This window comes from Dioscorea cayenensis, chromosome 21 (genome assembly GCF_009730915.1).
Source record: "Dioscorea cayenensis subsp. rotundata cultivar TDr96_F1 chromosome 21, TDr96_F1_v2_PseudoChromosome.rev07_lg8_w22 25.fasta, whole genome shotgun sequence".
In the NCBI taxonomy this organism is placed as follows: Eukaryota; Viridiplantae; Streptophyta; class Magnoliopsida; order Dioscoreales; family Dioscoreaceae; genus Dioscorea; species Dioscorea cayenensis.
In genome coordinates this window covers 3,261,620-3,405,798 of record NC_052491.1, presented here as the reverse complement: position 1 = coordinate 3,405,798, position 144,179 = coordinate 3,261,620, and the positions used below count along the sequence as shown (strand labels likewise).

At 35.9% G+C, this 144,179-nt stretch overlaps 3 protein-coding genes across 6 annotated transcripts; 2 read left to right on the top strand and 1 right to left on the bottom strand.

Moving 5' to 3' along the window:
- The first annotated feature begins 40,959 nt into the window (after nt 1-40,959).
- On the top strand, nt 40,960-44,217 carry LOC120252532 (fatty acyl-CoA reductase 2, chloroplastic-like). The gene is made up of 9 exons (XM_039260703.1): nt 40,960-41,699; nt 41,797-41,900; nt 41,987-42,186; nt 42,264-42,364; nt 42,460-42,670; nt 42,771-42,932; nt 43,010-43,091; nt 43,175-43,566; nt 43,675-44,217. Exons 1-9 carry the CDS (start codon nt 41,363-41,365, stop codon nt 43,865-43,867), a joined length of 1,782 nt encoding a protein of 593 aa, XP_039116637.1. The 5' UTR covers nt 40,960-41,362; the 3' UTR covers nt 43,868-44,217.
- A 1,985-nt stretch (nt 44,218-46,202) lies between these two features.
- On the bottom strand, nt 46,203-85,514 carry LOC120252533 (histone-lysine N-methyltransferase ATXR4). 4 transcript variants are annotated; one of them, XR_005534023.1, is made up of 9 exons: nt 85,153-85,514; nt 84,958-85,071; nt 64,599-64,654; nt 60,081-60,207; nt 59,850-59,919; nt 59,599-59,778; nt 56,626-56,744; nt 56,165-56,436; nt 46,687-46,758 (listed from the first exon to the last, which is right to left on the bottom strand). XR_005534023.1 is itself a non-coding variant. In XM_039260704.1 (8 exons), exons 1-8 carry the CDS (start codon nt 85,429-85,431, stop codon nt 46,430-46,432), a joined length of 1,017 nt encoding a protein of 338 aa, XP_039116638.1. In that variant the 5' UTR covers nt 85,432-85,514; the 3' UTR covers nt 46,203-46,429. The 4 variants fall into 4 exon arrangements, 3 of the variants coding, with proteins under 3 accessions (XP_039116638.1, XP_039116641.1, XP_039116640.1); XM_039260704.1 differs by lacking the exons at nt 56,165-56,436; nt 56,626-56,744 and adding an exon at nt 46,203-46,548; XM_039260707.1 differs by lacking the exons at nt 46,687-46,758; nt 56,165-56,436; nt 56,626-56,744 and adding an exon at nt 51,121-51,171.
- Nucleotides 85,515-116,488: 30,974 nt separating this feature from the next.
- LOC120252500 (zinc finger MYM-type protein 1-like) lies at nt 116,489-117,963 on the top strand. Its single transcript, XM_039260671.1, has 2 exons — nt 116,489-117,224; nt 117,437-117,963. Exons 1-2 carry the CDS (start codon nt 116,489-116,491, stop codon nt 117,961-117,963), a joined length of 1,263 nt encoding a protein of 420 aa, XP_039116605.1.
- Nucleotides 117,964-144,179: the final 26,216 nt, after the last annotated feature.

Below are 144,179 nucleotides of genomic sequence, written 5' to 3'. Positions count from 1 at the left end.
GAAACATCAATCCTAGGGGGAGCATTGCCTGAGTACCCCACTTAAATCGATTGCCTTACCTCTCACTTACTTTTGCCTTTCTCATTCTTGTTTCTTTTTATCTTTGTTTTCATTTCATTTTATCAACACTATCATTGTTCACTTTCACGTGGTTAAGTAGCAATTTAAGTATTTTTACTCCCTACTCCCTGTGGATATGATACCCCACTCACCTGGGATTTATTACTCGACAAACCCGTGCACTTGAGGGTCACACGGAAGAGGCGTTGTCAAGGACAACAAAACATTGACATGACATAGCCTCTTTCACTCAACAAGATGGTGAGACACTAAACAAAGCTTGGGAGACGTACAAAGACCTTTTGAGGTGATACCCACAATATGGTCTTTGATAGTGATCTCCTATAAGTTTGAGTACCAGTGTCCTAACTACTAAGAAAGGGTTTAAAAAATCTAAAGTAAGAATCTACACAGTAGGGCGAATGAGTGGGAAATCTAGAGAAAAGAGTAGTCATGGATGAGGATCCCCTCGGGGCTACTAATGCTAGAAGAATGCCAGGTTTGCAAAGCAATGGTGATTTTGGACCAAGAGATTCCTAAATTTTGGAATCCCGAATCTCTCGGTGATTACCCCTAATTCCATACGAGTATTGGCTCAGAATCTCTTCCGACCAAATTCTCTTATTATTGCATTAGGGATAGAGAATTCTCTACTTATGGTCAAACACCCATCAAGGTTCATCCCTAATGGTTAGAGGGGTACAAAATTCCCGAATCCCTCAGTGTATTCATACATGAATTCCTTCCAACCTAAGTGAGTCTAATACGAGGGTGCATCCAATTATAACCTAGTAATTGAACTATAGAGTTCTCATGCAATTCAATACATCAAAGAACACAAAGCTTGAACCACAAAATCAAACAACATGCATTTAAAGCAAACTAAGCATTCATACGAGCAAATTCACCTCGAGGTTCACCTGCATCCGGTGACCAGCAGGTTTAGCCATCCATACAGACAAATACAAGGCTCAACATGATGAAAACAACTTAAACAATCATAAATAAGACCTTGAATCTCATGGAGAGCTTCCACAAACACAGCAATGGGGAGCTTCTCTCATTGTCTCCAAGCCTCTACAAGTAGGGTGAAGGGTAGATCTTGTCAGATTATGCTTCTCTCATCGATATCCTCTTCAACGATGTCTTCTAGCATCTTCCTTCACCCCAAATCTAAAGTGTGGAGTTGAGAGCTCAAGGAAAGGGATGATGAATAGCATAGAATGCCCTAAAAGTTTCTTTTAAACTCCTCTCAGGATGGCTTGATGATCTGGTTCATTGGTGTGAGGATGCCCGTGAGAGCCTTAGGATTTCTGCCGAAGTTTCCATAAAGTACTATAGTGAAATGCTATAGTACTATTATATTAACCCTGCAAATTCTTTTACTGTCTTACGGGCATCTTCACGTCCATCAGGTTGCCCGTTAGCAAAACTTGAGACTTTGTCGTTTCTCTAATTCTTCATGCTATAGTACTTGCTACAGTATCATGCTCTAAAACATCGTTTTCGGTTTCGATTTCTTCCTTAATTGTGCCGTTGAGCTAACCTAGGCTTCTTTAAGGCCTGTAACATGAATGACACCAATTAAACCACACAAAGGCCATCGATTCATCCAAATACGCTTGAATAGTCTGAACATATGCGTATAAAATATATACATTTAGCCGTTTATCAGTCTTTCGGGTTGGATGGAGGTAGAAACATCTTACCAAGGATTGAATCAAAGTGTGAAGCAAACCATTGGTGCCGCAGGTGGTGGGGCCGTTAGGAACAAGATACCAGAGGAGGCTAGGGGAACTATTTGTTGACATGGAAATGAATATTTATCAATGAGATTCTAGAGCAAAGCAAGGGAAGGCAACCAGGGTGTTTAAGATAGATGTGGTAATGGCTTTAGCGGCTCAAGTAGAGTCATTAAGCAAGAAGATTGATGGAATCATGACCCCAAGTGTGGCTTTGGTCTTGGCTTGTGAGACTTGTAATAATGGGCACCTTACTACCAAATTTCCTATTGTGAGTGCTTCCTCGGGACAAGTAGAGCAAGTGGAGTATGTTGGTTGCCACAAGGAAACCCTTATAGTGCCATATACAACCCAGGATGGCAAAACCATCCTAATTTTGCTTGGAGTTTTCAAGGAAAAAAAAGCCAAGTCAACCTCCAGGATTTCAAAAAAAGAGCCTGAGTTTGGATAAACTAGTGATTAAGTTTGTGCAATCCACAGAATTGGAGTTCCAAACCTAAGTTAGCCGCCTTACATCCATCGAAACTGCTTTAAGGAATCAACTAGCTTCTATATAAAACTTGGAAAGCCAAGTTGGGTAAATTGTAAGAATGTTATTGGAGAGACCTCAAGGAAGCCTCCCAACAAATACGGAGATTGATGCGTTAGCCGCAAGTGCAGGGGTCATCAAGTAGTACCATGTGTGTGAACAGGGGGTCATCGTCCTCAGGCTAAGGAGCTACCCTTACTTCCTCTTTACTTGTTATCTAGTCTACAAATTTGAATGCGAGTGTTCTAAATTACTAAAAGGATAAAAATGACTAAAATAAAATGTCTACATGCTGGGGTGAATGAATGAAATTCCTATGTGAGAAGATAGTCACAGATGCAGATTCCCTCAGTGATACTAAGCTAGAAGGATGCTAGGATTACAATGCAATGGTGGTTTTGTGCCAAGAGACAACCTAAATTTGGTTAACCTTGAAGGTCTCAACAATTAACCCTTAATCCCGTACAAGTATTGTCACATAATCACTTTTGACCAAATCCTCCTACAATTGCATTATGCTTAGTGAAGTCTCTAACTAGTATCAAACACAATACCTAGGTTCACCATAATGGTTGGAGGAGTACGAAATATCTAATAGTCACGGTATACATGAATCCCATTCGACCTAAGTGAGTCTAGTACAAGAGTTTAGGCCATGTGACCAAATACCACTAAGAAATGGAAACACAAATGTATCAAAGCTTAAAGCACAAACTAATCAAATGCAATAATGTAATCAAAACATCCAAATAAGAAAGTTCACCCCAAGTTTCACCCCAAGTTTCACCCCAAAGTTCACCCCATAGAAAGCTTCTTCAGACGCTGCAATGAGGATGGCTTCCCTTGTTGTCTTCAAGTCCCCAAAAGTGAGATCAGAGAAGTATCTTGCACAAATGATGCTCTCCCCTCATTTTCCACCTCAAAACACCTTCAATTGGCATTGTCCACCTCGGATTTAGCTTGGGAGAAGTAGAGAGCCAAAGGTAGGATATGACCCCCCGCCCAAGGAAAAATGCCCTATCCCTCTTTTAAAGGTCCTCTCAGGATGTCTCCACATCCTGCCTTGCGGGCGCAAGGATGCCCTCAAGCCCCTCGGGATTTATGCTGAAATTTCAGTAAAGTGCTATTACCTACTACAGTAACTTTGCTATAGTAATCTGAATTGTCAATTTCTTCATAAATTGTGTTGTTGAGCTCACCTAGGCTTCTTTAAGACCTATAATATAGATGAAACCAATTATACCACAATAGGATAGCAATTCATCAAAATACACATGAATAGTACAAAAAATATACATATAAAATACATTTATTTAAGCATTTATCAATAGTCGGATCTTGAGCATCTTCATTGTTCACTTGATAACCTACAAGGAGAAAGGGCTACCTCTAAGGTGTATGAAGCTACTACCTAGTGCGGTTTTAGGTAATAAGGTTGTTTAAGCTTAATGTTTCCGAATGGTACATAGGCCACATATTAGGGTAGAACTTACACACACATGGGGAATTCGGGGTATGAGTGACTACTACTACTTCTGGATCAGCTAAACAAGCACTAATCTCTAGGGTTTCCTTTGTTTAATCAGTGAAATCCCTATCTTCTATGAGATCAGATGTCATGAACTCATCTTCTTTTCTTATGAGCTGAGTGTTTTTCTTGAGGAAAAGCAAATGTTTAAGCGTCGAGGTATTTGATGAGTGCATGTTATATAGACATTTTATATAGCCTATTTAATGAATTGCTTGTCTTTTTGCATTCATTTATTATAAATCGATGATACTTGTGATATGTTTGTTAAATGATGCAGATAATCAGGTCTTGGGTTGAAAAGAATGAATCGAGATGAATTTTAGTGTGAAACAAAGTTGGAATTCACCTTTCATGGCAAGCACAGTTCGGAAGCGTGCCCATGATTCAGACCGTGCACTTTTTAGGAATTAGAGAATTTCATTACAACTAAGGAAGCACACCCTTGCTTGGAACCATGGGAATAATTACGCCTATGCTTTTTACTGGAATCTACACAAATTGAAGAGCACAATTTCAATGCCCCTAACACCAATGTGCTCTTGAAGCACGGGTAGGAAGCACGGGCGTGCTTACGCAAGTGCACTTTACTGAGATTTTCATAGATAAAAGAGCATGACTTCCTTGCTCCTAGCACCAGCGTGCTCCTGAAGCACAGTTAGCAAGCACGGGAGTGCTTAGGCACGTGCACTTTACTGGATGGGCTACAATTATGCCAAGAATAAGTTCCAAGACACCCCAAGGAAAGCATGGTCGAGAGCACAGGCAAGAGCACGACCGTTCTTGCATCGGGAATGGTGTTTTTAAGCCCCAAAGTTAAGTTATGAATGGAGGATCTTTGATAAGTGCTTGAGTAGACATATTTTTCTATATATTTTACATGCATTGAGCATCAGTTTTTACCATGGTTTATGTCTCATAAAGTGTATTTGGTGATCCTTTGTGCAAATAGGTTGTGAATGCCTTGAAGGAAGAAAAGGAAGCAAAGATTGGTTATGATAGCACATTTTGGCAGTTTTTATACAACATAAGGATTAAGACACAAGAGGAGCTCATGTGCATAGGGTGTGTGCCAACTTCCAAGAGAATTCAAGCTAAATTGTGAGTTAGAAGGGCACAAAGGTAGTCAAACTCCCATGTACCTATTTGTTTGAAGAATGTAAGAGCTTCCCAATTATGATTCGATGATGAGAAGCCTCATAACCTACCACGTGGATGTGTGCCCGACCATTTGTTTATGAAGAGTATTGTAGCAAAGCACTGTTCATTCATCTCCTAAAAATTCCACACTGTCACGTGGGAATTTCTGTAGCTCACACAGGCAAGTGAAAACTCACATGATCGCGTGGAAGCATGTGACAGGCACAGTTTTTTTTATTATAAATATCCCTATTTCTTTGGAGACTTTTTGCTAGCGTTTGAAGGGTGAAGCGGCTAGGGTTTGAAGAGGAGGTCTTTGGCGAATTTGGCGGCGTTCTTCACCAACCTTGATAGATCTTTTCCCCGTCATAGCATTAAGAAAGCCTTCGGCAACCTAGCTTCAGAGAGGAATCTTTCAAGACGTTAAGTGACCCACCAAGGCCATCATCACGAATTTAAGAGGGTTTTATTCCATGGTTTTTAGTGCTATTCATTGCATTATTCTTTGCTTTGTAATTTGCCAAATGGAACACCGGCAAGATCATCATAAGTCACTCTCCAACGAGGATTATGAAGAAAGAAGGGAGTTTTATGGATTGTTTTCATTCTCTTGTTGTTTTCCTTGGATGCATTATAGAAACATGAGGGGCTAACCATCGTTTGGTGCCCTAGATTATGATCTTTGACGTGTAATGTATTCCACTTAGTTGCTTTGATTATTGAGTTTCCTAGTGATCTCCCTCTTATTTATCTTGGTTGCTTATCTTTGTTTTAATTGCCTTGATGTTGTATGTTGCAAAACTTGACGTGAGAATTGTTGTTAGTTGTGTAGTAAACCCGGCGTGCATGTATAACATAGATGCAATTGCAGTCAAGAAGCATGTTCACCTTAGTTACACATCCGCTATCTAGATGATAATCAAGAGATCCATCTAGCCAGGGCACACATTCAGGAAGGGGTAAGTCCTCTTCGAGCTTTGAGTGAGGTTATACATTATCAAATCCTTCGTAGATGTTCACCATGGTCCCAGGAGATGTACATGTAATCATTACCTAGTCAATACATTTGGTTAAAGGATTAATCCGGGGCAATATCCTTTCCACTGTTGTCTTTCCAAACCAAACCTTGTCTCTCTTCTCTTTCTTTTTTTTGCATCTCTTTATTTCATTAGGATTAGAATTCACCCAAATCATTTGAATCAGCTAGATATGAGAAATTTTACTAGTATCAAGAACTACACCAGTCCTTGTAGATTTGACTATCTTACCCACTTGGGTACATTATACTACTTGTATGACTTGTGCATTCATAAATACGCAAGGGGTATATCAACCCTCAAGATGAGGAGATATCTCCCTTTGCTAAGAACAAACTCTGTTGAGGAACACACATGCAAGAAGCATTGGAAGAAAGTCACCTCTCCAAGAAAGGTAAGAGAATACTTTACCCAAGGTGCTAATGACAACGCCCCTTGCGTGTGACCCGCAAGAGCAAGGGTTTGTCGAAGTAATAAATCTCAGGTGAGTGAATTATCGTATCCACAACGAATAGTGAATAGAAACACAACGATTGCTACTTAACTAAGTGAAAATAAAACAATAATAGTGTTGATAAAATCAATGTGAACAAGACTAAAGACAATAAGAAAGAGAGGCACGATAAAATGAGAGGAAGGTAATTGATAGAAAGTGGGGGCACACGGACATTGCTCCCCCTAGGGTTATTGATTCAAGTGCAAGACCAACTATTATGTTTTCTAACTGATGCTTAATAAGTCGTGGAAATCCTAAAATACACGGTCCTAAACCTAGGGTCAACCGTGACTAGCTGCACACTATACCCCGCGGAGAAATCGCTCAGTCTCAACACCTCACACTGTGTACGATTGCAAGAAGCTCTAGGGATTCCAAGTGATAAACCATATTCCTATATTTAGATCTAACCCTTTGGTCCAGGCGAAAGACCCCTACTCACAATTAAAACCCAGATACTTAGGATTACTTCAACACTTCACTCTATTACTAGCGCAACTAAGCCTCAACGGAGTTCCTTTCTTAGCACTTTACTCTATTGTGACCGCAAAGAACTCTAGGAATATGGAGGTAATATAAATCACACCGGAGGGGAAAGGGGACACTCCGCTGCCTCTCGACTCACCCTCTCAACCCTCTCCAATCTAGCTGATAGCAATGTCTAACCCTCATGGTGTGTCACTCATCCACAAAGGCTACCAAGATGGACTCTCAACCCTAGTGTCACTCTAAAGGAGAAATCATTCAACAAGCATTCAAGATTGGAACTCAATTAAAGACATTAATTAAGGAAAACATAAGAAAAGGTCAATGAAACAATAACATCGTAGGGTTTACAAGTCCAAGTACCCACTAAGGGGTTTAGCTCTCCATGGAGCAAGATACAAGCAATGACGAAATCGAACGTAAAAACATGTAATCCATAAGAAAACACTCTTGGTATTCCTGTCAATGGTCTTGTGGAGTAGCCTCGTCCTCTCCAAAGGTCCCCTTATCAAGCCTAGGGTACACCTTGCCGGATTAGTGCCAACGAAAGCTCCCCGAATAACTATCTTCCAAGAGAAACGCGGTGTCGATGACATAGAACCACTCCAAAACCCTTGCCAAAGACCCTCTAAACCCTAGCCGCCGGCCTCCCAAAAGTTGGACAAAAGATGGAGAGAAGGATGAAATATGGATCCCCAAGTCGGTACAAGTTGCGGCTTTAAATAGGGCTGGAATCGGGAATTCACATGGGCGGGTGGAATTTCCACACGCCCATGTGAATCTGTAGGAATCTGAATTTCGGCGGTCTGTAAACAGTACTACTTCATTAAATTACTACAGTGATTTGGTATAGTAACCTGGTACAGTACATCACCAAAAACACTCCCGAATCCACACTTTTCATCGAGGCAACCTAAACGGGCACACGTCTATGCCATAGATCGCATCGCTTCTTCAAGTAAAAGCACATTTGACGGGAATCTTGCCAACTTTGCACAAGTCGGAACACATGAGTGTGACTGCCTTTATTCCCCTCCAATTTACATAATCCATTGATCACAATGAAGGTTGGCACACAGTCATATATGTCTTCGAGCACAACTTGCATCTTCTCGTATGTTCACTTCAAGATTCCATCAACATAATACATTCGCAATCTACTTTGGCTCCTTTCTTCTCTATTTGGCTTCACAACCCTATATACATAAAAGAACACAAAAACACATGCATTAGCAATAAAATCTGATAAAAGTAATGCTCATCTTAAGAAAAGAATACTTCGTATTCTTAATTCTTAGTACACAAGCACTTATCAGGTAACATCCGAGTCGGTCAAGCTAATAGGTAAGCTTCCTATTTTCTCCGCTTTCACACTTGGGAATTATTTCGGAGACACACATGTTGAGTTCGAAGAGTATTCCTATTGTGAACCTCCTTGACATATGCATATTAAGCACATCAAGCTTGTGACGTAACATAAGCGCTTCTTGGGAGGCAACCCATGCATATTTTGTATTTTTGATTAGTTTGAATTTTAGTTCTAGTTGTTTGCTTTTATTTCAGTTAACAATAAAATGCTTTGCATGTTTTTATTTTTCATGGTTTGTGACATGACCGATTTCCGTATGTATATTGCAAGTGCATGGTTGTCGAAAAAATAAAATATATGGTGAGATGGGTAGTCGAATCTACAGGCAACAGAAGTATTAGTAGTAACCACATCTCAGTTATCTAGTCGGAATCAAGATTGTGATGAAATAAACTTAATTGCATGAATAAGAATATCACAAGCAAGCAAAGGGAAGTAGAAAATAAGAGAGATCTCAATCAATAAAGATGAGGTGCCCGGACAACACTCCCCTAGGATTTAACATGAAGCGCAAGGCTTACTAAATGTTCCTAAACCGTGTTAGATGAGTCGAGGTAAGCCAAGAATAATCGGTCCCTGCCTTCGGGCCACTGATACTAGTCCCCTATGAGTTTCTGGTGGAGAAATCAGTCAATCTCAACACCTCACACCACATATGACCGCAATAAACTCTAGGGATACCTAGGAGTGCAACCAATTCCTAAAGATAGACCTAACCCTACTTCTTGGAGAAAGATCCCTAACCCCCTATAAGGTACCGGTGGAGAAATCTCTCAATCTCATGACTCACACCAAATATGGTTGCATAACGGTTATGGATTGTGGTGATAGGAAGCACTCATCAGAGGGAAAAGGGGACACTCCACTATCTCATGACTCACCCTCTCAACCCTCTTTAATCTTGAAGTTTTAACCCTAATAGAGACCTATCTCTCACCAAGGCAACAAATAATGCATTACCAATCAATCACAAAGATCAATACAACATGCAAGCAATGAGAAAACGAGATTAAAACTCAAATAAACTCGGAATTAATAGAAAGCATAAAGTAAGTCAATACAAAAGATAAGATCGTAGGATTCACATGCCTAAATACCTACCAGTTTTTAGCCTTCCAAGGGGTGAGTTACAAAGCAAAAAATAATGCAATAACAAACAATGAAACCATAGAGTAAACCCCCCATTGAATTCATGATGATGGTCTTGATGGGTCGCTCAACGTCTTGAAAGATCCCTCTCCAAAGTGAGGTTGCCGAAGGCCCCTTCGATGCTATCACAGAGATAAGATCTATCAAAGCTGGTGAAGAACGCCCCCCAAATTCAGTAAAGACCTCATCCTGAAACCCTAGCCACTTTGCCCTTCAAACGCTATAAAAAAGTCAACAAATATTAGGGTAAAAGGGCTATTTATAGGCCTAAACCACGACTGTCATGTGCCTCCATGTGATCGCATGAGATTTTACTCACCCGCGTGAGTTTCTAAAATTCCCACGTGACCGAGATGAATTCGCGTGAGTTGCTAAAATTCCCACGTGACCGAGATGAATTTTCACGTGGTTCCGTGAACAGTTTTTGCTACAATACTGCTACAGTAAATGCTGCATTGCTCTTCATAAACGGGGCTCACATACTCTTCTCTTGATGCCACATGGTCAGGCACGCATCCACGTGGTAGGTTATGTTACTTTTCCTCGTCGAATCATCATTTAGTAGCTCTTGCATTCTTCACATAATTAAGGACATGGTTATGTGACTACCTTTGTACCCTTCTTCTTTCAAGGCATTCACAACCTAATTGCACAAAAGAGCCCCAAATCCACTTTATGAAACATAAACCATGGTAAAAATGATGCACAAAGCATGTAAAACATATAGAGAAATATGTCTACTCAACCACTTATCAGTTTGGTTGGTTGGATGTCATCTTAGACACTCATTTCTATACTTACCAAGTCATATTTGTATTTGAGATTAACTATAGAACAGGGGAAACTCTGCTCAAATTTTAGGGCTACTTACAGGCTACTTACGCCCGTCAGCTCGGCCATAATACCTCAACAGAGAGCTTTATGAGTGCATTTACACCAGTAAGCCACGCCACAAAGGGTTTCTAGAAAGTCTTACGAGTGCATTTACAGCCCATAAGTTTTGAGGAGCACAATTCAGAGGTACCTTACGAGTGGCTTACGTCTATAAGGGGAGTCGTAAGGGTTCTTTAGAGCACTTTATGGATATGCCGAGAAATCCTTTAGGCCTATAACATCCATGGGATATAACCTTGGTTCCTTATGAGCAATTTACACCCATAAGATAGAACGTAAGGGTAATTCAAAGAACATTATGACTACAGCATAAAGGTACTTACAACTATAGCCTTGGTTGTAAAGGAGATGTACCCTAACAGGGCAGGATTTATGGCCGCAAGCACCCCGTACCTATTCATATTGAGATGCTTACGGTCACGGCTTACGCCTGTTAGTCGCTCGTAAGTACCTAAGATTTAAGCATCACTAGCGACCTTTGATCTTCATTTCAATTTTTCTCTAACTAGATCTTGGTCATTAGCATCTATCTCTCTCTCTCTCTCTCATCCCATTCGACTCCCCTTGTTTTTTTGTTTTTTTTGTTTTTTTTAATCAATTTTTAGTGTTTTAGACTGGTTTGTACACAATTTCCTCACTTTTCACTGGCCGAATTTTGGTTTTCTTCTTCTTGCAAAAAGGTATAATCTTTGTTATGATTTTTTTGGTTTTTAGTCATTTAAATGCATGGTAATGATTTCTTAAATGTTTGTGAATGTTTGTAAGTCAAATTTAGTTTGAAATTTGTAAATTTTTTTGCTCCATTGTACATGAGGGGTCCTCAAGGCCGTGGGACTCTTCGAATAGGTGAGTTTCCATGAGGCTTACGACCGTAAAGCTGCCCATAAGGACGCTATAACCCCATCAAATTCAAGTAAAATTCCATATTTTGAAGCCAAACATTGTATTTTTCTTATGCAGGATGACCCGAGCTAAGAAGACCCCTACTGGACCTGCGAAGCGGAAATGACCCGAGCTACTTGCGTTAGGTCCAACGCCTGAGGAAGAGACGCCGACACCTCCAGTCCCCACAGCCTCGACATTCTCACATGCTTAATTCTGAGAGTGGTTCACCCACTTGAGGACGAAGCGGCTCTTCCAATAATGCACAGTGGACTAGCCGGACCTCACTTATTCGGGGGATGTTCCATACCTGTAGATGGAGCCACCCCTTTTCTCTCGAGGAGTTATTATTGAAGGACACAACCCTCAAGATTCTGAGCAAATTTGAGCTGAAATTAGGGTTGGTTGGCTTTGACTGGGAGGGCTCAAACGGATTCCAGTTATTCGAGGAGCAGCAAACAATAACGTACACGGAGTTCACTCTATTATCGGGGTTTTATGACGCAGACTTCACTAGAACCCCACAGTAAGAGCAGCTCTAGATAGATTTTCCTCCAAGCATCTCCACCAAGAGAGTTTGGCTCCATCTTAGTTGTGGTTAGAGCTACGAGCTAGGAATCACAAAGCTCACATTTCTTTTTTGACCAGCATTAAGGTATGCGCATGCTGTCATGGCTCGTTCATTCACAGGTCAAGTAGACAGCACTTGAATGGTGGCATGACATGAGCTTCTATTTCTATGAAAACCACTAACCTTAAAAGTCGGATACCTTGTTTGCCCTAACGAGAGAAACAACTACCTCATTAGGAGAGTGAAAGCTACAATGTTCTAGTAAAAGGTGTGGGAAGAGCTACCTTTCTTAAGAATGAAAGCCATATTATGAGGCCTTATGAGAAAAGGCTACCTTAGGAGTTATTTGAAGCTACCACCTTGTAAAGAAGAAGTTGTTTGTGAAACTTTTGCTATTGAAGTTATATACATCAAAAGAAGTGAAGTAGAGAGTTATACCACACACACATTCAATAAACTTGAATAGAATGTTAAATATTTTTGGAATTTGAGAATTTTAGCATTCTTTTATTATGTACGCTAGACTACTTTTGAAACTCCCCAATTCTCGAGCAACAGAGGTCTTGCACTTTCCCTTGTTGGTTTGTAATGTTTTATTTTGCTTAAGGACAAGAAAAAGCTTAAGTGTGGGGGAATTTGATGAGTGTACAATGTTTTCTTATTTCATATCATTTTGTAGACCCATTAGGCATATATTAGAAACATATCGTGGAATTCAATGTTAAGTTTTGCATTCTCAGGTATCAGGCATCACTTAAAGATGAGAGAGAACCACAAGAAGCACTCCAAACCTAAAACAAAGAAGATGGAGCTCTCTTAGCATCAATTGAATAAGGACAAAGTAAACAGGATGGCTTACGAGCAGTTTACGGCATGCATGGCTTACTGCCATAAGCCTCTTTTAGAGAACCTAATAGGCATGCTCTGCCCATAAGAGAGAGTTCAAAGTCAAACCAGAGGACCTTACGGGTATCAAAGTAATAAAATACTCGGTGAGATGATCCACAGAGAACGGAAGTATTAATAGTAGCCACATCTTCGTTATCCAGTCGGAATCAAAATTGTGATAAAATGAACTTAATTGCAAGAATAAGAATATTGCAAGAAAGCAATGGGAAAGTAGAAAATAAGGGAGATCTCAATCAATAAAGATGAGGTACTCGAGCAAGGCTCCCCTAGGATCTAACATGAAGCGCAAGACTTACTAAATGTTCCTAAACCAAGTTGGATGAGTCGAGGTAATCGAAGAACAATCAATCCCTGCCTCTAGGCCACCGATACTAGTCCTCTACAAGGTCCCGGTGGAGAAATCGCTCAATCTCAACACCTCGCACCACATATGACTGAAATAAACTCTAGGGATACCTAGGAGTGCAACTGATTCCTAAAGATAGACCTAACCCTACTTCTAGATGAAAGATCACTAATCCCTTACAAGGTCCAGGTGGAGAAATCTATTAATCTCACACCTCACACCAAATATGGTTGAATAACACTTACAGAATGCGGAGATAAGAAGCACTCATAGGAGGGGAAAGGGGACACTCCACTCTCTCATCACTCACCCTCTAAACACTCTTTAATCTCAAAGTTCTAACCCTAATGGAGACCTCTCTCTCACTGACACACCCCTTGCGAGTGCGTACCGCAAGTGCACGGGTTGTGGAAGTAATAAAGTACGCTGGTGAGTGAGTAGTCGTATCCACAGGGAATAGTGCTTGGAAACACAAGAAGGCAATCAACGCAAAGATGAATAAACAATATGAACTGAAGGGAACCACAATGAAACTCAAGAATCAATATCACTAAAATTAAAATATTAAGAGTCAAGGTTCATAATCCAGGGCACCAAAAAACGGTTAGCCCCTTATAGTTTTACAATCAATCATAGGTTAGCAATAAGAGAAGTAGAGGTTGTCCATTAAACTCCCTTTTTTGCTTCGCAATCACATCAAAGAAGGCTTAACAATGGTTGTCGGTAACAATTCTCCTTTTCCAAGCTTTTCTCTACTCTAGATCTGGCTCTGAACGATGCTGACAGCTACCCTAACAGACAATCGCCCTTTTGCATGTGTACCGCAAGTGCACGGGTTTGTCGAACTAATAATACCCTGGTGAGTGGTTAGTCGAATCCACAGAGAATAGTGATTATAAACACAAAGATTGCTATTTAACTAGAACGAAAAATGAATTAATAGTATGTGAATAAAAATCAATGCAAATAAAAACAAGAAAAGAAGGAGGAGGCGCAAATAAAAGATAGGAGTGGCAATCGATGATAAATGGGGCACCCGGACATTGCTCACCCTAGGACTATTGTTTCAAGTGCAGGACCAATCATTATGTTTCCTAATTAATGAGTCGTGGAGATCATTAAACACACGGTCCCAAAACTAAAGGTCAACCGTGACTAACCATATACTATGCCCCGGTGGAGAAATCTCTCAGTCTCGACACCTCACACTGTGCTAGGTTGCTTTAGGCTCTAGGGATTCCAAGTGATAAACCCTATTCCTTAAAATAGATCTAACCCTTTGGTCCAAGTGAAAGACCCTTAGTCATAATTAAGCCCCAGATAATAAGAATTACTTCAACTCTTCACTCTATTGTTTGCGCAACTAAGCCCCAGCGGAGTTCGTCTCTTAGCACTTTACTCTATTGTGACCGCAAAAAACTCTTGGAATGTGGAGGTAGGATAAATCACACCGGAGGGGAAAGGGACATTCCGCTACCTCTCAACTCACCCTCTCAACCCTCTCCAATCTAGCATTGTCTAACCCTCATGAATTCAAAATTGTCTATTTTATTATGGCAATATCATTGAAACTGAAATATATACAATAGTAATGAATAACCCGTCATAATAGTGCATTTTATAGTAGCAACATTGTTCTCATAGAAAGATACACATTAGTGATGAAAATGCTCTCACAATAGTCAATTTTATTGTGACAATATTGTTGTCACAAAAATACACAATAGTGACAAATAATCTATTACAATAGTTTATTAATATAATAGTTTATTAATTAAATTTTCACTAGTGACCATATTGTGTAATAGATTTCATCAAAAATATTAAACTCATAGGTTAACACAACAAATTCATATAAAATGCATATTTTAAGTTGCAAAATATTGTCACACAAACAAACAAAATCTTTAGTATAAAATAAAAATAAAAATCATCCAAATGTACAAAATTTTGAATATATGAAATTATCTAACATACCCAAAAATTATTATAAAATTATAATAATTCTAAACTACATTCTAAGTTAAATTTGAAAATGAAATACTCCACTTTATAGGATTTTAATTTAGGGCTAACATCCATAATAATTGATGAGTGTGCATGTATATACATGTTTTCATACCCTAAATCTTTCAATATACTTGTTCTCAAGTTACTTTTGTGCACGTGAGGTGCTATTCTGGGTATTACTATTATGTGTGTAGGAATAGGGGGTTCGACACAATTTGGAGTGAAACCGGGAAGAAAACGACAGAATACTTAAAACGGGCTCAAGTACTCAAGCTGGACACGGGTGAGACACGTTCGTGTCATGCCCACTAAATATCTCGGCCCGATGTTGATCCAGCAAAAAAAATCTTTATAGAAGGGTGTTCTCAAGCTTGACACGGTTAGGACACGTTGTGTCTAAGCCATTGAAAATCCCATGCTGAAGGCAATTTTATTTAAGAAGAGATGACACACTCTGGGTGCTCCTAACATGGTTGTGTCACATCATTGCACGGTCAAAACACAACCGTGCCCCTTCTGCTGAATCTTCCAAGTGGGGGCCTGGCATTTCACTCAGATTTCCCCCGATACAACACGGTCTGGACATGCTCATGCGCCGACCGTGTCAAGCCCGATATCTCCCTTTCTAACTCCGATTTCTAGGATTTCGGAGGCATCTTTGTTCGGGGGTTTTCTTCTCCACCGGGAGAACACTGATGCGAGCGGAGATCAAGCTTATCCACACCTTCTAAGGTAACAAGAAGCGAGTTGGAGGCACAAGGGAAGTGGTACTAGCACACGGAGCTCAACATTGGAGACAAATCTTGAAGAAGAGGGAGTCATGTCTTCTTTCTTTAGATTTATTGTCATCTCCTCCATGTTGTTGTACCCACCCATGAGGGGCTAGCCGGGCACGGTGCCCCGGGGTGGGAACTATATCGGTTTGTATGCTTTAACACTTGTATTCTTCTTGATTTACGGAGTTCTTTTGATTCTTGTGTTAAATATTGTGTTTGCAAAACTTGATGTGCTTGATCTACATAGTTGCTTAGGTAAAACTCAATGATGGATTGTCAAAGTTGTTGTTGCCCTAGGCAATGACAAAACTTGGTGAGCTTGAACGCATAGTTATCTCTGTAAAACTTGATGTAGTTGAGAGCCATAGTTGCAACATTACTCTTGAGCACACACTAAAACCCAAGAATGTACCTGGTAAGCCAAAAGAGCGAGTGACATCACTTAGTGCATAGGAAACATCCCGGGCATTATTTTTTATTGTTGACACTTAATCCAGTTGTCTATTATCTTCACATGTTCCTTATTCCTTTACTTTTCATTTTCCTTGATCTTTGAATTAATCCAATCACCAATTCATTTCTCACAAGAGATCAGTGTTGAGCTAGTACTTTTAGTCCATCCCCTGAGGTTCCTGATACACCCCTTGCATTTGAGTATCACAAGTGCACAGTAATAAAGTACCCCGGTGAGTGGTTAGTCGTATCAACAAGGAATAGTTGTTAGGAAACAAGTAGTAATGCCATTTAGCTATCACGTGAATCATTTCGTGATTTGAGTGAATAATATCAACGCAAATAAAAATAAAGAAAAGAGAAAAGAGAGCAATAGGAATAAGGACAGGTAATCGATGGGAAGATAGGGGTACCCGGACATTGCTCACAGTAGGACTATTATTTCAAGTGCAAGACTAATTATTATGCCCCTAATTGATGTTTAATGAGTTGGGGAAATCCAAAGACACAAGGTCTCAAACCTAAGGTCAACCGTGACTAACCCTGCACTATGCCCCGGTGGAAAGGGATACTCTCGACACCTCACACTATGCAAGGTTGCTTGAAGTTCTAAGGATTCCAAGTGATAAAACCTATTCAATAAAATAGATCTAACCATTTAGTCCAGGTGAAAGACCCTTAGTCATAATTAAGCCCTGCACCAAGGATTACTTCAACACTTCACTCTGTTGCTTGCGCAACTAAGCCCTAGTGGAGTTTGTCTCTTAGCACTTCACTCTATCATGGTCACAAAGAACATTTGGAACATGGAGGTAGGATAAATCTCAACGGAAGGGAAAGGGGAAGTTCCGCTATCTCTTGAGTCATCCTCTTGACCCTCTCCAACCTTGTTATGTCTAACCCTAATGGAGTACTCATCCACAAGGATTACTAAGATAGATTCTTAACCTTAGTGTCACTCTAATGGAAAATCACTTCAACAAGCATTCAAGGTTGAAACTCAATTAAAACATCAATTAAAGAAACATAATAGGAGTCAATGAAACAAAATCATCATAGGGTTTACAAGTTCAAGCACCCACTATGGGTCTAGCGCTCCATGGTGCAATACAAAAGCAAATATGAAATCAAAGAGAAGTGCAAGCATTCCATAGAGAAAACCCTTTAGTAGCCCGTATCGATGGTCTTGTGGAGCCGCCTCGTCTTCTCCAAAGGTTCCCTTGTCAACCTAGGGCACACTGCACCGAATCGATACCGACGAAAGCTCCCCCAATGGTTCTTCTCCAAAGGAACTCGATGTCAAAGGCTGTAGAACCGCTCAAAAACCTAGCCAAAAGCCTCTACAAACCCTAGCCGCCTCTGCCCAGAAGATAGGGAAAAGATAGGAAGAAGCTCCCCAAATAATACTCTCAAAGCGGTATTTATAGTGCTGGAATCGGGCATCCACATGGGCATGTGAAATTTTCACACGAATGTGTGGATTTCCAGATCTCCATTTCCTACGCGCTATGAACAGTAACTATTACAGTGTTTTCCTATAGTAAACTGCTACAGTACTTCACATGAATGCTCCCGGATCCACTCTTTTCATCGAGGTCACATAAATGGGCACACATCCATGTGGTAGATCAAGTCATGTCTTCAATGAAACCACATTGATGAAGCTATTGATAATATTGCACATGTCGGAACATGTGAGTGTAACTGCCTTTGTGCCCCTCCACTTTGTGTATTCACTTGAGCACAATGAAGGTTGGCACACACCCACATGTCTTTGATCACAACTTATGTCTTCACATTTGTTCAATCCAAGAACTTCATCAACAATTGCGTCCACGATCTACTTTTGCTAACTTTCTTACGAACTTGTCTCCCCAACCCTAAATGTACAAAAGAACACAAATACTCATGAATGAGCCCTAAAATTTGATAAAAGCAATGCTCAATGTAAGAAAAGTTTACTTCGTATTACTTATACACAAGCACTTATCAGTTCGACAACCCTACCCCTCACGAGGTACTACTTTACTACTTGTGTGCGACCCATACACTTGCGGAGAACACATCAAGTTTTTGCCGTCATTGCCGGGGACTAGCAACTATAAAGAGAGCTTATAATCTGGTGTTCTAGTTTGTTTTTATTGTGCATACTTGTGATTATCTCTCATTTCATTTTTACTCTGTGGTGTCAATTATAATCCTTCTGGTTGATTTGTACTTTAAATTTCCCCTGTACATACTAATCTCTTGTATATATTTTGATTAGCGCAGCTAGCTGTGATGGAAGGCCTTTTGAATGCCCTGAGGGACTATCAAGATGCTAGTGATTCGGTTGAATGCAATGATCCTCCTATTGAGCAGCAAGAGTGGTCTGAAATACTTTTAAAATTTTGTGAGCAGATAGCACAATGGAGCAAGTTTATGCATACTGAGATCAACAGCGTGAGGGAAGTTGATCAGCGTTTGTCTATATTAGTTAAACTTGAGAATGACCCACAACTTCCAGAGTTCATGGTTGACAAGGCTAGTATGGAAGACAGCTCTTTGGCAAATTCTTGCAATCAGGATGTGTGTGCAATTATCACAAATTTAGTAATGGTGGATTCGGAAGATACAGTCACCGAACCAGTAGTACAAACAATTATAGGGATGGAGTTCAAGGAGCTTCCTGCTCACCTAGAATACGTATTTTTGAACGGGAATCATATTCACCCATTATCATTTCTTCTACACATGATGCATCTCAGAAGGTGAAGTTAGTGGAAACTCTACAAGAGCACAGAGTGGCTATTGCTTGGAGCATTTCCGATATAAAGGGGATCAATCCCTCTTTTTTTACACATAAAATCCTGATGGAAGACAATATCAAACCCAAGATTCAAACCTCAACAAAGACTGAACCCAAAAATGATGGAGGTAGTAAAAAAGAGGTGAAAAAACTCTTAGACGCTGGAATAATTTACCCAATCTCAGACAGTCCTTGGGTGAGCTCCACTCAAGTTGTCCCAAAGAAAGGAGGAATGACGATAATTTCGAATGATCACAGTGAATTGATACCCACTCGTACAGTTATGGGATGCCCTATTTGCATAGATTATAAGAAGTTAAATGACACCACCCGCAAGGATCATTTTCCTTTTCCTTTCATTAATTAGATGTTAAAATGGCTAGCTGGTCACCAATACTATTGTTTTCTTGATGGGATGTCCAGTTACCTTCAGATTCCAGTTGCTCCTAAAGATCAACAAAAAACTACATTCACTTGTCCCTTTGGTACTTTTGTTTACAGAAGGATGTCGTTCGGCCTATGAAATGCCCATGCAACGTTCCAAAGGTGTATGATGTCAATTTTTGATAAATTCATTGAAGATTTTATGGAGTTATTTATGGATGACTTTTCTGATTACGGGGAGTCTTTGAATGGGTGTTTGGAGAGGTATGCCCTTGCCAGGTGCGAGGAAACAAATTTGGTATTGAACTAGGAGAAATGCCACTTCATGGTAAGAGAAAGAATTGTCTTGGGTCACAAAATCTCTCATGAGGGGATTGAGGTAGATAAGGCCAAACTCGATGCTATCAGAAAACTTCTTCCACGTAAATCCACCAAAGACGTCCGGAGTTTCCTCAACCATGTGGAATTTTATAGGAGACTCATTAAGGATTTCTCAAGAATATCAAAACCCTTGACAAAGCTTTTGGAGAAGGACACACTGTTCAACTTAGATCAAGATTGTTTGCTGGTCTACCAAACCCTGAAAGAAAAGTTGGTCAATGCCGCTTATAAAGACCCCTGATTGGGAATGCCCTTTTGAACTAATGTGTGATGTTAGTGACTGGGTAGTGGGAGGAGTGCTGGGATAGTGATACGGCAAGCAATTCACCCAATTTTTTATGTGAGTAAGACACTAACACCTACTCAAGGAAATTATACCACCACAAAAAAAGAATTAGTTGCTATTGTCTACGCCTTTGATAAATTCAAATCATACCTGGTCCTGTCTAAGGTCACTGTGTATACCGATCATTCTGCAATCTGGTATCTTCTCACCAAAACTGATGCAAAACCTAGACTAATCAGATGGATTCTCCAGCTGCAAGAGTTTGATATAGAAATTAGGGACAAGAAAAGATCAGAAAATGTAGTGGCAGATCACTTGTTGCGTCTTTCATATACAGAGGATAATGTTGATCAGCGTAGAAATATCAAGGATGTCTTTCCAGATGAGCATCTACTTGCGATCCACTCGGAAGTTACTCAAGACTCTGATCACCCTTGGTATGCCGATCTTGCAAACTACCTGGCTGGACACTTCATCCCTTCAAATTTTCTTATCAACAAAAAAAGAAATTGCTATCAGACGCTAAACATTATTTATGGGATGACCCTTTCCTATGCAAGTTCTGTGCTGACCTTGTGATGCGGCGTTGTGTTTCACATGCCAAGGGATGAGAAATTCTGAGGCATTGCCATGATGGACCTGTGAGAGGCCACTTTAATGCAAATCGCACGGCTGGGAAAATCTTGGAAGCCGGGTTTTTCTGGCTAACTCTTTTTACGGATGCTCAAAATTTTGTCAGAACCTGTGACCAATGTCAAAGGAACGGGAATTTATCTAAGTTCAATGTGATGAGACAAACTCCTATGCAGCAGTATGAGGTATTTGAGATGTTTGGGGTATTGATTTTATGGGACCCTTTCCTAACTCAAATGGGAACTGATTGGTATTGGTGGCAGTTGATTGTGTTTCCAAGTGGGCAGAAGCACAAGCACAACTCCCTTCAAATGATGCTCGTGTGATTGTGAAATTTCTAAAGAAATTGTTTTCCCAATTTGGCGCACCCATTACAAGTGATAGGGAGACTCATTTCTGCAACACCCAATTTGAAAAAGTGATGAAGAAATTCGGCGTGTATCATTGTGTTGCTGCTGCATATCATCCTCTAACAAGTGGTCAGGTTGAAGTCATAAATCGTGAATTAAAAAGGATCCTGGAGAAGGCCGCGTACTACAACAGGCGTGATTGGTCAAAACGACAAGATGATGCACTTTGGGCCTACCGAACAGCATATAAAACCTCTACAGGACACATACCGTATCGGCTAGTTTATGGAAAGGCATGCCATCTACCAATTGAACTGGAGCACAAATCATATTGGGTAATCAAGTTCTTAAATTTGAACCTGGATGACGCGCTGAGGAAACGGAAGTATCAGCTGACCGAGTTAGAAGAACACTAATTCAATGTCTATGAGAATTCAAGACTCTATAAAGCGAAAATCAAATGAATTCATGTTCAACGGATCAGAGAAGATAAGCAGTTTCATGTAGGAGATTCTGTTCTTCTTTTCAACTCAAGATTGAAACTTTTCCCCGAAAAACTTAAATCCCGTTGGTTTGGACCTTACATGGGTACACAAATATTCCCTCACGGTGCTGTAGAGATCTTACATCCAAAGAAGGGAACTTTCAAGGTTAATGGGCATCGATTGAGGCATTATGCCATACGAGATGTGGGCACCCTATCTGAGCTTGGTGCCGCATATTCATTGCTCGAACCACCCTGAGCACATGGCAGGTACGTCAAGCTTGTGACGTTAAACAAGCAGTTCTTGGGAGGCAACCCAAGTTAATTGTTTTGTTAGTTGTTTGTTCATTTTAGTTTTTCATTTTGTTCTTGGATCGTTGGTTTCCCAGCTATATTTCATCCGCACTCTCTTATAATTTTCTCTTTTGCGTTATTTCTTGGATTCAACATTTATACCGATGTTATTTTATCTCTGGCCTAGTACTTTGATGTTCATTGGAGGAGGGAGAGCTTCTGTTCTGGAAAATTTCAGACACGACACGGGCGGGATGCGCCCGAGCGCGTGCCACTGATTTTCACTAGCTACGAATTTTGAAATTTTCCAGGATGGAAACGAGCTTGACACGATCGTGTCAGGGAGAGACACGTTTTCTATGTTCCTTGAATGATAGTGACATAGCTGATTTGAATTTGCATCAATCTTCTAAGAATTTCAACGGGGTTAGCACACCCAGTGACACGATCGTGTCACCTCTGGTTTCCCTTGCCCTAGCCCCATGATCTGACATGCACGTGTCGCGTGCGTGTGCGAGTGCAACCATTCAAGTCCGACGTTTTGTTTTAAAACCCTAATACCGGTGGTCGCGACCCTTCACTGCACCTTTTCTCTCCCGCAACATTCGACTCTTTCTCTCCCCATTCGGCCTATATAGGATGGTGCGTTCATTTGTAGTTTCCATCGAAGTTTTCCCTTGGCAATTTCTTCTTTTCCCTTCATCTTCCTTTCGAGTCCGGTATGTGCCCGTCATTTTCTTTTGCATATTTCATGATGGCAATGTTTGGATGTGTGGTTTGTGGCCCATGGAGTTCATTTACGAGTTATATTTCACTTTCAGTATCTTGAATGTTTGAATCTTCGGTGGTTGAGCATTGTAGTCCTTTTTGGGGACGATGATGGATGTTGACATGATCGTGCTACTCCGTATGACATGATCGTGTCGCCAATGAGTTCTTTCTTCTACCCGATTCGGCTCTCATTTGGACACGGTCATTCTGCTCTTATCACGATCGTGTCTAGTGTGATTTTTCCTTCTTTGATCTGAATTGTTACACTTGTTCTGCGCAAACAATGTCGAGAAAGAACACAACTGCCGGGCCTTCGACAAGGCCCCACACTGACAACTTATCTACTGGCATCATCTGCAAACCCACATTTTCCTTTCCGCTCCACTAGGAACGTTACGCTCGGCTTTCCACTTTCACATTTGGCACCTTACGCACTATCGACCGGGAAGGATTGGAGGTTGCAGGGTTAGAGGCAGAGGTCGAGCTGTTGTTGGACGTCGGCACCTGGCACAAGTTGTTGTCCATCGAGGAGCCAGCTTATCGTGATCTCACAATTGAGTTCCTTGCTTCTTTTGAACGCTGCATAGGTTACAATGTTTGGGATGACCCTTTGACCATTTATTACCAACTCCGAGGACAAGAGCACCACCTCAGCTATACAGATATGGCGTTGCTGATGGGCCTTTATACACCTAAGTACACTATCACTGAAGAATATCGTAACCTAATTTCTTCACCACCCTTAGGTGAAAGTCAGCATCCCAGATGGAGAAGATTAAGCGATTGTGGGCTCCTGTTTAAGCCGAGCCTCACTGCCTCTACAACCCTTAAGTCGCATGAACTACGAGTTATTCACACGTTAGACAGTGGCACTATTACTGGGTGAATTCTTGGCACAAATTTCATCACCTCCTCTGACTTTAAGTACTTACTAAGCATGGTCAATTGGACTCCGTACCATTTAGGATTTGTTATTACCAATTCCTTCCATCATTAGGTTACTGACACCAGGGGACACACAATCTTCGTGGGACCATACATTACCCGACTTATTCGGGGGATGGGACTTCTGGAAGACATGGACCATATGCCTACTGTAGAGGGTTACAACCCTATTTCCATCCGTAGTTTACACTCTTTGGGATTGATTTCTCCGCAGCACTCCGGTGACGCTGCTACCCCCTCTACAGTAGTCCCTTCCTTGGTTCTAGTTTCTTCCACCGTTCCCCCTCCCATGACTGGACATTCTCATTTTTTGTGGCTTGGATGGAGCTTACAGCGTATTGCGGACCATTGTGAATCTCCTTACGCCCCACCGTCTAATGACCAATTCTCGGACGACTCATTCTGATCCAGGATCCTTGTTTTTCTTTATTTTCTTTTTGTATTCTGTGTTGTTTGTTTTTCCTTTCTTTGTTTGCTTTGTAGTTCAGTCAGCAAGGTGGCTACTACACTAACATTTTTGGTTTGTTTGCTTTTTATTTATTACATTCTCGTTTTACTACTTATGTCTACTTTCCTTGTGTCCCACTTTGTATCTCAGGAATTGTGTGGTTGCTTGGAGTTGGCAACACGTGAGAGTGGCACTATCACTCTCCGTGTTTGAATTTGAGGGGATAGCACATGTTCGCGACACCACTCGTCTCTCCATTCAGGGCAATAGCTTAACCCTTTCCCCTTACCGTTTTCCTCATTTCATTGCATCATTTGTTTACATTGAGGACAATGTAATTTTCAAGTGTGGGGGAGGGTTGCATGCTTGTGGTTGATGAGTGATTTGTTTATGACGATCTATGATTGGTTATTGGGTGATTTTTAGACTTAGGGGGACAAGTGTGCGTTAGTAACCATTGTAGTGAAATCACGACTTGCTTTTACTTCCTTAACATAAAACCCTTGTTACCTAACCCTAATTATGGTTCAACATGTTGTGTTAAAAAAAAATAAATTGGAATGTCGAATTCCTCTTTAGGAATACCCTACCAATCATCTTATAAAGTTTTATTTTGTGAAAAAAAGATGGTAGAAAGAGCTATCACCTTAGATGAGTGAAAGCCACTATTGAGTAGTCGAATTTTGGGAATCACAAATGTACATTTGATGATCTACCAGGGGAAAAGGCTACCTCTAGGGTGTATGAAGCTACTACCCATTGAATTTGGTCTCACTTTTAATCTCTTGTGACTGTGGGGAACATAAGTTAGGGTTTTTAAACACACGTGCACTAGGTTTTAGAAGTGATAGTATAGTCGTTCTTGTGCATTCATGTTTTTACTAACTCTCATGTTTCCCCTTTGTTTAAAACCTTCACCACCTTTTTTCCTGAGATTGGAAGCATCACACTCATCTCTTTTGTTATTGAGTATCTAGTGGTTGCTTGAGGACAAGCAACAACTCAAGTGTAGGGGTATTTGATGAGCGCACTGTGTATACATGTTTTCATACCATAAATCTTTCAATATACTTGTTCTCAAGTTACTTTTGTGTACGTGCGGTGCTATTCTGGGTATTATTGTTATATGTACATGAATAAGGGGCTCGATGCAATTTGGAATGAAATCAAGAAGAAAACTAGAGAATACTTAAAAATGGCTCAAGTACACAAGCTGGACATGGCCGAGACACGCTCGTGTCATGCTCACTGAATATATAGGCATGATGTTGATCCGACAAGAAACCTTTGTAGAAGGGTGTTCTCAAGCTTGACACGGTTGTGTCTAAACCACTAAAAAACCCAGGCCGAAGGCAATTTTATTCAAGAAGAGATGACACACTCTCGTTGCTCCTGACATGATCGTGTCACATCATTGCACGGTCAAGACACGACCGTGCCCCTTCTACTGAATCTTCCAAGCGGGGGCCTACCATTTCACTCAGATTTTCCCCGATACAACACGGTCCAGACACGCTCATGCGCCAACCGTGTCGAGCCCAAAATCTCCCTTTTTAACTCCAGTTTCTAGGTTTTCAGAGGCATCTTTGTTTGGGGATTTTCTTCTCCACTGGGAGGACACTGATGCAAGCAGGGATCAAGCTTATCCACACCTTCTAAGGTAACAAGGAGAGAGTTGGAGGCACTAGGGAAGTGGTGCTAGCACACAATGCTCAACATTGGAGCTAAATCTTGAAGAAAAGGGAGTCATGTCTTCTTTCTTTAGATTTATTGTCATCTCCTCCATGTTGTACCCACCCATGAGGGGCTAGCCCGCCACGGTGCCCGGCGTGGGAACTATGTCACTTTGTATGCTTTAACACTTGTATTCTTCTTGATTTATGGAGTTCTTTTGGTTCTTGTTTTAAATATTGTGTTTGCAAAACTTGATGTGCTTGATCTACATAGTTTCTTAGGTAAAACTCAATTGTGGATTGTCAAAGTTGTTGTTGCCCTAAGCAATGACAAAACTTGGTAAGCTTGAACTCATAGTTATCTCTACAAAACTCAATGTAGTTGAGAGCCATAGTTGCAACATTGCTCTTGAGCACACACTAGAACTCAAGAATGTACCTGGTAAGTCAAGAGAGCGAGTGAGCATCACTTGGTGCATAGGAAACATCCTGGGCATTGTTCTCTTGTTGTTGACACTTTATCCAGTTGCCTATTATCTTCAACTGTTCCTTCTTCCTTTACTTCTTCATTTTCCTTCCTCTTTGAATTAATCCAATCACCAATTCATTTCTCACTAGAGATCAATGTTGAGCTAGTAGTACTTTTAGTCCAGTCCCTGAGGTTCGATAACCCTACCCCAAATGGGGTACCACTTTACTACTTGTGTGCGACCCTTGCACTTGCAAAACTCAATGTAGTTGAGAGCCATAGTTGCAACATTGCTCTTGAGCACACACTAGAACTCAAGAATGTACCTGGTAAGTCAAGAGAGCTAGTGAGCATCACTTAGTGCATAGGAAACATCCTGCGCATTGATCTCTTGCTGTTGACACTTTATCCAGTTGCCTATTATCTTCAACTGTTCCTTCTTCCTTTACTTCTTCATTTTCCTTCCTCTTTGAATTAATCCAATCACCAATTCATTTCTCACTAGAGATCAGTGTTGAGCTAGTACTTTTAGTCGAGTCCCTGAGGTTCGACAACCTTACCCCTCATGGGGTACCACTTTACTACTTGTGTGCGACCTTTGCACTTGCAGAGAACACATCAATAATATAATGATAATTGTAAGAAGTGCTAACAACTATTCAAAATTTTATAACTTTGTATACTCACATGACTAGTCGGGGCACTTGATGTTGTAGCATTTGATAGATTGTCAATAGTGGCAGATTCATTTGGCAATAGTTTGGCAATTAATCCAATATTTTCCAAATGTGCAAAAATAGATGAGACATGTTTAATTTCTATGGCTTGCTTCTCCTCAATAGCCACACGTTAAGCTTGAATCTCCTCTTCTTGTTTTTTTGTAACTTCAATTAGTCTTGCGATTACTTCATCATTTAAATCACTTGCATGTTTTTTTATAGCCTCGGCTTCTGCTAGAATTTGACTCTTTATTTGGGATGTAAATGTTATTCCTTTAAGACCTAAACCATGTGAGTAACTTGACTTTCTTTTTAGAACAAGACCAAAATGCTCAACAAGTGGTAAAGATACAGATGAAATCTTTTCTTTATTCTTCTCTTCCTCTTCTTGAAGCTTAGTCTACATGCATTAATCAATAGATTGTCTCTATGCATGCAATAATCAATATACTTGAAAATTTTAAAGAAAAATCGTATTCAATAAATGCATAAAAATTGTTAAATTCAAGATTCTTTCCATTTTCACAAAACATAAGGCATGTTGTTAAAAATATATGTAACATTCTAGATAGATATAGGGTTTGAAAAATAATGAAAATTACCAACTACCAATTATTCATCAATTGTTAGCTATAATCATAAATTCAAATTTAATTAAATATATCACTATTGAAAAAACCAATCTAATAGAAGACCGCATAATGTTCAGTTTTGATAATAAAAACTAAAATATATGATTTGATTTTGAGGCATTAATAATCCAATGTTTCATGAATATTAAAACCACATATATAATGGCAATAAAAATAATAATCATAATAATAATAATAATAATAATAATAATAATAATAATAATAATAATAATAATAATAATAATTTTGAATTATCGTGTCGGTTTCTGGTATTAATTAAGAAACTCAAAACTTTTTCAAAATTTTCAAGTAATTATAGTATTTTATAGAGAAAAAAATTATAAAAAAATTGTCAACTATTTTAATGCTATTTAAATTTACTTCATCATTAGGGTATTATAGCAATGATAATAAAATAGAAAAATAACAAATTAAAAAAATATAAGAATCAAGTAGATCAAATACCTAAAGGTGGGGAGTTCCTTGAGCGCAGAGCTCTATGCTACATGAGAAAGCACCCTTGTGGAGCCATGAATAGGCGTCAAGAGCGACAGTCTGATCTCACAGCTTCTCGATGGTAATCGAAGGTTGACAAGGTCCCTTGCGTATATCCCGCAAGTGCACGGGTTTGTCGAAGTAATAATCCCGGATGAGCGGGTATCGTATCCACAGGGAGTAGGGAATAAAACACTTAATTCGCTTCTTAGTTATGTGAAAGATGAATAGTGATAAATGTGACAATGATTAAATTCTCAAAAGTAAAAACAACAAGTAAGAGAGCACAAGTAAAGGAGAAGGTAAGGGAATCGATAAAGATGGTGTACCCGGATATTGCTCAGCCTAGGACAATCGTTTCAAGTGCAAGAACCCTCTATTATGCTTCCTAATTAATGCAACCATGCCTAACTCTATACATGTCCCGGAGGAGAGATTGGATAACCTCTCAACCTCGCACTCGCATAGAATTGCAATGAGCTCTAGGGATTCCAAGTGATAAATCACTTCCTAATTATAGACCTAACCCTTTGGTCAAAGTGGAAGGTCCCTAACCACAATTAAGCCCTAGATACTAAGATCACTTCTACGCTTCACTCTATTGCACCCGCAACTAAGCCCCAGTGGAAGGTCATCCCTTAGACCGTTCGCTCTATTATGGCCGCAAAGAACTCGAGGAACGGAGGTAGAATCTAACACATCGGAGGGGAAAGGGGACGCTCTTGTACCTCTCGACTCATCCTCTCAACCCTCTCCAACCTAGCTTTGTCTAACACTCGTGGTGTGTCACTCACTCACAAGGTTACCAACAAGAACTCTCAACCCTAGTGTCACTCTAGGGGAGTATTCATACAATCAAGCATTCAAGGTTGGAACTCATAATAAACATCAATTAATTGAAAGCATAATAAAGAAATTCAATGAAACGAATACATCCTAGGTTTCACAAATACCCAAATACCCAAATACCCACTAGGGGTTTAGCTCTCCATGGAGCTAATTACAATCAAAGAAATAGAATGTAAAAACAATGAATCCATAGAAAACCCCCTCGATAGTCATGTTGATGGTCTTGTGGAGAGTCCTCTACTCGTCGCAAAGGGTCCTTCGTTTAGCCAAGGATACACCTCGCCGGATCGGTGCCGACGAAAGCTCTCCCAATAACCTTCTTCCAAACGACGCGCGATGTCAGAGCCGTAGAACCTCTCCAAAACCCTAGCCAATACTTCTCAAAACCCTAGCCGAAGCCCTCTCTCAAGTTGAGGAAAAGATCGAGAAAAAAATGCTGAAATCGGGGCTGAATCGGCTTTAAATAGGGCTGGAATCGGAGATCCACACGCCCCTGTGGACGCCCCTGTGGATTTTTCACACGGGTGTGTGGAAATTCCACACGCCCGTGTGGATTCTCTGCTCGCAGCTTTTCTCGGCACTGTGAACAATACTTCTATAGTACTTTTGCTACGAGTGTTCAGCTGCGAGATCCGGCCCCGAAATACTTCCCGAATCCATACTTTCATCGAGGTAACGCAAACGAGCACACGTTCACGTCGTGGATCGCTTTGCTTCTTCAATGACGGATAAGTTGATGGAGATCTTGTTTTATGTGCATATAAGTCGGAATGTTTGAGTGTGACTGCCCTTGTGCCCTCCAAATGGTTGTGCTAAGTCAAATACGAGTAGGTTGGCACACACTCTAGCATCTCACACCCGACCTATGTCTTCGCGTTTGAACCTTAGCAAGATTTCCTCCAAAATCGGTGCATTATGATCCACATTGGCTTCTTTCCTTCATAATCGGCCTCACAACCCTACCCGCATAAAAGTAACATTAAAACACACATATTAGTGTAAAAACCCGAGAAAGGTAATGCTTAACATAAGGAAAGAATGCTTAACATTTATATCACACAAGCACTTATCAGAGGCATAATTAACTTCAGCAATGGAATCAACCCTTGGAAACTCATCAGCTCATAAATTTATTTTTTAAAAGAGAAGATTTATCCGTAAAGCTTCTTTTATATTCATGGAAAAAACAAAAAAATAATACTATCATCATCAAAATTATTTAACTTTTCTTTTTATATTTTTAATAAATTAATTTAATCAATTATTTTTCTAAATTAGATAAACCTTCAATGCCGATCAAACCTCTCACCTCCCATAAAAGATGACCCGTGGAGTGGTAGACGAACAGTGAATAGGGGCACCCGGGCAAGGGACGAACAGGGGTGGAAGCCAAAGAGGAATGCGGGGGAAGATGAGGGAAGGTGCCGTACAAGGGAGGACGACATAGGGGAGTGAGGGATGGGGGACACAAAGCTAGTCCATTAACACAGCCGGTGATGAGGGGGTTGTCGTCCCCTTTCCCCCTCGGTCCCTGCTATAGTCATCTTCAAATCCTCAAATCCCCATTTATTTAGTAGGATGTATTCAAACAATTTATTGTTTTATTTTATTTTATTTTTCAATTATGTCAACCAAAGTCATAAAAATTTTGTTTCATAAGTCTCAACTAATCTATAATGATAATAAGCTTATTTTTATTTTTGACATCAATCTAAAAAAAAATGAAGGAAGGGAACATGTGTTTATAGTTTTTTTTTCTATTGGACCTAAAGATAGTTTAAATTATTGGCAAGAAATATTTTTTATTTTTATAATCCAAAATTATTGACATGACAGATAAGAGCATAATTGTGATAGATATTACAAAGACAAAAATATAGTTAAAAATTTTAATTTTTGTCAAAATATTAGTTGGAACATTTTTGCCACAACAAATGAATATTTATAGTGACAATAATATGTTGGCCCACAATTACATATGATTTTCATCAAGAATTTTTTACATCAAATCTCATATGCATTTAGTGACAAACAATGAACACAAAAGAAAATTTTTGCCACTATTAATAATGATGATTCAATTGTGACCTATACTAATTGTAACATTTTTTAGTGTAATGGTGATGGAAACATAAATTATCACAATTAATATAAATAATAATATCAAGCAATTTTTTTAACACAAAAAACCTAATATTTGTGGCAAAATAACATACACATAAAAAAATTATCACTAAAAGTTTTGACTATTATGTTGACAACAATATGAGCTCACAATTATACATCATTATCATCAAAAAATATTTGACATCAAATCTCATTTGAATTTAGTGAGAAACAAGGGACACAAAAGAAATTTTGACACTATTAATGATTTAATTGTGACACGTACTAAATTATCACAATTATTGGTGTAATAGTGACGAAAACCTAAGTTATAACAATTAGTATAAACAATAGTGTCACTTAAATTTTTAATGCATAAAACCTAATATTTTAGCAAAATAATAGAGTGACACAAAAAAATGTCATTTAAAGTATTGACTTTTGCAATAACAACAATATGTTTGGTTACAATTACGTATCATTCTCATCAAAATACATCAAATCTTATATGCATTGAGTGACAAACAATGGAGAGGTAATTTTTTTAACACAAAAAAAAAAAACCTTAATTTTTGTGGCAAAACAAACAAAGGGATAAAAAAGTTGTCAATAAAATCTTGACTCTTGTGTTAACAATAATATGTTTCGTCACAATTACACATTATACTCATTAAAAATATTTTTGACATCAAATCTCATTTGAATTTAGTGACAAACAATGGGGACAAAAGATTTTTAACACAATTAATACTTAATAGTGATGATTTAATTGTGACACTTACTAAATTGTCACATTAATTAGTGTAATAGTGATGAAAGCATAAGTTATCATAATTAATATAAATAGTAGTGTTAGTTAACTTTGTTAAATACAAAAACCTAGTATTTGTGAAGAAAAAATACCACTAAATAGTTGACTTTTGTAGTGACAACAATATGTTTTGGTCACAATAAAAGTCATTCTCATCTAGAAATTTTCAATATCAAATCTCATATGCATTTAGTGACAACCAATGGACACAAAAAAATTCTTGACACTATTAATATGTTAATTGTGACGACTTAATTGTGACACGTACTAAATTGTCACAATAATTGGTGTAATAGTTATAAAAACATAAGTTATCACAACTAACAAAAATAATAGTGTCACTTAACTTTTTTTGGCACAAAAAACCTAATATTTTTTGTGGCAAAATAATAGAAAGATACCAAAAAAAAAAAAAATTGTCACTAAAAGTGTTGCCTTTTGTAGTGACAACAATATATTTGGTCACAATTATAAGTCATTGTCATCTAGAAATTTTCAATATCAAATCTTATATGCATTTAGTGACAAAAAATGGATATAAAAATAATTTTAGATACTATTAATACATTGATTGTGACGACTTAATTATGACAAGTACTAAATTGTCACAGTTATTAGTGTAATAGTGATGAAAACATAAATTATCACAATTAATATAAATAATAGTTTCACTTAACATTTTTTTAACACAAAACCCTATTGTTTGTGGCAAAATAATATAGAGACAAAAAAAAAAATTATCACTAAAAGTCTTGACTCCTATAGTGTACAGTCGGAATCAGAAAACGATCCTTAATGGTTGCGACATTGAGTGCTCTGTAGTCCATGTGCCGTCTTTTTTTTTCACTAGTAGCACCAGCAATGAAAATGGGCTAATGCTTGGACGAATGACTTCCCCCAATTAGCATTTATGACGAGTTTTTTTGATCCCCGTGATGCGTTGTCCGCAAGTGTACAGGTTGCAAGCAAGTAATACAGTGGTACCCTGTGAGGGGTAGGGTTGTCGAACCACAGAGACTGGACTTAAAGTACTCACTCTTCTTCTGATATCTAGCTGAGCAAGAATTGGGTTGGTTTTAAGAATAAAAACAGACAGGCAAAGGAAAAAACAAGTGGAGATAAAAGATGGATTAGGAACGAGGTTTTCAACAACAAGAGAGCAATGCCACTTGATGATTTCTATGAGCTATAGCATGCTAACTTGCTTCTAAAGTCTACCAGGTACATTCAAAAGTTCAAGTGTGTACTCACAAGCAATGTTGCATCTATGGTTCTTAAGTACACCAAGTTTTGCCAAGATAATTGTGCATTTCAAACACATCAAGTTTTGCAATCACATAAGCAATCACAACTATGGTAATCCATACACCGAGTTTTACCAAAGCAACTGTGCAAATCCAACACATCAAGTTATGCAACACAAGATTAAACACATGAATCTAAAAGAACTCTATAGATATTAAGAGCAAGTAGTCAAAGCATACAAAGTAGTATAGTTCAAGTCCCGGGCACCATGGATGGTTAGCCCCTTATAGACGGGTACAATAAGGAAGAGAAAGAGAAAGAGAAAGAGACAGAGTTAAAGGAAGAAGGCATGATTCCCTCCTTCTCAAGATGATCTTCCTAGTCGAGCTCCGATATGCTAACCCCACTTCACTGGTGCCTCCAACTCGTCCTTGATCCCCTTAGAAGGTCTGGTGAAGCATGATCTTCGCTCTCCTCAAAGTTCTCCCGGTGGAGAGAAGAATCCCCGAACAAAGATGAGAGTGAAACCTTAGAATATGGAGTTAAAAGGAGTGATTTCGGGCTCAACACGGGTTAAGCATGGTCATGTTTAGACCGTGTTTTCTTGGTTAGGGTTTTGAGTGAATCGGCTAAGTGCTCGCCTGGATTTTCTAGTGGGAGGGAGCATGGTCGTGTTCTGCCCGTGCTTCACTTGAGACCGACCATGCCAGGAGCAAGCAAAGGGTGCTTCTCCCGTTGAGCACAAAATATCTCAAGCCTGAAATAATCAGGGGGAGGAGCACGCTCGTGCTCCGACCGTGTTCAGCCTGAAAGCACCCCCTGTTTGAATTTTCACTTGCCAATCCTTCAGGCAAAGATAATTAGTGGGACAGAGCACGATCATGCTCTTCCCGTGTTCAGTTCAGCACTTAGTAAAAATCTTCATTCTCCGTTCGTTACATCCCTGATTTCACTCCAAATTGTTTCGAACCCCAAAATCCTGCACAAAGAGTAACTATACCCAGAATAGCACTGAATATACACAAAATTATGCTAAAGGATGAGTAAAATAATGAATTGAGGGTAAATAAATATGATATGAAATGCACTCATGAAATACCCCCACACTTGAATCGTTGCTTGTTCTCAAGCAATCTCACATCGCTTGATAAAAGAACAGATGAGTGCATCACTTCTGATCTCAGGGAAATGACAAATTCTTAAGCATAAAGGGAACAACATGAGTTAGTAAAAACACGAATACTCAATAGAAGACTACACATTTACTTCAAAGACCTTGTGTGTGTGTGTGTGTGCACAGCCTTAAATTGAGTGCCCCATAGTCTCGAGGAGCCAACCTAACACCCATTGACCTGAATTACACTAAAAATGGTGGGTAGTAGCTTCATACACCCTAGAGGTAGCCTTTTCTCCTGGTAGGTCATCAAATGTACACTTGTAATGCCCAAAATTCGACTACTCAAAAGTGGCTTTCACTCTATTAGGGCGATAGCTTTTTCTACCATATTTTTACACAAACAAAAATGCAAAACTAGATTGGTAGGGCATTCCAATTAAGGAATCTGACTTCCCAATTAATTCAAAATTTTTTGAATGCTTAATTGGAACCTGTTTTCCAATTAAGTGTCATCTCAATCATCATTGCCTGCTGTGAAGCCAATGATTTTTATAGGGTTTCGAAATTTTCTTAATGTTGTTGTACAGAGGAAAACAGGTTCTTCATCTTAGGGGTAAAAATCCTAAGAGGGTACCCAACTATAGCTAAATATCAAAATGGATACCACACTTCAATTCATATCTTTTTGGATACCACACTTTAATTTCTATTCGATGGGAGGGTACCCACCCATTTCTGATGAGGAATTAACGTGGCCGCTGGAATGGCCATGTGCCATGAATTTTGACAACTCATTTGATGGTGTGGAAGAGCTGGTGAGGATGTTGTAATCCTCATTAACCGTTTTGTGCCACGCTAGCCTAATTTTGCCAACTCAGCATCCCACCCTCTCATCTCCCTTTTCTTCTTTGCCTGCCCTCTCTTCTCACTTTCCATTTCCTGGTTTTCTCCTCCTTCTTCTTCTCCTTCTTCTTCTTCTTCTTCTTGGAAAAGACAGAAAATGGAAGGCATGAGAGCCTTAAAAACCCTAAAACTTGCAACTCTTCTCTACTCTGATCTAATCTCTCTTCTAATGAAAAGAGACACAAAATGAAAGCCATGAGAACACTAAAAAAACCTAAAAATTGTGCTTTGATCCAATCTATATATCTTCTTCTCAAAAGTGGCATAGAATTAAAGGAAAGAGAACCTTGGAAAACCCTAAACTTCCAAATCTTCTATTGTCACGCCCCGAACCCGACTCAATGGATCTGGGACGGCGACAAACGGCTGTGCACCTACAAAATGGAAGGCATGAGAGCCTTAAAAACCCTAAAACTTGCAACTCTTCTCTACTCTGATCTAATCTCTCTTCTAATGAAAAGAGACACAAAATGAAAGGCATGAGAACACTAAAAAAACCTAAAAACTGTGCTTTGATCCAATCTATATATCTTCTTCTCAAAAGTGGCATAGAATTAAAGGAAAGAGAACCTTGGAAAACCCTAAACTTCCAAATCTTCTATTGTCACGCCCCGAACCCGACTCAATGGATCTTGGACGCCGACAAACGGCTGTGCACCTACAAGGCCAAAGCCAAGTAGACATACAAGGCCTCAAAACCTGATCCAAAATAGAACAAAGAAATAGACTAAGTGGTTTACAAAAATAATACAAATTTATTCAAATGCCCACAAAAACGGGACCTATTACAAACTAATTAATCGGGGGTTGCCCAACGATTCTCGCTAAGTTATCTGCCACTCAACTCCTCTCTTGATCTGAAAAGAGATATCAACAACATATATGAGCTCAAAAGCCCAGTAAGTACCCACTAAAAATATAGGGATCATTAACAAAAGTCATAATTTATCAAAATAAAAAAATCGGAAATCAAACTTAGTTCAAATAAATACAGATGTCAAATACTGAGCATATAGGTCCCCAAAATAACTATTGGTAAAACAAAATAACAAAACTCATATATTTACCCTCGGTGACCCGAGACAAAATTATCGTAGGTCATATTTTTACCCTCGGTGACCCGAGCCAAAATTATCAAAGACCGTTATTCTTCACCGACGGAAAGCTGTGGGAAACTATAGTTCTATATCAGAGTACATGTCGACACGGTCAGTGTATAACCACAGTGACAGCGTTAGTGCATAGTTAATTGGGGACTAGTTTCTATATCAAAATACTTCATGTTCACAAAGTAATAAACTATCAAAATTCAGATTGGGCAAAATACGAGTAATTTGTCTGGCAAAATTTTTAGCAGTCGCGTGATCCCATTTATCATATCAAAATAAACCAATTATTTAAATCCAAACATGATCAGATAATAATAAAAAACAATATAATAATTAATCAGAAAGTAAACAAAATATCTTAAATTCAGAAATTAAGTAATCTGAATTTAAATAAATTATCTAAAAATTTAGAAATTAAATAATACAAATTTAAATAATATTTAAATTTTCAGATAATTCTAATCCAAAATAAAATATCATTAACTCAAAATTTCAAATAATTTAAAATAATTCTGAAAATAATAATGAATAAATTATTCAAAATATAAATCAAAATAATCAGTATCTTTCTCAAAAATTTCAGAAGTTCAGAAAACTAGAATTTTCAAGTATATACATATAATAGTATTTATATGTGAGATACTTACCTGATTAACATCCAAAAACTCTGAATCCAAAATTGAACAAGTTTCCTTCAAATACCCTATATTTGAGAGTAAATTCCAAATATATTAAAAGATCTTATTAACAAAAGCAAGAAAATTGAAAGAAGTGCTAAGCTAACCTAACTTCTAAAGCTTGCAACAATTTCGAAGATCGGACATAGCACTAGATTCTTAACCACCTAACTAGAGTGATCAATTCTCCCTGCTTGAGCTATTATAGATTCTGAACATTAACAAAGGAACTCACTAGAATAGAAATATATATATATATATATATATATAAAGATTAACAAAAGCATGATTCAAGTAGGACTCGTACCAATGAGAACTGAATCTAGCATAACATTCTCTATACTTTTCTAAATCACAAAATTCAAGATATTGAGAAAATTAGACACCTACACCTATGACATATCCAAAATTCACATGGTTTAGAGCACTACTCAAAGAAAGACATTTATTTGAAATGTCTAGTTGTTCCTGCAGACTTATAATTCTTACATATCTCTTTAAAATATGCATATCTCTCAATATATAACTCCAAAATCAATGATATTTTATTCGCCATCAGAAAACTTAATAATAAACAACTTTTCTACTTTCCACCTTAGCCAATTCAATATCTATGGGTATCAAAAATACCACCAATCTTGATGTTCTGCACAGACATCACATCCAAGAGAGTTTACTAATAAAATCATATTTCATAAAATGCAGTCATATAAATTCTGATAATTTTCAAGTATCTAGAAGACATCAGCCTATATAACTTTTATATTTCACTCTTCTCCAAATTCCACCTATAAGACCATGAAATTGTCTAACAAAACTTCATGCTTTCTGCAGAAAAATCATTTGGGTACAAGTATAGTAATATGGCTATAACTAAACCATTACAGTGGAAAAAATTATGAAATTTCTCAAATCCATAGATCATGCTGATTTCTACGACTTTACTATATAATTCTATATCTAATTCAAATTCTAAAGTCATGAAAAAAAATCAAAAATGCTTCAAGGTCTGCATAGAAGTCTTATCTGAGACCACTCAATTTAAGGGTTCTAACCTACAGTATACACATCCAAAAAATCTGAAATTTTGCAGTAAGCTAGCTAAGATTATGCTCTACAAATTCCGTATTTTTAACTCCTCTAAATTCGATCTCTAGATCTCCCAAAACTAAAGAGCAATCTCTGCTATGCTAACAACAAAATTTCTGAATCTTATCCTCAAATAAACCCAATTCCCCATAACTTATAGGCAAGATTTGAATTTCAGAATAGATAACTCATTAGGTTTACATACAGTGGTAATTTAATATGATTACCAAAATGAAGCCCGAGCAAAAAACTACTCCTATAGCAACAGACTCATTAAGACAATAAAACAACACAAAGTATTAACAAAGAGTGCAACAACCTACTTGAACAATTGGTGACTAGAAGATCTCCTTGACTTCACCACCACATACAAAGCAGAAGAAGGCATGGTTTGGTCTTAATTTTTTTTTAAACAAAGAGAATATAATAAAGTTAATAAATAATATAACAATATTATTATTAGGTATAAAGGGGTAGGGTCCACATCTATACTTTGTTCTAATCTATCTTCTTAAAAGAGTCATGAAATGAAAGGCATGAGAACCCTAGAAAACCCTAAAACCAGCAATTTTTCTCTAGTTTGTTCTAATCTTTCTCCTTCTTAGAAAAGTCACACCATGAAAACAATGAAAACCTAGGTGTTCTGATCTATTTTATTCTTAAAAGAAGACCTAAATTAGAGGTATGAGAAACCTAAAAAACCTTTAAACCTTCAAATCTTCTATATGTGTGTTTGTGTGTGTATATGTTCTTTTACAGTTTTCTTAATTACTCTCTTCTTCTCCAAATAGACATAACATGACAGGCATGAGAACACACAGCTCTAAACAGATAATGAAAAGCTCTGGGCTAAGAACTTGAAGTACAAGGAAGCTCTTAGCAATGCCTCCTGCCCAATTGTGGTGGTCCTGCTACTTTCTGAGAGATCTCATTTGATGACGACCACCTCAGAATTGAGAATGCAAGGCTTAGAGAAGAGGTGATATATGTATACTTGCATTCTTAATGTACACCAAGAGCAATTGATTTTATGTAACTCAATGTTTTCTTTTCATTTCCGGTTTGCTTCATATATAGATTAATAGGATGTCAGGAATAGCTGTGAAGAAGAAGAAGGAGAAAACCAGGAGGAGATGGAGAGTGAGAAGAGAGGGGAGGTGAAGAAGAAGAGGAAGACGAGAGGGCGGGATGCTGAGTTGGCAAAAATTGGGTTGGTGTGGCACGAAACGGCTAATGAGGATTACAACATCCTGATTGGTGCTTTCACACCAGCAAATGAGATGTCAAAACACATGCCACGTGGCCAATCCGGGGGCCACTTTAACAATTCCTCATCGGAAATGGGTAGGTACCCTCCCATTAAAACAAAATTAAAGTGTGATATCCAAAAAGATACAAATTGAAGCGTGGTATCCATTTTGATATTTGGCCATAGTTTGGTACCCTCTTAGGATTTTGACCCCCATCTTGGCATCATGATGTGTGAGCTGGTCGGTGATTGTAGAAAGTTGCTCATCCATAGCCCGAGAACGTGTTGCCATCCCCTACGTCATCTAAAGGTTCAACGAAAGCACCAATGTTGTGGTATCACACAGTGAAGGATTAAAAATGAGTTAAAGGAGGGAAGAAGGTGGGAGAGGAGGAAGAAGACCAAGTGAAAGGAAATTAGAGACCAGAATAATTCCATGTCTCCTTCTCTCATCATGTTCATTATATATGATATTCCATGTAACAACTGAGACAATGACTTAGGACAAACCCTTCAAGGCATAATAACAAATTCCTCATGTGCATGTAAGCCACATGGCTATCAGCCTTCTTTCTAACAAACCATACCCTTAATTACATATTAGCTTCTAATACACCATACTAATAAACACGACTGACTTATTTCATCATAATTAAGTCATCAAACTTGACAGCTGAGACCATCCCTTTGTTCATTCAGTTGCTTCTATGGTTTCCCATACCCGCACAAACACCTTAGCATGTATCAGTCAGACTCCTAACGATGTATATATATATATCTAGAAATTGAGATTTAGATAGTTATTCAATTAAATTATTAAATTACTCCACAAAATAGATTTTCTCTCTCTTAATTAAATATTCATGAAAATTTTTCTTAAATATCTTTGCCAACTAAATAGATGTTAATACAAAAATCAACGTCTCCCTTGGAATTATAGCAAATGTAAACCAAAATTCTAATTCCATCTCACAAAAATATTAAAATAACTGGAAAAAAACACCAAGAATTTTTCTATATATACATCCTTTCAGGTGGTTTTTGTTTGGCATGATTCATAACTCCATGTCACTCCAAATTCCATGAATACATCCTTTCTTATTTTGATGCATAACTCTTGTAAAACCAATATTTGAGAGCATATAATATATTTACTAAATATTAATAACTATATAATATATTTAATGCACCAAAAACATAATCATATCATAAATTAGTTAAATCTATATTTAATAAAAAGTAATGGTCATTCCATGTGGGCATAACTTGACTATGTGTTCTATCGTTTAAATACGTTAAACTATATACATGTTTTCAAAATTCCAAATTTACATATCCCTTCAACCAAATACTAGATTTGACTCTCTTGTTTTTCCAAATACAAAAATTTATAAATACGTTATAACTAAAAATCCACTACATTTTCAATTACATATAACTTCAGTAAATGATGGAAGTATCTTGGCACTCATAATTTGTTGATATTTTAAAAAAAAAAATTTAGTTAAACCCACCTTGCTGCCTCCACATATTCCATTTATAAGAACTCCAATATGAGAATTCAAATCAGTCACAAACTTACAATACTATTATACGAATATATGTTCATTTGATTTGAATAAATATAAGTTTGATGCATAACAATCATAATTGACCACAAAAAAAAACAAGATGATCCCAAGACAGTCATAACCTTGGCATGGAACCCACCCAAATAAGCATGACCTTTACATTCTTGTAAAGAATAATAGGTCACACATAACATTTAATTTTGTGACACTAAACTCAAAGACAATCTCAACTCCAAATCAAAAAGCATGTCAGTGGCACAAAGGGAGCCTCCTCTTATACAATCTCACAGTTTCACCAACCACCACCGTTCAATTATCTTATAAAACTCAAACTCACCACTCATATAATCTCAAGCCTTTGTTGGTTTACCTGTTTTCTTCTTTAGCTATTAGTAGGTGATGTCTAGCTAAGAAGCATCATCTGATCAGTCCTCTCTCCTTGCACATTTGCACACAATTAGTTTTTTTATTTTTGATTCAACCTTCCAAGTTTCTCCATTGTGAATAATGGGTTTTGCATGCCAAAGCTCCGGTCAGGTTACACTTGAGAAGACGGTGGCCCAGGCGAGCTTTTTGGTCCCAGATAAGCGTGAACGATGGCGTCCAACAAGGCTGATGTTCATGCCAGTGACCAAGCGAAATTGTAATGCTGTTTTCTGCAATGCAAATGGGAATTTGAGCAATATCACCATCCAAGATACTGTAGATATGATTAACTTGATGCCATGCAATGGAACAAAAAGTAATGGTGCTATGGTTGGCAGTGAGGAAGGACTTGGTATTGCTTCATATCTCAAAGGGAAACAATTTTTCATCACTGGTGCTACTGGTTTCCTCGGAAAAGGTGACAAATTCCTCATCTTTGTCAGTTGCTTCCCCCTCTTTTTTAATTTTAAAAAAAGACCTTGTATTCAACTTAAATGTTTTCTTTTTTTTTTTAGTTCTTATTGAGAAAATTTTGAGGACAGCACCAGATGTGGGAAAGATATATGTTCTTATCAAGGCCAAAAGCAAGGAGAGTGCAATTAAGAGATTGAAGTGTGAAGTATGAGTGCTTGATATTAACAGCTGAATACAATATCTTCTTTTCTTTGATTTCAATCATAACTCTCTTTTTACTCCACTTCTCAGATAATAAATACAGAACTCTTCAGATGCTTGAGAGAAATGCATGGGAAGAATTACCAGGCTTTCATGCTAAGAAAACTAGTTCCAGTCGTCGGGAATGTCAGGCAGGCTGAACTAGGACTTGAACCTGAGCTAGCCAATGAGATCTCAAGGGATGTGGATGTCATTGTGAACTCAGCTGCAAATACTACTTTTGATGAGAGGTTTCTACTCTCTTTCTCTGCTTATTTTTTATTTTCCTAATGCTTCACATCGATGAAAACACCGATTTTGCAAACAGGTACGATGTTGCGTTAGATATAAACACTTTAGGACCTTCTAGACTCATGAGTTTCACAAAGGGCTTTCATAAGCTTAAGCTTTTCTTGCAAATATCAACAGGTTTGCTAACTTAACTGTCTCCAAATCCATACACATCTATCTGTTTCGTTTGAAACAATGTTTCATTTCTCATAAGTGATCTTTGCCTGATGCAGCTTATGTGAATGGTCAAAGACAAGGAAACATACTCGAAAAGCCCTTTTGCATAGGCGACACTATATTATCTGAGACACTTCCTCCATCTCCAGAAAATCCAACTAGAGTGCTGGATGTTGATGGTGAGATTAAGTTAGCTAATCAATGTCTAAGCACAGAATCATGTGATGCTTCCCTCATGCAGAAGATGAAAAGCTTGGGTTTAGAGAGGTGATCTATTACACTTTATACCTAATACTAGCTGAAAACATCATCTTGCTATCCACTGCTAACAAATTCATAGGAATTCTGAAAATTTACTCTGTAACAGAGCAAAAATGCATGGATGGCAAGATACTTATGTGTTCACAAAAGCCATGGGAGAAATGGTGATAAATGAAAAGAGGGGGAGCATACCAGTTGTTGTTATTAGGCCTAGTGTCATTGAGAGTACATACCAAGAGCCGTTCCCTGGTTGGATGGAAGGGAACAGGCAAGTAGAGTTCTACTCCTTGTTCATATACACTGCTAAACAATTGTCTTCTTATTCGTTTGTGTTGGTAAACTCAGGATGATGGATCCAATTATTCTGCACTATGGCAAAGGGCAGCTCACTGGTTTCCTTGTTGATCCCAATGGAGTCCTTGATGTTGTGAGTATATTCTGCTCAAGTTATCAGAGTAGCCAAAATGCTCAAGTCTCAAGTTCATTTAAATCAAGTTATTTGCGATATAGGTACCTGCTGACATGGTTGTGAATTCAATGCTGGCTGCAATGGCGAAGCATGGATCCATTGCTGAACAAGGAATGCATGTATACCACATTGCATCATCTGTCACAAATCCTTTGATATTCCAAGACTTGGCTCATCTTATCTACGAGCATTTCAATGCTTCTCCTTGTGTGGATTCAAAGGGGAGGCCAATCCTTGTTCCGAGAATGAGACTTTTTGGCGACATGAATGATTTCTCCTCATACATTTTGGAAGATGCTATGTGGAGGAGCAGGCGCGCTTCAGTCCCGTACGAGAAGCTATCGCAGAAACTCCAGAACTTATGCATGAAATCTGTAGATCAAGCCAAATATTTGGCTAGCATATACAAACCCTATACCTTCTATGGTGGAAGGTAAAATATTTCTCGTCATCTGAATCTCAGTACCTAAAAGATGATATTGTTCAGTTTGTTATTGAGATTTGCTACATCACTTAAATTTAAACAAAAAAAAAATGACAGGTTTGACAACACAAACACCCAAGAATTGATGCAAGAGATGTCTGAAGAAGAAAGGCGGAAATTTGGGTTTGATGTGGGAGCCATTGATTGGAAGGACTACATATCTAATGTTCATATTCCTGGTCTGAGGAGACATGTTATGAAGGGAAGAGGCGTGCCTACTGGTTCACAACTTGTAGCTACTGCACTCTGATGTACAAGTCTGTGACTTGCTTTCTTGTCCTAAACAACACTTTGATGTGGCAAGTTAGTGATAGCTTGAAGCAATGTTTAATTGCACATTCTACTTTAAGGTATTGTTTTATCAACATTCATTAACTCAAATCTTTGTTTAGTATGCTGAACAAGATTGGGATGCTTCATTTTTATGATTTTATCATTAATAAAGACTATCAAATGGCATTTGAATTGCTCGTATAGTTCTAAACTGCAATTGTCCGAAGTGAGCATTCAACATTTTACTCAAATTAATATATTGTAAACCTGAAAATTTAATGTTGGCTCCAAAAAGGGAAGTTGCAAATTTCCATGACTGCAGTTTGCATACTAGCCAACGAGAGGGCCTTAAGTATAAATTTCAGACAGCACATATAAGTTCGAGAAATTGGACCAGTCTGCAAATGTGTAAAATTAATTTCAAAATTTACAAAAATAAAAGTACTCACTTGACATAGATTCAATCTGTGCTGGTCTGCAAAATAGAATAGGCGAAACAATTTAATTAAAAATAAAATTAATATTAAAAATTCACAATTTGAACCATGTAATATCTGTTCTAAAGCAGATTTGATCAATTGAAGTCTCTATTAAAAGCATGCCCTTGAGACAGATATGATAAAATACCAAACCAGATAAAAACTAAAGCCAGCCCCTTTTGCCATGTGCCATTTACAGATGTCTCAGCACAACATTAAAAAGGGGGGAAAATGTGAACAGAATAAGGTGACATAATCAATAATCCTATCATTCAAGATATTCTTATTTTCCTCCCTCTGGACCAGCCCTTTATAGTAAATAGGAAGGGTAAGAGTTACTGAAATGAAAGATCACCTAATAAAATAACAGCAGTTACTACCAAGTAAGTGCTTATTTTAAAGAATGGTTGATGTGTTTACATGTACTTAACCTGATTATCAATAATTCCAAGCAAAAACAGAAGATAAGCATGAATCAGGTCAACCAAGTCTTGACAATGTTCTCAACCAATCTTCAACAGTTACACACTCATTGTCAATCTGTCAACACAATGTTCCACATTAATATCACTGCGCATTAACTTCTAATATTCCATCAGAGTTTATGCAAGATGTTGAATCCTATAATTACACGAACTTCATCATCAAATCTAAAGTTCATATCATTGAGCTATGCCCTTATACAAATACACAAGACTACAAATCAAATAAGTATTTCACAATGTACTTCAAATTTAACATTCATGGGAAAACCTGCAAGGATATGATGATAACTCTTGGATGTTTTTCAAGTAATGATGATGATAATTAAGTTCAATAACAATAAAAGCATTGAAGTGGCAATCATTGATGAAAGCAGATGGTGCTTTTAAAAGTAAGCAACAAAGATGTGAAAAAACACAGCACAACAAAGACAAGAAACAACAGCAGCAGCAGCAACAACAACAACAGGGCAAAGCAAAATTCAAAAGCAACTCCTACAAACTAGGCAACACATGGGTGTGCATTTGAAAAAGCCTTCTCCAACATCCACCATGGCTATTTCTTGACTTGCAATCGCTTGTGGCCATGTCATCATGCCACCTCAGCTCCCTACATCAACACTAATGTTCACAGCTCACTGAGCCACAATGTAACAAATGCATATGCATACTCAATAAACTTGACCTTTTATATCACAATTTGAACATGGAGTACTTCCTGTGAGTAAATAGGGCTCAAAGGAAAATGAGCTCACTTGTTTCCTTGTATATTGGTCAACAAAATCACTCAAGACCAGGGAGCACATGAGAAGCTCGTGACGAGATCAGGTGATGACACTTGTAGGTGAGGCAGGCGCGAGAGGAGGATAAGCCAAAGACTCCAAGGGTACATTTTAACTAATGGCAGGGTGGACAAAAGGGGAGAAAAAGAAGGAGAAAGGTAGCTGATGGTAAAAAAGGTACTGGCCTGGATCTCTCGGGGTGGAGAGGCTGGGATTTATCAGAGTTACTCGAAATTTCTATAGGGGTGTTCTTCCTTTCAATAAGCTGAATATTGGTAGGGTGAGGATTACATAGGTGATTCTCCTTGAAAACCTTGAGCTAATAGTAATCTACTTGTATGTCTGAATTTCTGTGAACTTGTATTGAAGACTTGGTAGCTGTATTTCCTTGAGATCTATAGCTTGAATGCTCAAATCAACAACTATTGAGTTGTTATTAAGGCAGAATGTCTTTTTTAGAATGGAATGAAGGAGCATTTCACTGAATTGGTTAGATCTAACAAACAATTCTTGTAAATTGAAAGGATGTGCACATTACGTTCTTTTATCTTTTTGATGTGGATAATTGATGAAAAAACAGAATAACCAATCACCACCAAAATTTTGATAGTAAAGTTAAAATAAAACAATAAGTACAAAGCGTTTGCAACATCTGACAAAATGTAACAAATCAAACATACCAAAATAGAGGGTATTTGATTGAAGTTCAAAAAGGATTCAGCAAGAAGATGGCTATGTACTTTAGCCTTCAGCGTAATTCCATCCATAACTTCCTTTCAATTGTAACTATTACTTATTAGTCACCTGATTTGCACCGAAGACAATGACATTGAAAACCAAATCCATCGGCAAGAAGGACTTGGCGAGCCTTGCAGTCCATGCTGGCATCAATGTAGCAGATACAGAGTTCCTCCCCTATACAGAACAAAATAAACAAAATAAACAATATAAACAAGCAATTACCATTCACAATAATGTCGCAGGCAAGAAGAATGCTTGGGCTAACAAGATATATATCTAAAGAACAGTGTATCAAAATTGATCAGAATAGACCTGCTTCAATATCACGAAGGGCTCTTATCTTAGCATCTGCATTCTCTATCCATAATATGTTCACATTTGGATCTGAAAGCAGAGATATATCTCAGTTCAACAAATTATCATACCGAAAGTGAGCCATACAAAAAGATGAGAGAACTGAGAAAAGGGAATGCATTGGTTATCTAATACTAGGCTTTTTTTCCTTTAGTATATGATTGAAGAAACATATGATAATAATAAGATCCCATGGTGGTGGTCTCTCTGTAAGTTTTTTAGCCATAGATTTTAGAAGTTTTCACCTTTAATCCTTTCTCACAGTTCCTTATATTTTCCTGCTGGATAGAAATAATAGCCAACTAGCCAAAACAAGCATGAAATGGTTGAGATAATCAGGCTTTAATTGTATCAAAACTGCTTGAGCAAAAAATACGCTAGTAAAATGAATTACGCTTGCATAGTAGCCATATATTTTAAGCACCTCAAACTTCCAATGGTAGTAAATTTTCTCCAACTTAGAAATGATGTAAAAAAATAAACAAATTATGTTTTAGTTTGTTTATTAACTGGTTGATTTTGAACTAAATGATCAAAATAAGTTCCGATTTTGTTAACTTTGTCCAAAGAAACTTTCTGAAACTGATTACATTGGTGCAATCTCAGTTTTATGTGATTCACAAGTTTCCATAAACATTCTGCATGTCCGGGTTACAAAATAAACTCTTTCAACAATGCTTTAAAGCATTCTGCATTTTGGAAGTGAATCTCTAAGCTCATCCATTGAATAACAAAACAAATATAGCATCTTTTTACCTAAACCAAATTGGCAACAACAATTTCATCCTAAACTGAGGATAGGATAACATCTTTACAAATTAAATTTAAATGAAAACTCCAAAAACACTATCACCCCACATTTTAAAATCTAATTCTTTTCCTAGCATTATAGCCCAGGACACAATACTTGCTAACCAATTTTGACAATTTTACTGCAGAGAGTGACAACCAAATCTTATTGCTTCTGATGAATGCATTTTCCATTATAATTTTGGTTCCATGATTTATAGATGCTTTCTATCGTCTTTTCACATGTTGTCTTTTTTTTTTTTCCTTTTTTTGTTAGCTAGTATAAGTGTTGCAGTGAATTATAGTTTTATCATCCTGTTATATGGTCATCAGAGACACACTAGTAAGCGCATAATCCTAGGTTTAAGGGTCAAAGGTTTTAAAATAAATGCAGTTTTTCATCTCATAATATAGATGATTGACACTATATGCAAGGTAAAGATCATGTATGGGGAAGCTTTTGAAATTGTTAAGAAAAGTACGACATTTAAGTATTATTCTGAAAAGCAAAAGCCACTGTTATTGGGACAAAAACACATAGTATGACTTGCCTTTCATGAAGATATAGTCTTTCCTCAGATAAAGTAATAATTCATAACTCTAGATATGGTGATGGAAAGAGAATAATAAACCAAGTCTTCTGTTGTCATGGAGACATATTGATAAAGCCCTCAATGAGGAAGTACAATTAAGTTGAGAGAAAGGAAGAAAATGGGTCTGTTCAGGTAAAGTACAAGAATCTCACAACTTTACCTAAAACTGAATTGTCATATGGATTGAACCAATCTCCCAAACAAACTCAGAAAATCATTGAGAGAATGATGCCCAATTACCTTATATATCTGCCCCACTTACTCGACAACTGGGATATAGAAAACATAATAACTATAGGGGGTGTTTGATAATGCTTTCAGCTTTTGGTTTTTTTATTTCTTAAAACCATAAACTAATTTTACATTTTGGATTTAGTTTTTTAGAAACAAATTATATGTGTATTCATAGAATCACAAAACACAGTATATTTTTAAAATATATAAAATTATAAAAATATAAATCACACGTTAAAAAATATATGATATAAATATTGTATTACATATTAAAATACACCACTTAAAAAATGCTTATCAAAGTTCAAAGTATCTAAAGCATAAGCATAACATCAATGATGATTGTATCTATCCATTGTTAATCTGCTATGCAATTTTGAAGATTAGCCATTGGACAAAGTCAGCTTGGATTAACATCTATGATTAGTCATTCCTATGTGAGAGATAAGATAACACTACTACTTTTATCTTCTCTCATGAGGTCACAATGCAGTACACATTTATTTTTAGAACTTGTGCACATGTATTCAGTTCTATATAATAAATTATAATCTCCTCAATAATAAGATTTAGTGAACTTTTTAGTTGATCAGTAACATAGATTTCATACGTTTATATTAAATAAAAGATGACATGTTATTGAAAGATAATGCTTTTTAGTTAAATTAATTTATTATGAACTTAAATATTGTATATAAAAATAAAAAATAATGTTTTATAAAGAAAAATAAAAAATCATGATAAAGCATCCTGTTTGATATAAAAGAGTTTTAATTTTACAATGATTTCAAATTTCCCAAAATTAAATAATATGCAATCAAGGGTAAAACTCCAATCTAATTGATTATAAATGCAAGATTTGTAAGAATGTATATGTAAATATTCTTTAGATCCAAGTCCGCGTCATCGGCAAGGATGCCATTGTCCAAGATTTGAAGCATCAGTGGAATATATCCATGCTTACAGTTTTTGTGTTCTTTTTCTTTGATTGTATGATGACCCTTCTTGCAATGAGGAATTAAACATCCAATGAGATGATATTAAAGACCAGGACAGTATTATAGTCGGAGAGCCAAATCCAATGGATAAAAAGCTATATACTAGACTAAGATCCAATGGGTATTGCTGGAATGAAATGCAAAAAAAGCCAAAAATAAATTTAAAAATAATAGAAAAGAAAATAGGGTTTGACCAGAGATAGGGAAACAAATGCACATGCCATTGCATCTAGCCATCCAACTAGCTTCGCTACCTCCCATACAAGCCCAGTACATAACTCTATGGATTAGAGGATTGAAGATATATAAGTTGATGAGGGTTCCCTTCACTAGCCAATTAGAGACTGTTTCTTAAAACAAGCTTTGCTTGTTGGGTTTGGGTGTATAATTTAAGCTGGATATTGACTTGCCTCAGTTATGGCAATGGACCTAAGCTTAGCTCAGTTCCAACAACCATGACACACTCTGGTTACCACATAGTGACATCCTGCTTTCAATTACTGTGAGTTAGCCGTGAACACTCTATAAGTGAGGGACCATTACCGCCTTAGTAAGTTTTTACCTTTAACTGTTGTTGGTACAAAGTATTACTGATGAGCTTTGTAGAAGAGTGGGATCATTGCACTGCATTGACCTTACAGTGTGTCTATTAACCAACGTAGATGTCAAAATGGCAGTGGTGACTCTTAGGGTGTGTTTGTTTGGCCGGATGTAAAACTACATGTAATTGGAATTACAAAATTTTTCAAAATCTAGTGTTTGTTTGGCTGAACTTTAGAATTTCAAAGTAGTTACAAATGTAGTGTAAATGAATTTTGTTAGATTTGTAACTACGCCCAAATCGGGCGTAGTTCAATCTCCTGCATTTGTAATTTAATAGAGTCTCACACGTGGTATCACGTGAGATGAACGATTAAAAGATGTGTACAACGGTTGTAATTTCTAATGTATTATCATTCGGGTATTATATATATTTAAAAATATATTTTAAAATCGTATGAATTGATATATGAAGGAATTATAAAGAGATAAGATTTACATCATCATCATCATAATAATAATAATAATAGTAAAAGTAAATAAAAATATTTGTGAAAATATTAAGAAGATAAAGCAATCAAATGACAATTTAAGAATGGAAAGATCTTTAAAAAGATAAAATTATATTTGAAATATAAAATATATTTAAAAGGTATACCGTGTAATTTTATTTATTTATTTATTTATTTATTTTGAAGATATATACTTGTAATTAAATGTTTAAACTTATCTTAATATTTATTTTAATATGGTCCCTGATATATATATATAAATTTAATAATGGCCTAAGGTGGGGCAACCTCACCAAGGGTGTTTATATCTTGAAATACATTCAACCAAACACATGTTTTCAAAATCTAGATTTACAAATCCTTCCAAACAAACATAAAATTTTTAAATCCAGGATTTTCAATTACAGTCAACCAGACACTAGATTTGACTCTCTTGCATTTTCAACTCCAGCATTTACAACTACACTGTAATTTTAAATCTACTGCATTTTCAACTACATCTAACCAAACACTACCTTAGAGAAAAAGAGGATCATTACACTGTGTTAACCTAGTGAAGTTTTCAAGGAGAAAGATTTCTTCAACACTATTCCTTGCCACTACAGATTGTTTCATGCTTCTCCATGTTACAAGATTTCCCCAAACATAGAAACAATATCCTGATGTTGATCTCCTGTTTGAAATATCTCCTGCCCAATCTACACCTGAGAAAATTTCCACATTTCTTGCATTATTCTTCTTGTAGAGTAGGCCTTTCCTGGAGTCATCTTGAGGTACCTTAATGTAGAAAAGTCAAAGATATGTAAATAATTAGTCACAATTGTATAGCTGTAATTAGGAATTAGTTTCCTTTATTTTTTTAGCAATCGATCCTATTTTCTAGGATCTAATTTTTAGTAATCGATCCTATTTTCTAGGATCTGATGTATGTAATCTTTTTTTCTCCTATATAAGACCTATTTGGTCTATCAATGAAATCAAAGAAGGGTATAATCCTTTTTCTCAAAAAAACTATATGGTATCGAGATAGGTTCTTTTGCAGTAACCTTTTTTTCCTCTTTTTAAATGGCCTCCTCTACCACCGACTCCGCAACACCGATTCGACCACTACTTTTTGTTCCTTTAGTTTCCTCTAATATGGATTCTTCTCACTCGTCCCATGCAAGTTACTCGCTCATCGCTTGAATGGACGAAATTATCTTGAGTGGTCTCAATCGTTGTCGGCCATTGATGGTCGTGGAAAAACTTGGCTATTTGACAGAGAAATTGCTGAACCCTGATTCCAATGATCCTCTTATCGGGCTTATGCGTTCAGAGAACTCCTTTAGTTATCGCGTGGCTTCTTAATTCAATGGAGATTTCCATTGCTAAGCCGCATCTTTTTATGAAATCTGCCAAGGAGGTCCGGGAGTCGCTAAAGCCACCTATTCCGATCTTGAGAACTCTTCTCGGATCTTTGAATTGAAGACTCGCTTTATGGCAATCCAAACAAGGGTCTCGAGAAGTTACGACCTATTACAACGAGATGGTTTCATTATGGCAAGAGCTTGATCGCTGTTATGATGACCAGTAGGAGAGCCCTTCCGATTGCGTGCGCTAGAAGAATAAAGAGGAGAATGATCGTGTGTTTATGTTCTTGCCTGGTGTTCATCGCAACCTTGATGAGGTCAAAGGGAGGATCCTTGGCCGTAAACCTCTTCCCTCGATCCGAGAAGTCTTCTCGGAAATTCGATTTGAAGAACTTCGCAAGAAAACAATGTATGTTGACATTGATTCCACTACAACCGGTCCTGATTCTTCTGCCCTCATTAGTCGAAGTGCTAACAATGATCAAAAGAAGAGACTATATTGTGATTATTGCAAGCGGATGTGGAACACTCGTGAGACATGTTGGAAACTCCATGGCAAGCCGACTGCTAGAAAACATCGCCCTGAAAGGGCTCTTCACACTATGACTGACGATTCTCGTGACCATCCTTCTCCAATCGAACAGCCCTCCTTCACTTGGGAACAAGTTGAGCAATTGCTGAAATTAATTCCTTCCCAGTCTCAAGATCCTTCCTGTTCCATTGCAAAATCAGCCGGTAATAATTCTTTAATCTCTTCCTTTCATTGTTCCACACAAAACTGCACTTGGATTATTGATTCAGGTGCCTCTAATCACATGACTGGTTGTTCGCGTCAGTTTTCCTCTTATAAACCGTGTGCAGGAAATAAACGAGTTCGTATTGCTGATGGTTCTTTCACTATTATTGCTGGTATTGGGGATATTAAAATTTTTCCCATCCTAACCCTTTTTAATGTCCTTCATGTTCCGAGTTTATCGTGTCACTTAATATCCATTAGCAAACTCACAACTGATCTTGGTTGTAAGGCTGTTTTTTCACCTTCTACCTGTGTCTTTCAGGAGTCGGCCTCGGGGAAGATGATTGGACAAGCTTGGGGGTCTGAAGGATTGTATTTCTTGGCTGATGGATTCACCAAAAATAAAGTAACTCAATCGATTTCCTGTTTAAATACTGTTTCTAGTTTGAATATTTATGATATTTATTTGTGGCACTATAGATTGGGTCATCCAAGTTTCTTCTACTTAAAAACATTTGTTCCCCTCGGGTTTGTTTGGCAATAAAAAAATCCCTCATCCTTTAATTGTGATATTTGTGTGTTGGCAAAAATGAGTAAAAGTTCTTATCATCCACTCTCGTATAAAACCTTCAAACCTTTTGCTTTAATTCATAGTGATATTTGGGGTCCATCCCGTGTCACTACTTGTAAAGGATATCGATGGTTTATAACTTTTATTGATGATCATACACGTGTGTGTTGGACCTTTCTTCTTAAAGAAAAAAGTGAGGTACCCTCTATTTTCAAGAACTTTTATAACATGATTTTTACTCAATTTGGTGCTAAAATTCAAATTTTTCGAAGTGACAATGGTCGGGAGTATTTTGCACAATGTTTGGGAAAGTTTTTTTCGGAAAAGGAAATTGTACAACAGAGTTCATGCAATGACACACCTGCTCAAAATGGTGTTTCTGAGAGAAAAAATCGACATCTCCTTGAAGTTGGTAGGGCTTTAATGTTTTCTGCAAATGTTCCTAAATACTTATGGGGAGATGCCATTTTGCATGCTACTTCTTTGATAAATAGAATGCCATCTAGGATTCTCAAATTAAAGAAGCCAATTGATATGCTACAATCTTTATTTCCCTCAATCACGCCTATTCCATTCCATGCCTTTAAAAATGTTTGGCTGCACTGTTTTTTAAAAAAATCCAAATAAAAAGAGTAGCAAACTTGATCCGAAGGCTATAAAATGTGTGTTTGTTGGTCTTGCCTCTCATCAAAAAGGTTTTAAATGTTATCACCCGAATTCAAAGAAATTATTTATTTCAATGGATGTCAATTTCTTTGAAAACATTCCTTTTTTCCATTCTCATCTTCAGGGGGAGAATAAAATAGAAGACTCGAATTCTAATCAAATATTGATTCACGAGAAATTAAACTGGTTATCTAATCAAACTTTAATTCCTGAAAATTTAATCCCTCAAAGTAATGGACAACCTAACTTGAACTCTGATCTTGTGTTGCCACAAGCATCTCATCAATCTTTTTCAAAAATAAAAAAACAATGTTCAAATGGAAAAATAGATTTGGGAAAGTTTATTCTCGGAGAATCCACCATTCAAGCGATCAACCGGACAAACTCACAAACTATCCGACATCCGAACCGAACCGGCGCCACCTTCTAGTAAGTCATGTGATCCAACTCTAGATCTTCCAATTGCTCTTAGGAAAGAAAAAACGCTCATGTGTCAAATACCCCTTATCTAATTATGTGTCTAATAAACATCTCTCATCCCAATATTCCGCCTTTTACCACTAATGTATCTCGTTGTTCAAGTTCCTAATAATATACAGGAAGCTCTTAAAAGTCCTGAGTGGAGAATGGCTGTTTTAGAGGAGATGGATGCTCTTGAGAAAAATCAGACATGGAAAGTTGAGGAGCCTCCAAAGGGAATTCCTACAGTTGGGTATAAATGGGTGTTTACTCCAAAGTTCAACAGTGATGGATCTCTGGAACGATACAAAGCTATTCTAGTGGCCAAGGGGTTTACCCAAACCTACGGTATAGATTATACAGAAACATTTGCTCCTGTTGCTAAATTAAACACAGTTCGAATTCTACTCTCTGTGGCAGCAAATCTAGATTGGCCTCTACGCCAGTTTGATATAAAAAGTGCCTTTCTAAATGGCAAGTTGGAAGAGGAAGTCTACATGCTACCTCCACCTGGATTTGAACACAAGTTTGGTTCCAAGGTCTGTCGCCTAGAGAAAGCTTTGTATGGGCTGAAGCAATCTCCTAGGGCGTGGTTTGAGAAATTTACTGTAGTTGTAAAGAATCAAGGCTACAATCAAGCACAATCAGATCATACCTTGTTTACTCGCTTCTCCAAGTATGGTAAGATCACAGCTTTGATAGTTTACGTGGATGATATTCTTATCACAGGTGATGATTATGAGGAGATTGAGAAGATGAAGGTTCGACTTTCTAAAGAATTTGAAGTCAAAGATCTTGGAGAGATGAAATACTTCTTGGCTATGGAAATAGCTAGATCTAAGAGTGGGATTGTTGTGTCACAGAGGAAATACATTCTAGATTTGTTACAAGATACTGGAATGAGTGCGTGCAAGCCTTCTGAGACACCGATTGATCCAAATAAAAAGCTTGGAGATATTAAAGAAGGTAAAGAAGTAGATGTTCAACAATATCAGCGACTCGTTGGGAGATTGATTTATTTATCTCATACTAGACCTGACATAGCATTTGTTGTGAGTTTAGTAAGTCAGTTCATGCACTGTCCATATGAAGCACATCTTGACGTTGTCTACAGAATCCTCAGATACTTGAAAGGTTGTCCTGGCAAAGGATTAATCTTCAAAAAAGAGGGAAAACGAACAATTGAAGCTTTCACGGATGCGGATTGGGCAGGATCAGTCACTGATAGGAAATCTACTTCTGGTTATTGTACCTTTGTGTGGGGGAATCTCGTGACATGGAGAAGCAAGAAACAAACTGTCGTAGCTCGTAGTAGTGTTGAAGCCGAGTACCGAGCTATGGCAAACGGCATATGCGAACTTCTGTGGATTAAGAGGATTTTTGAAGATCTTAGACTTCAATTGGAACTACCTATGAAGTTATACTGTGACAACAAAGCAGCAATAAGCATTGCGCAGAATCCAGTTCAGCATGATCGAACAAAACACATTGAAATAGATTGGCATTTCGTGAAAGAAAACTTGGAAGCAGGAGTTATTTGTATTCCCTTTGTTGCATCTGAAGACCAAACTACAGACATTCTAACCAAGGGGTTGTTCAAGTCTTCATTTGACTCGCTTGTAAGCAAGTTGGGCATGTATGATATATATGCACCAACTTGAGGGAGAGTGTAGAAAAGTCAAAGATATGTAAATAATTAGTCACGGTTGTATAGCTGTAATTAGGAATTAGTTTCCTTATTTTTAGCAATCGGATCCTATTTTCTAGGATCTGATTTTTTGTATCATGTGTAATCTTTTTCTCCTATATAAGACCTATTCGGTCTATCAATGAAATCAAGAAGTGTATAATCCTTTTCTCAAAAAACTACACTTAAATTTCCATTCACAACTTACATGTGTTCCTCTAATGGATTGTTCATGTATTGACTTATAACACTAACTACAAAACCAATATCAGATCGAGTGTGTGAGGGGTAGATAACTCTACCTACAAGTCTCTGATATCTTCCCTTGTCCACTGAGACATTTTCTTTTCCAGATCTTATCTTCTTAGTTGAATCCATTGGAGTATTTGTTGGCTTACATCCAAACATGCCTGTCTCTTTCAATAAACGTAAGACATATTTACATTGAGAACATACCTTCCTTTAATCTAGCTACCTTCATGCCAAGGAAATATTTGAGACATCCAAGGTCCTTGATTTCAAACTCTTTGGCTAAGAGTTATTTTAATCTCAGTAGCTCTTCCTCATTATCCACCTGTTAGAATGATATCGTCAACACATACAATTAAAAGAGTTGTCTTCCTATTAGTTAAGAATTTCACAAACAATATATGATCTGCCTAACATTGTGATATCCCTATCTGATTACTGCCTTAGCGAACCCATCAAATCATGCATGAGGAAATTGTTTAAGCCCATAAAGGGATCTTCTTAGCTTGTATACCTTTTTGCTTCCGAAAAAAGTTTCCATTCCTGGTGGAATATTCATGTAAACTTCTTCTATATCACCATTGAGAAATGCATTCTTCACATCCATTTGATGCAATGGGCAATCTTGATTTGCTGGCAAAGAAAATAAAATTCTAATAATGTTAAGTCTAGTTACTGAAGCAAATGTTTCTTAATAATCTACTCCATAAGACTGAGTAAAATCCTTTCCAACAAAGCAAGCTTTCAATCTTTCAACACTTCCATCAGCTTTATGTTTAGTGGTACACAACCATTTCCAACAAACTAATTTCTTCGTTAGAGGTAGATTTGAAATCACCCAAGTTCCATTCTTCTCTAGAGCTTTGATTTCTTCAATTACAGCCTTTTTCAAACCTAGACATTGGAGAGCCTCCTAAATACTATTGGCACTTGTATACTATCAAGAACAAAGACAAAGGCCAGATATTGTGGTGATAATCTTTCATATGAAACAAATTTACCAATAGGATGATTAGTGCAAGTTCTGACACCCTTTCTTAGAGCAATTGGAATATTCAAATCATCAATAATTAGAGTCATCTTCTCAATGTCATACGTTTCCTCACCTGAATGAATCTGAGCAGGTATAGATCTCAGTTTATATTCATGATCGTCTGGTGAATATGTTAAAGACACTACTTCCCTTTCTGGTCTTTTCTTCCTGGTATAGACACGAAGCTCAGGGCTTGCAATTTGTGGTAATTTGGACAGATCATGAAAGGAATTTTCTGCAGTTTGATGAGTTAGAGGTGGATTTTGACAGGACAGGTGAATTTTGATGAGATTAAGATAATTCAGATAGAAGTAAATTCCTAGATGGATGAAAAGATGACTAAATAGAGGATGGAGAAAAAATGACTAAATAGAGGATGGAGATATCTCAGGTGATTCAAGATCACTGAAAAATCCTAAAACCAATATTCCCTCATGTTATTTCTTTGAATACCAGGTTTGGGGTAATAAGGCTGGTGTTAAAAAAATGTCACATTCATGGAGGTATGGTATACATCTTTTTGGTGAGAGGAGAGTAACATTTATAACCCTTTTGGTTAAGAGAGAAACTAAGAAAGTTACATTTAATAGATTTAGGATCTAATTTACTGCAATGTTGTCGATGAATGTGAACAAATGCAGTGCATCCAAGAATTTTAGGCACTAGTGAGGAGAGAATTTGTGTGAGGAAAGCTTTGGAGAGGACCTTGACAAAGAGTCTGAAGCTTGAGAACTCTTAAAGGGGTTCTGTGAGAACTGCTTCTCCCCAAAATTGTTTTGGAACATGAGAGGTAAACATGAGGGATCTAGCAACCTCTAACAAATGTCAATTCTTTCTTTCTGCAATTCCATTTTGATGAGAGGTGACAACACAAGAACTTAAATGGACAGTGCCTTGACTTAAGAGGTAACTACCCAGAAAGTTTTTGTGTTCCATGGCATTGTTAGTTTTAACTTGAAACATAATTTAACTTCATGCTTCAATAGTTGGCATAATATTTCATGCCCTTTCTTTGACACATAATGTCCTTTGCTGGTTATTTATATCCTGCTTTCATCTTGATGTCGTAATGGTTGCCAATTTGCTTTTGGGGTAATTATAAGGCCTGATTGTAGTAGATGTAGCCATGTGTTTCTTTCTTCTACCATGCCTTTGAGTTTCTTTAATATGGCAATGAGTCCATAACTCTGTCTTGTTAACATTTTTTCCAGTAAATTATTCCTCATTAAAACTTTTGATTTTACTAGTGTCAACAAACCCTTTATAATTTTCTCCCATCACTCCTAATTGAATAAGATGATACGGAACGAGTATTTTTACTTTGTTCTCGTACCAATGCCATTGACATAAATTTAGCATCTAAAATATGCTCTTTTTCATTGTTAGATCAAAATTTTTGAACTCTTTAACAATTCAGATTTTCTGACTAAGTAGTTTGGGGAGTTCTTTCATATTTGAACTTAGAATTGATTGTGGCCATTTCATAACTGAGTTGAATAATTTGCTTTTGCATTGCAAGTGAGTAATTATGGAATATGACCCCATATGATCGGTAATACTAAGGGATCTACTATATTAACTTTTATAAGCTTATGAAACGGCCACAATCAATTCAATCTAAGTCCAAATATGGAGAAAAAAAAACTCACGAAACTACCTGTTTGAAAATCTGAATTGTGAAGGAGTTCAAAAATTATAATCTAACAATGAAAAATAAGCATATTTTTTATGTTAAATTTACGTCAGCAGAACCAGAATGAGGATAAAGTAAAAACGTATTCCATATCATCTTATTTGATTAGGAGTGATGGGAGAAAATTATAAAAGGTTTGCTGGCACTAGTAAATCAGAAGCTTCAACAAAAAAGAATTTATAGAAAAAAATGTTAACAAGATCGAGTTGTGGACACATTGCTATATTAAAGAAACTCGAAGACACAGCAGGAGGAAACACGTGGCTACATAATAATTGAAGCTTAATGACAACCCCTAGCAAAGAATCTCAATTATTAAAACATGATGGAAACATAAAGCTTCAAAGAGATTCACCATGAAGACATAAAGCGCGAGTGCGACAAACATTTACTCTAAATCATTAGACAACTTCAAATGCTTAAATCATCATATCAATAATTGTATCTCTTCTCTTTGCCCACAAATGGGAAATCAAGTCTGTAAGATAGGTATCGGTTGCTAGTATTGTTATTGCATCGGGTAATAGAATTCTTGCGAAAGGTGTGCAAGTGTGCTCTCTCTGTTGTAAGTTTTAACATTTATGCAATAAAGAATTAAGTCTTATAACTTCTAAAACAAGACCAATTAGTTCAATAGCTCAACCTACAAATAAATCAATTTTCAATTTTAAATCACAACTTGATACTACAAACAACATTAACCAACAATATTAACAAAAAGATACAAAAGGACTGATGGAAGAGAAAGCAAGCAGACATACCACAGTCATGATTGTAGAACGATGGAAGCATATAAACCGCATTTCCAACAGCTGCTTCACCTTCAACAATAGCAGCTGCAGATGCCAACAGACTCTCATATGATCCTCCAATCAGTTCTATTCGGAAAGAATTTATATGCAATCGTGCTAATGCACCAGTATACCACCTCTTTGTGAGGACTTAGAAAGTCAAGGAAACTGTATAGTTAGTAAAAATCATCATAGTACTCGCATTTGATATTGAAGGATACATGCAATCAGTTCATCATCAATCTGAGCCTTCAGAAAAGTAGCTTTAAGCAACTCAAATTCCTTTTCCATCTAAATGTTGTGTGAATGGAGAGAATGAGTTCCATCAAATGAACCATAAATATGGAAAAACCTTCATACTTTGCGGAAGTTGTTTGCTATCACTGTGCTATGATAGATAGGTAAAATAGTCTTAGGATTCAAATTGCAAGGTGCATCAAGGCCAAGCTCACCTCTAAAATAGTCTGAGGATGTAAATAGGCTGGTTGGAGTATGTCAAGACAGTCTACTGATGCTCCTCCTGAGATCACCATACAAGCTAATCTCTTTACCATAAAAGGGTACTTTAATTGCCGCATACTGCATACAAAGAAAATTTGTGAATTGTGGATTTTCAAACAGATCCAGGAAATGTTCAAAAAATCTTCTTCAAAGAATGCACATGCACATCTTAAGGAAATAAACTAGGAGCCTCAAACAAACTTCTCAGTCAAGGACAGATCAGTTCAGAACGGCAAACAAACTTCCCAATCCAGGCTCAGCTTGGAAAGGCATACAAACAACTTGTAATATGGTTAATTCACTACTAAACTAATTCTCGAAATCACAAGATAAAACAAACGCAAGTTTAAATGTATATGTCACACGTGGTAGCACAAGCAAGAGGAAAATAGTTCAACATAAGAAAGCAACTGAGCTAGATATTGTCTAGATACCTAATGATGGTGGTAGAAATTTTTTTTTTTTTTTTTAATCTGAAAGAACCAAAACTATCCAAATATGCACCATAAAAAGTACTACTTTCGGAATTACATATATGACTGTATAAGAAGAATATACAACAAAAAATAGTCAAACAAACATAATAAAGCACAGAAATTGATCTCCATAAAATTTTAATCTAAAAGACAAACACCTACGCAGTAATGGTATATTTAGGAACCCTTACTCAAGTGAAATTTTGAAAGAGACTAAATGACCAGATAACTTTCAGCATATACTGGTTGAAAGAGAGAACATAAAAGCTAAGTCACATCATTACTCATAGTAAAATCATATCAGGTACATGATTTTGATAGGAAATAATTAGTGACAACATGCATGATATAAATGTTACCCCTTATGAAATTATGAGATATGATTTATAAATAAATTGCATGCCAATTTTTAACAACTAATTTTCACTGTTCCTCATTTTACTGATTTATTGAACTGGCCAAAGAGCAGCTAACTAAAAATTTCCAAATAAATAAAAAAAAAACTTAGCACATAAACAAATGGTCATTTTGATTCCTGCATTCCCATTCTTTCCTCAATCATGCTATAAATAGGGATGCCCACTGTTACTAATTTTAGACATGTTTGCTTCAACTAGGATATCTTGTACTTTATTCAGTGTCTTGACTCTGATGTAATCCATCATCTAACCTTTTACAGCCTATTGGATTTAACTTTATTGAAAAGGATAGTCATCTTCAATTAGTAATTTAGGCAAACTTTAAAAAAAAAAAAAACTTGGTTTTGACAGTCAAAAACCTTGGCCACCCAATATCAAAACCTACAAATCAGTACCTTAAAAGTTCACCTTTATGAACATTTCAAAAGATAGATCCACTCTTAACTTTTTTGTCATGGCTTTTGGCCAGATAAATGCTGAAGCAACATTCCAAGCTGCCATGAATGACTTGTCACGATCTCACTTACAGAAGTTTGTCCTCATCTTTTTTGACAACATACTAGTTTAAAGCCGAGATTTATTGTCAAGGCAAACACATATGGTGGGTTTTGAGAGTTGTGTGGAACAACCAGTTCTGTAACTGAAGAAATGTAGTTGGGCTACATCATTTATGCAGTGAGGATTCTCATGGATCAAACCAAGGTCAAGGGAGTGGTTGATTAGCTAGTGCTCCGCAAAATTCGAGCAATAAGGGGTTTTCTAGTATGACAAGCTATTACTGCAAGTTCATCTGGGATAAGAAAAATAGAATAACCATCAACAGACCTCAGAAAAGGGACTTTTAGATGGAGTGAAGAAGCACAGTCCATTTTTGATCGGCTTAAGGGCATGCTTACTACAGGCCTTGTGCTGCCTTACCCGATTTTTCTGTCAGTCCTCACTGAGTGTGACACTTCAGGTCAGGGAATTGGGACAGTATTGATGCAGGATAACAGCCTTCTTTTGCAATGCTATTCAGATAATGCATTGAGCAAATCCACTTGTTAGAAAAAGCTGTTAGCCTTGGTTCTTGCTATACAACATTGGCAACCTTGCTTGGAAGGAAGTTCCTAGTTCACAGCTGCCAAAAAAGCCATTGACATCTATTAAATTAGTGCATTTCCACTTCAGATCAGGAGAAATGTTTAGCAAGACTCTTGGGCTATACTTTGGAGATCATCTACAAGACTGATTCAAATAATAAGGTTGTAGATGTGTTTTCTCCCAGAAGGATTATCAAGAGCCAAGAGAGGAAAAACTGAACTCAAGTGACCACACAGAGCTTGCTGCCATATCCGACATCAAATGATTAGATATCATGACCATATCATAGCAATACAGACTGCTCCCCAATTGTCGTTCATCATCATAGCACTGGAAAACAGTCTGGCTAGTAAGACCGGCTATTTCCTCATCCACGGCCAGCATTTGTATACAAGACTATCAGTGATCTCGCCATATCCTCCATGGGCACACCAGTTTATCACCAAGTTTCATTGAAAGAGGATATTCTCATTTTCTTCGTACTTGCAAAAGCTTGCAAGCAACCTTTACTGGGCAGGAATTAAGCCTCACATTGTAAAATTTGTCATTGCATGTCCAATTTGTCAACAACAAAATATCTGGGCTTCATACCTACACTTCGATTGGTGGACCACTCAATTCAATAAATATATCTCTATTCTTCTATTATGTTGTAATATTCCAGTCAATATCCTAGCAAGAAGCATAAAAAAACTAAGAAAAATGATGTTAGGAGAATGAACTCAGTGAAAGAAGCTATTTTTAAGGCAAGACATCTTGCTAAGAATTCTAATCTCATACAAATAGAACTGGGGAGATAGGATGCAATTAGCTCTGAAAAGAATAAGAAAAATAGCTCAAGAACATTGTTGTTAAGGCCTGCACTTAGGTGCGCCAAGGCGCTAAGGTGTGGCACAAAATGGGTATATTGCCTCTATACCCTCCAAGCGAGGTGCTTTTGATAAAGTGCACGACTTAAGCGCTTTTTTGCGCCTTTGCAAGGCACAAAAAGGCGCAAAAAAAGCGTACCTTGCAAAGGCTCAAAAAAGCGTGGCTCATTGAAAAATCTATTTAGGTTTTTCTTTTTTTCAAAAAAAAAAACTTAGTATGCTCTAAAAGTCAAAACCATTAATGATTTGCTATCCCTCACCGATCTACTATCCAAATCCTCGTATCCAATTGTTACCCACTCATAGATTGTTTTGTTCCAAATTGATTGGGTACACAATCTCAGTCAACAAATATGGTGGCTGCAATAATGTTAAAATCAAACCCATCCAAATTTAAACTGTCTGCAATATTAAATTTTTCTAAAAACTTAACCCGTATGATGTAATAACTTAAATAGTTATCCAAACTCAAGCCATATATTCATTAAATTAAATTAGGATTCTAATATTATAATACAAACAATTAAAATAGTAGTTATTGTGACTCATGTTAGCATTGAGATTTGGGGAAATAAATTTATAAGACTTGGTAAAAAATTTTACTCTGTCAATTGCATTGACAAGCTATTTAAAGTCAAATTTCTAATTATCCTACCGTAACAGTAATTACTTTACTAAGAACATCTTTTTTTAACCTCACATTGAAATTTTATAATTTTGTAATCTTCTTGGATGTAATTTTCAATCATATCTCAACTTGAAATAAGCATACAAAGCCTATCTTCTCCTGTATCGGATACAGTCAAAGCATTGTTTCACGTATCCACATCCAGCTTACAACTCGGATTGTACCACATCCTAGGTAATTTTGGTCAAAATTTTATTTAAAACATAGATCAAGAGTTTTTGTTGTTGAAGTGAAAGTTGTCAATGACGAAGAGTAGGGTCTAGATGGCTATAATTATGATGAAAATGGAAACAGAGATGAAAAGATAGATTTATAATTTTAATCTGATGATAACTTTCAATTAGTCATAATTGGAATAGATCCTAGGAAGGATGAGTCAAAGTTTGTCCTCAATCTTTTGAGGTAAATACTATCACTATTATCTTATATCAATATTATCATATATTAAAATTAACTCTTATAATATGTGTGTGTGTGTGTGTGAGCATGCACCTTTCTTTGCTCGGGCGAGTGCTTTTTTTGCGCCTTACACCTCAGGCAATACAAGGAATCTAGCGCCTATAGTGTGCCTTGCACCTTTGACAACATTGCTCAAGAAAATAATCCAATGAACACACCTTAACACTAGCATAAATAATGACCTAACTTAGTATATGCTCGAGTTTGAAAAAGTTGCAATAAGTTGAAAACTAGAGAAATAATTTTAAGAAAAAATAAATAAATTACTAATGGCATGGGACTTGCAGAAAACTAAGATAAATGAAAGTCCATTAAAATAAATTCCATGTAAGCAATTACAGCCAAACATTATCAGTTGCACCGGATTATCAAGGTATAGTGGATAACAATCGGACAAAATTTAATGCCTACCCAAGATATTTGTGGGAAAAGGATGTGAAAATTAGAACTTATATTTTTCAGGATGTTCTCATACCTACAGTGTTCATCATAGAATGACCAATCTGCTCTCCTTTCCACTTCCACGAAAACCTAGCCAATATTTAATGAAAAGGTTATATAAATCATTTATTTGAAGGAAAGGAATAAATACATCATGACAAAATCCCCATTAGTCAAATAAAACAAAACGATGTTTATGAATCGGGTAGAAAATGACAGTGTTAATAAATGCAAGAGAAAATGATAGAGCCTTCTTTCAACTCATATAACTATCAAAGTTACCATGTAAAAGAGACACCATTTGCACTAATATGGAGAGAGAGACACATTCTTGGTATATAATACTGATTCTAAATATAGATTGTTAGAGCTTAGATTGGTTAATGGGCCATATTGGGCCCATACACAAACCCTAATATTTCTCTATATATACTCTTGTACTCTTTTCTTAATTGATATCCAAAAATTATTTCTCTTATTCTCACATGGTACCAGAGCACTGGGTTAGACCCTAGTTTCCACCTAAAACCCTAGCCGCCGCCGTCGCCGCCGCCACTCTAAACCCTAGCCTTCAACTCTCCGCCGCCACCTCTTATCTCTAGTTGTTCCCGTTGTTCTACGGGAACTTGGTGATGTTCTTTAGCCCTCACCAGTGATGCCCTTGTCTTGTTGCTGAAGGATGTCTCTTTGTCGTCATGTCTTCGTCTCGTGGGCATGGTAACAGCTCCTCTCGTGGTGGTCGAGGAGCCAGTTGTGGTGATTCTCGGGGTAGGTTTGTGTGCACCTTTTGTCGACGGACGGGCCACACTGAGAATCGTTGTTGGGATAAGCATGGTTGTCCGGTAATGGTCAATACTAGTACAGAGTTGGCGAATCCGTCACCTACTTCTGGTGCTGAACAGCTCATCACTATCTCTTGGGGCTGACTTTGCACGGTTCCAGCAGCTACAGGGCACAGTTTCTCATGCCATAGTCTTTTCTCCTATTTTCTTAGGTAATGCCTTTCTTGCTTCTAGGGACAGTTCCTGGATTATTGACTCCGGGGCCTCCTCTCACATGACAGGTACAAAATCTTTCTCCATCTGTTTTTTGTTCTGTGGCAATTGCCGATGGACGATCTTGCTTAGTGTCCGGAGAAGGAGTTGTGCAGGCTTCCTCTCAACTTAAACTAACTGATATTCTTTTTGTACCTGATTTTCCTATCAACTTGCTATCTGTTTCTGCGATCACTAAACAGTTGAATTGCAGTGTTACTTTTTTCCCTTTTTACTGCATTTTTCAGGATCTGCGGACGGGGAAGAGGATTGGTTTAGGGTGTAATCGTGGTGACGGCATGTATACGTTGGTGCGTGATGATTTTCCTTGTGGTTTGGCAGCTTCTATTTCAGACACCGAGTCATCACTCATATGGCACTGTAGATTGGGTCATCCTTCTCTTAGTCGTCTTCAGCAGGCTTTGCCTTGGATTCGGGTCGAGTCATTTCAATGTGAGTCGTGTTAGTTGGGTAAGCATCATCGCGCTACCTTTAAACGTTCTACTCTAGTGTCTAGTCAGTCGTCATTTGATCTAGTTCATTGTGATGTTTGGGGACCTTCTAGAGTCGCATCTATTTCCGGTCATCATTACTATGTTGTGTTTGTTGATGATTTTTCCCGAGTGTTATGGGTATATTTGTTAAAAGACCGTCGATCTATTGTTGATGTCCTTAAAACATTTATTTTGGAAGTACAAAATCAGTTTTCCACTGTTATCAAATGTCTTCGTACTGATAATGCTTTAGAATTTGAATCTTCTGTTGTAAATTCTTTATGTGTGTCCTTTGGGATTATTCATCAAACCACCTGTCCACACACCTCTCAGCAGAATGGGGTTGCTGAACGAAAGCATCATCACATCTTAAATGTTGCACGCACTCTCTTAGTGGAGCGTAATGTCCCTAGGTATTTGTGGTCTGATGCTATCTTAACTGCAGTATATCTTATTAATCGTATGCCTTCTGCACCCCTAGGGGGAGAGGTCCCTCTACGTTGTCTTCTACCTGATACTGAGTTGTTTCGCTTGTCTCCTTGTGTTTTTGGTTGTGTTGGTTTTGTTCATAATTCAACTCCTAGTTTGGATAAGTTGTGCCCTTGTGCGCTTAAATGTGTCTTTGTCGGATATTCCCGCACCCAACGTGGATAACGTTTGTACCACCCGACTAGTCGGAAGTACTATGTGTCTATGGATGTCATGTTTTTTAAGTCTCAATCTTTTTTTGCTAACTCGGGTTCTCACGATTTGTTAACTACGTCATCTGATATTGTTCTCCCTATTCCTGTTTCGGTTACTCCACCTGTGCCTGTGCCTAGTGTGACGCCTCCTCTAGTAGATCCAAATGATGGCCGTTTTGGACAAATTTATCATTGCCGCCAACATGTACCACCGCCAGATTCACCTCCTCCGATTGTCTCCCTGGATGATGCAGACCCGTCTCTTGAACTTCCCATTGCCTTTCGCAAAGGTATTCGTTCTTGTACCAAACATTCCATCTCACTTTTTGTTTTTTTTGATAATCTTCACCCGTCCTTCCGCACATTTGCTCTTTCCTTGTCTGCTGAGTCAATCCCCAGGAACTACCAGGATGCACGTCTGCTTCCACAATGGCAGAAGGCAATGGATGAGGAAATGGAAGCCTTGAGATCTCGTGGTACATGGGAGCTCGTGCCTCGCCCTGCTGATACCAGCGTCGTCACTTGCCGATAGGTCTTCTCTATCAAGCACAAAGCTGATGGTAGAGTTGATCCCTACAAAGCCCGGTTGGTGGCCCGTGGTTTTACTCAGACTTATGGTGTTGATTATTCTGAGACTTTTTCACCGGTTGCTCGTCTGAATTCCATTCGCATTCTACTGTCGGTAGCTATGAATCAATCATGGGCACTCTGTCAACTCGATGTAAAGAATGCCTCTCTACGGAGACTTAGTTGAGACAGTGTTTATGGAGCAACCTCCAGGGTATGTTGCTCAGGGGGAGAATGTAGTTTGCCAGCTCAAGAAAGCGATCTATGGTCTGAAACAGAGTCCTCGTGCATGGTTTGAAAAGTTTAGTGTAATTGCAGTTGCAGATGGTTTTTGTAGGTGCAATGTAGATCACTACGTGTTCTGTAAGAACACTTCATCTGGATGTGTTGTACTTGCGGTATATGTTGATGACATCTTGTTGACGAGTAGCAATTATCAGGGCATTCAGAGAACTATGGAGCATTTAATGAAGCATTTCGTTACACGAGACATGGGACGACCCAGATACTTCCTTGGTATTGAGTTTACATATGCCAAAGGAAAGATGATGCTTTTACAGCGGAAGTATGTATTGGACTTACTTGAGGAGACTGATTTATTGGGTTGTAAACCAGAGAGTACACCTATTGAGCAGTCACCACCCTTCTGGGAGGCATCATCCCCAACTCTCAAAGATCCAGGTCAATACAGATGTTTGATTGGCAAGCTCATTTATCTAACAATTACTCGTCCTGATATATCTTACGCAGTTGAACTCTTGAGTCAGTTTATGCATGAGCCACGAGAAGTTCACTGGCAGGGTGCTCTGAGGGTGCTTGCATATATTAAAGGAGCTCCCGGCAAAGGTCTTCTCTACAAGAACCATGGTCACCTAGACATTACAGCCTATTCTGACTCAGGTTATGCTGGCGACAGAGGTGACAATAAGTCTACGTCAGGTTTTTGTACGTATGTTGGTGGAAACTTGGTTACTTGGCGAAGTAAGAAACAGAATGTGGTTCAAGATCGAGTGCCGAAGCAGAGTACAGATCAATGGCACAGACAGCTTGTGAGATGGTTTGGGTGCAGCCTCTTCTATCTGAGTTAGGATTCCCCATCATGATACCTATGCAGATGTTATGTGATAATCAGGCCGCCATCTTCATTGCAAACAATCCAACATTCCATGAGCGTACCAAGCATGTGGACGTTGATTGTTACTACGTTCGTGATATGGTATTAAAGGGAGTCATCTCTACGTCATATACCCAGTCATCTGAGCAACTGGCGGATATCTTCACCAAGGGTTTAAGTGTTAAAATTTTTAGTAATCTATATAACAAGCTGGGCATGTTTGATATATATGCTCCAGCTTGAGGGGGAGTGTTAGAGCTTAGATTGGTTAATGGACCATATTGGGCCCATACACAAACCCTAATATTTCTCTATATATACTCTTGTACTCTTTTCTTAATTGATATCCAAAAATTATTTCTCCTATTCTCACATAGATAATTGAACTCTCCAAGCTTGCGTGTTTATAATATAATGTGGAATCACATTATTAAATTCAAATACTTCTTGATCAAGTTGAAAAGAAGAATATGCGAAGACAAAGATCAAAGAAGCTATAATAGCTCATTGAACAGAGACTAAAGCAGAATCCTTCATCAATTGATGTGCTATATTATGATGAAAATGCTATATTAGGATGAAAAAGACTTAGATGTATCTAGCAATGCATTTGTATGCTGGAAAATGGAAAGCATTTAATCTACCAAAACTGTAATGTTTGTGTTCCATCATGTTATCTATCTACAAAGATTTTTAGTTACCAAAAGCCGCTAAGTCTTGAGATGAGGCATGTCCTTATGCTTTTTAGTGGGACAATTCCTTATACTTTTGCATGCTTAAGAAAAAAGGTTATCAATTGGGAAATGGCGCTTCACGCTTGGTCAACATGTGTCTTTTGACTTATGCCAAAGTAGACTATCACTTGTGCAACTCTATTTGACCCAATTAGAGCTACCAATCGGTTGTGCTAGATCAACCCATTACACTTTCTACTTAGGAACATATACTTACATTTCCATGGCATGATTCCTTACACTTTTGCATGTTTGGTCGAAAGTGGTTTTCAAAATGTGTTCACTTATGTATTTTGACTTCTACCAAAAGTAGCCAAAGTCAGTAATGTGACTCTCATTTACCCAATTAAGGCTATTGTTGGGTTGAGTTAAATGCAACACAAGCATATTAACCCAAAAGCTCTGAATGACCTTAGATTATGTGCTCATTTTGCATCTAACCTGTTCAACTAGCTTAGCAAGGCAGAGAAAATCCCAAGTGAAATGATACATGCCAACTCAATAATCACTTGGATCAATGAATCAGATTGGGGAAAACACCTAATTGAACAAAACTAAAGTAATCCTAATATGAAGTCAAGAAGATTTTCGCAATAGATCCAAAGGTGTTTGCTTGGGGGATACGAGTGCAGCGTTAAAGGAATTTTTTCAAATATTAGGTTGGAGGAAGGTCGAACATAAGATATTGAAAATCAAATCTGAGCAATCTCCAGAGAAAACTTGTAGCAACAGCAAAGGATATTATTCTATCCAAAATAAATAAATAAGCCTAGAATAACTCAGCCAACAAGATCAAGCATTTGGTTGAACAACCGAGTCTGTCAAGAAATTAATGATACATAAATCTTGCTAAGTAAACACTATGTATGTGGGCCCCACAGGTTTTTTTTTTAAAATTTAATTCATTTATTTTGCATGCATGGCGGTTACGGAAAAGGAAAAGAAAAACCCTTTTATTTTGTTTTTCCTAATCTTTATATTTTATTAGGTTTTCAAAACCCTAGCCGCCGTCTCTTTGTTTCTTCCGATATAGAATCTCGTTTGGACCAAGAAAGAGTGAGAGATCTTGCCTTTTTACTACTCTTTTTCTTTTTGGTGTGTGGTGCCAGTGGCGAGGACGGAGATAGGCCTCTTCGTCAAGGGTTGTGTCGTTATCGTTGTAAGATAAGTGTTCTCTTCCTAGATCTAGGGTTAAGTGGTGGAGTTTTTTACCTCCTAGATCTTGTCGTGGCATTGTTTTATTGATCTTGATTAGGCTTATGTTGTATGTCTAGTGGATTGATTATCTCATGTTTATACTGGCTATTGCACAATGAATTTTTCAACATTGATTTGCAAGTTTGTTAATGTCTCCGTTCATGCTTAGATTCTCTATGTTTGAAAAAAAAAAAAATTATTCTTGATTTGATAAGAATCATATATATATATATATATATATATATATATTTCTTTTAAATTCAGTTTTATTTTATTTTATTTTATTTATTATTATTATTATTATTTGATTTAGTGTGCTGGCTGTGTGGTGTCCACTCTTTTAGCAAATATATTCATATATATATATATATATCTTTATTTCTTTCAAATTCAATTTTATTGTGTGTCATAGATTCGGAATTATTGTTGCAGCCTGTGTCCACTATTTTAGCACATATAGTATATGAATATATATATATATATATATTAAGTTATGGGTTCTGATGTTGTGTTCAGTGTAAAGTAGTGTTGCTTATATTTTGATGATATATGATGCTTTTACTTCAAGGATGTATAGTTGTGTAGATAGAAATCCCACTGAATTTATGAAACCAAATTAGTTGAGGTTCTGTAGTCCGTTTATATTAATATATATATAAATATATATTATAATTGATCAATTGTTTTAGATACTGTATTTGTTTTTATTTCCTAGGAATTAGTGGAGAAGTTTTATGTATGAATAGTTAACACACACAGATTTATATATATAAATATATACATGTATATGTTTATATAAATTGGATTGTTGGATGTTTTAAGTATTATGATAGTTAAGGTAGGAATTTGATCCACTGTATATTCCTGTGTATTTGTAGCATGTTTAGCGTTTTAATACATTGGAATGCACTCTCAAATATAGGGTGTTCTGTGGAAGCCTAATTTCGTGGTGCTTGTAGTTTTGGTGTTAGCTAGTCAGATAAGTAAACCACATATAAATCTATACATATATGTATATGCAAATTTCTGATTTTCAATAATGGTTTATATAATTATTTGTTAATTTAGATTTTATTGTTTAGAAAATAAAAACCATTTGTATACTGTTCACAGGTTTATGTTTTGATTTTTGTGGTTATGTTGGCCATTATTTTCAGAATTTAGCAATATTTATTAATTGTTTATTTGATTATTGATATTTTGCCCATTGATAATTACTTTCAAATATATTAATGTTATTTAATTGATTTATGATATTTTTGCATGGTACGATTTATATAAATGTTAACGTGACATTAGCTTTTCATTTGGTTATTTATTGTTTATTTTGTTTTATTTTATTATTTGTTTTACTTATCAAATTATTAAAGGAAAAGAAAGAAACCGGTTGTTGAGTGTTGAATTATTTCATAGATTCTATATATCTATATAATCTTATTTATGTAGGCAATATTGATTATTTATGTTAACAGAGGTTGTCACATATTGGCATTATCTTATTTGATATAATTGGAATTATTTTTGTTAAAAAACGGGATCACTGAATTTCAGTATTGTTGTGTTGACAATAATTTTGGACATACTGATATATTTTTGTATAGAAACTCGTAGTCCCCAATTAACTATTCAATAACCCTGTCACTGAGGGTTAAACACTGACCGTGTCGACACGTACTTCTGATATAGAAACTATAGTTTCGCACCATTCCGACGGTGAAGAATAACAGCTTCTGATATTTTGGCTCGGGTCACCGAGGGTAAACCTATGAGTTCTGAAATCCGACTCGGGTCACCGAGTTTAAATAAATGAGTTATGATATTTTGTTTTGGCATTAGTTGTTTGGGGGACATATATGCTTGTTATTTTGGTAAACCAAATCTGTTATGATTAATTTCTGATTTCTGGATTTCACTTTGATATTTATTCCGCCTTGTTACATTTTGTATGTTTTTAGAAATTATTGAATTTTTGTGATCCCGATATTTTTTAGTGGTTGCTTACTGGGCTACCAAGCTCATTACGTTGTTCTCTCTCTCTCTTTCAGATCAGGAGTACGGTTAGGTGGTGGACAGCTTAGTGGGGTCGTTGAGCAAGTCACCGCCTAGTTATATTTCAAGTTAGTAATCTTCCCTTGTTGTGGACTTAGAACTTTTTGTCTTATGTTTAATGTCATATGAGACACTTGTTCGTTTTTGTTGTGTTTCGAGCATTGTGCCTGTCTATTGGTTTTGAAAGTTAATGTCTTTGTTAAAGATTGTTTTTATCTAGTGTGAGACAGGTTTTGAGGCCTTGCGTGCCTACTTGGTCACGACCTTGTAGGTATGCAGCCGTTTGTCAATGTTCAGGGTTCGGGGCGTGACAATGTACATGTATTATTGATCAGCTCCCTATTATATTATTGTTATGTTTTGAACATGTGCTGACAAAGGAGTTGTCTCCTTTATTGTGGTCGCTGGCAGTCCAAAATAAGTAAATGTACAAGAGATAAAAACAAAATTAGATGTTCCATCTGTTGATAGTTGCAATCTGGTATGAAAGTTAATAAAATTCACCACAAATGCTACTAAAAATACATTTCTAAACTAGAAAATCATAATAATTCATCACAAATTCAATTGTAGATAATTGACATAATAATTTGCTATTTGCATGACATTAGGGTCTGATGAAAGCAAAATATTAATTAAAAAATAACCTAAATTTGTTTGATATTAGGGCCCGATGAAAGCTTGAGGACACCATTTAGACTTCATTTAGGTAGTCCTATCATTTGAAGATATTTATTTGATGTTTATTTTGATTGTTACATTAGATGGTGGTAATTGACACATAGAGATAGCAATAACTTAATGTTTTGCACTTCAGTTTTCTTGGAAAATTTTGAAGGACCAAAAAAAAAAAGAAGACATGTGGCTGTACATAGAGAAATGTGACATATGGTTTTTGTTTTTTCATTGATTGTTGCTTTAGATAGTTGATTTTGATGACATGTGGCTTTTTTTTTACCCTACTCCATGTTTTATTTTTTATTGAGTTTGACTGTTACTGGAGGTGGATGTAGTTCACATATATCAAGACCTACCAATGGCAGAGATTATGGCAAGCAAAGATTATGGCACAAATCATGTCATAGATCTTTATATATTCTTACCTAGAATAGAATATATGTAATCAGTGCATTAGCTGTGAATTAAGATAATTAGCTGTATATAGATTATTACCAAAAATAGTTGTACAGAAATTCAGATTTAAGAAAACGAGTCAATGGGAGAAAGGGAGGATTTTTCAGTCAATCTATTCAAAGTTTGTCATGGTACCAGAGCCAGTCTATTGAATCCATAGATGAATATTTGAATTATTAGGTGTTTTCTGTTGCACTTTTCTAGGTTGATTTCTAATCAACATCTTGGCTTTAAGATTTCTTGGTTGATTCATTCTGCGGTTTTAGATTCACATTTGAATTTGTTTGAGAATTTCTATTGAGCACTCTTTTGGGAGATCAGGTGTAGAGACTTTGGCTATCATATTCACAGGAAAGAATTATGCGGCATGGGAATTTCAGTTCAGAATGTTTCTGAAAGGGAAAAAGCTTTGGGGTCATATTGATGGGTCTTCTTCTAATCCTGAAAATGAGAAAGTACGTAGTAAATGGGAGGCAAATGACGCTCGCATCATCTCTTGGATTTTGGCATCTATTGAAGTCCATATGATGAACAATCTGCGTTCAATTAGTACAGCTAAAGAGATGTGGAATTATTTGAAGCGTATATATCATCAAGATAATACTGCACGACGATGTCAACTTGAACTTGAGATCAGTAATTTCAATCAAGGAAATCTCTCAATTGAGCAATATTATTCTAGTATTTGTTAATCTATGGAGTGAATATTGTGGTATCATCTACTCTGAGGTACCTAAGGAGGCTTTGGCAAGCTTTCAAAAAGTTCATGAAGTTAGTATGCGTGATCAGTTTTTGATGAAGCTGAGACCATAATTTGAAGTTGCTCGTGGTGGACTGCTTAATAGAAATCCAGTTCCTTATTTGGATACATGTCTTGGTGAATTATTACGGGAAGAGCAAAGATTGGCAACGCAATCTGTTATAAGTGCATCTGCAGAAAATATCAATATCGCTTATGCTGCACAAGGTAGGAATGGAGGCAAAGGACAAACACAGTGCTATAGCTGCAAGGAGTTTAGACATATTGCTCACAATTGTGGTAAGAAATTTTGCAATTACTGTAAGCAAAATAGGCATATTATCAAGGAATGTCCTACACGTCCAGAAAATAAGCGAGCCCAAGCTTTTCACGCTACTGTTCCAAATTCTACAACCACAAACACTAATCAAGTTGTGATGACTCCATAAATGGTCCAACAAATGATTCTGACGGCATTCTCTGCACTTGGACTTCAGGGCCAAGGTATGACAGCCTCTTCTATATGGTTTATTGATTTAGGAGCATCCAATCATATGACTGGTTAATCTGATTTCTTACAAAATTGGCGGCAATATAATGGTAGACAAAATATTCAGATAGCTAATGGTAGTAACATTCCAATTATAGCCATTGGTGATATTGGACATTCATTTCTTCATGTTTTTGTTGCTCCTAAATTGTCTACCAACTTAATTTTTGTTGGTCAACTAGTGGAGAACAATTGTGATGTACATTTCTCTCGTGGTGGCTGTCTTGTGCAGGATAAGGCGTCGGGGAAAATGATCGCTCGGGGGCCTAAGGTGGGAAGATTATTTCCATTGAAATTTACTATTCCTAGAACTTTATCTTTAGCTTCTATGATTGTTGAAAATAAGGCTGAAGTTTGGCATAAACGATTAGGTCATCCAAATGACGTGATTTTATCTAATTTAATGAAGCGTTGTTTTCTTGGTAATAGAGCTCAATGTTCTACTCATGCATTATCTCTTGATTGTTCTACTTGTAAATTAGGAAAAAGTAAAACATTGCCTTTTCCTACCTATGGTGGTCGTGTTAATGCATGTTTTGAGATTATACATAGTGATGTTTGGGGCATTACTCCTGTTATTTCACATGCAGAATAAAAATATTTTGTGACGATCATTAACAACTATAGTCGATTCACAAGGATATATTTTTTGCGCACAAAAGCTGAGGTGTTTACTGTTTTTCAAACCTTTGTGGCTTACATTGAGACAATTTTCCACTTGTAAAAAAATTTTACGGTCTGATAATGGTGGCGAATATGTGTCACATGAGTTTCAAGCATTCTTGTAACATAAAGGTATCCTATCTCAACGATCTTGTCCTTATACCCCACAACAAAATGGGATGGCTGAACGTAAAAACCGTCACTTGTTGGATATGGTTCGAACATTACTCATACAGTCTTCAATGTCGTCTAAATTTTGGGTTGAAGCTTTGTCAACTGCCGTGTATCTGATTAATCTCTTGCCTTCTCAACAATTGGGTTTTGATTCTCTTTATTATCGTCTTTTTGGTGAGCATCCTGATTATCACATGCTACACACATTTGGTTGCGTTTGTTTCATGCACTTGCCACCTCATGAACGTCACAAGCTCACAGCACAAGCAGTTCAATGTGCTTTTATGGGTTATAACACCACTCAAAAGGGATTTTTATGTTATGATAATGTTGCTAATCGTTTGCATATCTCTAGAAATATCATTTTCTTTGAGCATGAATACTATTTTCAGCAGCATGTTTTTCCTTCCAACAGTGTTCTCCTAACTGGCTTTGATGATATTGATGCAGTGACCATGGAGCCATTATCACAAATTGTATGCTTTAAACCTAACATTGTCTACAAATGACGAAGGCCTCCATCATCACAGATCTGTCCTGATCCTAATCCAGAGCATGCATCTTTAGTTGATACACTACCACTTCAACCAATCTAGTGGGTCTTCGAAGATCTTCTCGTAAACCTCCTGATAAGTATGGATTCTTAGCGACTTTAGTTGATAATGCAGTTCCTACTTCTTATTCTCAAGCAAGTAAACATGCATGTTGGGTAAAAGCTATGTAGGAAGAACTTCAAGCTCTCCAAGAGAATCATACTTGGGACATTGCTCCTTGTCCTAGTGGCGTTAAACCCATTGGTTGTAAATGGGTCTATTCCCTTACAATGTTGAAAGGTGATAATGGAGGAGCACTTCCCTTAAAAGTGTTTGGATGTGTGCTTTGTGAGAGACAACAAACCAACAGTGGGGAAGCTAGATCCTAGAGTAATCAAATGTGTTTTCGTAGGCTACTCTGCCACTCAGAAAAGGTATATGTATTGGAGCCCAGGAGAAAGGCGATTGTTTGTAGGTATAGATGTGACTCTTCGCGAGTCTGATACATACTACCTCTTGAGAGTAACCGTACCCTTTGGTGACTCGCCAGATAGTGGAGAAATAAGGCAAGAGGGGGAGAAAAGTGAGGGAGAAAGGCTGATTCAATTAGAGATGGGATCGGGTCCTGTTTTGAAGGAAGAATCAAGTGAAGATGAGCTGGAAAAACAGGCTAAAATAGAGGTAACAGGAGGAGAAAATGGCTCATGGAAAATTGAGTGTGTACCAAAGAAGAAGAAATGTGAATGTACCTATGCATACAGTACCACTCGTGCTAAGTTCCTTGTCTCAACCTTCTCCAACTCCTGAGACACCTACATCATCCACCACAAATCTAGGTGATATGATTACTTTCTCTTCTTCTCCCGTGACATTAAGAAGGACTTCTCGTAGCAATGCGGGAAATTCTCTTGATCGTTTTGGGTTTCTACATAATATTGACCAGTTTGTTCAATACTCTAATCTATCATTCACATATGGAGCATTCATTGCATCTTTGGACATTGTCTCTGTACCCAAATGTTGGCAAGTAGCAAAGGAGGACCCAAAGTGGAACGCAGCCATGCAGGAAGAACTAAGGGCTCTTGACAAAAATTTCACATAGGAGTTAGTGTCACTACCATCCGAAAAAAGGACAGTTGGATGCAAGTGAGTCTTCACTGTAAAGAAGAATCCAGACGGGCATGTTGAGCTACAAGTCACGCTTGGTGGCAAAAGGGTACAGCCAGACCTATAGCATCGACTATGATGAAACCTTTGCACCTGTAGTGAAGATGAGCACCGTCCGGACGTTAGTCTCGCTAGCAGGAATGGTGGGTGAAAGCTACACCAGCTAGATGTGAAGAATGCATTTCATCATGGGGATTTAGTGGAGGAGGTGTACATGGATATACCACCAAGATTTGGCACAAACCAGACAGTGGGTAAGGTCTGAAGGTTGAAGAAATCTCTTTATGGGCTAAAGCAGTCCCCTCAAACTTGGTTCGACAGGTTCAGGAGAGCTATGATAGGTATGAGATACCAGCAGATCAACGCTGACCACATTGTGTTCTTTCGATGAAATGGTGGTTGCACTATACTTGTAGTATATGTGAATGGCATGATCATCACAGGGGACGATGAGAAGGAGATTGCCCAACTAAAGGTGAGACTAGGCAAAGAATTTAAGGTGAAAGATCTTGGTTTGCTTCAATATTTCCTTGGGATTGAGATAGCTCTAGGAGCGGAGGGAATGGTTCTCTCTCAAAGGAAGTATGCAATTGATTTTCTCACGGAGATGGGTATGTTGGGGTGTAAACCTGCGGTTACACCGATCAACCAAGGGTTCAAGCTGAGCGCAAATTGGTAGGAGAACTAGTTGATCGCAAGAGATACCAGAGACTGGTAGGCAAATTGATCTATCTGAGTCACACACGTCCTAATATCTCTTTTGCGGTAAGCGTGTTGAGTCGCTACATACATGACCCGAGGAAAGGTCATATGGAGGCAGTGTACCAGATCGTAAGGTATTTGAAAAGTGCCCCTGGAATAGGGCTGGTATTCAGGAAGAATGGTCATGTGAGCATTAAGGGCTATTGTGACTCTGATTGGGCTAGCTGTTCCGATGATTAGGAGATCCACCTCGGGTTATTGCATCTTTGTAGGAGGCAGCTTAGTCTGTTGGAAAAGTAAGAAGCGGTCTTTGGTAGCAAGATCGACAGCGGAAGCTAAGTACAGAGCTATAGCTTTGGGAGTTACAGAGTTAATATGGCTAAAAGGTATGTTAGTGGAGTTGAAGCTGGATCAAGGAGTCAGAATGAAGTTGTGGTGTGACAACAAGTCAGCCATAAGCATTGCCAACAACCCAGTGCATCATGATAGAACCAAGCATATCGAGATCAATAGGTTCTTCATCAAAGAGAAGTTGAATAGTTGACTACTGGAGCTAGGCCATGTTTCAACAAAAAACCAGGCAACAAATTGTCTAACGAAAGGGCTCAATTCGTTAGACTTAGCTAGAGGATGTGACAAGATGGGCTTAGTGGATACCTTTCGCCCGTCTTGAGGGAGTGTTGAGATTTATTGTATGTTTATATATTTTCAGGTTTTTCAGGAGCCTATGGGCAAATAGGTAACTATGAAATAGTCCGGGGTTGTTTTTATAAGAGTGAGGTGTTAAGGCTTTATATAAGCCCAAAAAATTTATCAATGAGAAGAAACCAAAATTAAAAACAATAATTTGTGAACTTCTTAAATTGTTTTGGACCCTGTTGTATCCAAAATGAGGGCAAGCTATCTTTAAGGATATGAAGGCTCTTGACAAAAATGAGACATTGAACGTAGTAAATCTACTTGAAGGGAAGAAGCCTGCAGCATGCAAATGGTTGTTTACCATCAATTTATGGCATAGACTTGTCAAAAATACTTGTACTTGTACCCAAACTTAATAGAATTATTATACTTCAATCAATTGCAAAAACCTAGACTAGCCAAAACAACAATTAGATGCCAAGAATGCATTCCTAAAACAAGAAACTTGAGGAGGAAGTATACAAGAAGTCTCTGCATAACTTTGATAAAAGGTATGGCTCCAAGGCATGCAAACTAAAAAAAACTATGTATTGTCTCAAGCAATCACCTAATGTGTGGTTTCTTAATTTACTTAGCCTGTAAAAAAGCAAGGATACTCTTAGGGGCAGACAGATCATACTCGGTAAAATTTCTTCAACCTAGTAAATTATTGTTTTATTGTTTACCTGGATTATATTATACTACTAGAAATGAATTGCTAAGATGGAAATTTTGAGGAAATGCTTATTTTCAGAATTTGCAATCAAAGACTTGCCATCACTAATGCATTTTCTTGGGATGGAGATTACTCGAACAAAGAAAAGAATCAGAGTTTCACAAGGAAGTACATATTTGACCTCTTAAAAGAAGCAGGTATGAGTGGCTATGAACCTGTTGAGACCCCTTAAACCTTAATCATAAGATGGGAGATGGGAGATGATTAAAAAAAAAATACTCATTGATACTACAAGGTACCAGATGCTAGTCGAGAGACTTATTTATCTGTCACACATTGGACCAGACATGGCCCCCACATTAGCATAGTAAACCAATTCATGCATTCTCCTTATGAAGGAAAATATAGAAGCAATGTAACGAATTCAAAGGTATTTAAAAAGCAATCCAAGAAAAAAATTGTTCTTCAAGAAGAATAAGCAACAAGGGATTGAAGTCTACATCAATGCTGACTGGGCGGGATCTGGCATTGATAAAAGAGTCCACCTCTAGCCATTTCACTTATGTGTGGAGTAATCTAGTCACTTGGTAAAATAAAAAGTACAATGCAATAGCCAGAAAGTGCTAACACAAAACTCTTAGTAATAATAGCACATAGAATATATGAAGGACTATGACTAAAAAGAGTCATAAAACGGCTAAAGATACCAATTTAAGGACATGAAATTATATACTGAAACAAGGCAGCAACCAACATTACACATAATGTTGTACAACATAACAAAACCAACCATAGGGAGATTAACAGACATTTTACAAAAGAAAATTCAAAAAGATGAGTGATTGGCATGCCATTTGTTCCAATTGCACAAGAAACCATCGACATCCTAATTAAGGGGATCGGAAGGACACACTTTGAATTCCTAATAAGCAAGATAAGCATAATAGATATCTATGCACCATGTTGATAAGAGTAATGAAAACTAGAGATTCGTTAGAAAGTGACTGAGGTAGGATTGGTTTCAATTGTTTTTTCTGTTGAGATTTTTGTGGAAAAATCCTAGCCCGCTCGTCCATTGTTGACCTATATCTTGTAATTTTGCATTATACATGATAAGAAAAACAAAGGCTTTCTCCACTTCATTCAATTTTTGGCACAAAATATGCATTCAATGTAGGCCCAAAAAAAAAAGAAATTTTGAAAAATTAAATGCAGTTAACCACTATTCTGATCTAGATGTAGCCAGGCACAAAAGATCTATTGATTAAGCAACTCAAACTTAAGAAATGGGGACGTAACATGCAAACATCATTTCCTTTTTTTTTTTTTGAACTTTGCTTTTGTCTCTTGGAAGCAAGAAAATTACGTTTTCTTTCCTTTTTAATGATGGTGGGTTCATCGTCTAGTTCTTCGTAATAACCGAAAAAAACATACAAAATACATATTCGATCCATGTGTTAACAGTGCACCCTATGCCAATGAAATAAATATTGTTATTATTGCACTTTATATTAATAAATAAGGTTTTCTCATTATTTAACATTTTGATGCTTAACTTGATAAAGAGTTCCATGAATAGTTGATTCTGCCTAATGGTCATCAAGTACGTGACTTGATAGTACAACCCTATGGCAAAAGGAATACTATCCTAAGTAGTCCCTAGACACTCATTATCGGCGGAATGATAATGAATTAAAACTAGTACGTTAATTGACTAATGATCACGTTTTACTGGTTATGAATATAAGATTATAAGTTAAAGTTCGGATACATGTTGGATAACATTGTATTGGACTCACCGTGAGATTACTACATGGATTAATGTCATAAGTATCTCCCATAGCAGTACACTAGTGGTGATATAACAATTCTTCAACCTGAAGTCACCATGGATTCCTACATAAAGAGTACTATGTTTTCATGTAGTCTAACACCACCTTTAACCGGATGATAAAAAAAATAACTGGATATAAAATAAATTATGCAGTGGAATGTAAGTGATAGTGAAAGGATTTGTCCCTCTCAAATTTGAGAGAGATTTTTGGGCCTTCGATAAATGAGACTCAAGATAATACACGACCGTGGTCGAATGAGTTGAGAAGTGTATTAATATCATTCATTACACAAATCTACTTAGGAATCAAGAAACTTGATTAAGCAATATAAGAGTGATATAATCCATGCCTTATGCTTAATAGAGATATCATGTGACAAAAGGAGCAAGTATCATTCTGTGAGTTAAGTATATTCAAATCACTGAAATTCATTTAACTTGGGTAGTTATAATGTCTTGCTAGAGGCTGCATATGACTTCTGGGCCAAATATGTCATTTGAACCTACTGCCAATGTTAAGTGAACCTACAGGGTCAGACACTTAGAACAGACTAAAATAGGCTTCAAGTTATGTTGCTTAAGTTCATCTGAACTGACAAATAACCTAATCAAAACTATCTCCTTGTTTACCATTATTTTAATGGTAGTTTTGTTTTAAAATGGGATTTTAATAACAAAATTATTTATTCTAGATTTTAAATGAGATTTTAAGATCTGATTTATATTCCCGAATTAAAGGGTGTTTTAAATCAACTATTGCTCTTGGTAATTATCTTTAAAAAATTGTTTTAAAGATAAATAAATATATAAGTTTGAATTTAAAAGGGATTTTATTGTGACTCATGAACTTCCAAACGCTTTTGACTTTTGAACTCCCAAACGTTCATGACTCTTGCACTTCCCAACATTCAGAGTGAGAGTTATGAACTAAAATATATACATATATATATAATGTCTTACACAGAGCCAAATATGTGAGAGAGAGAGATAAATTAAAAATAGAAGGAAGTTGTTCCTAATCATGTGCTAGCACATAACCACCACCCCTTTTGAAGGAGTTTGTTCATGTGCATTCCGGTACAGGGTGCACGTCCTCGGCAACACCTATGATCGAAAAAAGAATTGAGGTTGAAGTACAAGAAGCTTTCGTTCACACAAAAGGTATCATCACTAAACCACTGAAACGCATGAATCAGGCTAGGAATTTGACCCAATATATTAATTTTCTGCCACTTTATCGTTGTTTGATCATCCTCAAACTCCAACAAATGGCATATGATATGTCCTTCTATGGACAAGTTATCTTCTATTCAACCTGATTTTCTTTTCAGGGCTAGAATGGCATATGATATGGAATTCAGTACACAGCAAAAGACAAGTTCTTCTATGCCAAAGGACATATCATACATCACATAGGCCCAAACATAGAATAGATGATATCATCTACAAATGTCACTAATCATGCTAAACTATTGACCATGGAAAATGATGATATCCATGTTGGCAAAACAGATTAAGCTAGTGAGTCATCTCACACAATTCCAACTAACAGATAAAATGGGAAGATACAACCAATTATCTAAATAAAATTTTTATTTGTTGCTATATAAAGTATTGATATCATTAAGTATATGTTAAGTACAAGTCACTTGTCTCTTATCAAGTTAATTTATGTAACATTATCTGTCATTTTAGCTCTTGTTATATATGATGAAAGGTGTTTAAACATTAAAGTAAAATTTGCCAACTTAGCCCAAGACAAAAGTATACAACAATTCAAAAAGCCAAAAAGCCTATCATAGACCTAGACAAAGAAGCTCCCAATCCTAACTAACAGGTTTTACCCAAATAAAGGTGCATTCCCGCACTTTTGGTCCAAACGAAATAATATAAGTTGTTTCATACAAAAAAATTTCTTTCTCTACTTTGGACTTAAATAGCATACCTAAATAGAGGAGCTGCAATGAAAGCAACCCAGAGGAAGGATGGAGAAAACACTGTTTGCTTCAAGTTCAAAAAATTAAAACTTGGGAAACATGGTTTCCAAAATTGTTTTCCACACCCAAGATGCCCAATCTTTTAGCCTGGAGGTCTAAGAAAATAGTCTTTATTTAATATGGAAAAACCCAAGGTATCATGAACTAACTTAATTTTACTGTGGAAAGTATGACAACTTAATTCACTAAATACCAGTATACCACAATTTGTTTATCATAAATTTTTCATCATACAATTGAACTGATTTTCTCCAAAGTTAATTAGTCATGTTCCTACACCCTAAGGGCTACAATAACTTGCATGCAACACATACACTTTTACAGCGTATGCAGATATTCACTGGTCATGAGACATAATACACAATTGCTTACATATAGATATTGACATATGCTATTTCAGTGACAAATAATAGATAATACATACATTAGTATGCAATTAGGCTTTCCACTATTACTCTAGATGTCATTACAAAAGTAGAAATAATAACATGCAATTTAAAATGCATAAGCACCTAAATATTGCTCAATCATGAGGAACACATCCATCAAAGAATGTTTTCAATGATTAATAACAAAAAATAATCAAAAATAAATGTAACACAAAAGATAAAAAGAATTGCATCGCTATGCAAGTAAATGGCGACACATTTTAGCGAATCTATCCATTTGGATAGTATAAAAAACACCATATAGTCTTTAGAGAGCGTCATATAATTGAACCTTCAAATTTACATTGGCCATCTACCTTCAAATAATAGTTAAACGCTAATTGACTGATATTTTCCCTCAAAACTAAGAACTTACTAAATTGCATATATATTATATTCATTAAGAGTATACATTAATAGGCTTACTTTTAACTGTTATGCCTGAGATTTTCAGAGCAGCTATAAATACATCACAAATCTTTTAACTAAATTTGCTTAAACTTAACCATTTCTTCCTTGACACTGCATTTATCTCTGCTAGATTTCCTTTTTATGTCTTTTTATATGATTTCAAAGAGAATAAAGATAACTCCACCGTTGTTTCAAGATATTAGAACAAAACCTTAAATTCCTCAACAGTTATCCTGCTCCTTGCTCTATGTCAATAAAATTCTCATTTAACTCCCAAGCCTCATCCTTCAGCTCTTCAAAGACTTCAATTCCAACTTTGAAAAGCTGAAGCAAAAAAATTGTGCAGTTTTATCTTCAAAAAGGAACTTTATTTAAATTTATATTCGCCTCAAACATATCTACCAACAAGCAAAATCTTGCTCAGTCATTTCTTCTGACTGGAAATAATCTTTCAATCCTCTTCACAAGCTGTCAATAAGATCTCAAAAGCCCTTACCTCCTCAATTATGGGTATGTTGGAATACACCCATTACATAATGAATAATGATTCATGGGATTCAATAGCTCCAACTTCCACTGGGTTTATGAAACATACTACTGACATAAAATCCCAAATTGTTAATTTAGAATTTTTGAATTGTTTATGATTCAGACATAAACATGCAAGTACCAAATGTAACCATACATTTTTCCATCTAAATTTGTAGTGACAACTTGGCATTGTTCTGATAAAATCAGTGAAAAACTAAGCATCAAACTATATCAATTCGTGCAGAAGTTCAATAAAAGAATGTAGATAATCACCAAAAAACCAAGAAAAGAAGGCAAAAGGAACCTTCGCACGTTCTTTACAAGCATCGCTGCAAAAATACCAAAATCCACCATTCGGAGCAGAGGTAACAGGAACACCATCTCGCATCCCCAGCCTCCTTAGACAATAACAACAGACCTAGAACACATGAAAACCAAATCGAGTATAAAAGCAGGGATTCACAGCGTCCATTGAGCAAAGTCTTAGAAAGAGTATTACTTGTGGACGGTCGAGGCCGGATTGCGTTGGATGAGTAACGAGGGGATTTGCAGTGTGTATGAGCTCGCCGGCGCCGATCCGTCGGGTGGCAAAGACACCTCTTCCTGCGGATTCAGTGAGAGATACCTGGATCGGGGGTGGGCCAAGCTTCGTGGTCCCGCTATTGAAGCCGTCCTTTTCCTGGGAGAAGGTGCGGATGGAGAAGGAATGCGATGGATGGTGAAGGTCAGCGAGGCGCTGGCGGAGATCGGAAGAAAGCCGGCGCCGTAGAGTGATCATGCCGGTGCTGGATAATATTAGAGCTCGAGAACCAAGACTGACCGCCAGACTAGAAAACAATATGATAGAAAGGGTTGGTACAAGGTTTTTTGGGGTAAAGTTGGGCTAAGGGTGCATTATTGTCATGTTGTGTTTGGTTTAATGTATTTAGATTATCATCAATACTATAAATAGTAACAATATTGATAATAATATGAAATTATTAATAATAAAATATTACCAAATAAATCACTAAAATAAGTGTCTATCTGATAATGTATAATGTTTCTTTTTTTTTTCAATTATAGTCCCACTTATTTAATCTAATTCCTTATTATACTCATTATCAGAACCCTAATTTTTATTTTCCCTCGTTATTTTTTATATTATAATTTAATTATTTATTTATCTAAATACTTTAAATTTAGTTTTTCAAAAATTTATATGTAGGGATATTTTGGTAAATACAAAGGAATTTTAAAAATTTATGAAAAAATTATTTTTTTTGATATTATATTTTAATTATGTACTTATCTAAATACTTTAATTTAAATTTTTCAAAATTTATATGTAGGGGTATTTTGGTAAATATATTTTAAAAACTTGTGCAAAAAATAATTTTTGATATTATAATTTAATTATTTATTTATGTAAATACTTTGAATTAAATTTTTCAAAATTTTATATGTAGGGTGTATTTTGGTAAATACAAAAGAATGTTAAAAATTTATGCAAAAAAAATAATTTTTGATATTATATTTTAATTATGTATTTATCTAAATACTTTAATTTAAATTTTTCAATATTCTATAAGTACGGGTATTTTTATAAATATCTTTTAAAAAATTGTGCCAAAAATATTTTTTGATATTATAATTTAATTATTTATTTATGTAAATACTTTAAATTAAATTTTTCTAAATTTTATATGTACGGGTATTTCGGTAAATACAAAGTTATTTTAAAAAATTGTGCAAAAAAATAATTTTTGATATTATAATTTAATTATTTATTGATCTAAATACTTTAAATTAAATTTTTCAAAATTTTATTTGTAGGGTATTTTGATAAATTTGACATATTAGTTTAAGGGGTCGTTTGGTTCGTGGTAATGACATATTACCACGTAATGAGATTACCATGGTAATATGAGTGGGAATGTTATATGGTTGGGAATATTGTGGTAATTTAATATAACTATGTTTGGTTGGAAACTCTTATTACCAGGAATAGTTCATTACCGTGTTTGGTTGTCATGGTAATCAATTTGTTAAAATATAAAAAGTTATAAGATTACCATGGTAATCCAAGATAGACACCAGATTTGGTGATAATAGGATTACCACTTTCTTGGTAATATTTATAAGTTGGTAATGTGATATTACCATCCATATTACCACCGGTGCAATGCCAAACATAGTAATATTTTCAGATTACCACGTAACACGTGGTAATCTTTCTACATTACCGCGAACCAAAAGGCCCCTAAGTGCTTACCATGACTAACCAAACATGGTAATAAAAGTTATCAGTAATATAAATTCTCAACTAAACATGGTAATCTTACATTGCCACAACATTCCCAGGTATATAATATTTCCGACCTCATTACCAAGGTAATCTCATTACTATGAACCAAACAACCAGGTTTTACTTGGATGGGATGGAGAAAAGGTTTATAAATGAAGGTAGATTATGGTAAATTGAGATTATCAAACCTTTTAATATTTGGATTAAAGGTAATAGAAGGTAAGGCTTTACACTAATATTTTAAAAATACCCTTGAAGTATTTTGGCAATGAAATGATTAGACATTATTATAAGCTACTAATAAAGAAGACATATAAAGAAAAACAAAGATTATATATATTCTCCTGCCATAAGCTAGTAGAGTCTTACAACATATTAGTATTCCAAATTCCAAGGTCAAACAGCATCAACAACAGCTTTAAAGACTTGAAAACATATTTCAACACCACCTCCAAAAAGTAACACTACTACTCCTTCAAGAAGTTGATGTATACCGCAAACACACGGAACGTTCAAGTAGTAAATTAAATATCATTCCCATGAGGACTTTGTTACTAACTACAAATTTCTTGCAATTAGGCGTTATTTAGATGAATCGTTAAGTACGTGAATTATGGAGATAATAACTAATGAAAACTAAAATTATCAAAATTAAGGCTACCAATGGTTTAAATGATTAATTCATATTTCAAGGGCTTCTAGGATTAAGGTTCACCACAATGATAGATAAAAGACTTCGTATTGACTCTTTTTTTGTTAAGCTTAATTGCTTTGAAGGTGGAATGCCCTATGATACTTACTATTTTCTTTCAGAATATAGCGAGGTATCTAACTTAAAACAACTCCTACTTTCGTGGTAATTGAATCTAATTAGATCCTTCAAGTTCTATGGCATTCAGTAATCCTCAAGAAATCATAATCTATGACTTCATATTCAATTCTAGGGTTTCCAACATCTTAGTTCACCTTTCAGTTCTTCCTTTGATGTCAAAAATCATGCAGGTTTTCAACACCTTAGTTCACCTTTCAGTTCTTCCTTTGATATCTAAAATCATGCAAATATGAGGGGCCAACTCATTCACAACCATTAAGTACCATAAAATTGAATCAAAAGCAAATCAACATTAATATGAAAATAGAAGTTAATACATAATCAATTATCTAAACATTGGGTTAATCCCAATCCAAGAACAAAATATCTACTAGCTCATGTTCGATTTACAAGCTAAAAAGTTCATCATAATAAAAAATCTACAAATGGAATAAATCAAAGAATAAGAAAGAAGAAACTCTTGATCCTCCACGTTTGATGTTCTTATAGATCGATGAATTTCTCCCTTGATCTTTGTCTTCTTTCTGCTTTAGATGGTATTCAACCCTTAGAGAAATTGTCTCCTTGTTCTCGTAGACAAAAGATGCTTTAAAATTTCTTTCTTGCGTTTATATAGATGAGGTTTAAATTAGGGTTACGATGGCGGCAAAAAATCCAGGGCTAAGTTAGCTAGCATGGGCGGGTTGTGCTTCTTCTAGGTTTTTAGTTTTTTAAATTTCTGCATCATAATCCATGGGTGTGGTAGCTACCATAGGTCACCCGCGTTTCAAATAAAAACCAAACTCTACTTATCTGCATGTAAACTGATGAAGAGTAGTAACTTGAACTAAAAGAGTAAGATTAAACTATAAACATGGGGAAAGATGCATGATCAACTAAGAAATGAAACCTAAATCTAATAAAAATATATTATAATTTATTACTTATCAGATTTCCACCTGAAATTCAACTATTTGTTACTTTTGGGTAGGCTTGTATAGCTTCTCCGCTATGTTTAGTCCCCTATGTGCAAGAAAAACATGTTTATAAGATTTATTTAATCTTAAACAAAAAAATATATATATATCATATCAAACACCAAATCTTATAGGATGCAATGCCAAGCCAAAACACATGCCTCCAATCTTTTGCTTAACCTTCAAAATAACCAAATCATGCATAACCTTACATAAATATGCCCCATATTATTCAATGTTTGAAATGAAGAGAATGTTAACCTTTCACTTCACTCATACGAGTCATCACCATAACCCAACCAACTCAACAATAGAGACTTACATTCCTTGGTTGGATATTTAATTAAACCTTCCAACAACTTAGAATCTTTAATAAGAAACATGTAAGCTTTGCTTAGAATAGGATGTGAGATCCCTAAATCTTTAAGCATACCCCACGCGTTGTAATCCTTTGTAACATCGGTGGTAGATGCTTGAACTAATATATTGGTTGATTGAAAAATAGCATCTGCTACCATCTGAATCACTGTATACAACTTCTCAAAGTTGTCATCATGATTATCAGATCCTTTGCTCTTCATGGACCTAGAGGAAATTGGATGCTCTTCATGGACCTAGAGGAAATTGGAGCTTGAAATTGTGATTGTTAATTTGTAATCATTGGTGATGCTTCATCTTCCCCTTTGTTATTATGCACAACTGTATTTTCATTTTCACCCAATTCTCTAAGATCATGGTGTTCTGCGAAACCAACAAATCAATTTCATCTATTGTGTTTCCCAAGGTATTCCTTTCATTTCACATTCTTCGTCGCCTCATTTCTAACGCAGTTTCAGCTTGTTACTCAGTTGCCCTGTCCTGTCCATAAAGTTGACCAAGTTTCTCAAAATTTCTAACTCTTTTGTTCACCCATTCAGTAGCTTCTAGTTTGGCCTATATGTAAAACAATGTTGTTAACAAAATGCACATTACATTACATCATTATTAAAAAAAAACTTACCTCAATTAAATGTTGTCATACTTAAGTCTTAGAGTTCTACATTTCTATAGTTGGATTCCATGCGAATCCACTCATTCCATTCTTGAAAATGTCATAGCAAATGCTCGCTTTATATTTTTCATGCGGTTTTGGACCCTTTCTTTGTCTATTGGTTTGTCAAAAAAAAATTTACTTTTTAGTTCATTTACTATGTTCTCTAATGCGTGTGTAGTGTTCCACCAACTCTATTTCCCATTGCTTGTTGTTAGAAGAATGCAACGATCAAAACATTATCCATATTAAAAGTCCATGTACAGTGCTTCTTCCATCTTGAATATTTGAACTTGATTTCCTCTTTAACATAATTTAAACTACATCAATAAGAACACAAAATTATTAATAACAATGACATATTAGAAGTCCATGTACATTTCAAGAAGTCACATAATGAAATAAAAGAAACCATTTGACAGTATACGAATCTTGAATTTCAACAAATAAAAGATTCCATTTTAAAAAGTAAAATACATTAATTAGAAGACAATAGAATCCATTTAACAATACATTTCATTAATGTATATGCAAATACATAACATTTTAAAAAATAAACTACAACACAAAAATAAGAGAATCCATTTAATAACACACCAACAACTCACTCAATGTAATTAATCCACATTTTAGCTACTATAGGTTCCCTTATAATCTCTCCTGCAATTGTTTTTTCATTATTTTCTTCGATGCTATAATGTTCATCTTGTACTTCATCTCTAATTTCGTTATCAAGTTGAGCAATTAATATATATCATAAGGGTCTACACCCATTAAATAATTGTGCAAAATACATCTAATGAATGCATTTCATATAGACATTTTGCATACCTCCTTATGTATTTAGCTTATCTCTAAGCATTCGATTCCTATAATTCGATGCTACTTTGGGTATATGTGCAGGAAAATAGGTCTTGGGGTAAAAGAACATGATTTGGAGCAAATTCAACATCAAAATAACTCAACTAAACATCTTCAGGAGAAGCACGGGTGTGTTGAGGCCGTGCTTAGCCCTGTGCAAATCACAAGACTAGGAGTTTTTATCAGAAGAAAGGAAACATAGGCATAGAGCTCAGAGCACACCCGTGCAGATAGAAGCACAACTTAAGCACGGGTGTGCTTATGCCCATTCAAATTACTATCTAGAAGATTTCAAAGTTGATGCCAAACCTTTGACCAACATGTAAAGTACACGGGCATAAACACGGTCGTGCTTGTATCAAAAACTGCTTTTTAAACCCCTAAAGTTAAGGTTTAAGGGGACTTCAATTGGAATTTTCTATATTGCCTACTAGACAAACTTCACCACCATCAAGAGAAGGAAGAGAGTTGAGATCTTGGAGGACCAATTAGAGCAAAGTTAAGTCAGCAGGAAGGTCCTTGGAATACGATTGGGAAGATTAGAGAAGCAAAAGGGAGTTATATGGATTCTTTTTGTTTTGTTTTCTTTATCTTTTATATATTGTGTGAACCCACAAGGGGTCAAACCATTCTCATGCGCCCCAGATGTATGAATCTTGAGATGTTGTGTATTTGATTTACTCAGTTACCTTGGTTATGGAGTTTTCTTGAACTTTTTTATGTTTTATCATGTTTTATAATTTCGTTGTGCATAATTGCCATAGTTGCAATCATTGCTTGTTAGGGCACACATAGAGGACTGGGATCAAGTGTGTGCCTAGAAATAGGGCGCATGGTCTCGAGCCTTCTGAATTAAGGTTTCCTTTTGGTCCAAGAAGATGTACCTGATAATCATTGTAGGAGTCAATACATGTTTCTTAAGAGGAGTAGTCCAGGGTATAGATTCATTATAGTGTCTCTTATCCAGTTCAATTCGCTACTTATTTCCACCCTCCCTACATCCTTTACTTCTTTTTAGATTCTTTGATTTATACTTTTCCCCAAGCTTTTGATTCGATTAGACACTAGAGGATCAATTAGTAGTAGAAGCTTCCCAATTCCTATGGATTTGACTATCCGATCTAATTGGGTACACTTTACTACTTGTACAATCCATGTACTTGCGACTAGTAAGGGATTGTATATCAACAACATGCAAAAATAATTTTCTTCTGTGTTTCCAAACCATAATGTGGCTTTGTTAAGCTTCCTACTATAGGAAACAGCTTCTTGAGGACACCAAATGCTCGTTCAATAGAATTTTGTAGAGATGCATGATGAAGATTAAATAATTCACATTGATTTCATGGTGGGTTCCTTGAATACTCCTTCAAGTGATATCGCTCTTCTCTATATGGTGTAATAAGCCCAGTTCTTAGTATGAATCCAGCATCTACAAGATAATAGTTTCCTAAATATTAAATGAACTATGTTATTACATTGTTTGTGTACATATGGTCTTTAATAAAATAGTGGATCTTATCAACAATTACCTTCAAGAATTTGTAGTGGGCAAGCTCTAGTTAACGCATTTTTTATGATTCTCAAATCAAATGTTGTACCTTCCTACCTAAGTAACACGTAAGTGAATTTTAAATCCAAATGTGCATGCAGCCAACACATTTTGTGTTGGGTATCCTTCCTTCCACGATATCTAGGGGTGTTGTCATTGAAAACTTTTACAGGAATATGTGTCCATCAATTACACCAACACAATCTTGGGATAAATTTAATATTTTATTCAAACTGTACACATAATTGTAATAAAATTATAATTCATTGGAGATTTGATTACCTTAAAATATATATAGAATCTACTGTTGCTAAATATTTCTAAAGGGATTTGTGAGCCATCCGATTTTACTATATATATTTCCTCTAACTCTACTATAGCTTGCAATACATGATGAAAATGACGGGAGATTATCTCACTAGAACGACAGAAGAAGAAAAATTATTCACAATAGGAGATATTATGACCTAATAAATAAAGAGTTTTTGCAACTTGTTCCTTGATCGGACACTTGTAAAGTTGGTCTAAGACCTCTCTTTCTCTCTAACTAATATCTCACATAATCCTAGAAAAGCTCTAGGCCTCATTCTTATCATGTTATGGCATTGATAACTTGAAAGCAAATATGACATTAGTTCATCTCTTGCTTGGTCTCCTTAAAGCAGTAATTCATGGGTAATTTGATTGCTAACATATTTATGTTCTTTTTTGCGCCTCACAATCCAACTAATTCCTAGAATAATAACTTGAGCTATTGCTAAATGGTGCAACCATTGTGATTTTATGAAAGGATTGCCCAACAACTTTTTTTATCAGCCATCTAAAAAAAATTAATTATCAATATTTGCAAAGACAAAAAAATTAGAAGGACAAACGATGATAGAAAATAACAAGAAATAACAACATCGAATATATGATTCTCAACATGAATAAATCCAATGGCATATAATCGGACTTACACCAAACCATTCATTTTATTAATCAACATATCACAATCAACTAAAAAAAAAAAAGAAAACATATAATGATATAATTAAAATTGCATATGTCACCACAAAAATATATCTTCATAAATGGCATTGACAAAGTTTCCTTGCGTATATCCCGCAAGTGCACAGGTTTGTCGAAGTAATAATCCCGGATGAGCGGGTATCGAATCCATAGGGAGTAGGGAATAAAAATACTTAATCCGCTTCTTAGCTATGTGAAAGATCAATAGTGATAAGTGTGACAATGATTCAATTCTCAAAAGTAAAAGCAATAAGTAAGAGAGCACGAGTAAATGAGGAGGTAAGGCAATCGATAAAGATGGGGTACTCGGATAATGCTCCGTCTAGGATAATTGTTTCAAGTGCAAGAACCCTCTATTATGCTTTCTAATCGATGCAATGGTGAGTCGTGAAAATCCTTAATTACATAGTCCCAAATCTAAGGTCAACTATGCCTAACTCTATACATGTCCCGTAGGAGAGATTAGATAACCTCTCAACCTCGCACTCGAATAGAGTTGCAAAGAGCTCTAGGGATTCCAAGTGATAAATCTCTTCCTAATTATAGACCTAACCCTTTGGTCCAGGTGGAAGGTCCCTAACCACAATTAAGCCCTAGATACTAAGATCACCTCAACGCTTTACTCCGTTGCACGCGCAACTAAGCCCCAGCGGAGGGTCATCCCTTAGACCATTCACTCTATTATGGCCGCAAAGAACTCGAGGAACGGAGGTAGAATCTATCACGTCGGAGGGAAAAGGGAACGCTCCTCTACATCTCGACTAATCCTCTCAACCCTCTCCAACCTAGCTTTGTCTAACGCTCGTGGTGTGTCACTCACTCACAAGGTTACCAACAAGAACTCTCAACCCTAGTGTCACTCTAGGGGAAATGTTCATACAATCAAGCATTTCAAGGTTGGAACTCACAATAAACATCAATTAATTGAAAGCATAATAAAGAGATTCAATGAAACAAATACATCCTAGGGTTCACAAATACCCAAGTACCCACTAGGGGTTTAACTCTTCATAGAGATAAGTACAATCAAAGAAATAGAATGTAAAAGCAATGAATCCATAAAGAAACCCCCTCGATGGTCGTGTCGATGGTCTTGTGGAAAGTCCTCTACTCGTCGTCCAAGGATTCTCTTTTCCAGTATAGGATACGCCTCGACGGAAGCTCCCCTACCAACCTTCTTCCTAAAAAATGACGATGTCAGAGCCGTAGAACCTCTCCAAAACCTTAGCCAATACCCCTCAAAACCCTAGCCAAAGCCCTCTCTCAAGTTGGGAAAGAGATGGAGAAAAAAATACTGAAATCGGGGCTGAATCGGCTTTAAATAGGGTTGGAATCGGGCGACCACACGGGCCTGTGGATTTTTCACACGCCCATGTGGAATTTCCACACGACCGTGTATAATTTCCACACGCCGGTGTGGATTCTCTGAATTCCTGTTTTCTAGGTCGGCTATGAACAGTGCTGCTACAATACTTTGCGACAGCATCCAACATGGATAGCTTTCCGAATCTATGCTTTCATCGGGGTAACGCAAATGGGCACACGCTCACGTCGTGGATCACTTGCTTCTTTAATGATGGACAAATTGGTGGAGATCTTATTCTATGTGCATAAGTCAGAATGCTTGAATGTGACTGCCCTTGTGCCCCTCCAAATGGTTGTGCTAACTCAAATACGAGGAGGTTGGCACACACTCTAGCATCTCGCACCCGACCTATGTCTTCGCATTTGAACCTTAGCAATATTTCCTCCAAAATCGGTGCATTATGATCCACATTGGCTTCTTTCCTTCATACTCGGCCTCACAACTCTACCTGCATAAAAGTAACATAAAAACACACATATTAGTGTAAAAATCCGAGAAGAGTAATGCTCAACATAAGGAAAGAATGCTTCGCATTAATATCACACAAGCACTTATCAGGCATATACAAATGGAAGCCACAATAGTGTTACCTTGCCAATGATAGTGCTTGTTTGTGTCATCTACTTCTTAAAATTGATCACAATTACTACAGAAAAACTACAAGCACATATATATATATGATCTCTAAGATTTTTCTTTGTAGGTAAATTAACAGAAGAAGACACGCATGCATATATGCAATATACAGCTAGCTCTAAGTCAACCATGAATGTAATATTTCCTCCTAAGTGTAATCTAGCTGTTTTCATCAATTAGAAAAGTAAGGGAAGATATATAGCTAGCAAGCAGTAAAACTTGTGTATATGATCATAAATTTTTTTCTGTAACAAGCATTCAGAGCAACAAAGGCTAACAATGTATAATGAGTGTGTGTGTCTTGTCTATTAATTACCAACAGTTTTATGAAACATATATAAATATATATGTATGTATGTATGAATAATTTGATTTTCATATTAAATTAAGTATAACTTATGCAGACCAATGACATTAATAGGATTTCTTTTTTCTAATTGAGTTGTCACATAGCTGGCCAACATGAGTAATTTTAAAAGACAAAGTATCTTTTCAAAGCAGTAACTATTTTGCTCCAAACCATTCTTCATCTCCTACTTACCCCTATGGCTAACTCCTTTGATTCTAATATTCCTTAATCACCATGGAAGAAGTTCATTAATTACAGGTTAGTGATATACAAACATGCTAGTTCATTAATTCTCATAATTGATTCTCAAAATGAAGAGTAACAACATTTCATCTACATACATCAAACTCAGTCAGATTCATTGTGATGCAAAACAATACTTAACTTAACAATGCAAATTGTGTAATATTGTAGTTTGATTCATGCAATTTTTTTTTGGAAAAATTACTTATTAGTCCTTGGAAATTTTTGTTTATTCCAATAAGTCCTTCTAACAAAATAATATCCCCCCAGTCCATCCTTTTTTTAGCCAGTTCCATTTTATTCCTCCCGTCACCTTTGGTTGTCTATATTTTTGAAAAACTTCACATTACCCTTTTGGCTTTTTGGGATGGAATTTTGGCATGTCTTGTAAAAGCGTGGTGCTTGTACTTAAACTTGCTTCACAAGTCTTCTCCTTACCTTTTGTCTCGTTGGAGAAGCTTGCATCTTCTTCATTTTATTTTTCTTTTCTTTCTCTTTGGCATTGGATGCAGAGTGATCTTTCTCTTTTTCCATTTAATCCCTCCAATTACCTTTGGCTATTTATATTTTTGAAAAACTTCACATTACCCTTTGGCTTTTTGGGAGGGAATTTTGGCGCCATGTCTTGTAAAAGCATGGTGCTTATACTTTATCTTGTTTCACAAGTCTTTTCCTTACCTATTGTCTTGCTGGAGAAGTTTTCATCTATTTTTCTCTTATTTTTCCTTGGTATTGCAAGTGGAGTGATCTTTTTCTTTTATCACTCACCTATATTTCCCCATCTATACTCTTCAGAAGAGCACCACCCTTGCGGCGAGGACATTATCTTGACAAAACTCTACTGCAAAGAACGTGAGGTAAAGGTATCTCCTAGATCCCCACCAAGGTGTATATTTTGGTCATATTAATATGTTTTACTAACTATCACGTTCATGGGTCTTTCATTTATAGCGGTTTTTGTTGATGCAGACCCTCGATGGATATGTTTTATAGTGTTGTGAAGTATAAAAAGGGATGGTTATGTGTTGAATTTCACTGTCTTGACTGGATGACAGCCAACATTGGAGGAGATATACACATATTGGGCTCTCAAACCTCCTACAGTGCGAGTAAAGTATATAATCCCAAACGAGCATAAGACAATGTGCTTTATTAGCTCAGAGGATGACTTTTAAAATATGTGTAATGTTCACCGTATATTCAGAAAGACCTTGGTGGATATGATCATAGACCACGAACGGAACAACAGAGGCTATCTCTAGTTCACCAATGCCACTTTAAATATCACATTTTTTGGCTTTCCACTTATTTTTAGTCTTTCAGTTACAGGATTTGAATAATGTCAATCGTTTGTTTGTTATTAGTTTTATTTGGTACACATTAGTTTTTGCCATTAAGAAGATTATTTACCATAATTAATCAATTTTAAATTGTTGTTGTTTATTTATTTTACTCATTGTTTACTTAATGCATATAACAAGGAAACCATCATCACAAAATTCACTGTCAACGTTGTGCTAGTAATAAATGGAGGAGACATAACAATAATCAATCATTCACGAGACACAAAAGCTGAAATTTTCATGGTTGGGCAATGCTTCAAATATGCAAAAGAATTCAAGGATGCATTGTGTGACTTAGCTATTAACTGCAATTTTAACTTCAGGTTCATAAAAAATAATAGAGTTATTGTCACATGTGTTGCTGAGGGATGTCAATGGTGTGTCTATGCCTCAAGAGATAGCAACCTCCCTCACCTTTAAAATCAAAACAACTCAAAATACTGATACATGTGGTCTGGGTATTGGCACAACATCTCATCCAAGGGCTTTTAAAAAATGGGTTAGTAGGCAAATGATGAGGAAATTGCAAGATCATCCTCTATACAGAGCCGTAGACATACAACGTGATATATTGCGTGACCATGGTGTTCGACTACCATACAAACTGGCCTGGATGGGTAAAAAGATGGCAAAGGGAATTCTCCATGGAAGCAATGTTGTAAGTTATGATCTGTTTATATGGTATGTAGATAAGGTTTGTGAGGGATGAAGAACACTTTAAGCATGGTTTTTTTGCTTTCTTGCATCTCTCGATGGTTTTAAGCATGGTTGTAGACCCATGATATTTCTAGATGGCACCTATTTGCTAGGTAAATATGGTGGTGTCCTACTAGGCGCAATAGCTAAGGACGGTAATGAAGGTCTATTTCATTTAGCTTTTGCTATTGTTGAGTGGATGTACTTCATTTCTACTTTGGGTGATGCAATATATGGTCAAGATGACTATGACAAGATCATTACATTCATTTTAGACCGTTCTAAGAAACTTGTCAATGCTATTGCCAAAGTCTTCCTGTCTGCCCTATATGGCTATTGTTTATGACATCTCCAAGCAAACTTTTTGAAGTCTAATGGCCACCTAGGGAAAGGATTGAAAGATGAGTGTTGGAGCTTGATTGCCAAGATTTCGTATGCATGCACATCCTCAGAATATAATAATGTTGTGGGTGCCTTGTCAGCGGCATCAATACAGGCCCATAATTGGTTATTTCAAAAGTTAGACAGGATGCATTGGAACAATTACTTGTTTAGAGGCAACATTGGGGTGAGATGTATTCGAATGCCACAAAGTCTTTCAATGCGTGGATTTAGGAGGCATGACATCTACCTGTTTATAACATGGTCGACGCAATAAGGTATGCACACAAATAATTCACTCAGAATACTATGCGTAGTTGTCATTTTATTTGAAGTAATCATATTTACTTTCAAACGATCTCATGGAGTATCTCTATTTAATGTTTTCTTTTTTTGTTTAGCGTATAGTTTTTGACCTTCATGAGTACTTTTAGCTTTTGTGGGTTTGTATCAGCTTTAGGTGTATAGTTTTTAATGTTGGTGTTCTTTATCATGTATTTGTTACAAACAATAGTTATTTTAGTGTTCACTATTTGTGTGTAGTCTTTACTATTGTGGATTTGTTGGACCTTTTCCTTATATTGTCAGCAGTAATGTTAGTTCTCTTATGTACACTTCCTCTAAATCATTTCCTACCAATGTAGGTTCAAGATGATAAACCTAATATACAATTGTTGTGAGAATTGCATGAAATGGGAAACCCATCTTTGCTATGAGATTCACAAGAAGATTGAAAAGACAATCAAAGAAAGTAGGTGCTTAGTATAATCAAAGAAAGTAGGTGCTTAGTCATAGGATGATTTGATAGTGATATTTTCGAAGTTGTGGATGACCAGGTCAACTTTGTTAATCTGCGTCAAAGAACATGTTCTTATCACCGGTGGGAGGTGTACAGTCTTCCTTGTAACCATGCATGCTGTGCAATATTGTAGATAGATATAAACGTTTATCGTTTTATGAAAGCCTAACACCCGGTTGCATTGTACAAGGAAGCGTATGTGAGTTCAATATTCCTCGTACCAGATCATGACAAACCAATGAATGAGGATCGACATCTCCGTATTGGTCCACCTATCTCAAAGAAGAGACTAAGACGATCGAGGAAAAGGAGGATTGAATCACAAGCATTTGGTGTCCGTGACTTACATTGTAATCGATGCCATGAAGTTGGGCATAACAAGGCCACATGTAATGAAGTAATTGCAGACTCACCATGCACATTGTATGTACTTTCTTTTATATTTTGAACACTAATATCGTATGTTGAATGATAGTTATGGATATTATATAACAAGCTCTAATTTTGTATGACAACATGCAAATTTGAACATAAAAGACATATTCTGAATAGGTCCACCAAATAGTAAGTGGAAACATGAAAATTGATCACTTGATGCGAATGCTGAAGGTGATATAAGAAAGTAAATATGAAGTACTATACCCAAAGAACAAAATTAAAATTTGAAGACATTCATTTGAATTAGAAGGGAAAATAACAAGGGATGAACTGTAATCGTCAATAGTAAATGAGAAACACAAAAACTGAATTAAGGCCAATAAATGTAAATAGAAAGTACTATATCCATTGTCATTAGCACAAAACAATAAACAAGTAAGTCAAATACAAAGTTGTTCCATATAATATTGAATCTAAACTGAAATGCATTATGTTCACCATAATTAGTTCTAAACGAATAAATAAAACCATTGTTCTATTTTTACTTGTCTGAAGCTGTGGCCAAATCAACAAGTGTAGGTACCTCTTCACTTGGTTAACTATGTGGATCTATGATGGGACATGGGTTAGTGACTGCATCTTCGGGCAAGGGTTCACCTAGATCATTGTTGGAATCTTTGGGTATGGTTCAATTCCAATCACAATCTCTGATATATCTACATGTATATCTTTAGATATGGGTTCATTTGCAATTACAATTTCTGACTCAATTTCAGACACATCTTTGGCCACTGGCTCCTTACACTGAGGATTTCACATAATACCATCCTCTAGAACATGCAGCATACTCTAGCCACACATGAGAGACATCTGATTGGGGGAGATACAACTCTTCATCATTTAACACTTGCTCTACGAACCACATCAAATAAACTGAACTATCCAAACTATCCATCCTTTGTTTTGGACAATCCTGCATGTGAGTTAGTATATATGCCACAATTTAACTAACACCAAGCTTTTTCTACAAATGCTCTTCAAATAGTGCATATCGCAAGAAGGAAAATTATGACACACACTATAACAAAGAAGTTGAAAACAAAATGCTCAAATGTAGTTATTACTAAGGCTACTGCATCCCGATCATAAACATGTCCACTGATGGAGTCATAGTGCAAGTATTCCTTCTTAACTCTGTTAAGAACAAGTGAGTGATAATGCTTGTTTCATATAATTAGCATGAGGACTAACTTTGCGGCGGTGAAATCTTCTAGCATAGGGCCCATCATTCTTTACATTCCACTGGCCAAATGATCTTGCCTAGATAACGCAAGCGCCATTGGTCGGGTAATTGTAGCGGTCATCTTAAACCCAGTGGACAATTTCTTAAGGATATTAAGTAACATGAGAACAAACAAGTCAATTACATCTTCCGGCACCATCTGTTTGTCATCAATCAATGCATACAAATGAGAACATCTTGGGTGATCCTTCTCTCTACTCCAAACTATTGTTTTGATGCAATATAGAAAAATTAATTAATTTGGTAGGTGAAAGACTGACCCAAAGACATGATAGTGCATATATATGACTCAAAACTAATGTGTTATGCCAAATAATAAACAGTAATGCTGAATATTCTACTATTAATGTTAAAAGTAAATATTATGTATTAATGTACATCAATAACTTCAAATATTGATTACTCTAGTAGAAAATTTGATTGCAAATCTGAATTCCATGCTAAAAATTCTAATACAGAATACCTGAACAATGTGCTTACTTGTCTATTTGCCAATTGAGGAATATGCTTAGTGATATTTGGTGTATCTTTTACAGTCGGCCAAATCCGGTAGGCCATTTTTCATTGGATTGAAATCGGTTTACTGGGAAGGTTCCCGTAACCATTTCTATGTCTTTCCTTCTGTGGCTTCTTCCTTGTCAACACATATAGACTCCCCAGTTTTTAGCCATGCTAGAGATTCTATCGCATTCTCAATGTCCTCTATTGTTTGTTTGTCCATTGCACTTAATTAGGATGGAGTTCGTGCTGCATGTTTCCTACCTCTAGGTATCGGTGCATCTTTTACTCAAGTAGTATGCTTTGGTTACAAGGTTATCACTGTCTTTTATGAGCGAGTAACACGCCCGTCTAGTTGAGCCTCCTCTGAGGCTTTTTCAAGTGTTGGTTTGGCAGCTTATGGCTTGGATGCCACTCTCCTAGCTCTTTTGGCTTGTGTTTCTTGGCCAATGTCATCTATGGATTGGGGTGGTAGCACATCTTCTTTCTTGTTAATTGAGTTCTTCATTTCTTCAACGCTACCTTTGCATGAAGTGCAAACACCTTAGTCATCAATGTTTCGTATTTGGTATCTTCCATCCTTTTCCTCTATGGACTCAAAGATGAGGATTTTCTAGACTCCCTTCATGGGCTCTCTAACTTCCTGCTTTGTTAACCTATTGTACGGGAGGCTTCTCCCCCTATTTCTTTTAAAATTATTGCTGGTTTTGCCTTGATGAATTTTGTTGCTTTAGTTACTCCGGATTGATCCAAAGTTGTCCTTGCAAAGTTGACCTTAATTTTTCTTGAACCAATGAGGTCAATTTTAGATTGTCTCTCTCGTATGAGTGGGAAAAACTAGCAGATACAACAACAATCATTAACATGGACATATACACTTTAATTTCATAAATGAACATTCACTTAAAAAACTAAATATAGGTATAGGATACTAAACTATTATCGATATAATAAATGAGAACTATGGATGTTAAAAGGTTAAATGTGATATTGAACAACACATATGGATACTAACAACCTATGAGTAAAAGCAAACAATATGATATAAAACTAGAACAGAAAAAGAAGATACTGAATGGATTCTAATTTCCATACCTCTTTTCCTTCCAATGACTCGATCAAGGCACTGACACCTGCTTGTTTCTTGATACTAACTTCATCGTAACAAAGAATCCATGGTGTTCTTCTAAAGTAGGTTTTCTTCTCAGTCCTCGTTACTTCATAGAAAAAAATTGTCAATGTTATTGTACAGCCTCACAAATACCCTATGCATGGTGGCTTCTCGGAACATCTGTCCTTCACACAGGCAGCTGTAATGGGCAAATCATCCATAATCCAATAGTGAGTGGCTTGGGCCCATGTGACACACCCTTTTGTATGTGTACCGCAAGTGCACAGGTTTGTCGAAGAATAATACCCCGGTGAGTGGGTAGTCGAATCCACAGGGAATAGTAATTAGAAACACAAAGATTGCACTATTTAATTAGAACAAAAAATGAATTAATAGTGATGTGAATAAGAATCAATGCAAATAGAAATAAGAAAAGAAGAAGGAGGCACAAATAAAAGATAGGAGAGGCAATCGACGATAAATGGGGCACCCTGACATTGCTCACCCTAGAACTATTGTTTCAAGTGCAAGACCAATCATTATGTCTACTAACTAATGTCTAACGACTCGTGGAGATCCTTAAACACACGGTCCCAAAACTTAAGGTCAACCGTGACTAACTCTACACTATGCCTCGGTGGAGAAATCTCCCAATCTCAACACCTCACAATGTGCAAGGTTGCTTTAGGCTCAAGGGATTCCAAGTGATAAACCCTATTCCCTAAAATAGATCTAACACTTTGGTCTAGGCGAAAGACCCTTAATCATAATTAAGTCCCACATACTAAGGATTTCTTCAACGCTTCACTCTGTTGCTTGTGCAACTAAGCCCCAGCGGAGTTCGTCTCTTAGCACTTCACTATATTGTGACTGCAAAAAACTATTGGAACACGGAGGTAGGATAAATCACACCAGAGAGGAAAGAGGACATTCCGCTCTCTCTCAACTCATCCTCTCAACCCTCTCCAATCTAGCATTGTCTAACCCTCATGGTGTGTCACTCATCCACAAGGATTACCAAAATGGATTCTCAACCCTAATGTCACTCTAAGGGAAAATCAACTCAACAAGCATTCAAGATTGGAACTCAATTAAAACATCAATTAATGAAAGCATAAAAAGAGGTCAAAGAAACAATATCATCATAGAGTTTACAAGCCCAAATACCCACTAGGGGTTTAGTTCTCCATGGAGCAAAATACAATCAATAATAAAATCAAAAGTAAAAATATGCAATCCATGAATAAAACCCCTTTGGTGTTCATGTTGATGGTCTTGTGGAGTGGCTGCGTCTTCTATAAAAGTCCCCTCGTCAAGCCTAGGGCACACCTCGTCGGATCTGTGCCGACGATAACTCCCCCAATAACTCTCTTCCAAAGAAAACACGGTGTTGAAGGCCATAAACCTCTCTGAAAGCCTAGCTAAAGCCTCTCCAAACCTTAGCCGCGGATGGCTCCAAAGGTGAGAAAAGATAGGCCAAGGATGGAAAGAAGGATCCCTAAATCGGGCTGAAATCGTGACTTAAATAGGGCTGGAATCGGGCATCCATATGGGCATGTGGAATTTCTACATGCCCGTGTGAATCCGCATAAATTCATTTTTCAGCGGCCTGTGATGACAATCTTGCTAGCATTGCACAAGTCGGAACACATGAATGTGACTACCTTTATGCCCCTCTAATTTACATATTCACTTGAGCACAACAGAGGTTGGCACACACTCACATGTCTTTGAGCACAACTTGTGTCTTCACATTTGTTCACTCCAAGATTCCATCAACAAAGTATAAACGTAATCTACTTTGGCTTCTTTCTTCCATACTTGTCTCCACAACCCTGCATGGACAAAAGAATACTGATTGATTCCCTACAAGTGTACGGGATCACCAAGTAATACCTCGTGTGAAGACACGAGGATCGTATTCCTCGGGGCTAAGGATCTCCTATTACTCTTTCTCGAACTATTATCTAGCCTAAGATCTCAAGTAACGGAATTTACTCTACTAGAAGCAACTAAAACTAAAACAAGATTTCCAACAAATTAGAGAGAACAAGCAATGAGCAAGCAAGAAATTCAATGTAATGCAAGAGCCTATGGATGTGGATCCCCTTGAGGAGTTGTCATGAAACATGGATGATGATTAAAAGATGCAAGGGTAAAATTGACCAAGAGATTTCTAGATTAGAAGAACCCCAATTTCTCGGCGATTGAACCCTAATCCCATACGAACATAGATATGAATTTCATCCAAATCCACATTCCTACGATTGCATTAACCACAAGGAAATCTCAAATAGGAGTAAACCTACTCTTCTTCGGCTTAATCTAACATGGAGGGCTACCAACACCCAATTTCTCAGCGTGATGATACAAGTATCCCCTTCTAATCCATTTATGATCTAATACATGCGAGCAAGTCATATCTACATGCATCACTCATAAAAGAGCTACGGATTTCTTTTTAGTGTAGCACTTAGCATGAAAAACAATGGATTAAATCCCAAAAATTACCCAAGCATGGAATTAACAAGTAATCATCCAAAAATACATGATAACCCCTCCCCAAGGTTCACCAACACCCGTGGCCTTTGGGGGGTCTAGTGTGTCATCATCCCACAACAAGCAATCAATCAAGTGAAACACAAAAGAAAAGCATAAATGATACTCCCTAGATGAAATAGTGGAGGAAGAGGTAGAAAATGTGTTGAATGACGCTTTCCCCGCCAAAGGAATACCGAATAACGCTTCCTCTAGCCGCGGGTCTCCTTCCTTCAAATCGTGGTAGATCTCCCCTTGAATGATGTTGCCTTCTTGCCTTGAGAGTCTTGGACCTTGGCCTTGAATGATCTCTTAGCTTCCTTGCCCTTCTTCTCCTTCCCAAGGTCACCCAAAGCCTCTCAAGTGGTCTCTCAAAATATGCCCAGAAAAAGTCCCTTATTCTGCCCTAAAAATCAGTATTTATACCCCTATGACATATGAGTCGTATAGGGGTCATATGGGGGTTGTATAGCACTCGAAAACCCTAGATTCGAGTTTCATACGGGGTGCATATGGCCTCCATACGGCCCTATATACTTGGTAGTATGGAAATCTGGGCAGACAACTCCAAATCATTCCACTGCTACAATGCATACGACCCCCATATTGTGTAGTATGGGGGTGGTATGAAATTCATGTTTTCTTCTCTTTTCGCCTAAATGATATCTTCTTGTTCTCCATGGCTTCCTTATGCCCTGCAAAGCAAATAATAGACGATTAAGCGCAAAACGGGCATCAAACCTCATAAAATACATGCAAAGTGAATATGATATATATATACGAAAACACCTACATTTAGACACTTATTAAATACAAATACACATGTATTAGCGATAAAATCTGAGAAAAGTAATGCTCATCGTAAAAAAAGAATACTTCGTATTACTAATACACAAGCACTTATCACCATGCATATTAGTCTAGTATTGACATATCATCTATATAGTAGGCTAACCATGCCGGTGCTATACATGAAGTCGTGGGAAAAAGTAACTATCCCATGATGTACACCAACAAAAGCTTTATGAAACTTTCTTCTTCCTTGCCATCCAGACTCATTAAAGTCCTTCCTAAGCACTCCCTTGTTTGATCTACTCATTTTATTAAAAACTCCTCCTCGAGTGTGCAACATTTCTTCTTCCTTGTCAAATATATTGCGACACCATCACATTTTAGTCCAAGTATCATTAAAACATCTTCAGGCCTGAATTGCAAATGACTATCTCCCAAATTGAAGGTTTTAGTCCGTGCATCAAAAAACTACATCAACGCATTCAATACACTACGCTCTTGTACTATTGGCTCAATATCCATCAGATGACTAAATGGCGTTCGCCGAAGTAGCTCCTAATGTCTTCGTGTCATCTTATTCTTCAACTATCTTACGATGTCCTTGAATGGTGCTAAATAACATCTAATCAATAGATTTCCTAACTGGCTAGCCATAACTCTCCTAATTTCACAAACATTTGGGTGATTATTGTTGATGACACTAAATATGTTTGTAAAAAATTGAATAGCAACACCAACCATATCCATTCAACATATTAAGTGTTTTCATTTGAATGAACAACAAAGAACAAAATTAAATGTTAAATGTTGAAAACACTAATATACATAAAACAACTCTGAGAACCAAATTAATAAGATACAAACCACAAATGTATACAGTTTTGAAATCAATGATTTATAACAAACAACCTGCAAGCACAACATATTAAAAAAATTTTGTGAACACAACATAATAAGATTTCAATTCAGTGATTTATAACAAACAACCTATGAAGATTTTGGACAAAAATCTAGTCTCTTTCACAAATATATATAGTTTTGTTTGTTTTATCTCAATTTAGGGCACAAAGTAATTACACTAATCATTACATAGAAATTAGAAGATCACATGTTTTAGAAATAACATCGTTCATTCACCAAACAACTCCATGCTCCATCATAGAATGCACGATAAAAATAACCAACCTATGCATAAGAACATAAACTATTTCGGCCAAACAAATTATAGGGCTTTCATACCTGTTTATAATTAGGTGCACGACCAGCGACGTGGTCCAATCCAGTGCTCTTCTTCTCTTCTCCAATCTTTGGTGGCAATGGGTTCACCTTTTGTGAGGATGCTTTTATGACTCGGTTGAAGATGAAAGTCCTTGCCTCGTCTCAGGAGAAGAAGCAGTTAATGATGTGATGGTTATTATGGTGTGGTTTTATGAGAAACTTTCCATTTTTCAAATCTTCAAAGTCAATGAAAATTGAATGGGCAATATGGTCATTTCCCCTAAAAGTTAACTGGGTTATCTAACCATTGGACGTAAAAGTAATTCTGTAAAAAAGAAGGGACTTCAAAGGGATTTGGAGAAATTAAAGGATTTTTTGGCCAAATGGTATAGTTGTTTGAACCTTTTGAGCAATTCCTCATTTTTCCCCCATGGATAAAAAGGCTAATGTTTGCAAACAATTGGTTGCCCATTTTGCCTTTCCACTTTACAACCAATTCCTCAAAGAAAACAAGATCCACAAGGTCCTCATTACACCTTGCATACAATGACCGTCATAATTTTCACTTTATAATCTCCAAACTTTGGGATTGTCACAATTTATATAGGTCATGAGAAAACATAAAATAAAACATGGAGGTTTTATCATCAATTAAATAAGCAAAGAAACATAGCACTTATACAGACATTCTAGTGAACAACAAACATTGAACATTAGCAAAGAAGATCTACAAACAAACTCACAGAAAAACATGGAAAATAAACAAAAATCTAAATGCACAAGTTCAGAAGAAACAAAAGAGTGAGAGAATACCAAGCATACAAAAACACAAGGAAAAATGTCAAAAGGTCACACCTTTGGTTATTTTTTCAGCTGATTTTGCCTTCATTTAAGAGGACAAAAAACAAGGGAACCTCAACAATGTTAGGGATTCTCTCTTCAACTCTTGAAACTTCCAAAACAAAATACAAAAATCAAACAAACAAAAAATTATATGTTAAAAAAACCAAGTAAAACTAGGGATTGAGTGACAACAAAGCTCAATTTCTCTTTATTTAGTGACAATAAAACTCAAGAACAAACTAAATATTCAAACTAGGGATTGAGAAGATATATGAAAAATAACTAAAAATAAAAAATATACAAGTAGAGGTCGAGTTCCGGCGATGTTTCGATTAAGTATCAGCTAATGGATGCTTTCCGGTGAAGATAAGGCAAATTTCTAGTAGAAGAAGAGTGTGTTGGTGTGTATTGTGGAGTACTAGGGCTGGTTGGCTATATAATTTATCCAGTTTTATAAAGGGTCATGGATGTAATTATTTGGAAAGATTGAGGGCATTTTCATTCAATGAAATTTTAAAACCTTCCCAACCGCCCGATTTGGAAGGTTAAGAAATGGGGTTAAATGGAGGGTTCTCAATCCTCCATTTAACCCTGGATCTAAATATGGGTTGTGGAACAACTTTACCTTACAAAACTCTCAAAAACCTCCTCCCAAGCAAAGCCTTACATGTGTTTTATTTTGGCATAAATAAAATTAATTAATTTATAAATTTATAATGCAGTTATAGGTAAACACATTCATTTTAAAAAGTAACCCCACGGCCCCGAGAAACATAAAGTAGAGTGATTGGTGTTTTGTTGGGAGAGTAAGAAATAGGAGTTTGGAGGCCCTCATATCTCACCCCTCCAAATTAGGGTCTTATTGAAAAAAATGTTAAACTTAAAACCTATATGAAATGACCATATTGTTCCTCATCAATTTGAGAAATTACCATAATGCCTTCCTAGAACCTAATTTCATTTCTCGTATGTTAATTTATTTTATTTTATTCTTTTAATGTCTCAATTTAAGATTAATAATAATGATACAAAATTATACAAAACATTTGTAACACATATAAAAATATATTAAAAAATGAGTGATTATAGTATTAATTTAATAATATTATTAATACTATTATTCAAATAATAATATTAACAAAGTTTTTACAAAATAATCCTAAATATTTATAGAAAATTAATTATGATTGATTTTATACAAAAGGGAAAATTAGTAAAATACATGTCACACCTCTCCTCACTCCTCCTTACTCCTCTTACCAACTAAATTAAAAAATAGATTAGCCCTCTCAACGCTCCTCCATTGAACCAAACATAATATTTTTCCAAACACACCATTCTCCTCTCCTCCCCTCCCCTCCTCCTCCTTCTCTCTCTCTCTCTCTCTCTCTCTCTCTCTCTCTCTTGAACCAAACAAGGGGTAAGAGAAGACCCCTGCAACAAAAGAAGAAAAGGCAAAAAAGGAGATACAACATGATAAGTAGGGCAGAGCAAGAAATTACAAGGAGGGTGCGCTACAAACTTTAAAAAACAAAAAAAAATCAATTAGCAATTTTTTTTTCAATTCAAAATAACCCAAAACAATATTTTAAAATACAAAATAAAAACACTACTAATGATTGCAGGAGTTGCATCCTCCGATTTTGCATGTTTTGAAAAAATTGCAATATTATTTCTTCATCAATTTTAGTAAACATTTCTCGCTCAATATAACATACCATTATTTTATTCAACCATTCATCACCTATTTTATTTTATAAATATGTTTTAATGATTTTCATTGTTGCGAACACTCCTTCAACTATTGTTGTTGCCATTGGCAAGATTAAGGCTAATTCGATAAGTCAATAAACCAATGGAAAAATCAAATGTTTATCAATTTGAACCATCTTCATAACAAAACTTGCAAGACTATGACAACTTGAAAAATAAGAATTTGTTCTCCCATCATGAATAAATATACAAAGTTGTTTTTTCAAGATAAGATGATCAGATGTAGAGAAATCCTCAAAGTAAATTTGAGTAAGTCGAAAAAGCATACCGTGATCAAACCTAGAAAAAGAGTTTCTCAGATCAAGACAAGCAATGCATTTTAATAACCCTGTATAAATTTCACTACACTAGTTATTCATTTTAGTAGTAAGTAAATCAATCATAGCTGTAAAGATCTCTACATGATAATGATGGTAATCTCAAGTCTTTCATAACTTCTTTCACAATTACAATCAAGTCCATCATATTAACAATGTTTTGATCTTCTTTCTACAAGGCATTTGACAAGTCATTGGTCAATCCCAATGCTTTGGCCATTAAATGTAAGATAAATATAATTCAAAACTCTCTACCCTTTGTATCAAACCCGCTGCTATGCCTCTTTGTTCTACAACAACCCCATCATTACACGCATTCTCTAACACCTCTAATGTTGATTCCACATAGTAAATAGGTGGATTAAAATTGAATAATGTGAGCCCCACTGAGTATCACCGGGTCTTGCAAGATTAGGCTCTTTATGCTGCCCTCTTCCTGAGAAAACCTCACATTTATCCAATTTCTCCACAATCTTATTATGGTGCTTTCGAAGCAACGCATCTCTCCTTTTGCAAAAAAGCACCCACAATGTTCACAATCATAGTGATGTAGCTAAAGGAATCACTAATAGCCAATATGCTCATAGCAATAGAAACGACAGCCAACTGTAATTGGTGGGTGAAGCAATGGACATAGAAGGCAAATTGGTTTTCATTCAAAATCAGTGTCTTCAATCCATTAAATGACCATTTCATATTTGAGGCTTTATCACATCCTTGCGCTCTTAATCTAGAAATGGATAAATCACAACGGGCAAACAATCCATGCAAAGTTGTCTTCAATGAAGGGGTTGAAGTAGCAACAATATGTTCAACAACAAAAAACCTTTCAATTACTTGTCCTTACTTATTCACAAACCTCAGAATCACAGTCATTTACTCTTTTATTGATTTGTCACAAGACTCATCAAGAAGTATAGAGAAATGACTATCTCCAATCTCATCAAGAATGACCCATGTAGTCTCTTCTGCACAAGTCTTCACTAACTCTTTGTGTATTTGTGGAGAAGTCATTTAATTTTGTTCAGGAGAATTTTTATTAATCACATGATCACAACTTTTAACTTTCTTTCCATGCCAATTTAGCATCTATAGAAAAGTTGCTCCTATTATTAAGCAAGACCTTGCAACAAAAAAAATCTAATAACATATAAAACAACAATGACACGAGCTCCATATGCGATATTCATCTCTTTGCTATGAGAAGAGAATATATGTGACATACTTATCTCTTATTTTTGAAATCCTCATAATGTCGCCTTGCATTGTTGTGGTTGTTATTAACTCCACCAACATGATTAGTGAAAACTTCCATTGTCTTCTTCCAATTACTAAACTCTGTCTTAGTGAAGGCATCAATCCCAAGTTTATCACCCCTTGGCTTCTTAAAAAGATAATAGTAGAAACAATAAGCTGCATCTTTCTCTGCACCATATTCAAACCAATCAAATTTCTTAAACCACACTTCTTTAAATCTTCTCAAATCTTTTCCTTGTTATTTTCGACAAAAATTGTGGCCAACTGGTTGACATGGACCCATCAACAAATATTCTCTCCTTACTTGATCTCTTATTCTTGTGTAATATTCCTCAATTGGTTTTCAAAGCCTTAGGTCGGCAATAATATTACTTAGATCAAACTCAACATGACTTTTCTTTTGTGCAACAGTACTTATATTAGACGTTAAACTCATTCTTGCTTCAATACTTTTTGGTGTAGATTTTAAAACCCTCTTCATATTTATGAAAGTGATCAAATTAAATATATAAATAAATTGAACTAAATCATAAATTCATGAATTGCCCAGTCAAATATGTGTAACACTAAATTGGATACTTTATCCTAATCATATTGAATTAAGTTTACACCTTAACTCATAATTGAATTTTTGCATATATATATATATATATATTGATAAACATGGATAAATAGCACTATATCTAAATATGGGGTTATAAGTTCTTTATCATAACTTCAACTAGTTTGCAAATGCTATAACTAGTTAGCTTATAAAATTGAATTTAAATAACTATGTTATTAAACTTAATTTCTTTTGATATAAAAGATATTATTAAGAGCAGGAGAACTAGTGAACAACTCTCTCTTTGAATTTATTTAAAATAAAACTATAGTATAAATTTAAAAAATTTGAGAACAATAAGTTAAAATTTAATAAATAAGATAGAGGCATAATTACATTTTATCATTATCTTAAAATAAATATTCTTTCCAAATATATGGTTATAATTTATACTAGTTATATAAATGTAAATAATATTTTAAATTAAAAAATCTTATTTAGCAGAATTACATGAGTGGGGCATATGCTATAAGTTAGTCAAAATTTATTATGATGAATTAGTAATTATGTTTTAAGCTAGTATGAATTCGATGATTATGATGATTGGGCATATGTTATTTAAATGACTATGCTTTAAAAAAAATTATGAGTTAATTTCGATAATTTTTTAATTTTAATTTTTATTAATTTTTAAATTTAAGATCTTGCTAATTATAGATGAAGTTTTATTTGAAAGTGATAACTTCTATTAATTTGTTTTTACAATAAAATTTTTATTTAATTATTACTAAATCACAAATTTTGATTTTAATACTACTCAAATCTCTATATTAAATTAATGATATCAATTCACATACCACATCTCTAAAACAATGATGTCAATTCACATACCACATTAATCAATCTTAATCCACAAACATTTCAACAAGTTTCCTCAAGCGACATCCAAGAAAACATTTCACAAGTGACAAAAATAAATAAACAAAAGAAGAACATGAAGAACAAGAACAAGTTTCCTCAAGCAACATCCACAAACATTTCATAAGCTTTACCTCCTTAGAAAAATCAAAACTTTGTCGGAGAAATCTGAAAAGTTGGAGCTTCCTTGAATTGGCGGAGAGAAAATGGATGAGAGATTGCAAGTGTTATTTATTAGAATTCAAGGTTCTCTCTGAAAAATGGATGAGATATTGTAAAAGTGTTATTCTTAGAGTTCAAGGTTCTATATATAGATATATATAATTTTTATATTTTTGATGTATAAAATCAATCACAATAATGAGTTATGTGCAACGGGAAAGTGATATTCTCTGAAGCAACAACTAAGCTTCCATCTTTCATTGGGCGGTATTAACTTGACTAGACCCTTCCTTCTCGTAACTTGTAAGAAACCCCCAAATTTTTGTAAGAAAGTGTGGTCAAGTTGGCCATAGAGCCGTTACTTATGAGTCTATTCATGGCAACCCAAAAAGTGGAGAGGCAAATAGAGAAGGTGTTGATAGACCTCACTAGTGATTTTGGACCTCTAGATGGTAGTTCAATGCAAGTGTACAACAATATATGCCACACACTATGCAAGCCTAAGTAGTCAATAGTGGAGTTAAACCGAGAGATTGAGAAGGTGTTGACGAACCTCATTGGTGATTTTGGACCTCTAGATGGTAGTTTAATGTAGGTGTGGGTGTGGTTATGGCTAGTTTCCAGCATCCAAATCTGATTAGGATAATGATGCTTCTCATACTGATACATCAATTCCATAAAGATCTAATATGCTACATGTGGAGGTTGATAATGTCATTGGGAAGGCACATGCTAAAAGGCTGGCACAATGGAAAATAGCCATTAAGATGGCTTTAGATATTGCCATGGAGTCACCTAGAAATGGTGATGATGATGCACTACTCGAATCTCGAGACATGGAGAAAGCTACTGCTTTCTAGCCAAGGACTCACAAAGATTTGTTTTGATTTAAGGGGAGAAGACTTCTCATAAGCCTAAGATTACTAAGATGACTGCAACTTCCACATATGTACATGGAAAGTTTAATCATCAACCTTTTGTATCATCATCATCATCTTCATTCATATCTCAGCATGATGAGTTTTTCTATATGAAACCCTCTGAGTAGATCATTACTCTGCCTTTACTCTAGTCTCTGTTCTCGGATTAGAATAGAGGCCTTTTAGTTCAACTAGCAATTGCCTCATACCAGGACCCCATGAAATGCTTGTTGTGAAAGTGGTAAACACTCGCCAATTGACATCCAGAGAGGTTAAACAAGGAAATAATTTTAGTGTTTTTTCCTTAATGAGATGAAAACAAGGAAAGTTGTACCATTTTCATTCAAAAAAGGTACAAATATTATAAGAAAATTTTCAAGAGCCAAAAAGCCTTCTCTTCCAAATGTAACGGTAAAAGATTAAGCCCAAAAACCTCATCTAAAAGCAATTGGAAAGAAAACCTTCTTATATAAACCTTCCCATCTAATTTTAATTCTTACCATACACTCTCTAATTTTAGTAGTTTTAAATTTACTCTCTTTAAATTCAACATCTTTGTCAATATGTAAATTTTATGTACACCATTCATGCTTATACTTTATTATTATTATTATTATTATTATTATTATTATTATTATTATTTTTATATATATATAAATAGTAGAATGATCACTTGTTTTGGTTTATTTTACTATGATGGTTATATCTATCGAAGAAAATATAGAAATGACAAACTGTCAAAGAGTTTCAAACATAAAAAAATGGTTGTCTATTTCTTCAGGTTATTGTAAGAATTGTTATCGACCATTCAAATTATGTAATAATCGAGATAACAACATTCTACAAAATATGGGATGGGAGAGGACTTCATCCACATAGTCAGTTAATAAAACCAAAAATATCTCTACAAACTTTAGGGCATAGGATGAATTACACCCAGTATTAATTCATGAAAACAAATTAGGTTGGTATAGGCAGGGGCGGAGCTGTGTGTATTTTTGTGGGGTCAGATGACCCCACAAAAATTTCTAAAATCTTTAAATATATATATTTATATATTAGTTTAAAAAAGCTAAGTTGACTCCACAAAATTAAAAAGCTGGGTCAACCTTACTTTTTGAGAATGAGAACGTTGGCTTAAGTACTTAACAATTAACATAAACCATCAATGAATCAATGATATCATTATATATATATTTTCTAAAAGCTGTTGCCTTTACAGCTTTACTCATTTCTCCAGATCTCACATTCTCACTCAAACCAGGCAGCCACCAACCTTTTTTTTTTTCACAATCCCTTTTCACCATATTGATTCTAGCCATCTCTTGAGACTCCAACAACTCAACAAGCTCTGAAAATTAAAATCTCTCCACAAGGTGTCAAGGACCACAACTAAGACGACTCTACCAGACCACCGGCATCGGTACTGTAGCACCGACCACCATCTGCCGGTGCCTAATCCATCCTAATCAGGCCATCTCCATCTCCACCGCAAGCCCTCATCAGTGCATTGTGCTGCTCTTTTCTAGGAATTCCGGCTTCTCCACATAATCCATATCTCAATCCTAGGTAAAACCATAATCTCCAATTTTCCATGATTCCATCAATCCATCTTATAATTCCTATTTCTCTCTATGAATTATTGCTAATTTGCTATGGAGTATGGACTATAGTCTATGGATAATGGATGAACATCATGAACATATAATATTACAAATTTACCATTAGTTATGCACGCATTTCTTAGATTTCTAGGAGTGAATGCTCAATCTTTTAGTGTAATGTTTTGTGTACAAATTAATCTACTGATGGAGTTCATTGGAGTTGAATTGATAGTCATGAAAGTTACTTTTTCTTGATCATCATTAAAGTGTTGTGAATATTTGATTTATCCATAGAAAAGATTCAAAAGAATGTAAATTATGTAATAGTGTCACAAATGCTAGCTTTCTGTGAATGTTTTTTGTGATTACATAAATTATCATTACACTTTTGTTATTTTTTCTAATGTTAGTGAATGGAAAAATACTTCAAAAGGAAATCATTGTTTGAAGAATCAAGTTCAACTCCTGAAAAATAGTGATGAACCTCAAATAACTCAACAATGTTCAAAACAAGCTCATGTTGAAGTTGATTTAAAAAATTTGCCCACAGATCCAGGACTTCATCCTTTAATTTCAACTTATCATCCTAATGATCAAGATAATGTACCGAGAGCATACTTACAAAAGGGACCTTGCCAACCACACAATCATAATTTTCCACAAACAAGCATTGGGAATGTGTTGCGTCGATTTAATCTGAGTTGGTTTGATGAGTATGGCAATTGGTTAGAGTATAGCATAGCTAAAGATGCTGCATTCTGTTTATATTGTTATCTTTTTAAACCAGATATCAGAAAACAAGGAAGTGCAGACTCATTTGTCATTGAAGGTTTTACAAATTGGAATAAGAAAGATTGATTGAAAACTCATATCGGTGGGCTCAATAGTGCCCATAATCAAGCTTATAGAAAATGTCAAGACTTGATGAATCAAAATCAAAATATTCAATCTATTTTGATTAAGCAAGGAGATCAAGCTCGAAGTGAATATCGCACAAGATTGACTGCTTCAGTAGATTGTCTTCGATTTCTTTTGCGACAAGGGCTACCTTTTTGTGGTCATGATGAATCTGAGGAATCAAACAATCAAGGAAATTTTTTTGAACTCTTGCATTTTCTTGCTAAACACAATGAAGCCATCAATAGTGTTGTTTAGAAGAATGCTCATAGCAATCTAAAAATAACAACTCATGATATTCAAAATGACATTATAAGTGATGCAGCAAGTGAGACAACAAAGGCAATTATTTATGAGTTAAAAGATGATTTATTTGCAATCTTGGTAGATGAATCTCGTGATGTCTCAAATAAGGAACAAATGACACTTGTTTTGCATTACATGAATAATAGAGGTTGTATTGTTGAACGCTTTTTAGATATTGTTCATGTCTCTGACACTACTGCATTGTCACTCAAAGAGGCAATTGAGTCTATCTTCTCTAAGCATGGATTAAGATTATCAAGATTACGTGGACAAGGTTATGATGGAGCTAGCAACATGCGGGGTGAATTTAATGGTTTGAAAAGTTTGATTTTGAAGGAAAATGAGTTTGCCTTCTATATTCATTGCTTTGCACATCAACTTCAATTAACTCTTATAGCAGTTGCAAAAAATGAAGATTCCGTTGCTTCACTTTTTCAGAATGTTGGTTGTTTACTTAATGTTGTTGGAGCTTCATATAAGAGGTATGATATTCTTACAGAAAGTCAAGCTTCTAGAGTTGCCGAGGCTCTAAAAAATGATGAGCTTGCAAGTGGAAAAGGCTTAAACCAAGAAATTAGTCTTAAACGTGCTAGTGATACTAGATGGGGTTCACATTATGGAACATTACTAAACTTAATTATTTTGTTCCCTTCTGTGATTGATGTACTTGAAAATGTTGGTGAGAATGGTTTGAATTCAGAGCAAAGGGTAGAAGAACAATTCTTATTGCAAATACTTCAATCTTTTGACTTCATTTTCAACTTACCTTTGATGAGAAATGTGCTAGGCATTACAAATGAATTGTCAAAGTCTTTAGAAAGAAAGGATCAAGACATAGTTAATGCTATGGGTTGGTTAAAATATCTAAACAAAGGCTTCAAATGATGAGAGATGATGGATGGGATCTTTTATTACATGAAATCCTTTCTTTTTGTGGAAAATATAGCATTTTGGTTCCTAGCATGGATGAAAAATATTCACCTCCTAGAAGATCACGACGTAAAGTTGTTGATATCTCAAATTTGCATCATTATCGAGTTGAGTTATTTAATGTTGTTATAGATAGACAACTTCAAGAGCTCAACAACCGTTTCACCGAGATTAATACGAAGTTACTTCTTTGTGCAGCATGTCTCAACCTAAGTGACTCTTTTTCTGCTTTTAATAAAGAGAAATTGATTCGCTTAGCTCACTTTTATCCGCTTGGGTTTTCAGCTGTGGATGTTATGGGGCTTGACAGTCAACTTGAAACTTATATTATTGATATGTGCTCTAATCCTGAATTTTCGGGAATTAAAGAGATTGGTCAACTTACTGAGAAGTTGGTGGAGACAAAGAAGAATATTGTTTATCCACTTGTGTTTCTATTGGCTAAACTGGCTTCAATATTACTTGTTGCAACTACAAGTGTAGAAAGGACATTTTCGACAATGAAAATTGTGAAAAATCTGCTAAGGAACCCTATGGGAGATAATTTGATGAATGATTATTTGGTTACATATATTGAAAGAGATATATTCAACAACATTGATAATGAAACAATCATCCAATGGTTTCAAAATATGAAATCTCGTCGTGGACAACTATGAATGATAGGTATAAGTTTGATAATTTTTTTTAGTTGTTTGTATTTTAACTTTTTTATAATGTTTTAACTATATTTCTAAATATATACATGATTTTCTTGTATTATAGATGATGATAATATGTTAAGAGACTTATTGTAGGAATTTTTTGTTTTCAAACTCTACATAATTAACTTTACTTTTTTTATTGTTAGGTTGTGTTTCATGCTCAAGGAAGAAGGAACAACATCTTCTTATGTGGTTTGTGTTATCTTGGAAGATTGTGAGAAGATAAATTTGATGTATTTTTCATATATTTTCAAGTAATATATGTGGTTTGTGTTAGAAACTTTATTTTGGTTAATTGTGCTTCTTATAATTGTTGAACTATGACTGTTATATATAGGTAAACATATTTGTCATGTGATAATATTTTACTTATTGACCCCATATTATAAATTTCCTGGCTCCGCCACTGGGTATAGGAGCTTGAGTGGGGATAACCATGATGGCGATATAACTGCATAAAGAATAGCTAAGCAAGAACTGAAGATCTTGATTTAGAAGATCATAATTTGGTAAATATCTCTAGACAAAGTGCAAATTTAATGAGAGGACTATTTAAGCCTCCAACACATATAAGGGCACTTGATTTGGAAGCAATTTGTAAACCCCATGATTTTTTTTTTAAATCATGCATGTGGACTACCCCAAGTAAACCCACATCCTTATTTTCTTCCTCTCTTCTTTTTCTTTTTTTTCCACCTACTTTACATTTTTCATTCAAATTTTGACCAAACATCACCATTCTTTTCCTTCCTCTTCTTATGACTACCACTCTCAATCTTTGTCAACCACTTATTTTCCAACTCTACTCCCATATATTTCTCCATCCTTATTTGTTGTTTGAAGGTAGTATTGGAGAAAATAAGCCATGATATGGTGGACTTACTAGCCATAGTTTGCCAGACCTTATGCTTGCTTTCTTCCTTCCTCTATATATTTGATGGTGAGGTTTGAGCACTCCCCACATCTTGCATAGAGTGAGGATTCTACAAGGCTTGAAGCTTCTTTGGGTTCTTGTATTGAAGGTATTTAGTTATTTTCTTAATGTATTTGTTTGGTTTAGTGTATTCCTCTCTCAATTTCGTTGGTCTCTCATCCATGTTGCAAGAGCTAAGTATGGAGCATGTAATTTCTTCAAACATGGTTATTTTACATGCTAGGCCCAAAAGAAGCTCTTTAATATCTAAGGATTTCAAGAATAAACCTTGGTTTTACAATTGCTAGCTAATGCCTTTTAAGCATAGATCATGCTTCTTATTATTGTTAATTGAATCTTCTTAGGATATTGCATGTTCAGGGAGAAGTTCTAAATGTGTGTATGTATATATATATATATATATATATAAATGCCTTAAAACTTGTACAAGGCGTATGACCTAGAATCGAGGAAAAGATTAATACTTCCGTATTTGGTAATAGGACACTTGAGAAGGTAGACATTGGTGTGTGAGTCTTATTTGGCAAACAACTAGTAAGTAAATCCACATATGAAATCATATATTTTTAAATTATAAATTTTTGACACAGATTTATTTTTTTATTATTCACTAAATATTTGCTAAGTAAATTAATTATTTTTCTACCTATATATTCATTTGTTGCTCCTTGATTTCTTTATATATTTATCTACACTACTTATTATTGATTTGTTCATTTATTTTGATATTAAGTGGGATTATTTATATACTTATTTATGGATTTGCTATTCAATTATTATATAGTCACTTATTAAGTAATTATCTGTTATTGCTTATTTGATAATTTGCTCTTTTAATTAATTATTTATTTAAGCTAGTGGTTCATCCATCACTTGATTATTTCATTCAATTATATAATTCTTAAATATTGTTATTTATTCACTTATTAATCTATTTTTTTATTTTTCAAAATAAATGGACTAATTTATCTTAAAATGTAATCATGGGAAGCCCATATTCCTGACTACATAAGATTATGAAAATCTTGAGTTATAAATTTGGTAAGCTAAGAAGGAATATTTTTCTAAACTCCTGTACCAAAACAATTTGACTATAATTAACTTTGTCTCCAAACAAACTATGTATTAGCCTATTAATGGGTCATACATTGACCATATTGACATGCAATTCTGGACAATGAAACTAGAGTTTGACACTGGTCAATCAGTGAAATAATAACGGCCTATGAAATTCTAACTCGGATCTTCGATGTAAAATAAACGCCCTTGGATCCTTCTGACTTTAGTCGGTGACGTAAAACTCTGACTCGAGTCACCAAGATAAAACAAATGACCACTAAAATTTTAACTCAAACACCACAGAGGTAAAATAAATGGCCATATATAGTAAGTTTGGTAGACATAAACTCTTTGGAATTTGACATTTTCAAAATGAGACTTTTGTTACACTACTCTATTTGCATTTATGTTAATAATTACATTTTGTTATTCCACAATTACTACTATTCATGTTGCATTTTCTGTTAGACACATACAAGTTTTTGGCTTTTATCAAAACTTTGTATAAACTCAAATATTTGTTTTAGTGGATTGCTTATTGGGATACCAAGCCCATAAACCTATTATTAAATTTGTTTTTCAGATTAGGACTATTACTTTGGCGGGTAGCATTAGTCGGGTAGCATAGCATGCTATTGCGTAGCAAGTGTCCCCGTGGGATAGACTTAGTGTATTTGTCCTATTTTAAATCTAGAATCTTGAATTTGGATCTTATGTATTTTACAAACCCTATTGTACTAGTTGATATTTCTAATTTAAGGTTGTTGTATATTCAGCTCTAATTTAGTTTTGAGGCCTTGTATTTCTATAGGGTCTTTGCGATCATGCCCCATCCCGTAGGACCCCGTGCATGACAACTGCCGTGACAACCCGAGGAAGAACACACACACACCACTCAACCCTTGAGTCACTGCAAGGCTAACAATTTTCTTATATTTACACAATCCTATACATAATATCATCAATACAGGTCATACAAAATAGGGGCATGATGAGCACAATGAAAGCAAAACATCCATAAACATGATGATAGGATTCCAAGAAACATACAAGTAACTAAGACAATTAAGGTTTCCAAGGAAATGAGAAAGTGTGCAACTACTACAAATACAAAATTAATGACACTAGTGGATCCATATTCCTTGTATAATGCAACCATGTTCAAAAATTACAAAACACAAAACTCGAAATGAAGGTGAAGGAGATATGCAGTTGCTAAGCACTTCGCCTCTCCACGACAACTCTAAACACTATAACTTGGAAAGAAGGAAGGTGGGTGAGTAACTAATGTCATTCAATGAGTGGATTAGTACAATTCTAAAAGGATATAAAACCACAATAATTACATCCAAATAAACAAGCTTTTACATGTATATATATATATATATATATATATATATATATATAACCTTAAAACATTTCAGCATATATGAGCATATCAACATATATATATATATATATATGAGTTCCAAAATGGGCATAATAATAAATTTAATCAACTGAAGCTTCCTACATTTACCAATAACAATTTTGTTTTAAACAACCTTTAAAAGAAGTCATAGTTTTGCAAGAATTGAAATGTAAAGCTTTTCTCAAAACAATAGCCTAAAAAACTTCTCCGATATTAGCTATCATCGCGACTAAGTTAAGAGTCGTCAAGGTTTTCATACCATTGACGTTGGCCTTCTAAGACTCATGTGGTGGCATCCGTATCTTTGTGTAATAACACCCATTCGGGAAATTCTCTACACTCCAAAAGGGAAACATAATCTAGGTCCAACACGCTGCCTCACAAGGTTAGACCATGAGGAATTCCCTACTGCAGTAGTCGGGTCAATAACCTAATCACCATCAAAACATAAGCGCAGAATAGGATTAAAGCCCATATCATAATCATAGAAGGTTAACAACATCAAGTGTCACAATAATATTTAGGGAATTCAAGTTTCAAACATATCAAAATGTCCACATCCAGGACAAGTATTTGCCTTTCAAGATTGAAAGTCATTTTCCAAAACAATAAATGACAAAGCATTCACGAGTGCACTGTGGCTAAGGCCCCCAATCACCATCATCAAACCAAATAAAATATATGTATAGCTATAGGCAAGAATAGCTCAAGCAAGGTTTTTCACATTTAAAAGCATAGCAAATAAAATCCATGGTTCAACGTCCCACATTAAACATGTATAGCAAAATCAACCGTATTCGACAAAGCATTCAATTCCATGAATACAAGTAAAATCACATTAAAAAAATTCTATAAGCATGATCATACAATTAAAGGGTTTCACAAACCATTTTTTCATAGTAAATACCGATAGTGTAAAAAAAAAAAGACATTGAGTATACTTTTGGAATACATTGCACACATCTTTGAAAATATAATAATAACTCACAAATATGGCTTTTGGCCCAATTAAAACTCATTTCATACTTATGATCATTCTTGCTTCACCTCTTAAACAATTCATTAAATATCACCAATGTAATACCTAGCCCTCGAGTTAGACCTATCCTTGGGGGCAAATTAGGAATTTTAGATTTTAGTTAAATAAGGATAAACTTAAATTCAAATATTGGTCCTTATCCTACTAGGACCTTCACATTTGTAGTGGATTATTTCTAGATAAATGAATTCCAAACTAATTTAGTTAAATTTGGATATTTCTTTAATGCAAATATTAAATCCTTATTCTACTAGTACCTATACATTGGTGGTGGTAATCCTTAGAGAGTTTCGAATATTTCTATTTATATTTCTATTTATAAAAACCCAAATCTCTCAACCTAAGCCCTCCTCTTTGAGGGAACTTTGAGCAAGGATCCCCTTCCTTTCCTTCTACTTATATTGAAGATTCGAGGTAATATTTATCATCCTATCTTCTTTATAATATTTTTCTTGTTATGGCATCATCATCCATCTTCCCACCTAATTTTACTGATTCCTTATGCTTTGATAAGAGATCTTTGAAATAAAGAGATTTTAATTTTTAAGTTTATGGATTTTGATAGATCTAGGAGTTTAGAATCAAATATGAGAGATTTCTTCTTGATTAATCTTGTAATTTAGAGCTAGCGTTTTATAGATTTGATGATCTTCCATTAATACGATGTTTGATGAGCATTTGTTACTGTAGCTCAGTTCAATATAATAGCAAGCAACCTGTTATTGTAACACAACATGTTACTGTAGCATTATATGAAAATTTCAAAATTTCTCCAATTTTTCAATGTTTAATTTGTTCTAATTAACCTTAATTAAAACTAGCTTGAGTCAATCAAAATTGATTGTAGGCCAAATCAAACCCTAATTCTTTATGCATCGCATATAGGACTTGAATTGTGCATATTCCTCTTGAATGCATGATTTTAGATAAAATTTTGCTTTAAATTGGATTTGCTCTTATGTTGGAAACTCTCAAGTGAAGACAAGGAGCTTGTAGAGGAGTGCTGCAATTAAGCTCTTAAACTTATGGGTCTAAGCACTGTGAGTGACTGGCTTTCCCTAAAAGTTATTTTCAAAATAGGTTTTCTTATTTGGTTTTTAAATGATCATGTTACTACTATATACTATGCTATACCAAATTTCCTTTTGTGGTTTTTCGTGAGTTATGATACACTATGGTTTGTTTTGAAAAGATATTTATTTCAATTAGATTGACATATGCTATTTTGACTTTGGTGATTGCGAGTCTGTGACTCGGCTACTGCAGTGGCGGTCTCCATAGACCGGTCTAGTAATAGGCGGCGTGGTAGGCTAGCTGACATTGGTTATCAATTCAGGAGGCTTGAAGAGAACTTGAATTAAAAGTGAGAGGGTACCCCTACTTATTCTAAGACACTATACGTCACCTCACGTGTGAACTCAGAGGCCAATGCCAAGATGGACTCGTTTTCATATTTAAAATTGTGTAATTGGCCTTTGTGGACCTATTCTTATTCATGACGGTCTTTTAGTTTAGGAAGTATTTCTTGGGCGATTTATGATATTGGATTTTATATACAAATTTTAATTGATGATGATGATGATGATGATGTATTATTATTATTATTATTATTATTATTATTATTATTATTATTATTATTATGGTCACTTTTAAATCTTTGAGTTGAACTTATTACATTATGGGAGACTTGTTTTTGGGTTTCATTTCTTGTTTCAAAATAAATTCTAAAAATGTGTACTTTAAATGTAATATTTTATGGTATTAACTAATGTTTCAAATACCCTTAATAACCACTCACTGAGTAACTATGTTACTCATTCACTCTGCTTTTTGTTTTCCTCATGTAGTGATTTTTAGTACGGTGGTGTTAGGGCGTTGTGCTAGGTTTCTCCTCTTTCCCGAGTTATTGTTAGGTCATATTACATTTTTATGTTTGGGCATGTTAGTTGGATCCACTAGTGTGTAATAAATGCTTAGACTTTGTTAATTCTCGTTTTCTTTTCAACATTTTCCCTAATACTACACTTATTGATGTTATGCTATTTTAAAATTATATTTTATGTGAGTTTTGCAAATGTATTTAGTATTGATGAAAGTTACAGGATGTTTTTGCCTTATGATGTTCCGGGGTTAGGTGGGTGTTTATGGTACAAGGTATCCATGCTTCTAAACATTAAACCAAACAATTAATCTTCAATTCTTTCAAATATTGAAATAACTCAACATTAACATTTTAAAGATTCAATCATAACTAAGCTTAGACACTAGCTATACCCACAACATCTCCACTTTCACTCACTAAAGCAATTAAGAAGAAACTCACATATCGAAAAAGACATATACTCTAACAGTTTCAAATTCAACCCTCTTGACTCAAAGTCACAACAAGATTTCTAAGGAATTTAAGACCACATGCCAAGAGTCATTCTCATCATAATGGTAGTCTATAGCATCCAAATTAATGCCATTTCAAACCAACCAAAACATCGATTTAATACCGTAAAGCCATGAAATAGTTTTCATGAAACAATAAAAATATTTAGATATCCAATTAGAAATTATGCAAGTCAACTAAACCCACTCACAAACTTTGGAGGTTAACTCCACAAGGATGCTACTCTTCTGTTGGCTCCTTGTCTCAAGATGAACTTTTACCTCCTAACTAGACACAACCACACAACCACACAAGGTCCAAGCAACAAAAGAAAATACAAAATTAACAAAGAAAATGAACAAAGAGATACATAAATAAATCCTAAACCTATATACAATGCAATCTTATAAGAGACCTAGGGTTAGCTCAAACTTGGGTTTAAAGACTTACAAAGAGTTTCTATGGAGATAGGCTTCTTCTAAACCAAGGAAACAAGAGAAAGAGACAAGATTCACTGGTACTATAGAAATGCCATAATAATATGATTTCCAGCACAAGAGAGGTTCATGGATTCAACAAATCTGTTATGACAAGAAAATATAAACAATATTCTCAAACTTCTAGTACTTAACATACAAGAATGGCAAACCACAAACTCACAATTCCTCAACTTTTACAACCCTAGATCTCCCATGGAATGGAACACAAATGCAAAAAGAAAAACAAAGAGATCGAAGGACTCACCTTGTTAGCTTCAAAGGAGAAAGAAGGATGGAGAATGGAGCTTTAATCTAGAAGGGAAGATGGAGATCATTTAACTACCAGTGCCAAGAAGAAAATAAGAAGGAAAACAAGAAGAATGGGAGTACTTACCTTGTCCAATCCTAGGGAGAAGAATAGGGAAGATTTCGAGATTCAATCAAGAGTGGAGGAAAAGTTCATTCAAAGGTTTCTTCTCATCCAAGGGAGGTGCAAATAGAATGAGAGCAAGGGGAGGAGAAGAAGGATTAAAAAGGGTTTAGGGTTGAAAAAATGATAAGAATGCCCTTGTAACAACAAGAAAGAAGTGTGCAGGAAAACTTCACACAGGTTGTCTTGAGCTTAGCCCAACAAAAGAATCTATAGTTGGAATTGGCATAGATTGTGTCATTTCACACAGGTTGTGTGAATCTTAGCCTAACAAAAGACTTGTGGCTGGAATTGGTGTAGGCTGTGTCAATTTGCACAGGTTGTGCCATTTTGCACAAGTAGTGCGGATTTTAGCCTGATAATAGCTTTCTATGCTAGGGATGACACAGGTTGTGCCAGAACTTGATTACAAGGACTATTCTACAACTGAAAATTTCCCAAACCAAACAAAGCCCTACTAAGCACACCCAAAGTAAAGGACAAAACCAAAGAAAGGTTCTTGATATCACATCTGCCCTCTAAGTAGCCAACCATTGTCAATACTACAGGCTTACCTTACCTAGTTTGAGACGCGACACAATTTATGTACCAAAATTCCCTAAATATCTTTTATTATATACCAAAATATTGAGAAGGACAATGATAAATGGAGAATTGCATGTAGGCATAAAGTTTCATAAAAAAGATGATGTTGTAACATTAATTAAGCATCACTACTTGCAGAAGTAGGTGAAATTAACAATGTAGTCAGACCTAGACTGGCCCAGCCGATTCAACTAGAAAAATCAGGAACCATCCACAAGGCATGTCCAACCATACCTTTTGGCTTAAATTTGAAACAACTTGGTCAAAAACTGGGTGACCCGGCCGATTTAACGGGAAATTAGTTGACCCAACCAGATTTAACGAGTTAAATAATTAGGTCTTCCAATTGAACCATAAAAAAAGCTACAAGAGGGGATTGGTGAAGGAAAAGTTAAGGGGAGAGAGAGAAAGTGATGGAGAAGAAACACCTAGGAGAGAGGAGAAGAAGAGGGGGGGAGTGTGTATGTCTTCAGTGAGTTTCGAGAGGAGCATGAGGGGGATGGTATAGGATGATGAGGCTTTTTCTAATATTTTATATCCTTAGCAAATTAGTGATAGTAAATAAAACTAAAATTTTAAATATTAAATTTAATTGTATTTTAGATATTTAGAAAATCAAACAAAGTGTATAAAATTAAAATTTTAAATGTCATATTTAATTATTAAAATTAAATATTATATTATTATTATTTATTCTAATATATTTTTAATATTTTATTATTGACCCTTGTTCAACTTCGGTTTGACTTGGTCAAACCCATTGACCCCTGACCCCTGACCCCTGACCCTTGTGTTTGGCCGAGTCAATGCCCGAAAAGAGTCTGGCTACCTTGAAAATTAAGGTAATCGAATCCAATCTAATTCAGCATTTAGTAGACACAAGTTATTTGATGATGGATGCAATTAGAGGATTTGTGCATTGTAAAATAAGAGGAAACATATTTGGGAGATTATGAAATACAATGGTCCTCATGTGTGCACATCATTAATGATCTCCAAGATCATTCAAAGTTAAATTCAAACATGATTTGTTTTGATAACGAAAATCAAAAATTGATGCGGGTATATAATGACATATAGAAAAGTGTTGATTTCCAAGCAGAAAGAAGTTGAAGCAGCATTTGACAATTAGGAGTCATACAACAAGTTGTTGAAATGGTTATCAACATTACAATATTTTATCACTGGGACAATAATTGATCTTCAAACTCAATTGGCATATGATGGAAGTCACCTAGTATATGATACTGGTATCTTCTTTAGAACTTTTCGGAGCTTTCATTCGTGTGTGGAGGCTTTCGAATATTACAAACTAGTAGTGAAGATAGATAGCATACACCTTTATTAAAGAAAAATATAAAGGGACTCTACTGATGACAATCACACAAGATGATAATAAAAATATCCTTTCAATTAACCCTTATAGAAGGAGAGATGTTAGATGCATGACCTTTTTCTTAGGACATTTACTCACAAACATGATACCACAATAAGGAATATGTTTTATATTCCATTCATCACGAGGCTATTAATTAAGCATTTAGTATAATTAGTCGTTAAATGAAATCTCCTTATGTCTATCATATATATGTTGCATCAAACATATCTTTGCAAACTTCATGAATCATTTTAAAAATAAAGGAATGCGATGGATAATCACTAATATTGGGGTTACAAATTTAAATTTTTGTAATTTTAATCACATATTATTATCATTTTCTCAAAGTTATTTTATTTTTCTTATGGTGATTAATGTATGTTATTTGATAACTAGTCATGATTTTAACTAATGAGATATATAGGTGATGAGGTTATGTAATAATATACCATCCGAGATATGAGCTCAAGTCTTTGAGGTCGAAGGTCTAAAGCATGGTCATATGACTATCAACTTTGATGAATACATTAACTCAATGCTGAAAAGGATAAGGAACTATTCTATAATAGCGTTGGTTAATTGTCCTAATGTAGCTAGTCCAAGTAGTTGGTGCCAATACAACATAAATGTTATTATTGTTGTAATCCATTTATAATATATCTAATTATCTGTATCTATTCATAGTATCACATGACTTTGTGTTAAATTATTGTCAAGCACGATCATTATTAAGAAACTAATATTTATAAAAATAAATTTACACTACTATTGTAAAAGAAAAAAAAACAAATAATGCACCATATAATTATACATAGCTTGATATTGAAACCAGTTTCATAACAAAATATGTTGACAATAAAGTGCATAATAAGTCATATCTCGATAAGTTATAGTAAACCAACATATATCCAAAACTAGGTGCTCCTTTGAACAAAGTAATTGTCTATTAATATATAATAATTTTCCAAATCATCAATAACTTAGAATAACTAAAACAACTAATATTTAAAACATAAGGAAATACCAAAATATGCAAGTTACATGTACATGACTAGTGTTTTATTTAAAGAAATAATGCTTTTCTCAAAGATTTTGGAATAGAGCAATAGATATCATAAGTTTGAAAGATCTCTCCTCAGTATATTTTAAATAATAAACTTGTTTTAAAAAATAATTTGAACAATTTATGATTTAAACCATATGATCGTGATTGGCTAACCCAAAAACAATTGTCTACTATTGATGATTCCACCTCTCTATAAAACATTGAGGTTTGTAAAAATCTTTGCTCGGTAGTCCCAAAAGGTCCATGTCTTCTTAGCCGCTTGGCAGGTGAATCATCATCTGATGAATCCCTCAACTTTTGCTTTGCTTATTACTACTAATCTCCAACCCAGTTCATAACTGAAGGTAGATTGTATAGATTCGCAATAAAATATGATAGGATTGGGGGTGATCTATAAACTTGTTGAAAAAATTGACTTGATAACTAGATTCACCATGTTCCATTAGTGTAAGAAGTTGATACTCAAATAGAGGCCACACAAAATCAATCCCTAAATCTATTAAATATCTATTGGGATTAATTGAATCAATTCCAAACTAATGAGATGATCATCCGGTGTTAATGTTAACTAATGCTAGAACTTGTAGGTATATTTCATTTGTTGTTGAGGTAAAATAGGTTCATCTTCACCCTCACGATGAGAACTACACCTACAATGTCTTTATGGTGGAGGACTTGGTAGTGGAACATCTAAATTGGCCACAAAAAAGGCTCTAAATGGAGCTTAAAGAATATTACCTCTCCTTCTAGGATCCAATATGTCTTGGTTTGTTTACAAAAAGATGATGATATTGGCTGACATTACATTTCTCTTAGCATGAACATTAAGTCTCTCTCTCTCTCTCTCTCTCTCCCCCCCCACATATCCGATCCACTTAGCATGAGTTTTCTCCCAATTTGTGCTTGCTCTGCCCCAAAGATCAATGACTTCTTGAAGCGAAGATTGAGTTGATCGCTTCCTCAACCAAGATCATCTCAAAGTCTTGGGTGAATTCTTAAGGGCCAATTATCTCTACCTCCATCCTCATGGGGAATCCCAGTAAGAATGCTTGCTTAGCCTAGAATTTCATCATAAGGTGATTTGTGACCACCATCCTCAAGGCATTAAGAATTGAATTGTTAATGATAATAACATAAAAAGAAGGAAATTTGACTATAAGAAAATTTAATATTATGTAATCTATTAGCAGATCCTTTACTAGCAATACTTGTCTTGTGAATCCACTAAAGCAAACTTCATGAGGCCGAGTTTGTCCCTAATTCCATATTTTCATAAGTATCCCAAAATAAGCCATCAACTAAGCTACCATTATACATAAGGGCTCAACTACTTCAAAATTCTCTATGGTAATTAAGCCAATCAATGCATAATTATGAGGGTAATACATTCCCTTGAGGTCATTCTTTGAGAAAGTTAATGATGTGATTTATAATTTCTTACTTGGTAGACCTAATTGGGTATTCAGCTTGGCATAGTATTTTCATGCCGAGCTAGTTACATCTCACAAGTAGGTCCCTAGAAATGTAATGAATCCCTCATTCAAAAGAAGACTCACTTTTAAGAAAGTCAAGGTATCTTTTTAGGGATCTTGTAGTCGGACATATTGTTTGAGGTGTTTTCTTTGAATTAGATCCTCTAGCTTATTTCTCAAGTATTGCCTTGTTAGATCTATTATTTTAAATGTGGTACTACTTATTATTGTACCCATTAACCTCAATATAAAAAGCAATGATTTCAAGGGTTTTTCTGAGTTACCAGCTTCTCATCTTCAACGGCCACTTCAAGATTCATTAACCTTGAATCTATTCAAGAATTTATCCTTGGTTGGCATTCAAAGGAGTATAAGTATGAAATTAAGTAAGGATATTCCTCTATTTTCCTTTCATCAAATTGAAATTTTATTTTCTTAAAGCTCTATAATGGTTCTAGATTATCCTTCATATTTTTTTTCTACTTTTCTGGCATTAAATTTCTTGTCCTACCACTTGCATCCCTTTATCATTTGTATACTTCTCTAGTTAAGAACTCTACCAAGTCTTTCAGTTATATTTTGAACAGTGAGAATGGAAAAGAAGATCATCGTAGGCCTCCTATCAACTAGGCTAATGTGTTTCCAGATTAAAGTGGTATATAAAGATTTGAAAGCTCTCATCTTCTTGTTACTTTCATGTTTATTAGCATCATGATTTCTTCAACTTCTTATTACTACAAAGTAGTTTAGAAAAATTGCATTTAATCTTTAAAAGAAAAACATAAAATCCAGTGGAAAGGTCAAGAACTATGATTGAGATGTTGCTCAAAATGTTGATAGGAATGCTTTGCACATTACCACACATTGTCACGCCCCGACCCTAGCCGGGCACATGGAAATTGCCACGACAACAAGGAGTGGACCCTACAGCGTGTTAGTGTAAGCCCTACCCCAATACATTGTATGAACTCTTATTATTTGGATAATTATTATAAGGCATTGTTTTATCTATTATTATTTCTGTGCATAGTTAATAAGATAAAATATCCTTGAATATTAGTTCTACTCAAGTTATCAAATGCATGATTTGGATAGTAAAACCTTGAAGCATAAACTAGAACAATATTCTAAATGTCCCTAGTCGATTATTTTCTTGGGAATGAAAATAAATTAAGACTAGTATGTCTTTTGTGAGATGACCTTGTTTTACGGGTCATAGGATATGGGATATCAATCAAAAAACATAGATACATGTTAGGGAACAGTGTATCTGGATCGATCATCTCTTGAGAACACTACATGGTTGTAAAGTCATAAGTTTTTTCTCAAGCAATTCTTTTACTTGAATCTTTCGACCTGAAATCACTATGGATCTCGGATGAATCCTTACATGCTTGAACTTACGCCTAACGTCATTCGTAACTGAGTGACAAGTACGGGTATGTTTGGGCATGTCGCGGTTCATGCTGAGAGATATGAGTGATGTGAAGGGATTGTCCCTTTCTGAAGAGAAAGTGAATATCACCGGCCACTTGATTAGTGAGACTGAGTAGTGTGTGGCCACGCCCAAGGGGAATGATAAGAGTTATCATTTACTTGACCTAGTCAGTTCACTAAGAGATCATGAAATTAATTAGCATTAAAATAAGGGTGACTCGCTCCATGCCTTATGCTAATTAAGATATTCAGTGGCAAAGGATTGTATGAGGTTACAATAGGTTCCGTTAATTCTCGAAATTGACATTTATTTAATATTAGGTAATCGTATTATCTTTCTAGAGAATAAGTATTATTTATGAGCATTAAAATTGTTTAATCTCATTGCCAATATTAAATGGACCTACAGGGTCATACACTAGGAATGCCGGGATCAAGGTTCAGTATTTGTTACTTATTGGACCACCTATTTTGGTGAAAATCCTAAATTAGGTAGAGCGAATAGCTTATTCAAGTTGGGTCTTATTAAGTGTTGATCCAATCTAATCGATTTGGTTAATTGAAATGGTTTAATTAATCAAGTAAGGAAGAGATTCCCAATTTGATTAGGAGTGAAGGGTTTTTTCATAAATTAGAGTTTTGGGTTTCCAATATAAATAGATGGTCTAACCCTAATATGAAAGGAGAGAAAAAATAGAGTGATTGAGAGATTGTCTCTTAAGAAACCCTAGCTGTCACCCACTATTCTCCCTTGGCCGCAGCCGTCGGATTCCGCCGCTGGAACCCGCCACCGCCACGCCTACAACCCCTTTTTTCTTAAATCTCGGGTGCTTGCTATTCGAACCAAAAAACAAGTGTTGTTTCTTGAGGTACTGACATACCTGCTTGATTCCCAAAGGCGTTCGTGTGTATATGATAGTAGAGGGGAATCGCGATTTGCAGTCCCTTTCGAATTCAGGGAAACAAGGGTGCGTTCAGAATCATCATCAAAAGAAAGGTATAACTTTTAATTATCTATTTATTTAGAATTTAATCCTAGTTCTTGCATGCTCTAGGGTTTTATCATTGTGGGATCGAAAATACGCATCTGGCATCATGAAAAGACACCAGACGATATATCGAAGCACAAATGTCGTATTTGTTTTGTGTGGGTTCTTTCATTCCTAATAGGGGCAAGCCCCTATTATTAATTACCCCAGATTAGAAATCTTAGGAACCTCCGATTAAGGGCAAAAGTACAAGTAAAGGAACAAGAGAATTTTTGAATTTATTATATAAACATATTTATCACTTATATATATACATATAGATATATGTATTATTTTTTAATTATTTTTTTTATATTTTTTTTATCACTGCCGCCGCTTGTGCCTTGTCACTGCATTGCCTGCCTGATTGTCGTCTTAAAATAAACATATCTCGTAACAATTTTTGTTGCCATCTTGAAATGAATAAGTCAACATTGCCTGTGCCTTATCACCGCATTGCGGGTTTCATTACGTCTAATTCTTTGTAGTTGCCTTAAAATGATTGTTTTCCACTCATATTTTTAATGGATATAGAGTGTTTATACATATTCCATACTTGTCCTGTGCATGGTAGGAACTCCCTTATTTTTAACGCTTCTTTAAACATGCCTTGAATATCCATGCCCTTTTTAATATGAATCTTTCTTTTTCATCAACCCTCGAAGGTCCATAACTATTAATAATAGTAGGGGCTTTTATGAGTCATCAGTGCAAATTTAGAACCTTTGTTTGATGATCATCTGCGGCACTACATCAAATACAAAATCCTTGTAGCTTCATCAAGAAATAAGAACTCTTTCCAAACAGAATAGATGGCACTGTCTTGCACCTACTACCCATGGAAAGTGCCTTGCCCACCCTGCATATATTTTTTTAAAATTTTTATTAACCTCACAATCCGTTTTAATCTCGTATGATGATGGGACTCTTCTTATTTTTTTATTTTATTTTTTATTTATTTTTTATTCCTTAACAAATAATGCATGCTATTACATGCATCTCTTTTGTTCTTTTGAATACTTTATATATATATATATATATATATACATATTTTCGCCGTGCATGTACACATACCCCCTTTTATATATATTTTTTTATTTATTTCATGCACGTCTGCATGCATGTTTCCCGTTCAATATATATATTTTTATTATTTTATTATTTTTATGCCACTATGCATGCTCTTTTTTTTTTATTTATTTATGCATACTTCATCATATTTTTTTCATGCGTGCATGCTTTATCAATTTTTTTAAAATGGCGGTTCCCACGTGTAGAGATGCTTCATCAAACGTATTTGTTGCCTTCAACCCACCTTTCATTTTTTTATTTTTTTTTATTTTTTTATTTTTTACTCATCCTCCATTTATTTATTTATTTATTTTACCCATGCTTCTTCAATTTTTTTATTTTTTTATTTTTTATTTATTTTATATATTCACGTGCAGACATGCTTCTCATTATTTTATTTGTATATATATATTTGGTGTGTGATGAGCACGTGAATATGCATGCATGCCTTCTTTTTCTTAAGATCCATCATCGACGTCTTGTATTTTTTTACATATCTTGGCTTTGGCTTGAGTGCCCCGAAATTTCATCATTTTTTTTAAAAAAAAAAAACATCATTTGTTTTCATGGAAGAAAACGAGTTTTTGGAATATAATTCAGGAGAATAAAAAGACTCTTTTCATCGAATTTCATGCAACAAGGCCATTAAATACCCCACACTCAACATGGTTTCTTTGTAAAATAAACACCGATTGCTTGAAGATCGATTTAAACAAGTTCTCAAGTGACAGGAGATTATTTGTGAAAACAAAGCTTAACCATTTAGCTTTTCAAACCCTTTTGCAATCTTAGCCTTCCTCTTCGGAGAGAATAAGCGGGACGTCCAATTTTTGAAGTTTTTCGATTTTTGGCCTTCCGAATAAACCCATTTCGAGTATCATCTTGTCATTAGTATATACTGCGTCTATATGAGTTGTCACCTTGACTCGGATGTGCTTGTCATGGATATAAGCGAAAAAGGCACTTCTCCCGCACATTTGGTTCCCACGTTTTTTTCCAAACTTGTTTCCACGAGTCCTTGCCGTCCCTTGTTACCGAACTGGATATGGCAACCGCGTGAGATGCCGCGCTTGAGCTTGTTATTGGGCAAGCATTTCTTCACTGATTCCATGACCTCCTTTGGCACCGATCCCTTTCCGACCTTCCTTGCGATCTTTTTTTGTAGAGCTCTCACGATTTGAACACCATTGCGATGATGCGAGGCGGCTTAAAGTATTTCTCAAGTAGTATCTTTGTTTTTCTTGGTCTTTCGAGTATGCAAATTCTGCGATTCTTGTTTTTCTCTGCTAAACATTGAAGTGCCGATGAGAGACACCACTACATATACATCATCAATCCCGCCCTCCGAATTAGTAGCACTGCTTACGGGGTGAAGTGGCAAACCATATAACCCGAGTCCTTTGTTTTGCTAATACCACATATGAATGGTCCATTCAACTGTAATCCATCATATTTCTTTGAGCGTGGAGGTCCGCACACCAAAGTGAATGGGATCATTGAAGATTTTTCATTTTTATTATTTATTTTATTTTTGCATAATGTTCGGCCCGAGACGATGCGAGAGAGGGTTCTGAAAGTATTGGCAGAGACCCCAAAAGAACCGAGTAACTATCGGCGAGCAAAGCTTGACTTTTTATCTCCTCGGCGATCTTGTCAAGCATCCGTTGAAGATTAGGGTTTCGACTTCTCCTTCGTTTTTTGCTTCACCGAGCAATGACGATAGCGAGTGTGATGAAGATAGAAACAACTTTTTGTACTTTTTTTTTTTTTAAAGTTCTGCAGGTCTTATTTCTTTCTCCTTTCTTCATATATTTTTTTTAATATATATCTTCCGCAGACGACAAACGAGCAGCAAGGGGGTGACTGAAAACAACGAGCGAGCAATAATGGTAAAGCGACCAGCTGGCGAAGCGAAAGCGGTCATTAGTAGCGATGACAACGGTGTTAAAGCACGACAATAAACATCAAGCGGCGATGATGACAACAACCTCCGGCATGATGGCGGCATTATCTCGACCACTCAATCATGCCGCAGATGCGGCAATGGCGTCGTGGTGACGAACGCAGGGCGTGATAGCGATGACGAGCGCTGGGAATTCTTCTCCCTCTTTTTATCTATATATTATATATATATATATACGGGAGGATGGAGGAAGAGATAAAAAAAAACCTTAGAGTTTTTTTTCTTTCAGATTTTCCCTTTTTAGATTTCTCCCCTTCTTTCTGATCTCCTCCCACCTTTTTAAAAAGAGCGGATCTTATCTTTTTCCACCAACCCCCAACAAATCACAACAAAGGGGTGAGGATAAAATTTTTTTCTTCCAAATTTTTAAAATTTTTTTAATAATAATCTTTTTATTTTTTTTATTATTATTTTTTTATTTTTTTATTATTATTTTTTTAAAAATTTAAATTTCGAATTTTTTTTTAAAATTTAAATTTCGAATTTTTTTTTATTTATTTTTTTATTTATTATTTTATTATTCGCATTTTATTTATTATCTTATTAATATTTTTATTATTATAAAAAAAATTCACTCTACCTCGAGATACGTACTCGGTGCTTCAGGATTTGCATTTCTCCCATTGCCTCGAGATCCGTTCTCATGCCTCATAAAATTTAGGATTGCCTCGAGATGTGTATTTGGGCTATCCTAAGATTTTGAGATTGCCTCGAGATAGGTGTTCTCGAGGATAATATTGTAATAATAATTTTTTTTATGCCTCGAGATATGTTCTCAAGGGGCAATTTTGTAATTTTGCATTTTGTATTTAACTTGGAATTTGCATTCTAGTCCAAAACAATCAAATAATCAATTAAGATTAGGATTAGGACATTTAAATTTTAATTCTAAATATATCTTATGATTATGATATATTAGAATTTAAATTAAATTGGGATTTGGTTTCCATTAGGACATTGAATTTTATTAGGACATGCGTTATATTATTTATATATAAACAATCATGTTTACTTGTCGTTAAAAATTTTGTTATCCGCTGGGTTTTGACATGTATTTTTTGCATGACAATTCCCTTGTTAGAGTGATATGATCTCAACAGTGGTACCAAAGACAAGTTTTGCATGCCTATAGGATTAGATATTAGATCTATTCATAATGTTATTTTGATTGACATTGCATGCTAATAGAATAGGATGATAGATCCATATTCTGTTAATTTTGTTAATTCGATTAACTAGATAATATTTCCTAATATGATTAGGAAATAATTGATCATGCTTATTTTTAGAAAGATTTTATTTCCTATTTGCAAATCTTGATTTGATTAGGATTTTAAAATCTGTTATATATATATATATATATTTGAGGCTATACGTCCATTTATAAGTTTTTAAAATTGTTTGTTAGGCTTATTTTAGTATGTGACATATATATATATATATATATATATATGATCTTTCGATATGATTGTTTTATTGTTTTTGGTATAATTGTTATGTCTTAAACATAAATTTTATGTAAGGAATTGATTAGTTTGATTGACAGCACAAATCAACTAATAGTGGGTTTTAGGGTTTTTAAGAACATCTCATTTGATGAAATAGATCAAAAGGTTTGATCATTTGGGTTAACACCCAAGCCTGTCACTAGATTAGTTCTTAAAACCTAAACACACAATTCTTGTATGGCTTAAATTAAAAGTTGATTAAAATTCGGATTCCATGTCTTTCTTGCTTGGTTTATTTATTATGCTTGTGATGAAAGCTGGTTGGTGCGTTCATGGGCCTTAGTTGTTTAAATGGCCTGCGAGTCATTTTATTTTTATACGACCTACGAGTCATTATATTTTTGTGTACGTCCTGTGTGTCATCGTTAGTTTTGTTTTTTTATTTTATATTGTATAAAAATTAAAGACAAGATGACTTAATGAAGACGGAGCCCAAAGGTTGGTGGGAAGAGCTCATCGTGGCACAACCAGAAAAGGAACCTGCCAGAGATAGTCTCTAAGCTTAGGATTTTTTGGCCCATGAATGCCACATTTATTTTAGTTTTTTATTTATTCCTTACATATGTTTTGGATGAATGGAATTCTGCCATTGCCATGTAAACCGTAATTAATCCCAATAATAGTAAGTCATGAAAATGCCTTCCCTTACTCGAAACTTGTCAAGGCATCGATCATCGAAACGCGGGTCATGCCAAAGCTGAGCATGTTAGATTATCTTTGTGAGGCAAGTGTTGGGATAATGGTTATGGCCAACACTCGAGTAAAGGTTTGACTTAACATGGGTAGTGGGACGGTCCTAGCCCTAGGCATTGAAAAGATTGGGGCGTGCTATGTTAACCCCATTATCTCCAAGAATCACATGTGATGTGATTGGAAAGAGTTCCTACCTAAATAACCTAGTCTTGGGTGTACAAGCTCAGCTTGACCAAGATGAAGTGAAATATGGATCTTGGCCCTCAATAAATCACTAACAACGAATTATTTACATTGGGATATTAATTCGTAATTGTGGGAAAATTTTTAAGACCTCATAACTGAATCTTGCTTTTAATTCTATGTAGATCATAATGACAACCAATAATACAAATCCACAAAATTTTTCATTGCGATCTGTCTTTCAGAAGGACAAGCTCAATAGAACTAATTTCCTTGATTGGTCTCGAAACATGAGAATTGTTCTTAGGCAAAAACGAAAATTGGAATCCATTGAGAAACCGATGCCTGAAGCACCGGCAAGGAACACTATGACTACTGTTAAAGAGACATTCGACAAGTCAAAAAATGACTCTAATGATGTTACCTGCCTCATGCTGGCCACCATGAGTCCATAATTGCAAAAGCAGTTTGTGGATATGGAGGCTTATGGTATTATGGTGCATCTTAAGGAAATGTTCCAAGAATAAGCCAGGCATGAAAGGTTCATGATCACAGAAGTATTGACCTCCTGTAGGATAGCTCAGGGTACTTCCATAAGTGCCCATGTACTCAAGAAGAAGAGGTATATTGATACGCTCGAGAAACTTGATGTGCCGATCAGAAAGGAACTTGTGGTGGACCTTATCTTTAGGGTCCTTGCCAGATAGTTATGATCAATTTGTCACGAACTACAACATGCATGGTATGGATAAGACACTTACCAAGCTGTATGGGATGCTTAAAAATGCCGAGCAGAGTATCAAGAAATCCATCCTGGTACTTATGGTATGAAAAGACAAGGGAAAGGGAGGAAAATGGAAGGGTAAAGTCAAGTCCAAGCCAAAGGAGAAGGTTAGACCTTATTACAAACACATGGAGGCTAAAAAACCCATGCCCAAACCTCAGAAGGAGGGTATGTGTTTTCACTACAATGAGGCTGGTCATTGGAATAGAAACTGTCCACTCTACTTGGAAGAGTTAAAGAAGGGAGGCAAGCCCTCTACTTCAGGTATCTATATGATAGAAGCCAATTTCTCTATTTCTATATCATGGGTATTGGATACCTAATGTGGTTCTCATATTTGTTCAAATGTGCAGGGACTTAAAAATAAGAGACGTTTGACTAAAGGCAAAGTTGACCTAAGAGTAGGGAACGGAGCAAGGGTTGCTACAATAGAGATAGGAGACTATCCATTAACTTTGCCTTCTAGACTTGTTTTGAATTTAATAAATTGTTATTATGTGCCTGCTATGAGCAAAAACATTATTTCAGTTTCTTGTCTGGATAATAATGGTTATAACTTCATTATTAAGAATAATGTTATTTCCATTTTTCATGAGGACATTCTGTATGGCAATGCTATGCTTAGTAATGGGCTTTACGTTCAAGACTATAATAACCACAAGTCCATCTATACTTAGATACTAAAAGGGTTAAGTTGAACGAGTTAAACCCTTCATACTTCTGACATTATCGTTTGGGTCATGTAAATGAGAAACGCATCTCAAGACTTCATAGGGATGGAGTTCTTGGCTCATTTGATTTTGAATCATTTGAGACATGTGAATCTTGTCTCCATGGTAAAATGACAAAAAGACCCTTTAACAAACAAGGTAAAAGGGCAGGTGATTTATTGGGACTAATACATTCAGATGTATATGGACCGTTAAGCACACATGCTAGAGGTGGTTTTGAGTACTTCATTACTTTTATAGATGAATTTAGTAGATATGGCTACATCATCTTATGAAGCACAAGTCCGAGTTTTGCGAAATTCAAGGAGTTTAAGAATGAAGTACAAAACCAACTTGGCAAAAGTATTAAAGCCATTCAATCAGATCGAGGTGGTGAATACTTAAGCCAAGAGTTTGATCATTATTTGAGAAAGTGTGAAATAGTTTCACAACTCACTCCTCCTGGAACACCTCAGTGGAATGGTGTATCGGAAAGGAGGAATCGGACTTTATTGGATATGGTTCGATCAATGATGATTCAAGCTAGTCTTCCAATATCCTTTTGCGGATATGCCCTTTAGACTGTTGCATTCCTGCTAAATAGAACTCCAACTATGGCAGTTGAAAAGACACCATATGAGATATGGACTGGGCGAAAGCCTAATATGACTTTTCTACGAATTTGGGGTTGTGAGTCACATGTTAAAAGGTTAACATCGGACAAGCTTACATCCAAGACTTATAAATACTTATTTGTGGGGTATCTCAAGGAAACTAAGGGATACTATTTCTACAACCCTAATGAGAACAAAGTGTTTGTTACTCAGAATGTTGTTTTCTTGGAGAAGGAGTTTCTTCTCAAGAAGAATAGTGGGAGTGGATTACAACTTGAGAAGGTTCAAGTACCACAAATTCCTGTAGAGGATAGTTTGGAAATGGAAACGGATTCACAAAGAGTTGTGGAACCCGAAGCCATTACACAAGAACCAAGAAGGTCTGGTAGGATTTGTCATGAGCCTGAGAAATATAGTTTTCTCATTAGTGACAATCAAAGCTTAGAGCTATTGGATCAGGATGATCCCATCACCTACCGAGAGGCAATTGAGAGTTCTAATTCAGATAAATGGCTTGGAGCTATGAAATCTGAAATGTAATCGATGTATGATAACCAAGTATGGACTTTGGTTGATCTACCAGAAGGTGCTAAGATCATTGAGTGCAAATGGATTTTCAAACGTAAGGCTGATAACACCTTCAAAGGCAGACTAGTGGCGAAAGGTTTCAAACAGACTCATGGTATTGACTATGATGAAACCTTTTCACCAGTAGTTATGCTCAAATCCATTAGGATTTTTCTTGCTATAGTAGCATATTATGACTATGAGATATGGCAAATGGATGTCAAAATGGCTTTCCTTAATGGAAACCTTCTTGAGGATGTGTACATGACACAGCCTAGGGGTTTTGTCGATCAGAAGAACCCTAACAAGGTGTGCAAGCTATTGAGGTCCATTTTCGGACTCAAGCAAGCATCCTGAAGTTGGAACCTCCATTTTGATGAGGCAGTAAGAGGGTATGGCTTTCTCAAAAATAAGGATGAGCCTTGTGTGTACAAGAAGGTTAGTCGTTTTCCTTGTGTTATATGTCAATGACATCTTGCTTATTGGAAATGACATCCTGATATTGTTAAATGTTAAGCAATGGTTAGGGAAGTGTTTCTCAATAAAGGACTTAGGTGAAGCTGAGATTATACTAGGTATAAAGATCTATAGGGATAGATCACAACGGCTTTTGGGACTAAGTCAAGAAAAGTACATATATACAATACTGAAATAGTTCACTACGTCTAACTCCAAGAAAGGATTTTTACCTATGTCTCAGGGAGTTGTTCTAAGTGAAAGGGATTGTCCTCAGACTGAAGAACAAAGGGAACACATGAGTAAGATCCCTTACACATCTGCTATAGGATCTATCATGTATGCCATGCTATGTACTAGGCTGGATATCGCACATGCACTAAGCATAGCTAGCAGATTCCAACAGGATCCAGGGGAACACCATTGGTCTGTTGTTAAGAGTATTCTTAAGTACTTGCGAAGGACTAAAGATTACTTCTTAGTATACGGTGGTGAGAATGAGCTCATTGTAACGGGTTACACTAATGTTGCATTTCAAACCAATGTCGACGACAGTAAATCACAATCTGGTTATGTGTTTTGCTTGAATGGAGGTGTTGTAAGCCGGAATAGCTCAAAACAGGACACCATTGCTAATTCTACCACAGAGTCTGAGTATATAGCTGCATCGGATGCTGGTAAGGAGGTAGTTTGGCTTAATAGGTTCCTTACTGGATTAGGAATTGTCCCAAGCATCCTAGATTCAGTAAACCTCTTTTATGACAATAACGGGTCCATAGCATAGGCCAAGGAGCCCCGGTCACACCAGAAGTCCAAACACATACTTGGGAGATTCCATCTTATTCGGGAGATCGTGGATAAAGGAGATGTGGAAGTTTGACAGATTGCTAGAGAAGACAAAGTAGCTGATCCTTTGACCAAGCAGTTGGCTAGGCCAAAACATGATCATCATGTTAGGTATTTTTGTGTTAGAGTTATGCTTGATTGGGACTAGTGCTCGTGGAAGATTGTTAGTGTAAGCCCTAGCCCCAATACATTGTATGAACTCTTAATATTTTGATAATTATTATGAGGCATCGGTTTTATCTATTATTATTTCATTGCATAATTAATAAGATAAAATATCCTTGAATATTGGTTCTACTCAAGTTATCAAATGCATTATTTGGATAGTAAAACCTTGAAGCATAAACTAGAATAATATTCTAAATGTCCCTAGTCGATTATTTTCTTGGGAATGAAAATAAATTAAGACTAGTATGTCTTCGTGAGATGACCTTGTTTTACGGGTCATAGGGTATGGGATATCAATCAAAGGAAATAGATACATGTTAGGGAACAGTGTATCTGGATCGATCCGCTCTTGAGAACACTACATGGTTGTAAAGTCATACGTGTTTTTCTCAAGCAATTCTTGTACTCGTATCCTTCAACCAGAAATCACTATAGATCTTAGATAAATCCTTACACGCTTAAACTTACGCCTAACGTTATTTGTAACTGAGTGGTAAGTACGGATATGTTTGGGCATGTCGCGGTTCATGCTGAGAGACATGAGTGAAGTGAATGGATTGTCCCTCTTTGAAGAGAGAGAGCAAATATCATCGGCCACTTGATTAATGAGATTGAGTAGTGCATGGCCACGCCCAAGGGGAACGATAAGAGAGTTATCATTTACTTGACCTAGTCAGTTCACTAAGAGATTAAAAAATTAATTAGCATTAAAATAAGGGTGACTCGCTCCATGCTTTATGCTAATTAAGATATTCAGTGGCAAAGGATTGTATGAAGTTGCGATAGGTTCTGTTAATTCTCCAAATTGACTTTCATTTAATATTGGGTAATCGTATTATCTTGCTAGAGAATAATTATGATTTATGATCATTAAAAATTGCCAATATTAAATAGACCTACAGGATCGTACACTAAGAATGTCGGGATCAAAGTTCAGTATTTGTTAGTTTTGGTGAAAAACCTAAATTAGGTGAAGCTAATAGCTTATTCAAGTTAGATTTTATTAAGTGTTGATCCAATCTAATTGATTTGGTTAATTAAAATGGTTTAATTTATCAAGTAAAGAAGAGATTCCTAATTTGATTTAGGAGTGAAGGGTTTTTTCATAAATTAGGATTTTGGGTTTACAATATAAATAGATAGTCTAACCCTAATATGGAAGGAGAGAAAAAAAAAAAATAGAGTGATTGAGAGATTATCTCTTAAGAAACCCTAGCCGCCACCCACTCTTCTCCCTTGGCCACAGTCGTTGGATCCCGCGGCCGGAACCTGCCGCTGCCGCGCCTACAACCACTTTTTTCTTGAATCTCGGGTGCTTGCTATTCGAACCAAGAAACAAGTGTTGTTTCCTGAGGTACTAGCATATCTGCGTGATTCCCAGATGCGTTCTTGTGTACGTAATAGTAGAGGAAAGTCGCGATTTGAAGTCCCTTTCGATTTTGAGGAAACAAAGGTGCGTTTAGAATCATCATCAAAAGAAAGGTATAACTTTTAATTATCTATTTATCTAGAATTTAATCTTAGTTCTAGCATGCGCTAGGGTTTTATCATGTTTACTTGTCATTAAAAATTTTGTTATCCACTGCGTTTTAGCATGTATTTTTCACGTGATAATTCCTTTGTTAGAGTGATAAGATCCAAACACAGCGTCCCACCTCCTAGACACTGTAAAGCTCAAAACAATCCTGCTAACACAGCTCAGTAAAAAAGGAGAGAAGAACAATAACAGAACTAGCTAGGATTCCAGATACGACCATAAAGTATAAATACAGGAACGACACACAAAAGATCAAGTCTGGTGGATCCATAGAGTTTACATATGTACTGTAACTAACCTAGACAAGGGGAATAGATAAGTCAGTCTATTACCTACCCAGCACAACCCAGTCCAACATCGTAATCTGAGAAAGAAGAAA

Excerpts from the sequence above, each read along its gene's own strand:
- LOC120252500 (XM_039260671.1), top strand. The coding sequence starts at position 116,489 with ATGACACTTGTTTTGCATTACATGAATAATAGAGGTTGTATTGTTGAA. Across the intron at positions 117,225-117,436 it reads AGACATAGTTAATGCTATGG|ATAGACAACTTCAAGAGCTC; the intron begins GTTGGTTAAAAT and ends ATGTTGTTATAG.
- LOC120252533 (XM_039260704.1), bottom strand. The coding sequence starts at position 85,431 with ATGATCACTCTACGGCGCCGGCTTTCTTCCGATCTCCGCCAGCGCCTC. Across the intron at positions 59,779-59,849 it reads TGATGATGAACTGATTGCAT|TCCTCACAAAGAGGTGGTAT; the intron begins GTATCCTTCAAT and ends TGACTTTCTAAG. Across the intron at positions 46,549-46,686 it reads CCTTCGTGATATTGAAGCAG|GGGAGGAACTCTGTATCTGC; the intron begins GTCTATTCTGAT and ends TGTTCTGTATAG.
- LOC120252532 (XM_039260703.1), top strand. The coding sequence starts at position 41,363 with ATGGGTTTTGCATGCCAAAGCTCCGGTCAGGTTACACTTGAGAAGACG. Across the intron at positions 42,671-42,770 it reads AAAAGCTTGGGTTTAGAGAG|AGCAAAAATGCATGGATGGC; the intron begins GTGATCTATTAC and ends ACTCTGTAACAG. Across the intron at positions 43,567-43,674 it reads TATACCTTCTATGGTGGAAG|GTTTGACAACACAAACACCC; the intron begins GTAAAATATTTC and ends AAAAAATGACAG.